Source organism: Rousettus aegyptiacus, unplaced genomic scaffold, assembly GCF_014176215.1.
Source record: "Rousettus aegyptiacus isolate mRouAeg1 unplaced genomic scaffold, mRouAeg1.p scaffold_m13_p_4, whole genome shotgun sequence".
Classification (NCBI taxonomy): domain Eukaryota; kingdom Metazoa; phylum Chordata; class Mammalia; order Chiroptera; family Pteropodidae; genus Rousettus; species Rousettus aegyptiacus.
Genome location: NW_023416307.1, coordinates 36322753 through 36466931, shown reverse-complemented (window position 1 = coordinate 36466931; position 144179 = coordinate 36322753). Strand labels below are relative to the sequence as shown.

Genomic DNA, 144179 nt, shown 5'->3' with positions numbered 1-144179 from the left:
TCTGTAGAAAGAGAAGATGCTTTTAGCATGACACAGAGTTTTAGACCTTGTTCTCTCAGCTCAAGTCTATACATAGTTTAAGATTTTTTTTTTTTTTTCATGCATGGCTTTTCAAATGTGAGAACACAGCTCCCAATTTTGAGACAAGGAGTTTTCAGATGTTCCTACGGGATTAATTGTGGTCTTCTAGAATCCTTCAGCTTCTCAACTGGCTGTTCTAGGTTCTTGGTCATAAAATGCTTCTTTTCTTTAAGGCTTAAGTTGTATGCTTATGCTATTTCACATATACCAGACATCACACTTTGTGTTTTATCTTTTGTTGATAATTGTCTCATTAATTTTTGTTAGATGTCTTTTATTTTGGCTGGAGCTGGTGGATTGCAAGCCATATTGCCTCACTGAATATGCCCATCACGACTTTGTCCCATAACCTTGAATGTTCTTCACAGAACACAGATTTGTCACAATTGAAACTTTTAGGTCAGACACAGATGGTTGAGCAGATTTCCTGATTTATTGTTGGCTCACGGTTATAGAGTTCAAACAAAATAAACGATTAAGCCTTTATAAAGTTTTTTTTTCTTGAGATTCTGAATAATTCTAGCCAATGCATTTTCCTGAATTGAATTTCCATGATAAGTTTTAGTATCTTGTTTGTACTACCATTGAAACTAAAACAATTCTTGTCAGAAAGATATACATCAAATATTCTTTTTTGGGCCTATTTGCATTGTTATAGATTTAAATTTTGACTGCCTTACTGTTAATGAATAGAAGTAAAACCACAAAATGTACCGTCTGTTCATCCATGGTAGAAAGAAATTAATATTTCTATTTTTCTCTTAAACTTTTAAGACTAAACAGTGATAGTGCATGGATCTACTTTAAAACCATCCTAATTCTTGTTTGTTTCCTTTTCATGTAATAGAAAGAAAGGTTGAATGAGTCATGTTAAGTGATCCATGAGATTAATATAGACGAATATGTTATATTCTCATGCATGCAGCTGTGAATGGCATATCTACTTTGTCATCTGCAAACTTAATGGAAGAAATGTCCCAGTCACTGCTTCAGGGTTTAAAGTAACTCAGTTATCAGCAGCCACATTTCCTGTTGCCTCATACCCAAATTCAATTCTATGGGGAACTTAAATCTGGCTCTTGGAGTAGGTAGAAAAATCTGCTAACCACATTATACTCTTTCATAAACACATTAAATTGAGCTATTAGATAATACTGAGTAAAAACAAATACCATTTACTTTAAGAGAGTGCAATGTTTTATTTAAATTAATGTTCATTCTCATTGCATTTATATTTTCAGTTAGTAGTGAAATTAAACAATGCATGGTAACGTAACAACTATTATTTCCCTATGCTAAATAGGATCTGAAAACAAACCATTCTGTAAAATAAAAATGCAGCATTTAATTTAAATTCTGTTTATGTAAATTTTATAGTAACTTTTATGTTATTCTCTCCACATGGAAAAATAAATAGCACTTTTTCCAGAGATAATTTTCACCTTTTATGTTATCTGCCAAATCAAAATCTTAATGTTTATGTTGCTTCTGATATAAATTCTCTCAATTTATAGAATATTTTCCTACTTGAAGACTTCTAGATTTTTAGAAAAATTAAGCAGAAAGTATAGAGAGTTCCCACATACTCTCCCAACACACACACAGAGTTCTCTCTATTATTAACATCTTGTATTAATATGGTAACACTACAGATATGGTAACACTACAGATAGTGAAGCAATGAGTATTCATTATTATGAGTTAACATTTACATTAAGGTTTACTCTTTTTGTTGTTATAGTTCTATGGGTTTTGATAAATGCATAATGTAATATATCCACTATTACAATTAATTTGTGGGGTTTCTTTCCCTCATCTTAGTGTCTTTCACGGAGAAGATTTTATTTTAATAAAGTCTAAATTAGCATTAATTTTTGTTATGGATTGTGCTTCTGGTGTTACATCTAAAAGCTAGTCACCAAACCCACTAACCCTATTATTTCTCTTATATTATTTTTTGTAGTTTTATAGGTTTTCATTTAGGCATATGATTGATTTTGAGTTAATTTTTGTGAAAAGTATAGGTTATCTGTTGAGATTTTTTCTGCATATCAATTACAATCATTCCAGAAAGATTTTTTTTGAAAAGATGATCCTTTTTTATTGAATTGCTTTTGTTTCTTTGTCAAAGATCACTTGATTATAATATGTGTGGGTCTATTCTGGGCTTTCCATTCTATTCCACTGACCTATTTGACTACTCTTTTGCCAATGTCATTCTCTCTTGATTATTGTAGCATGGCAGTATGATTTGAAGTCAGGTACTGTCAGTCTTCCTATTCTATTCTTCTTCTTCAGAACCATGTTTTATATTTTGGTTTTCCCACATAAACTTTAAAATTATTTTTTCATTTCCAAAAAATAACTTGCTAGGATTTTGATTGAGCTTCATTTGAACCTATAAAGTTGGAAAGAACTGACATCTTAACACTATATACAGTATGAAAACACTGGAGAATCCATATTTAATCCATGAACATAGAAAATCTCTCCATTTATATAGATCTTCAATTCCTTTCATTAGAGTTTTGTAATTTTCTCCATATAAATTCTGTACATGTTATCTTAGATTTATACTTTTCCTTCCTTCCTTCCTTCCTTCCTTCCTTCCTTCCTTCCTTCCTTCCTTCCTTCCTTCCTTCCTTCCTTCCTCTGTCTCTGTCTCTTTCTCTCTCTCTTCTCTTTTTTGGTGCTAATTAAAGTGGTATTTTATTTTTAATTTTCCTACTGTTTACTGCTGGTATATAGGAAACTGATTTTTGTGATTTAATTTTGTATCCTGCAAACATGCTCTAACCATTTACTAGTCACAGGAGTTTTGCTGTTGTTGCTGATTTTTTATTTTCTAAAATAATGCAAAAAAAAAAGACAATTTTATTTCTTCTTTTCCAATTTACATACTTTTTATTTCCTTTTCTTATCGTATTACATTAACTATAACTTCTAGTTCAATGTTAAGCAAAATTGGTGAGAGAAGATAGTTTTGCCTTGTTCCCAATTATAGAGGGAAAACTAAGCATGTTGTAGCTGTAGACTTTTTAAAGATGTTCTTTATCAAATTGAGAACATTTCTCTTTATTTCTAATTTTTGTCATGCATAGATGTTGGTTTGGCAAATGCTTTTTCTGAATCTATTGATTATTGATCATATGATTTTCTTTCTTTAACCTGTTGATGTGATGGATTACATTAATGATTTTTGAATGTTGCTTCAACATTGCATACCTATTGCATAAATATCGCTTGGCCATGGTGTATAATTCTTTTTATATGTTGTTAGAGATGATTTAATAATATTTTACTGAGAAGTATTGCATCTATTTATGGGGGATATTTGTCTGCAGTTTTTCTTCTTGTAAAGTCTTTATCTGGTTTTACTAGTAGTGGAATGCTGGTCTCATAGAATGTTAGAAAATGTTTCCCTTGTTTCTATTTTCCGGATGAGATAGTAGAGAATTGGTGTTAATTCCTCCTTAAATACTTGGTATAATTCATCCATGAAACCATCTTAGTCTTGTGCATTCTTTTTTCAAGTTTATTAATTATAAATTCAATTTTGCTAATAGAGACCTATTCAGATTATCTGTTGCACCTTATGTAAGTTTTGGTAATTTCTGTCTTTTAAGGAACTGGTCCACTTCATCTATGTTATCAAATCCATGAGCATAGAGTTGTTCATAATAGTCTTCTATTATTCTTTTAATGTCCAGAGAATATGTAATGAAACTCCTTTTTCATTTCCGATATTAATAATTTGAGCCTTTCTTTTATTCTTGATTAGCCTGGCTAGAGGTTTATCAATTTTTTATTATCTTTTCGAAGAAACAGCTTTTATTTAAAACAATTTCATTGTTTTCTGCTTTAATTATTTTCATTTTGTGATTGTCCAGCTATTTTTTATGATTGATATCTACTTTAATTACATGGTGGTCTGACAGCATACTTTGTATGATTTTTGTTCTTTTAAATTTGTTAAGATGAGTTTTATGGCCCAGTATGTAGTTTGTTCCTTGCGAATTTGAGATAAACCTATTTTGCTGTGATTGGATGTGGTATTCTATCAATGTCTTTTGTATCCATATGATTAATAATACTGTTCAGTTCATCTGATTTTCTGCCTGATTAATCAGCCAATTACTAATAAATGAGTATTCAAGTCTTCAACTACGATTGGACTTTTCTTTCTTCCTATAGTTATTTCTATGTTCTGTATTTAGATATGTATAATTTTTTCTTCCCATCACTTATTTGATTGCTGTCATTCTTGTCACTTATCCATATGCTATAATCACCTAATACATTGTTACTACTATTACTTGAACACACAGTTATCTATCAGTTCAATTAAGAATAAGAAAAATAAAATATTATATATTACTTTCATTTATTCCTTCTCTAATAATTCCTTTACATAGATACAAGTTTCTGACATCGTTTTCCTTCTCTCTGAAGAACTTCTTCTATCATTTCTTGTAAAGCAGGTCTATTGGAAACAAATCCTCTGAGTTTGTGTTTGTTTAAAAAAGTAATTATTTCTCATTCAGCTTTGAGTTATAATATTGCTGAAAACAGAATTCTAGATTAGCTAATTTTTCTTTCAATTCTTTAAATATTTTACTTTGCTCTCCTCTTGCTTTCATGATTTCTGACTAGAAATCCAATATAATTCTATCCTTGTTTATTTATAGCTAAGAGAGTTTTTCCCACCCCTACCTTTCTTCAAGATTGTCTTTTTGCCTTTGGTTTTCTAAAGTTTAAATATAATATGTGTGGGTGTAGGGTTTTGTTTTTGTTTGTTTGGTATTTACCCTGTTTGGTGTTCTTTGGACTTCTTAGATTTGTGGTTTGATGTCTGTCATTAAGGAATTTGGAAAATTCTTCATCGTTAACTCAAATAATTCTTCACTCCTTTCTCTATTTGTTTTAGTTTTAGTATTTTTATTATGCATATTGAAATTATCTTACAGCTCTTGGGTTTTTTATTTTCCTTTATTTTTTTTCTATTCCTTTTCCTCTTTGCATTTCAATTCGGAAAGTTCTGTTGACATATTTTTAAACTCACTGATTTTTTCCTCAACTGTGTCCAGTCTACTTATGAGACCATCAAAGATAGTCTTCATTTTGTTACAATGTTTTTTATTTCTAGCATTTTTTGTGGATGCATTTTTAGACCTTCCATCTCTCCACTTGTTGTCTATTGCATGTTGTCTACTTTTCTTTAAAGTCTTGAACATGTTAATTATAGTTATTTTAAATCCCTATTTATAATTCCAAAATCTGTGTCTTACCTTAGTCTGGTTCTGATGCTTGCTTTGTTTCTTCAGACTGTGGTTTTTCTTGCCTTTTTACTACCTTTTAGTTTTTGCTGAAAGCTGGACATGGCTTAGTGGGTAATAGGAAGTGAGGTAATTAAAATTTTAGAGTGAGGTTTATGCTAATCTGCCTGGGAACTGGGTTGTGTTTAATGCTTGTCATAGTTGTAGGTACTGGAGGCTTTACTTTTCTCTAGTGTCCTTGTTGGATTATTTTTCTCTTCCTCTATCACCCTTGGGTTTCCCTAAAATCCCTTTCTTAAATAATCTGTATCTTATAGCTCTCTCAATTGTAATCCAATGTTATTTTACTAAGCCTTGTTAGTGTCGTGGTCAGGTGTTGAAGAAAAAGCATTCTAAAATCTTACGATTAAATTTGTTTTTTAGTGAGCATGAGCCTTGGGCTGTCAACTTCAACAGTGTTCCTTAGCTTTTTATTTTTCCTCCCTTTATATCAGACAAGAAGTCTTGAGGAGGCTGGAGATGACTAATTTTTCTTCTTTCAGGTTAGATAAGGCTCTGGTAATCTCCTCTAGAGAGGCAGCCTTTGTTATGGAGACCACTCTCTATCCTATTTTAAATGGTCGCATTTCCTCATCTTCTGCCAAGAACAGGAGATTTTTAGTGTGAATTTCATTCTAAAAACAGCTTTTATTAAATCCAAAAATATTTTGATAGGTTATTTTTATTATTTTTTTATCACTCAGTTGAAAACATTTTCTACTTCATCATAATTTCTTTGTTGCTCCATGGATTATTAAGAAGTAGATTGCTTATTTTTCAAAGATTTGGGGATTTCAACTGTCAATGTCACCCAGCCAAAAATCATGCATTATATATCCGTGATTGAACAAGTTAGATTTATTACTTATTGCAGCATGTGAAAATTTACACCATGGGGAACCATGAGACATCTTAATAAGAAGGTGTTAGAAATGACTAATTCTAAGATTTGTGTTTAGTTGTGTAATTTTGCAGAGGGTTCAAGAAAGTAAAGTTTTACCCTAGATTTAGAGCTGTCAGAAAGGGGAGCAATCTTACAATTGGTTATCTCACTGTATCTTATCTATAGGCAGGACAGTCCAGACAGGCTGCAACTGTAATTTATAAAGCAGCAGTACTCATATTAGCTGGATGTGGGGGATGTTTGGTATTTTCTTGGGTGCACACTGACCTTGTTTTTATATATGTTTAAATAAAATTATGAAGTAGTCTTGCTTTATCTCTCTCTGTCATTTTCTCAGAGTGATCTTATCTGATATTGGTGTTCTGTGAAATTATCTCCAACCAGAAAACCACATGACTTAGCTCTGAGGACAAGGGCAACTCTAATATAAAGGCCTACTGTGTCAGATCAGTTCCTGGATATCGAAGGCTGTGGTTTTTTTTCTTCTTCTTCTTCTTTTTCATAAGCTATCTTTCAGTTATCGATTTCTCGTTTATCTCCGCTTTGGTCAGGGAACATAATCTATATTATTTCAGTCCTTTGTATTTCTCGAGATTTGCTTTATGACTCAGTATATGGTCTATTTTCGGAAAATATTTATGCTCGCTTGAGCAAAATATTTATTCTGCATTTATTGAATGTTATAATCTATACATGTCATTGAGATTGTCATCAAGTTTGTTAATAGTTATGTTCATACATTTTATGTTTTTCTGATTACTTTTTTCTGCTTATTCTATTAGTTACAGAAAAGAGTTCTAACATGTCTCATATAATTGTGGAAATATATATTTCTCCTTTGGTTCTGTTAGTTATTATTATGTATTTTTAAAATTGTGTTATTTGATGTATATACATATAGGAATATTGTATCTTCATATTGAAATTAACTTATTATTACTTTGAAAGGTACCCCTTTATCTTTAATAATATTTTTGTGCCAAAAGATGTTTGTTTAATATTAATATAGTCATTCCATCTATCTTTTGGTTAGTACTTGTAAGGGCTATCTTTCTCATCATTGTACTTTCAAACTATGCATGTTGTTTTTATTTGTGTCTCTCATAATGGCACATGGGTGTGTCCTGTTTTTGTCCTGCTGATAATTTTTGTTTATTGAGATCTTTTTCTTCCATATTTAATGTAATTACAGTAATATTTAGGTTTGATCTTCCATGTCATTGTTTCCTATTTTTCTAATATTTTCTTTATTAATTTTTGTTGACTTATTATTCCACTTTTTTTCATTTCGATTACCATCTTATTCACATCTTTCAATATTTGCTTAGAAATTACTCTGGGAGGTTACATTATTCATCCTTTATAAAATATAATTAACTTTACATTACTATATTTATTACTTCCTAAACAATACAAAAACTTTCTTTTATGATTATACCTTCTTTTGGCCTCTTGAGCTATTATTTTGTTATCTAGTTAACTTCCACATATCTTTTAAAGTCCAGTAATTTTTTATGTTTGATTTGGAACAGACCTTGTAAATATACATTTATCTACTTATTTTCTCATTTTTGATGCTCTTTATTTTTCCTGCAGCTCAATGCTTTCATCTGAGATAATCATTCTCTCCAAAAATCTTCATTTAATATTTATTTATTTATTTACATTTATCGTAGTTCAGGTCTACTGGGAACAAATTCTCTGTAAAAAAATGTCTTTATTCTTAAGGCTCTTTGGTCTGTGAATGAAATTCTAGATGAACAATTCCTCTTCCCAGCATTTAAAAGATATTATTATATTGTATCTCCTATGATCTTTATTGAAAAGTTAGCTTTTAGTTTTATTGCTGCTCCTGTAAATATATACATTTTTTTCTCTCTTTGACTTCTTTATTTAGCAGTTTGACTATGACATGTTTGTTTGATTTTATTTACATTTATTTGGTTTCACAAGGGTTCTTGAATCTGTATTTTTATGCCTTTGTTTAGTTTTTAAAATAAAATATTCTCGGCCAAATCTCTTTCAATATTGCTACTCTCTTGTTCTCTTTCACCTCCCTTTCTGAAATCTCACTTTTTTTTTTTTTTTTTTCCTCAGCCCAGGAAGACTGCTGGTTTCTCTTTGGGTTCTACTCCTTCATGCTACTATTTGTAGAAGGAAATGCAAACAGGGCAAAAGCCAGGTGAATAAACATCATTTGTGTTTTTCAATCCAATATAATTGATTCTTTCATAAGCAGAACTAAAAGTGAAATTTTATATTAAAATATTGATATTTGCCATATACCAGTAAATATATTCTTTACAACTCTCTAAATTTATGCAGAAAATTGCAATGGCATTTAAAAATACCTAAAGAGAAGAATGTCACTAGGAGAGCTACCCATCTACTGTGGGAAAGCCTTCTGTTAAAGAATGCTTATAATGAGGAAGCTTTGCTTTGTTACATGTCAAAAGGAGTAACAGTACTAGATAATAGCAGTTATCTAGGAAGTGGACCATGGACTGTGTGGTGGTTGTAAATCCAGAGGAGTTCAGCAAAAGCACAGTGAGTAGAGTGTGGAGGGTACTGAGTTTGATAGTACAGGGTCATTGAACAGGAGTGAATGTTTTATTTTATGAGTATCAGCATAATGGTGACCAACAGAGCAGAGAGAGGATGGAAGGGTAGGCCCTGGCATCTCTTATTATATGTACAATGACCCTCTCTTACTACTCTAGATGGCAAGAAACTGAAAAGGGCATTATCTAGAATCAATCAAAAGAGGATCTGAATGAGAATTTGAGCTATACATATAAATAGCACTAGGGGTTCATAGCAATGTTTGAAGAAAGAATTTAAGAAAACAGACTGGATTTCTATACTAAGCACACTGTGGCCATAGAACATCAAGATATGTATTATTAACATAATGTGGCAATGATGGTGACTCCCAGGATATGCTAGTCACACCACTCTTCCTGTTCCTCATTTCGAGTCATAATTATTTGTGTAAATGTCTGTCTCTCAAAGCTCTTTGAGTATAATTACTAAATTTAATGCTCTCTTTTTAAGATCTACTCTCAGCAACTTTCAAATATGTAATACAGTATTATTAACTATAGTCACCATGCTGTACATTACATCCCCTTTGCTTATTTATTTAATAACTGGAAATTTTATCTTTTGACCTCCTTCACCCATTTAGCCCACACTCCAATCTCTGCTTTGGCAACTACCAATCTGTTCTCTGTATTTATGATCTTGTTTTGTTTTTTTTCTTTGTTTTCAGATTTTACTTATAAGTGAGAGCATATGATATTTTTCTTTCTCTGTCTAACTTATTTCACTTAACATAATGTCCTCAAGGTTTATTAATGTTACTGCATATATTCATTTGTTCATCAATGGGCACTTAGATTGTTTCCATAACATGACCATCACAAATAATACTGCAGCAAATATGGAGGTGCAAATATTTTTTCAAATTAGTGTTTTTCTTTTTTTGTATAAATATCCAGAGTAGAATTTCTGGATTATATGGTAGTTCTCTTTTTAATTTTTTTAGGAATCTTCATACTGTTTTCCACAGTAGTTGTACCAATTTACATTCCCACCAAGAGTGCACAAGGGTTCTCTTTTCTCCACATTTTTGCCAACACTTGTTATTTCTTTTCTTTTCTGTTTTTTTTTTTTTTTTTTTGATAATAGCCATTCTAACAGGTATAAGATGATAGCTCATGTGGTTTTGATTTGCATTTCACTGGTGATTAGTTATTTTGAGCATCTTTTCATGTACCTATTGGTCTGTTGATCATCTGTATGTCTTCTTAGGAAAAATCTATTTAGATCATTTGCCCATTTTTTTAATTGGATTGTTTTATGACGTTATATATTTTGGATATTAACTCCTTATCAGATATTTGATTTCCAAATATTTTTTTTCATTTAGTAAATTGTCTTTTCATTTTGTTAATAATATATATTTTTTTCTGTACAGAAGCTATTTTAGTTTGATGTAGTTTCACTTGTTTATATTATTGCCTTTGTTTTGGCATCAAATCCACCCTACCCCACCCCACCCCCTAAAAAATCTCCAAAACTAATGTCAAGGAGCTTACTGTCTGTTTTATTCTAGGAGTTTTATGGTTTTAGGTCTCATGTTTAAGTCTTTAATCCACTGTGAGTTAATTTTTGTATATGATATTAGATATCGATTAATTTTCATTCTTTTGTGGCTTTCCAGTTTTCTCAGCATCATTTATTGAAAAGACTGTCCTTTTATTATTGTATATTCTTGACTTCTTTGTCATAAAGGAATTGACCATATGGGTTTGTTTCTGGAATCTCTATTCTGTACCATTGATCTATGTGTCTGTTTTTATGCCAATACCATACTTTTTTGATGATTGTAGCACTGTTATAAAGTTTGAAATCAGAGAGCATGATGACTCCTGCTTTGTTCTTTCTCAAGATTGCTTTGGATGTTTAAGGTCTTTTATGGTTTCATACAAATTATAGGATTGTTTGTTTTATTTCTGTGAAAAATGTTATTGGAATTTTGAGAAGGGTTGCACTGAATTTGCATATTCTTTTGGGTATTATGGAAATTTTAACAATATTAATTTCTCCAATCCATGAGCAGGAAATAATTTGTCATTTGTTTGTGTTTTCTTTAATTTTCTCATAGATGTCTTATATTTTTTAGTGTACGTATCTTTCACTTCCTTGGTTAAATTTATTCTTAAGCATTTTTTTTTGATAAAATTGTTTTTTAAATTTCTCTTTCAAATAGTTTGTTATTAGTGTATAGAAACCCAACTAATTTTTGTATGTCAATTTTGTATTTTGAAAATCTACTGAATTTGTTTATTCTAACAGTTTTTTTGAGAAGTGTTAAGTACCTTTATATTTTAATTCTTAATTCTCTTTTATAACCTCCAATAGTGACTGGTACAGAAAAATTATCAGATTAACTTTTAAAATGAATAAAATAATCAATTAAAATGGCAGAAAAGAGAATTTTAAGATCCTTTTTACTTTTGCTTGCCCCAGCCCTCAGCTTTGATCCAGTCTCCACATGTTTATATCCTGCTTTGTGTCATATGAGTACTGATCCCTGAGACTTATCATCAAAACTTTACTGACTTCAAGCCAATGGAAGGCACATGAAAATTAAAGGGTGGAAGGAGAGAGTGATTGACATATTTCTTTTCCCTCTGCTTCCTACCTTTCGTGAGTTGTATTCCTATGATTGCTATTAGATAACTCTTCTTCTCAAATCCCTGGATGATAAAAGAATTTTATCCCGACTTTATAATTTTATACTCAGATCAAATATATAACACAACATTCATATTAATCTTAATAATACCATTGCTTGATATTATACAACTCAACACAGGAGCAATTATTCTTATCTTCTTAGGATATTACGTTATTACTTTTTTCATCTGAAGAATCAATATTTTTCTTTCTTTTAAAAATTATATCTCTTTTCTGAAGTTTGTTAATAATAGAGTAATTTACTAGTTGAGAGATTAGTGAGAAAAATACATATGTACATATGTATACATAAAGATGTATGTATATGTATATACACATAATGATGTGTATATATATGTATATACATATTTTCTCCTCATGTATCTTTACTTATATGCCAGCTTCAGCTAGAGAGTTATATTTAAAAATTTTTGTTATCCCTTCTTAAAATTCTTAGAATAAAGATATAACCTTATGTATATTTTTATAAAACCACAAGAAGACTGTTGGTTCATATAATAAATACACAATAATTAAATACATACAAATGTTAGTGTCTGAACCAACTAGAATAAGATATTTAAATTGTTTTAAGTTATTATGTTTTTCAAATTTATCCCATAAAGAATCAAAGAATCTTTCCTTTACTACTCTGAACACTTCCTTCAGGCACATAAAGAACAATTCTTGGCTCTCTTAAAATTACTGAGGAGAAATTATCTATTCTTCTTTCTATTCTTTGGATCCTTCCCATGAGAGTGAAAGTTTTTTTTTTTTAATCAAATTGGTGATTTGATGATAAATTAACATCTACGTGTGAATTTTTTATATGATACAATTAAGGTGCTAAACATTGTGATAACTAATTACAATAGGCCAGATGATAGAATTTTCTAGATGGAAGTTTTTTTTGTTTTTTTGTTTTTTTAATTATTCAGGTCCCTTCTCAACTTTGGAATTGAGAGGAGCAATGCCCACAGAGGTTCTGTCATTTATTTATAGTCATAGGCAGATAAAATATTTGTATTAGATAAAACAGTTCTTTGCACCTTACTTTTTTCTTTTAAAAATCAATGACCATTTTCTGTGTCTTTGTTCTATAAATACAAACTAGAAAGAACAGACGGAGCACTTTGCGAGCAGCTTTGCCTGTCAGTGTATCCAAAAGAGCCATTAACACTAATGGAAGTCACCCATGTACATCAAGTACAGAATCACTTCTTTCATTTTTTTTTAAAAGATATCTGTGGGAGTTTTGCCTCAGAATATTTAATATTTTTCTCTCTCTTGTGGAAAATGATTTTTTCCCCGACATTTCAGTGATCGCAAGGCAGCTGGTCTCATCTAAAAACAACAAAAAGCAAGTGATAATGTGACTTGAGGAAAATGCTAGTCTATATTTGAGAAGGCCATAGATTGTCATCATTTTTTAAAAGCTAGCAAAAGCTAAAGTGACGAATGTCAGTGATTATAATCTCTCTCTCTCTCTCTTTTTTTTTTTTCCGGCGATTGCCATCAAAAGATGGCGCTGTACATATTTTAATGTGACTACCGCTCAACTCACACGGTAGCTTTGGAATAAAAATGAAATTCTGACTTACTTAGATGAGCTGAAAATACTTATGTGATCCTCTCGTTGTAAAATCCACCAGTGTTGAAAAAATAGAAATAATCAATGCAACGCTTTAAAAATTTAGTCTCACACATTAAGGAAAAAATTCCATGGCATTCCTAAAGCAACAGCTTCGTGAGTTCTGAAGAATAAAGGGGAAATAAGAAATATTATCCAGTTTTAGTAGATCTGTTAGAACTGCTCTTTAAAAATAGTACAGCATAATAGGGGGCAGCAAGTCAATTGGAGAAAAACACTTTGGGTTGGTCAAAATACCTAAATGAGAATTGAAACATCAGTTAATCAACTACATAGTCTAGATAGTTCATGACTAACAAATTACCTAATATTCTAGATAGCATGACATGTTAGAAAATTCACTAAAAGCACTGAAGCCAAACCAAATATTTCAGTAAAAATATTTCTAGTACAGAGCCTAGTGTAATAGTCTCAATTTTGAACCACAAATTTTCAGGGCAATCAGTATCTGCTTCACCAAGGATATTAAAAATAAGCATTAAGTTACTTAGGCTAAAGGCCTCTTCTGCTCTGCTAGAAGCAGTGATGAGCAATGGAACATCAGGTAATAAACAATGTCGTGAAAAATAACAGGGCATTCCTTATGCCCAGGAATTGAAAACCAGGCACTTTTCGTTCCCTATTCTCTTATTTCTCTTGAAATGCTCCTTGGAAGGCTGGTCACCTTTCTGTTTTCTTTCTGCTTAGTGTTTTTGGTACTTGTCATTTCTCAGGATCTTAAAAGACTGACGCAGGACCTAAAAACGTCTGTCTAATGTTGACTAATGTACTAAGGCCTGTTCCCAATTTCTTCCTTAGAAATGTCATAATTCTGTACCTGACATCCTTGTCATCATTGTTCTCTACTTCCTTGACTCTTGATTTTCTATGAATAAGATCCATTCTTTTTCTATTTAATGCATTCACCAAAATGATTTTGAGTTTTTAACATTTGCAAGGAACTATTCTAGACACTGTATATTTTGACTAAAATGATTAATACCTATAAACTTCTTGTGAAGCCTACATTTACCTAAAGGTCTGATAAAATAAACAGGATGGTTTTATATAATAAGTACTATAAAAATTAAATAGAGTAATTGGATACTAAGGGGCGACATTTTTATAGGCTGGTTTAAGATACCTGTTAGAGAACCTGATGTTTCAGCTGATGAAAGTCATTTAAGGAGTGACCAGTAGTTACAGCATCTGGGAAATGAGACCACCTAGTGCAAAGGCTCCGAGGCAGGGATGAACTTGACGAATTGGAGGAGCAAAAAGGAACACGAGGACAGACACTATAGGAAAATGGAGAGCATGCATAATTTGAAGTAGAAAGGTATATAGAAACTAATTTTTACAGGTTTTTGTAGACCAAGGCACAGAGATTATTGTTTTATTCTAAGGGTGACACAAAGACACTAGATTTTAGGTAGAAAAGTAACACTATACGATTCATATTTTTATGTGATTCCCCTGGCTTCTATGTGGGAAATGAATTGTAGGTGTGGTGTTGAGACAAATGTGGAATCACAAAGTCTTTTAGAATATTAGTTAAAGGTATCCTGGCTATGGGACCCCAACAGATGATGGAGACATCATCAAAGTTAGTAGTATTAAGATGAAGAGAATGAGTACATTTGTAATAGAGTTTGGAAGTATAATCCACAGGATTTGCTGATGGAAAGAAAGCAATAGTGAGACAAAGAGAAATCAAGATGATTACTTCCTAGGATGGAATTTCTGAGGGAAAAATATCTTTTCTGTTCATGGTTTGGAATATCTATATTCATATTGAGATTTCGTTTCTGATGCTTGGATCCAAATATGCAGCTAACTTTAATTCCCCATGGTACACTCCCCAAATTATTAATTGTTATGATTTTTCATTCTAATTAAATATTCATTCTTGAACACAATTCTGTTTTTGTAACTGTGTAACTTTTAGAAAATAGGGTCCCCTAAATTATTGCACTCTATAGTTCACAATCTTAGTTCCACCAAGGATTCTGTTTGAAGCTAGAGATAATATTGATGAAATTCAATTACATTATCTTTCTCAGCACCACACATTTGAATTTTTTAAATAAACACCTACTTAATGACATAAAAGAGCAAGTTGTCAGGTAGACCAAGAGGCAATCCTTTCACTTTCCATCTTTTTATCAGTGGCCGAAGTAGCTAATCCTTGGATTTTCTGTTTCTCACTTACAGACTTTTCTTAGCTCTTATGAATCTCACATGTTCACATTAATTACTTTTGTTTTGACCTAGAAAATTAATATAGTTATATCAATAAAATTTAAATTTCAATACTGTTTGGAGTGGAATGAATTTAACATAAATTTTGGGTTTTGTTTTGATTGGGTTGGTCTGGGGATTGTCTTTCTTTTTCTTTCTTTCTTTCTTTCTTTCTTTCTTTCTTTCTTTCTTTCTTTCTTTCTTTCTTTCTTTCTTTTTCTTTCTCTCTCTCTCCTTCCTTCCTTCCTTCCTTCCTTCCTTCCTTCCTTCCTTCTTTCCTTCTCTCTCTTCCTTCCTTCTTTCCTTCCTTCCTTCCTTCCTTCCTTTTTTCTTTTTAAAAAATATTTAAAACAAGCCTTGGTTTGAAGATAGCCCAAACCTTTATTTCCTCCTTAGTATCTTGCATGCACACAAATATCTTTGTCTTTCAAATTCTATGCCCAAAAGTATGAGGAAAGTCTATGGAGAAAATAGCTATAAAATTGTCCATATTTCTACTCTTGATGGGCTTTTGAAGCATATAGCTTCTTCTCAAAGGTCTTAAAGTCAATACTGAAATGGAAAAGCTAAACTGGATGCTATTCTGCCTTATGTTCTATCAAGCAAATTGACAAATTATGATTGTCAAATCTTTATTACCGGAAGTGCTGAAAATAACAATTTAATTTTCAAATCGCTTGATGCAGTTCAAAAAAAGTCCTATAAACATTACAACAATTGGACTTAGAGAGTATTAACCTTAAAATACCTGGATGTTAGTTTATTTCCCAAGTGCTACTGGGTAACTAAACAAAATACTGTCTTCAAATAATTTACTGTGTTGTTTGAAAATATTTTAATTATTAAGAACAATTATGAACTACCAAGTATGCTGTACTCTTAAATACTGACAAAGCCAAAGTCCCAGTACCTGAGGGCAGAGAAGTAAAGTTGTTAAAGTATATGATTTTTGTGCTAGTTCTTATGAGACATGATGGGTAAAGATTGCTCACAGAACATAATTTCAAAGAGAAAATGAGTTAGTATAAATAAACAAATTTCATCAATTTAAAATGATTTGATTTATCATCTTGAGAGTGATTCTGAAAAAGGAAATATCAAAAAGAAATAAAGGAAAATATTTAAGAAGTCAATTTGGCCTTTCCATACTTTAATCCAGGTTCAGGTCATGTGGTATGCTGATAAATATTTAACAACTAGCTCTCTGGGTGGGGAATGAGGGGAAGCCCTGATTTATACTGTTGCAGGTGTCCTTGGTATAGATACAACCACATAACTGATGTTCAGCTACCAGCTGATATTACTGAATGCAGAGCTGGGGAGAGATGTGCAGCTGCACATTAATAGATGATATTTCCATCATAAAATATACAAAAACAACCTTAAGAAGATAGATAAGAGTAAAATGTAAAAAATTAATTAGAAAATGATAAACTGTGACTATTCACTACCTATCTTTTTATATAATTTATTTAATTGTAGGGCTATATAATTTAATTTTAATAATAATTTTGTTAACAATCAGCTTACAAAATTTAACAATTTAACAATATTATTATGGGTCTGTACAAGCCACTACTTTAGGTCATATGACATATTAAGCTATATCCTAATTGCAGTGTGGAAAGCCATTAAGAGGTTTTAAGGAGGAGAGAGAAGGTATTATATTTTCATTTTTAGAAGCTTATTCATGCAGCTGTGTAGAGAACAGGTTGGAACAAGACAAGAGGAAATACAGGGCCAGTCAGAAGATTATTGGTGTCTGCTTTCTAGAGGCACTCTGATCTCTGATGTAATATGGACTTCAGAGGATATAAAGCCATTTTTTTCTAACTTCAGTGAAAGCACACTTAAACATTTACAAGAAAGCCATAAGAAAAGCACACAACAGAAAAGAAAAAAAACAAAAACAAAAACAAAACCAAAAAACCATGAAAGAGAAATGTAGTTCCTGATCACAGACTCTATCTTTTACTTCAGAACTAACCTTTAACCTCTGATAGTCTCACTTGCTTGGATTGGGTTCCACAAAACAATGCTCTAATTCTTTTCTTAAAATCATAATTTTTTTCTCATTTGGTTTATCAAACATACATGTGTACTTGTGTCCTGAATAATATCTTTGCATGGACCCTTTGGCTGCTAAATGGCTTTCTAGACCACTCCACACTGCACAGGCTTCTCCCAAGCCATTAACCTTTCTTTCCTTTCACAAGGAGGCCAATTATTCATGTCAGAATACCTTCATGGTGCTTTGCAATCAACATAACACTTCTATCTACTTTATCTAATTTAATCTCAGATTAATCTTTTATAGTGGGGCAGTAGATCTTACATTCACCAGATCTGTGAGAATTTCGAAGTTGAGAATCTCAATGAACGTAACATTTCCACCATAAAATGTAAAGAAATAGTAAGTTTTTAAAGCAATTCTACAAATAAAGAGTGCCACATATAAAGTTATTAAAATATATACTGTTATTAATATGTAACTAATACTAAAGATCTTCAAACTGGAGTGTGAAGACTTTCTACTGGATATATAGGTACTTGGAAAACAATTTCCAGACCACAAACTTCCATATGTACTATTTTCTAAAATTGACATACTTGAGAACTTACATTTCAAACAAGTCTTTTTTCCAACTTCCTTTTTTTGAATCACTTTTCTTTCACATTACGAAAGAAAAACATGCCTCTCACTTATTCATAACGTTATTACCCTATATTGTCATAGGATTAAAAAAATCTCTAAGTGTTTAATATTAAGACAATTTAAAATATTGTTGTAGGTGTTGGGAAATTAAATGATCTAAATTAATGGGCAACAATTCTTTTCAAACCTAATACTTTCCAATTTTCTTTCAATGCTGTTGAAGGACATCTTGATTGAGTTGTTAGCTGATATATCATTAAAATAATACTTAATAATAAATCACTAGGGCACATAACTTGAAAAGTGTTCAATGAATTAATTGTGTGTCAACATAATAAAACTCCTTCCAATTTCATCTATATCTTTATGTGGACATTTTTTAGCATTTGCAACTATAAAATCAAAAACAAGAATAGAATCAATACTGAATCTTGGCTCAGCCTAGTAACAAGTCATATTCATCTACACATGTAGGTTTCATATATTTTAAGAGATTATTTCCAACAGTTCTTTTCTTTTATAATAACTTCAAAATGTATTATATAGTTATATAGCTTTTATATGTTGCATACTACTATATATTATAATGATAATTCAACTCAAATATTCTTTAAATGAAATTTTCTGGTTTCAGGAAATTTATAAAAAATGCAATGCATATGTTTTTGTTATAAAGAAATATGATTGTGTGATCAATATTAGACTTTCAAACATTAAATACATAAAAATAGGTAAAATTTTGAGGGTTAAGTGGAATGAAATCTGAGTTTAAGGAGGTAAAATTGATGTAACTTCCTCTTAAAAAGAGCTTGTTCAGATATTTTTGTAGTGGATAACGGTGGTTATCAAGTCACTGTGATATTTGGATTCTTTGAAACCAATTTAGAAATAACTAATTTTATTTAAAATTACCAATATTTATAGCATGCTAGAAATTACATCATTTGCAAATTTAAACTTATGACAGAAAATTTAAATGTCAGTTTAAAATGCTTGTTGGAGCACATAAGTTTTCAACATTCTTTTAGGGCATGCATGGAAAAAATTGTTGAAGACTTCTGCTTTTCACTGCAAGACATCAGTAGATTGAACATCTTTATGTAGTTTTTTCCATCTCTATCCACCAGCACCAGCAGTTGGTTTGTTTGTGTTCTTGTTTTTGTTTTTTCCTTTCTTCTCCAAAGCCCTACACTTCTTTTTTAATTGCTTCGAGAAAGTTACTGTGTATGCAGGGTCAAGCAGAAAACAATGAACCATGTGGCTAGTTGCCTGCTGAGCAGTTAACAAGGCTCCAGCCCCAGCAAACTGGCTCATTTCTGTACAACAACCCTTTGATACAAGGGTCTCAATTTCATGCTTCAGTAAAATGACAAATCACCACATGTCATGGTCTGTCATGGTCACTCGCACAGAGTTGACACCATGAACATTAAATTTGTAAATACTGTAGATCTACTGAAGTTCCCCATTTACAGATGAAGAAACTGATATTCCAACAGGCTAGGTGACATGCCCAGATTTGCAGAGCTGGTAAAAGGCAGATCCAGGTCTTAAATCTATAACTGAATTTACATTTAGTATGCACACAGACAAGCACTTGCACATATATGTGAGTGTATGTGTGTATCTATGTGTGTGTATATATATATATATATATATATATATATATATATATATTTTTTTTTTTTAATGTGTATATCAGTGTGTTTGTGTGTGTTAATAAACCCAAATTCATAAAACTAGTAGGACCATTGAAACTTAACATACCCTTACCTCAGAGACTATGTTTGCCTGATGCACAGAGAAAGGTCCCTTTGATATGGGCTCCTGTGCTGTGGTACATGACAGAGAAATAGGGAACTGGATGACAACAGATTATGTGTACCTCTACCAACCACAAGCATTTATTTTTAAGTCCCACAGATAGAAAGGGGGTATATAGGCAGAAGATAAGGGGGTATTGGGGGACTTTGTGTGACATCAGGGCACAGAAAAGTGAGTAGGTCTTCCAGAAGCCCAGATTTGAACCAGGGAAGAAAAGGGTCATTTTCCCTACTCTGCACAGAGCACAGACTGCTTTGGCGCCCGAGGGCTGGCTGCTCTGGAAGCATCAGGAGAGGGCACCTTGACCAGAATAATTATCTTTCGAAAGCTGCACAGGAGCAGCAGCAGCACCAGTAAGGTTACCTTCAGACAGGTCCATAAGTCCTAGGATACCAGGATTCCAATAATGAGCTAAGAGTGAAAAAGGAACATGGAATAAAAATGGTGGTGTATGAAAACGTACTAACTGGTGGATTGGTTCAAAACAGAATGTAAGACTCCAGAATGCTTTGGAATGCATCTAAGAAAATTTTCAAGACCTTAATATTTTACCTAAACAGGTAGAGTTAACGACCAAGAAAAACTATAGTATTAGTCTTGTGATCTTATTTATATCCACACATTAGCAAGGCCTAGGTATTATTAGGTTGTATACACACACACTCACACACATATACACATACTTGTACATTCCAATAGAGGTACATTATATATAAAAATGTATTTTGATAAATTAGCAAATGCTTCTAACATTCCTTCCCTTTTTACCTTATTTTTATCAGCCAGACATTCATTCAATAATAAAATGTATTGAGTATTTATTGCACAAGGAGTAAAATGATGATCAAGACACAAAGTCCCTGCTAATACAGAGCTAATATTAAGTGGAAAAGATGGATAATAACAAGTGGAAAAAAAGGTATGATTACTAATGGTGATAACATTATGAAGTTCAGTTTCTTTATATGGATGTAAAGGAAAAAATCTCTGTGGGAAACTGTGCAGAGACCTGAATCCATCATTTAAAGATCTAGCACAATGGTTTTCAACCTTGTTTGCAATTTAACATTATCTGTGAAACTTTTTAAAAATTGATGCATAGGCCCCATTCAAAATCATTTAAATCAGGATGTCTGGTGATGGGGCTTATATTTTAATAGTCCCCAAGGAGATTCTAATATATAGTTATAGAAAGAACGGAGCAAGCAAAAGAAATAGTAAGGAATATATGTCCAAGTACACGATTGACATATTTAAGGAAGAGCAAGGAGAAGATAAAAAAGACATGGTGTCAGAAAAATAAGCAGCATCAGATCATGTAAGGCCTTTTAGGTTCTGGTAATAGGTTTATATTTTACTTTAAGGGTAAAGGGAAGCCATTATATAATGCTTATTAGATCATGTTATAAGATGTGGGAAATAGGACAGAAACAAAAAAAGATGGCCTTTTCTCAATGTAAAACGCAGAGAAATACTCTCCGTGTTTTAGTCACAGGGTCATGTTGATCATTCAACCTCTGGCAAGTGACTCAGTTGTTCTTGTCAATGGAATCAGGGAGAAATGGAATATTAATCTACTGGGGGAGACGAGTCCACATCATTCTGAAAAGAAAAGTAGAATCACAGTGTACCACTGAGTGCAGCCACACACACACACACACACACCACACCACGCACACACACACACACACATTTTACATGCACATATATATTTATAAGCGATATGTGTGTACATATCTAGGAACTCGTTTTAAAATTCATTGTAGGTAAAATACCAAAAAAATGGCATCTCAATAAATAGCTACTAAAAATGATCATTATTCGACATTTTTTTTTAACTTCCTAACTTTTCTATCTCAGTGTATGTACTTTCCCTGCTATGGTATTCTGATTAGTCCTGTATGTTGAAAAGAGAAATATATAAAGAACTGTTTATCTTCAAGATAAAATATTTAGACAATTAAGGCCAAGATCTGAAAATACGTAAATGGTAATTTATACTTTTTAGAGCACTTAGCAAAGAAATAACTTGCTTGTTAATATCTCTCTATATATCATCTATCTATCTATCTATCTACATATATATGTGTATATGTGTAGATATGAAGTTTGCTATGTTTTCTTATTTTATTTTATTGGAATAAAATGGAACATTTGTAAGGTCCAATCATTTTAGCAACTTCCATGCAGCCTATTGGAAGTTCTATTAAAATTTCCACTACTATTTGAGTGCATAATTGTGTTTTCCTGTGGAAATAGAGAACTATTTTCCTACTCCCCACAAGCAAGTAATTCTGAACTTGCTATGCTATATAAGAAATTGCATAAGGCTTCTTGGGAAGTCTAGTCCCTTGCTCAGAGTTTATGGGCTACTAGAGATGACATTCAGGTGTCACCAACCAGGGCATTCAAATCCTGCTCCCCAAGGGATGCTCATGGTATTTTTGCCACATACCTGTCAACTTGTCCAGAGGCAAACCTGCTCCATAATCCATGCAGAGTCATTGTAGTGAAATAGAATCCGAGTTTGAGCCTTGGCTCTGTTACTTGCCAACTAACTGACTTTTCTGACCCTTTGTTCCCTTCGACTGCACAATATAATTAACATTACCTGCCTTAGTGGGATTGTTGTAGTGATTAGAAATAATCACTTTCCTTTATGCCTCAAATCTAGTATATAACTAGGGTTTTTTTTTTAATTTAGCATGATATATTCAGTCTTTTGACATATATATTTGATACAAATTACAGAAACTATAAGTGTTCATCAACTCTAATTGCTACAATGGCTTCCCATTTTAAAGCTATATTAATGAGTTTATTCTCCCCAAATAAACTCATTAACAGGATTAAAAGATCCCTACCATCAGGACTTATTTAATATAACAGCATTTCTTACTAAATATTTCACCTTATATTCTGATTCACCTACACATTACTACTCAACTACGTATTTTGTTCAAACATGCCAAGGATTATTATTATTTTTTAATCTCAATGTTTTCTATCATATTGTTTCTCTCTACCTGGATTTCTTTCACATAATTCTAAAAATCTATGAAAATTCTTCCCATCTTTTAAAGTCCAAAGCAAATGCCTGCTTGCTAAAGTTATCCTTGATTTCTGTAGTAAGGATTCATATTATTCTTCCTGTTTCTCTATTATAGAACCATCTCACTACTTTATAGGTATTTGTGTAATTTTATCTTGCTTATTATATTGTAAATTCCCTGGGAAAAAGATTTGGCATGGGTCATCTTTGCCTCAGTATTTTTTGATGTATAGAATTGATATAAAAATCTTGAGTTATCAATGTTTTAAGACAAAGATTTACATATAAATCAGGTTTTACACTCGTTGCTAATTCTCTCTTCATTATTTTTGTTCATCAGCACAAGAATGATAATATTCTACTCAACTGTTTTAGCATGATTCTTTATATTTGGGTATCCATATCCAAATTTGATGTGAAGAACAACTTCTTACAATTTAACTACGTGAACCCTAACTCGGGTTTCACTGAAATTTCTTTTAATAGAACCTCTGTTCAATGCCTGAGTGTTAGCAGCTCTAAAATGTCCATCTTGAAAATCTCAAACTTGGTTTCTCTAAAACCCTAAGTTTCTGTATTTCTCTATGACTCTTCCATTCTCTGGGGGTCACCAAAGGTTAGTCTCCAGGTCTAGTGTCTTCACTAATGAGCACTGATGTATCTTCAAGCAAACTATGTTTAAATTGTTTTAGTTCTACTAAAACAAAGTTTACTTTTAATATATAATTTTAATATAAAATTTTATCATAATTTTGTCCCCTTCATAAATAATTGATCTTGACTAGGAATTCAACTGGTGAAAAAAGGAAGAGGACTACTTTTTTGAGACTATTTATCTCTCTTCCGGGCCAAGAAACATCAAAGGGCAACATTTTGGTAATGAGACATAGAGAATACATCCACAAATTTTCAGGAATTATGCTTACCAATGGAGCTCAATAGTGTGTTCCCTGAATCAGCTTTAGTGACAACAATTTCATTTGTGCCCTTTTCAGGAACACCTATTCAAGATATTTACAACTCAGATATGCAGGTTAGTTCTGCTATTATGTGCTCTATATATTCTTTTCAATCTTTTCTCTCCCATGTAAAAGTGTAAAAATAGATTTTATTGAGGTTTCAGGCCATCTTCGGCGCCACAGTAGCTCAAGAAGAACCTTTTATTTTTTAAAATAAAATTGTAACTGTCCTCAGACTGTCTTGTACAGGAGACTGAGCTCTTACACTATTTAAAAATTTTATGTGATCATAAATCTGTTCCATAGTAAAGTTACTGTTTTACAATACATTGTAACTTTTTTCCTTACTTCCATTTTTTTCCAAGAGATAAGTGTGAATTTTATTAGTTCTATTTTGTTCACACACACACACACACACACACACACACACACACACATCGTGGTGTTTTTAATTTGGAAAATATCTTTTCATTCATTTCATTCATTAATGACATTTGCATGAATTAAGAGAATAGCATATCTGTAAACTGGTCAGTTTTCAATATTTGAACTGGAAATTAAGAACACAGTAAATAAATATATGGATGGAGCAGTACTGCCAAATAGTCCTGAGGGCCCCCACTCATGTGCTGTCTTGCCATGTATACGAAATCCAGCAACACATCAGTGCTAATTTCTCCAAGGATTATCTTTAGTTTAGCATAAAATTTCTCATGCAGTTCCATACCTCTGGACTTTATAGCACCCTCTTTTTCTATAGCAAGCAAATTCTAGTCTGTATTAATGGAAAATATATTTAAATTGGGGACTTACAGAACAGCTTCTGTGCCTCAGCAGTATAACATGAGAACGTTTTTCATCTGCTTAGAACGTTTTTTTTCTAAGAGTTTTTAGGTGTTTAAAGTCATTGTTGCCATAAATTCATGTAGCCTTCTTAGAAATGAGGTACCTATTTTCTAACTGGTAATGTACACTAGCTAGAGTGAAGACATTTTCTCAAGGTCCCATGATGTATTTTTAAAGACATGTATATATATGTATATTTATGCTAAAATATGGGAGAGATAAAGTTTCTTGAATCTTAAGCTCTAGGTACTTAACTCCACTACAAAAAAAGGATTTTATCAGATGTACGAATTTCTTCTTTGTGCCTGCAATGGGCATCTGTCTTTTTTTTTTTTTTTTCTTTTGGTTTCCTAACATCTACTGTTGATTCTTGACAGAGACAGGATCCTGTCACACTAGAGAAACCAAGAAGGATAGATTTCCATCTCTGCCATCTTAGAATTTAGGAAAGGAACACATCGCTTAGAGTCAGAAAGAGAGGTCCTACCACCTGGCATTTAAAACCTTGAAGTAAGCTGCAAGAATTTAGAGAGATTTAGAGATTATTCATGTGCTAATGATTAAGAATAGAGAACTCTGGTGAGGGGGGTGTTCCGTGGCAGTGCAACCAGCAGCACATCCTAACCACACAGTGCCTGAGAAGTGGTTTGGGTTTGGGTCTTAATTTCCTGGCCTTCAGTGGTTCCCAGCCATTTCTTGAGTCTAGTTTTTAATCCTTCACAACTGTTTATATAGGTTCAATATATTGTTTTTCCACTTAAATTACAGTTGATTTTGGTTATTTAGAATCCAGAACCTTGACTGGAATTTTTTACAGAGCACTATGAGCAGCCAGATCACAGAAATGACGTGTATGCTTCCTATGGAGACCTTTTCAGGAGCCAAGTGGGAGGGCTTCAAAAGTAAAACATCCCAGAAATGTAATGGATTTGATTTTCATTCCCGGTCAATAGATGGAGGAATGGGGATGTAAAAAATAAATCTAAAAGCAGGTATAATTACAAGAAGCTATACTTGGTGATATGGTATAAAAGAAATCCTGGGAAAACTTCCTCCATCACTCAGTTAGCCTGATGACCTTGAATGAATTACTTTCTATCATTAAACAATTGCCTCTTTATCTGTACAACCAACTGCAGCACCTATTCAGAGGGCTGTGAAGAAGAATAAAAAATAAATATATGGTAAGCAAATAAAAGGTATGATTAAAGCAGCCTTACCGTTATTGTTATATTTTTATTCTACAATAGATGAGTATCAGGCACTTAACCTAGTTTCCATTTTATAATGACTTTCCACAATAAAAAAGTTTTATTCCTTTCCTACAGGTTATAGGCTCGGCACAGTGGGAAATGGGCTGTCTTTATAGTCAAACATAGACCTGGGTTTGAATTCTTGTTTACTCAAACTCTCTGAGCACAAGCACTCTATATAATACGACAGTATAAAATAGGTGTATTAATATTAATTTCAGGGATCTTATAAAATTTTAATAGTAATTTATCTATGTATGTTTAAACAGTTATGTATAAGTGAGTGTATGTGTATTAGTTTTGCCATGTATTGGTATGTAACGCGATAAACTTATTAACCACTCTGAAATTCAATTTTCTTAAATGTAAAATGAGTACAGTAATAGCAACTATCTCATAATTTTGTTTAGAATGTTAAATGATAATAAGATAAAAATATTTAGAACATTGTCTGGCATATTATAAGCTGTCAATGATTATTAGCTATTATTATTATTATTATTATTAGGCAAAACACCTTACACACCTTTTTGTTATTTAGTAGACACTCAATAAATAATTATTTGAGTGTTCATTATTAGTTTCACTTGCACACAGCTAAATTGTGATTGCAATATCCAACCAGAAATTATTCCTTGAGACCAAGGAAATAAAGTAAAATATATACACTCCTAGTTTATCCTCTATCTACATAAGACAGAGACTTTTTACGTTCTTACCACCTGCTAAGCATTTATTTGCCATCAATCACAACTAATTTTAAACTTCAAGGAATGCTGGATACTTGTAAGTTGCAGTTGCTTGACCCTCAAGACTAGAGTTAGTATGCCTATCATTCGGCATCACACTTCCTCTTATACCCGTGTTACATTCTTGCTTTTACTCACACATTTTTATCTTCTTCCACCTGGACATGGAAATTGTGTCTAGACTGTCTACTCCTGTCTGTCATGAGTGGGTCTCAGAATCAGGTGGTGCTGCTGCTAGGAATTAACTCTAGGTCTACACTCAGGATAATGTCCTGAACCATTGTAGCCAGCCCCTCCTTTTAAACCATTGATTGAAAGAACCCTGGTGTGCTCTAGTGAGAAAAGAGATCAAACACTACCAGCCTGGATTAAGGGAAAGACTGATAGGAAGTTAGTTATACAGTGTGTCAATCGAGCAAGGCCTTTGTAACATCAGTATAGTTATGATGTAATGAAGCAAAACAGAAGAAATTGTTCCAGGAACTGTGTGTATGTTTCAAAGCAATACTATGATAAAGAAGCAATAATCAAAATATTTAACCACACTATGCTATGTCCAGAACATCAATCAGAATAGCATGGATCAATCACAATGGACACTGTATACAAGGAGTTTGCTGAAGTGTACCAGTGGAATATTGCACTTGTTAAGGCAATGTGCTTGTGGTAAGGGGATGATCCTTCAAGCAACATAAATTACAATGCTTTAGTAGCAAAAAAAAAAAAAAAAAAAAAAAAAAAAGCTACTAAATTGCCTTTTAAAAGAGATAATGCTGGATAAACAGAGACTCATGGACATGGACTATCGACTAGTGGTTACCAGAAGATTATAGACTAGTGGTTACTAGTGGGATGGGGGAGGAGTGATGTGGTAGACAGAGTAAAGGGGGTCAAATATAGGGAGGTAGGGGGAAGGAGAAGTAGGTAAAGGGGATCAAATATATGGTAACAGAAGGAAACTGGACTTTGGGTGGTAAACACACAATAGAATATACAGATGTCAAATTATAATGTACATCTAAAATTATACAATTGTATTAACCAATGTTACCCCAATAAACTTAATTAAAAAATAAAAAAATTAAAAATTAAAAAATTAAATAATAAAAGAGATAATGCTGAATAACTGCAGGAGCCATATTTGTTGAGTGGAATATGCACACTTGGGGCCACAGGTAAACTGCAGGGATGTGCAGTAGTCTCCCCACATGAGAAATAAGTTTCAAGATCCCCACCCCAGGGAATGCCTGAAACTACACAGTACCGAAACATACACATACTATTTTTCCCATGCATAAATAACTATGATAAAATTTAATTTTTAAATTAGACACAGTAATAAATTAACAACAACAATAATAAAATAAAACAATTATAACAATATGCTGTAATAAAAGTTATGTAACTGTGGTCACTCTCAAAATATCTTATTGTATTCTAATCACTTTTTTTCTTATGATAATGTCAGATGATTCAGTGCCTATGTGATGAGATCAAGTGAGGTGAGTGATGCAGGCATTATGATGTAGTGGTAGACTACTACAAGGGCTACTTGAACACAAGCCCTGAGATTCTACGACAGTGGATCTGATAACCAAGAGAGCTACTAAGTGACTAAGAGTGGTAGCTTATTCAGTGTGGATACGCTAGACAAAGGGGAGGATGAAGTAGGGCAGAGTAAGATTTCATCATGCTACTCAGAGCAATTTAAAACATAAATTGTTGAAGAAATTTTACATTTAATATTTCTGTACCTCAATTAACCACAGGTAACTAAAATCACAGGAAAAAAAATTGTGAATAAGGGGTGGGGGAAGCCACTGTACCTGTTTCATTGGGCCTTGGTTGGAGGAGTGCATAAAAATAAGTTATATAGTTTTTGACTGGTGAGAATCTTATGCCTGAGTGTAGTAAAAAGTACAAACAGACAAAAATATGGTTTAAAAACAAAACTAATGCAAATTAGTAAAGAATGAAAAATAGCAGAGTAAATTGATATACATAAATAAATATCAAACCAGATTTTATATTTGGGGTTTTCCTCAAAATTAATGAGGTCATCATTTACTTTAATATTTCAATAAAAATGGCTTGCACCCAGCCCATAGGCATTGGAAAACCGTGTGGGATGGACTTTTTAACCTTTCCTACCCACAACAGCTGCTCTGGTTATCTCTTACTCTGGTCTCCTGCCTCTACTGGATCTGAGTTTCTCTCAGGCTTCACCTCCTTTCTTTGCCCTAGGTCATCCTAAATCCAGAGTGTGGTCCTTTGAGCTGTTATTACCTTATTTAATTGTTGCCACTGTAAGAGTTGAAAAGCAATGTTTTCTTTTAATTTAAATTTATTTTAATATTGGAAGTCATTTATTTTCCACATTACTATCTATTTGGGTTTCTTTAGTAAATTATCTGCTAATCTATTTTTCTATAAAAATATTTTTCTCTTGGGGTATTATATATTATTATAAGTTTCCTATGAATTAAATAAATTGTTAATATTTTGTTAGTATGTGTATAATTTACCTTTAAATTTGTTTATGGTATATACAGCATATAAAAGGTTAAATTTTTCAGAAGGTATATTTATCAATTTTTTTTCTTTATGAGTTGTAAAACAAAAAACATCTGAAGATCAGATAGAGAATTTCATTTTTGTTTTTTTAAATATAGATTCTTATTTTGTAAAAATGGATAAACTAAGAAGGTACAAAATGAGAAATAAATCATGTGAAATTTCTCATCTCAGAGATAGCCAATGTGTTTTATGTAGGCATATTTAACAGTTTTATAAGAAAATATGAATCCTAACTACTATACAATTTTATATTCTTTAATATAACACTGAAAGCTTGACAATAAGGTTTATTTTTATAGAATATATGTTATTTCAATTTTTTAACTATACTCCTAATGTTTCTCAGCATTATTATAAACTCTCTCTAAATAAAAGTATTTCTGCTTCCCAGGATTTAGTTGCTGCATAGGGCTGTCCACGTGGGCAACATTCTGTCAGTAATTGATGCCAGTTATTTGAAACATTTGCTCTTGGGATTTATGATTTGGTGCTGGCACAGGCATTTCTTATTATCTGAACTCAATCTTTTCTTTAAAATATGTAGGATAGCAAACATTGGTATGGTAAAGTCTTATAGTCCACATTTTAAATGAAATAAATAAAAATACATTTTAAACCCATTCCAAATCCCAAAACATAGCAATCCCGCTCCCAGGTATTTATATAAGAGAAATGAAAACTCCTATTCAAATAGTTCATAGAAACTATATTTGTCATGGCTTCCAACTAGAAACAACCCAAATATGCATCAACTAGTAAATGGATAAATACAACGTGGTAACTACATAGTATTATTCAGCAACATAAAAGAATTATTGATAACATTAAAAATATGAATTTCAAAGCATTATTTAAGTAAAAGGGGTCAGACTATAAACTAATATTGTATTATTTCATTTATATAAATTCTTAGAGAAAGGCTAAATTTTAGTGACTTATCAGTGTTGCTAGGGACTAGGCTCTAAGAGAGAGGTTGATTGTAAAGTAGATCATGATAACTTCACAGGGCTGATAAAAATATTTTCAATCGCAATTGTGGTTACATGATTTCATTTTAAAAGATTATATATCAGCAAAAATATTGACATTATGAACATTTAATTCCCTCTAAACATTTTTTTTTTTTTAACATTAGGGTAAAAAAGTGCCTCTAAGTGACAAAATAGCATAGTAGATAACAAATTGATGAGTCTATGAAAAATGCATTTGGTTTACTTCCCACATACTAAGAAAGTGAGAAACTCTACTGATTAGGTAAAAAAAGTCTTCACAAGTCAGTTGGTTTCCATATTTTATTTCCAACAAAATTGGAGGAAGATGTAATTTATCCTCTTACAGGTCATTAAATATAATTTTGATGATAGAGCACTTCATATTTCTTTGACATATAAATCAGAATAAGTTCAAATAATTAAAAAACATTGTATAATAAAATTTCTTTCCATCCCATCTACTTATTCATCTACTTATTAAGATGGACATGTTTTTTAATATTTGCATTTTTAAAAATGCAACATAGGATTAGAATTGATGCTTAAAGAACAGTCTTAGTCCAACGATAAGCATATGCATTAATAATAATATTCATCTATAATATGCAAGGTGTATATTTTATTAAAGTATGCATTTCTAACAGTTGTTTATATGTTTATTATTCATCAAGTTAGGTACTAAATGAATCTTTTTTGATTAATTGAGTTCTAATAATGATGACAAATTAATCTAGAAGCAAAAACAATTTTGATATTTAGGCCCTATGTTCAGAGGCAAATTGAAATATTTCTACATTGACATTTATATTTATTTTTATTTTTTGGTTACAGACTTAAGAGAGATTGGTAAAATTTTTAGAGAATAAAAAATTAGAATAATACTACATGGGGAAAGATGGAAATATAAATTTTCAGTCTCTGAAAAAAGAGATTCTTCTATTTTAAAATGGACATTGTTACTAAGGCATTTAGATTCTATTTATTCTATTCTATTTAGATTCTATTGGATACAATTTTAAAAGGGATGTAACAGTTTTATTTTAAAATGTTAATGTTTCCAAAACACTGAAAATCACATTTCTTGAAACTACTTATAATAAACATTTAAATTAATTTACAAGTATGAGTGGGTAAATACTCTCCATAATTATTTTAGGGGTATTTGAGCAAAAATATTTTTTAATGTTGTTATGCTGACTGAGTAACTTTTTCCATGCAGAGTTTTATTCTACTAAATTTTGGTGTCAATATATCTTAGTTTTCCCTTTCCTCCCTTCTTTTTATTGCTATTTTTAATCTCAATTTACTTGCTTCGCATTTCCACTTACTGTTTTTCTTTTTTTCAATCTGATCTCATCTAATAACTCTCTCTTCCCATTCTATTTACCATCTTTGCTCATCCTATTATGAATACCAGAAAGGTTTGTTGTTGTTCTTTTAATTGATCAATTTCAAGATCTCCTTTTCTCTGATTCTTCAGAATAATGTTTCTTCCCACTTTATTTGAATTAATTTCTCATAAAGCTCATCTGTGTTTTATCTCTGTAGTTACCTTTTAAAAAAAGAAAAAGTCTATGCAAAAATGATGGTTGCCAACAAACAGGTGATGGAGATCTTCCTGGGCTCCATTCACTGTTCCCTAAACCGTAGAAAGTCTCTGTTCAGAAGCATGTACAGAAAGGATGACAAACAGATGTTCCAACCCATAGATACATATTGTGTCTCTCCTGCATTTACCTTTTATGCTTCTGGATAAAGAAATATCTTTCCCAACTCTACAGCTGTTTTCTTTGATTCTCTGAAATCAGAATGTATTTTTTTAAAGCACCTTTATGCATATCTCAGTACTTACTAATTACTACCTCATATATAATATATTGTTAGCATTTAATAGGATTAAGCATACCATCAAAAGCGCTCGCTCTCTCTCTCTCTCTCTCTCTCTCTCTCTCTCTCTCTCACACACACACACACACACACACACACACACACACACACTCTGGAGGCCATGTTTTTTTACATCATCATGATATCCAAAAAGCAATACCTGCACAATAAAAGAATGATTAACAAGTTTGATTGTTGATGTAAAAGACTTTTTAAATAATATTAGCTTTTTAAATAAATAATATTTTATAGACTAAAGGTACCATAATTCTCACTCTAAGAACTAAGCATTCTCAAACATTTTGACAGGTTATTTCCAAAGTTTCTTTTACCTAGTTTCCATTCTTGCTAGTCCTGTAATAAATACCGTTATACATAGAGGTGTGGATCCTTTTGGATATTTCCTTAAGAAAGACTCACTAGGGTTAAAAGTAAGGAACACTGTGAAAGCCGGCTCAGATTGCCTTGTTACTTTCAAAAGGACTCTCCCGGGTATTAAAGACATCAGCAAAAAATGAGTTATCTTATTTTATTGCAAAATTACTACATTTAAAAAGGCAGTTTCAAACATCTTTTCTTCTTCCCCATGAGAGATTAAGGATCCATCACTTTGCTTTCTAGCCCTCTTTTAGGAGAAATATTGTTAGGGCAAACAAATGTGAATGATTTACCAGTTCTGGTAAAAATCTTTTCTTACTGTTGGTTTCCTATAGCTTAAAACATTTTCACAGAAATTTTCACTAACCATTGAGAACTACCACCTTGGTGAGACTATGCTGAACGGTATTAAAACAGTACAATATTTGGAGAAATGTCATTGCTGTTTTGGATCTGAGAAAACTGAAAGCAAACACAGAAGTGTTAGGGTCTCCAGGTGAGACTAGGAGGCCTATTCCCTAGTTACTCGCTAATCTCATCAAAACTATTCTGATTTTTGGTTTCTCACCTTCCCAAGTTTGTTTATTATATTTATCTGGCTGTCAGTAAGTCTTGATTAAGGTGTTAATTGGAAATTAATTGATCCCAAAAATTGCAAGAAAAGGCATTAAAGCTATTTTTGAACATAAAATCTGTTTGCTCTCAGCAACCTCCAGGTCACACACTATGTTTATACTATATTGCTTGGAATTTGAATGCAGGTTTGTAACTATTGAAGTTATGTATTTCAGCTGACTGCACACTCAGAAACCCAGAGGAATCTATTGTACTTTTCAGTACATATTATTTAGGATATTGCTTTGGATAAGCATCTTCAAAGATTAAGTTAAATTCTCTATTAAAAAAAAAACAAGGAGATATATATCTTGAATGAAGGAATATCTATAAATATATTCCATTTCATAGATAAAACCCAGAGAACCAGAGAATTGTTGAGTTCCTGAGTTAACACAGCATGTACTATAAAATGGCAGATTAGAAATCTAGGTATATTGAATTGAGCTGATTTTTTATTTTCAGCATATTTTTCCAGGTACTGTCACAGCTTCCAGAGAATTATACATCTTCTTGAACACCAGAGTTAAACAAAACAAACTAAAAAGAAGTTTTTGTGTACTCTGAATTAAATTAAATTTCAGGTAACAGTAATGTGTTCAACTTCTCTCTTGGAAAAGAAACCTAGATTAATTACAGCCCTTATTCGGTCCTTTTTATGGATCTTGGCTTGGTGTAAAGATCTGGGGCTTTTGCTTCATTTTGGGAAAAGGCAATGTGTCTTTGTCTTGTCAAAGCCTGCTGTTTAGGCTATTTCAAACATGGGAGGTAATTTTGTTCCCGGTAGGGTTTGTAGTTTGTTGGTTGTCTGAAACAGAAAGTAACAAATTCCTTAATATGAAGAGCAGGCCCCAGATCCCACTCAGTTAAAGAGTTTATGTAAATTAAGGACCTGGTGGGACAGAGTTTTTTCTGACATGATTTTTCTCCTCACTTGTCCTTTAAGGTCCAAACTGAATTACTTTGTGTTGTATGTTAATGAATATCACCTGTGATTCTTTCTTTAGACAGAGAAGAAAAATAATAGTTTAAATTCAGGTAAGGATATAAAGAAAAACTACTCTAATATAATAGAAGAGTAACTGACATATAAATTGTGACTTTGTGAAATCCACTGTGGTAACTTTTAAAATAAGGTTATTTTATTTTATTTTCTTCACTCTGAGTTCAAATGGTCACAGCTAGTACGTAGAGGAAAAAAAATAAAGTCGGTGCTCTTTGTCATTATCTCTACCCCCTCTTCAGGACTCCATCTGGCTCTTCGTGGATTCTGCTGCTTAAAATCCCTCATCACTTAGTCCAAACCATTTAGCACCATAGACACAGTCCTTCATACTTGAGCTTTTCTCAGCAGCACAGCTTTATGTTCTATCACTTAGCCACAGCTCTCTGCATATTAGTCATTCCCCAAACACCTGTGCTTCCTATCTACCTTCTGCTCTCTTTCTCCTTCAAGTCTGAAATGCAGAGGGCCAAGTTGGAGGGGCTTGCAGGCACTGTTTAAACCATCAGAATTAAATATACATCAATGGCCTTTCAAAAATTAAACAGAAGTTAGGTCTGCTCAACTGATTCATCTCAGTTCCCAGGACTGGTTAAAATCCACACACTAACCTCATTTCCTAGTTTGCCTTCATTTTTTAAAGAAAAGAAAATATGGATTTAATTGATGAATGGAAGGGTTAGGTATATATCACTAGTTGGCTCCTAAAATTTTATTATTATTTTTTTTGCTAATTAATAATGATTTAATTCTATTTAGGGTAGTCACTGATTCAGCCCTTCATTTTTTCTTATTTTTCCTACTTGGAATGCAGACCAAAAGTTCTGAACATACAGCAGCCATTTTGCAATCAAGAGGTAACTATCATGGGTCAAAGGCCTATACTCTGAGTTTAACTGAGGGGAAAGACAGGAAGATCTTAGATCCTAGATGGCATCACTGAAATGTCACCAACTCTGGTGTGTCCACATTGGAATTTTTGTTTATAGGGACAAATCAACTCCTGTTTGAGAGCTTTGCTTTTTTGCAGCTGAATACATTACTAATTATATAAAGAGCTCAATATAAATTTGGATTTAATAATTTTATTAAATTGCCAACAATTTTCCTACTGAGTTTTCTGTAGATCACCACCCATTCGCTTGCTCCATTATTGCTCATTCTCAGATTTCCTCATTACCTACATCTCCGTCATCCCCAGTTCAGTCAGTTGTCAATATTTACTCCCAATTTAGGCTCTAGTCTTCCACCTAATCCCAATTGAGAATTACTCTTCTTATTTCGATTTCTCTCAGCTCTAGGAAACAACCTTCTGGTCCTGCCATCAGTTCGTCATCTCACACATCTACCTCATGTAAGAAGAACCTACCCCTGCCTTCCTCTGACACACGAGTTGTTGGATCCCTTTACCTCACTTGATCTTCTTCTGTCTAGAGAAGGGATCAGACAGATTTAGAAGCAAAACAAAATTTCCAATAGTGCCTGAAACTGGCATCCAACCCAATGAATATTTAATGGCCAAAATAACTTGTATTTAGAATAGACCGACTTATCTTCCTTTTCAAAATTGCAAAATCCTATGTTGGAGATCAGTTGTCCTCTAGCTTGTGGAAGAATTATGGTTATCTACAGCTTGCTGGATGACTCTATCTTCATTTTATGATGAGGGGCTATTTCAGGAACTGGTTCAGTGACAAAAGTGATCTTTAGCCAATTTCAAAGATAAACAGCCTCGAAGATAAGCAGTCAAAATGATTTCATAAGTTTTCATCAAAAGCTATAACTCTGACTTGAAACTTTCATTACATTGAATTGAATTAACACATCTGGAACAAAATGCAAAGGGACTCCAATGATTGAATTAACACATCTGGAACAAAATACAAAGGGACAGTACTTTAGAAAATAGTTTTGAAGAATTAGCACCCTTGCAGAACTACAAAAGGGTGGCTTATAAATTTTTATAATTTGCAGACTGCTTTAGATGTCTAGCCACTGACATGGCCACCTACCGGGTTTCTTGTACCACCCACACAATTTTCTGAAGGAAGTACACCTCAGAAATGCAAATGATTGTAGACATTCCTGGGTGCGACAGGGAGCCTTGGTACATACTACCATCATGTTTGTTCCCTCAGAAAAGTCTGACACTAGGACTTCAATCAACGACGACAGTTTTAAGATGGGCATTTGATCCGTGCCAGGTACATTAGAATCCTTCCCTGGTAAAGCGGAATTATAACTAAGATATATGAGCTGCGGTATAGATATTTTTTAATAGAAGAAGTAAAAATTTCAAAATTGTTGAAGCCAAGGTCTGTAATCTGGGCTAAAAAGCAAAAAAAAAAAAAAGTCAATTTTCAGAGAGAGAGAGAGAGATCAAACAATATCAAATATTCAGAAAGAATTGTAAATGAGAGATGGAGAGAAAGGTTTCCTAGTCTCCTCAAAGCATCCCAGCCTTTGGTTGCAGTCTGTACCCAAGTCCTAATTCACAACACTTAACGTACTTGAAATGTCCTAATACCTTCATAATGAATTCGCCCTTTTTGCCAAATTTAGTTCCACCTGGTTCTTTTATAGACATAGTAAATTTCTGTTTTCTGCAGCAAATGTCCTTTCAGCAAAGTATATGGAAAAATGTTTTGTTTCAATAAGAGGAAACTATTTTCTTTCATTCATTTATTGAAAAAGCTGTTTTCTATAAACCACTGTGCTATATTTTTAGGCAGTCACAGCTGAATCACATATGGGTTCTGCAATCCAGGAACACATGGGGAGATAATACATGTATCTCAATAGATAGGCGCATGTGGAAAGTTGTGAGTACCATGAAAACGGCAGACCAACATGCTGTGGAAATTATTTCCTGCAGTAATCCAAGAAAAGTTCAGGAATTGGTGGAACTTGAGTCTGTATGTGACCAATGAGCACCATTTGGGTATATGGAGTTAGGAGGAAAGAATTCTTGATACAATGTGAACATGACTGAAAATAGAAAGAAGGAAGGCATGCAAGCAACAGCTCAGTTTGACTAAAATAAAAGGTTTGCAAATAGATACAGGCATTAAGATTAGAAAGGTAGATAAGGATCAGATTAATGGAGGCCTTTAAAACTCAAGTAGTAAATTTAGACTTTATCATGGTAGCCATAAGAAGTCAATAAAGATCTTCGAGCCAGGGAATGACATCAGGAGTGACTCAGGAAAGAATCAAGTACCAGTAAAAATGATGGACTATAGGAAAATCGAGGGTGCCAATGAGAAAGCTAGTTCAGTGCTCCATTTAAGTGGTAATAAAGAGTGGAGAAGAAAGAATTTTCTTTAGCAGTATTTTGAGAGTTTCGGTGTCATTAAGGAAGAGTGACATGGTAGACAGTAGAAGTGCTTCAGGAAGAGGCTAAAGAGATAGGATTGTTGGTCCCCGGTCGAGGGAGGCAATGAGCTGGGAGCCTAGTTGACAGAGTGTGAATGGATGATTACAAATGGTCTGCACTGGGTATTAATGAGAATATGAAGGGAGTCAATAGAGAAAGAATCCTTCATATAAGAGAGCAATTGTAAAATAAAGAGATTAAAAAAACTGAAGGTAAGAGTTAGACTGAAGACATAGGATGTAAATCTATATCCAATTAATATGTAATAATTGCCAATATAGTCTCATGTATAGTCACAAATGAAATCACATTTGAATGTTATCTACATTTTATAGCTCTAGAAAGGTTGAGAAACGACCAAAATAAGCCCATTTTAAGTGGTACAACTGAAATTTCAACACTATTTTCCTATTGTCTTGATTATTTGATGTTAATTCTTTGCATCATATCACATTACATCATCAAAATTAGGAGATGTGAAGGAGCGTAAACATGGAGCTACACCGTGTGTTAATGGGAATGTTGTTGTTCTGAATAGCCAGCCCTCTTAAGCCAGCTTTTTCAAGTGCTGAAACCAGATCAAAGTAATTTCCAGGTAGGCCATTGGCTATTAGTAAATAATTCATTATATGAAATTAATGAATAAATGCCAGGGGTGAGCAATTACATATTTTGATATTGTAACAAAATCAATAAAATGCAACCACCAGATTGTTTTTTTTCCCCAGTTTCATAGCTTGTTAATTTTGTGACTATTCATTTGAGTAACTACATCCAAAATACGAGAGTAAAAAGACTAGCGGCCATTTATTTGGATTATAAATGAGAAGTTCCAGAAATGTGTGACATCTACATGAACATAAAACAAATTTATTGTAATTAATGTTATTACCATGAATAAGAAATAAATTCATAACATTCAATATGTAAATACTAAGCAAAGCATGTAATTTGTCTCTTTTTGAAATTAATCTCACATTCACATTAATATGATTTATGTCATTGTAATATACACTATGCCTCTGGAATCAAAGTGAGGATGATTAGTTCTTTATGTGACCTTAATAACAAATAATGTGCTAACAGGATCACAAATATCAACTAAAATTAATTTATATTTCTGATATTCTTAAAATAGCTTCCTGGATTTGAACTTCGAATGGTAATATAATGAACGAAAATAAACATAAGGTCCATGACATATTAAAATGTCAAAACAGAGGATACCTATGGTCATAGTTCTAGGAATGGGTCATAGATCACAGAATGTTAGAGGGAGGAAGGGCCTTGGAGGTCATTCGGTTCAATCACTTCATTTTATAAATGAGAGAAGGGAAGGGCAGAGACACTGGGGACTTCTCCAGGGTTCAATGCACAGTTACAAAGTGGCAGTGCCAAGAATACAGTTTAGACCTCCTGACTTTAGCGCATTGTTCTTTTCGCTACATCATGCTGCCTGAAAAATCATTTTTCATCATCTTAAAATTCTACCATACTATTTTAACAAGTGAAAAAATAATGGACATATATTTTTTGTTTTTTAGATGAGAAAAAAGTACTTCCATTAATCACAATAAAATAGTATTTACCACAACCCTAGCTCAGATGATAGCTTTGTTTCTCATACACCCGACAGCAATAGGCTTTCTAGATTTAAGGACATTTTGTCACATTGATATCTTTTTAAATGAGCTGCAGTTTTAGTAAAACAAATGATTTGGCATAATTATAATTCTCACGGTACAAAAGAGGAAATCATTACAGAATTGACATTGTAACAAATTGGAAATTAAAGTAACACTTTTTTTTCCCCTATTCAGGTAAAATTTACAAAAAGAGAGAGGCATAAATCTCAAGTGTATTCTTTGATGAATTCTGACAATAGCATACACTCATGTAATCCACACCTGGATCAAGATAATAGACTATTTTCACATCCCAGAAAAAAACTATGGCCCCTCCCAGTCAATAAACTCACCATCCTCCCATGGAAGAAACCACAAATATTTTGATCAAACTACTTGCCTTTATTTTTCTTGAATTGTAGGAGTGTTTGGTCTAGTCTATATATAAGTTCTTTGTCATATATGTGCATTGCAAATATTTTCGGCCAGTCTGTGGCTTATCTATACATTTACTGAACAGTGTCTTGATAAGCAGAAGCATTTATTTTTCATGAGGTAGATTTTAGCAATTATTTAATGATTCTTGCTTTTTATGTCCTAAAAACTGTTTGTGTATCTCAAGGTATTAGACATATTATTCAATGTTTTCTTCTGGAAACTTCATAGTTTTAGCTCTCAGATTTAATTCTAAGATCCATGTCAAGTTGAATTTTACATATGAGTGAGGTATGAGGCAAGGTTTCTCCCCTAGATCAAAATCCTGTTTTTCCACCACCATTTGTAGAAATGATGTTTCTTACCCATTGGATCGATTTGGAGTCTTAGTTAAAACTTCACAATGAATGTATGAGTTTAGTTCTGGACTCTAACCTTCTTCTTTGATATATTTATTATGTTTGTCAAAGCATACTATCTTCTAAACTTTTATAAGTCTTCAAATCATTCATAAGTACTCAAACTTTGTTGTTGTGTTTCTTTTTCAAGATTCTTAAAATTCCAAGTCCTTCATGTCCATGTAAATTTTAGAAGCAGCATGTTGATTTCCATTTTAAAAAATGAATGAGATTTTGATTAAGATTGTGTTAAACTGTAGTTCAATTTGAAGAGAATTGACTCCTTAATAGTTCTGAATTTTCCAAAATATAAAAGCATGATATGCATCTCTATTTATTTAAGTCCTTTTATATTTTTCTCAGTAGTGATTTGCAGTTTTCAGTATATAGGACTTGTACTTACTTTAATGTTAAGATTGTTTTAAGTACTTTATGTTTTCAAACACTAATGTGAATAGTATATATTGTTAATTAATTTTCATTCATTTGAGATTACCATGGAAACTGACTTTGTATCCTATAATTTTGCTAAATTAACTTATTAGTTCAAGTAGCTACTTTATGAATTGCTTAGAATTTTTATGTATAATATCATATTTTCAATAAGAACAGTTTTACTTCTTCCTTCTGTTGACTTTCATTTTTTCTTTTTCCTCCCAGTTTGTTTCACTGTATAACTTAAATTACAAAGTAGAAAAGAAGTGATGAAAGCAGATATCCTGGCCTTTTTCTTGCTCTTGGGACAAAAGTGCTCAGTTATTTATCATCAGGTATTATACTGGCTATAGATTTTCCTCAGATTCTCTTAATCAGAATAAAATCTTTTTCTCTTAGAGAGTTTTGATTCAAATGACCTGTGAATTTTGTCAAATGTTTTCAATGTATTTTCTGTGGTGTTTGTATATTTTTTAGAGTGTTCTGAATTGTTCTGTTGAAGTTGTAAATTATATTGACTTTTGAATGTCAAAATGCATAAATCAGATAATCTCCACTGGTGTATACTTGGCAGGTGTTGTGTATGTGTGTAATGCTATTGTCTTGTTAAAGAATTTTGCTTATGAAGAATTTCAATCTGTAGATTTTTTTATTGTAATGCCTATCTGTATTAGATATTGAGGTAGTATTGACTTTATTAAATGAGTTTTAAAGTGTTCCCTTCTATTTTGTGAATGAGTTTATATAGGATATATACTATTTCTTTCTTAAATTTTGATTGAATTTACAAGTGAAGCAATTTGGGTCTGGAGTTTTCTTTTAGGGAATGTTTTTAATTACTAATTATATTTTCTAAAAGATTTTGGGAAATTCAAAGTTTCTATTTTTTAAACCAATTTGGGTTTTTTTCCCCAAGAAATCTATTTCATCAAAATTATTGAGCTTATTGGCAAAAATTGTTCTTAATATTTTTTAACCTTTTAATACTTATAAGCACTATACTAACATCCTCATTTTCATTTCTAACACTGATAATTTGTGTATTCTCTTTTTTCTTGGTGAATATAGATAGTTTATCAATTTTAATAATCTTTCAAAGAATGTTTGATTTCATCAATTTTCTTTATACTAATGTTATCTATTTCATTAATTTCTGCTCCTTTATTTGTTATTTCATATTCTATTTACTGTGATTTGCTTGTCTTTTTTTTTTTTGCTCTTATGTTGGAAGTTTAGATCATTGATTTTTAAGCCTCGATTTTTTTCCAAACTAAACACATAAATTTCCCTCTAAGCACTATTTAACTACATTCCACAAATCATATGTTTTTGGCACCATTTATTCATTTTAGATTTTTTTTTTTTTTGGTGATTTCTTCTTTAATCCATAGGTTTCTTAGACCTCAGTTGTTTAATTTCCAAGCAGTTGAGGCTTTTCTAGATGTCATTATTTTCTTGATTTCTACCTTAATTCCACATACTTGGTACAATTTCAATCTTTAGAATTAGGATTTTTTAAATGGCCTATCAGGTTGGTTGATAAAGTTTTTCAAATTGTTTATGTTTTTATTAATTTTTAAATCTCCTACTATAACTACAGATTCATCTTTTTTCCTCTTTTACTTTCTACTAATATTTCTTTCAATTATTTTGAAACTCTTATTTATATACACATTTATTATTGTTATGATTTCTGGCTGAATTGCTTTTTTTATAATTATGAAATTTTCCTCTTTATTTCTAGGAAGGCTTCTATCTCTGAAATTTATTTTCTCTGATATATTAATATAGTTACTCTATATTTCTTATAATTAGTGTTTGCATGGTAAATAATTTTAGAAATTATTGTACTCTTTATATTTAATATATGTCTTCTATAAGGAAAACATTTTTGAGTTTAGTTTTTTTATTCTATTTAATAATTTCTGTCCTATGATTGAAGTATTTAAGTTACTCACGTGTTTGTAAAGTAATTTTAATTACTTACTGACTTTTTATCCAAATCTCTTTGCATTGATTGTAGTGGGTATCCTAGGAGTTTCAATATGAGTCCTTAACTTTTCACAGTAAGAATAAATATTATAGTTTGTGAAAAATATATAAACTGCAATGTTATAGATCTTTTTTCCTCCCCCCATTTTATTATACTATAGTTGTCATATGCAACATAAAAAAATAATCTTTTCAAATTTATTCAGATATTCACCATTTTTGACAATCTCAATTCTTTCCTGAAGATTGAGTTTTCATTTGGTATTATTTAATGTTATGATGAAGAACTTCCTTTACTATTTTTTTTTTTAATGCAGGTCTACAGAGGATAATTTTTTCCTATAAAATTTATTTTTTCTTGGTAGGTATTTTGTTGGGTATAGACTTTTTGGTGAACGCTTTTTATTTTCTCTATAGCACTTTAAAGATGTTTCCCCTCTGCCTTCCAATATTCATTTGTCCAATTTATTGTTCCTTCCATGATGTATCATGTTTCTTTAGCTACTTCTTTATTTTCGGTTTTTAGAAGTTTGCTTGTGAAGCTTCTAGTCATGATTCTTTCTGTATTTGTCCAGCTTGGGGTTTGGTAGTTTTCTTGAATTTACTAATTATCTTTTTTACAAAATTTGAAATGTTTTCAGCCATTATTTTATCTAATATTTTCTGTGTCCTTTTCTCATTCTTTGCTGTTTCTGAGATTTCATTTCAACATATCAGTCCTTTGGTATGGGTCCAGAAGTTTGTTTGTGAAAGTCTGTTTACATGTTTTTTTCCCCTCTAGTCTTCAAAATATATCATTTCTTTTATTTATGTTCAAGTTTAGTATCTCTTTACTCAGTCATCTAGTTTTTACTGATCATCACATCCAGTGAACTTTTTAAAAATTATATTATATTTTTCAGTACTGCAACTTTCATTTGATTGTGTTTTACATATTTTTTTCCTCTGCTGAGATATCCTGTTTTCATCCACTTGAGCATGATTTTTTGTTTTGTTTTATTTTTTTTACATTCTCGAGGTTAATTATAATAATGCTTTGAAATCTATTAATTCCAAGAGCTGATCATCTCAGACTTGCTCCCTGATGATCTCCATTTTGTCTCGTTAATGTTTGTTTGTTTTTTGTTTTTTTGCATTCTTAAAAATTGAGTAAATTTGAATTGTGCCTTGGAAACTTTGGATGTCATGTTGTGGAAAATCTGAATTCTGGAAATTCCAAGTAGTCTTAAACTGCAAACTCTCTTGGTAGCACTGCAAATCTTAGTTTATAAGTAAGACATGGATTTGGGCATTTTAAATTTTGGGCTCTTATTCTTTGTCTCCATCAGAATGCACACTATCTTTTATGCATTTGGGATTTCCCTAAAACTTTACCTTACAGTTCTTCAGTTTAGAAAATTTATGCGTTTTTTTGATTAAAAATTTAGTCACCCATGTAGTGTCAAATTTCACCTGTCCACAAGATAAAAGATGTAAAAACCCAATAACTCAACCTATTCTGTTGCTTTTTTCAAGTGCTTACATACCTCCAGAAATCTGGCTGCTTTTATTGTTCTCTCTTTATAGCATGCGAGAACTGTTTTTTCTTTGTTTTATATTTTGTCTAGAGCTTATAGTGATTATCTGTGATAGAGTACCATCATCTAGAAACTACTCAAGCACTTCAGAAGAGCCCCTAGTCTATTTACATTTTATATAATAGTTGCTATGATTGTTTTAAGCCCATCATTTAGTTATGCTATTTTCTTTCTTTTACAGCTTCATTTTGCGTTAATTATTTTTGGATATTCCATTTCACTCTTCCATTGGTATTTAGTTATACCTCTTCATTTTGCTTTGCCTGTTGTGAATGTGCATATTTTCCTTAAGAATTTACAACATATATCTTCATCACATTTTATCTGCAAATAATACTGTATCACTTTATATATAATATATAAACCCTAAAACGTATTTCCATTTTGTGTCTCACCTTTTTTGTGCATTCATTGAACACATTTTACTTCTGTATGTATTAAGAGCCACAATATGTTGTCATTTTGGTTTTAAAAGTTAATTATTTTTTAATGAAAAACAATTTAAAAACTGTATTATGTTTACTTGCATATTTATTATTTCTTGAACTTCACGTTTCTTTTGTAGATCCAAGTTTTCATCTACTAGAGCTTTTATTCTGCCTGAAATTTTTCTTTTAACATTTCTTTTAATGTTCACCAGCTCTCAGATTCTGTCAGCTTTTATTTGTCTGAAAATAACTTATTTTGCCTTCAAATCTGAGAAATATGTTCACTGGATATAGAATTCTAGCTTGGCAGTTTTTCTTTTCATTTAGACTTTAAGATGTCCTTTCATTGTCTCCTGGTCTCCATGGTTTCATAGAAAATTCAGCCCTCATTTGAATCATGGTCCCCTTGTATGTAATGTCTTTTTTCTCTGGATATTTTTAAATATAGTCAATAATATTGTGATAAATTTATACCATGACAGATGATTATTAGATTTTGTGCAGTGATCACCTTTAAGATATCAAAACATTGAATCACTGCATTATATACCTGAAACTAATATAATCGGTATAAGATTGTGTACCAATTATACTTAAATAAAAAATTAATTTAAAAATATTTTCTTTTATATAATCGTATTTCAGAAATCTAATTATGAAATACTTTGGCATGCTTTACTTTGTGTTATCTCAAATTGGTTTTCGTTTAGCTTCTTGGATTCATTTCTTAACATTTTTCATCAAATGTAGAATAGTCTGTCTGTAATAACTAAATCAGTGCCTGAAATTCAAAACACAAAATTCTTATAGAAATTAATTTTAATATATGACTTAAAGCAGAACTATTGATTCCTTCTTCTCTCTGTCTGAGGTGGCTATGTCTGCAGAGTAGAACAATGCTTCACTCACCATTTAGTTGTTAGCATGGAAGATATAGAATAGAAAAGGATACTTGATAAGGCTTACCTCAAGAATCAATGTCCTGCTTAGTATACTTATCATATGGGAGAAGTAAGTACAAAAGGGAACACCTCTCATAAATGCTAATCTTTAGGACACAATAACCACACTCATAATAACTGGTGCTCCAAAAATGCTCTAAGCTCTGACCACATCAGCGATTTCTTCCTCAAGTGATAGGCAATGTATCATGTATTATTATGTATTATGGAGTTGGGTAAATTGTAGTTTGTGCATATTCACTAAACATTTCTTAGAATTCTTCTTGTAACTCAAAACTGTAATGAGGAAAAGAGAAAAATTATCCTTTGAAAAAATAATTAGGTACCACTCCTTCTGGCTCCATCCTTTGAAAATCGCAAAACTAAAAGGAAAAGGATCAGTTTGTCTCCATTGGGAACATAGGCTAAGAAATTATAACAGCTGTTGCTCTCACAACAAGCAGGGTTATCCTTAAGTTTTCACTGTTTTCTCATGAGTATTGGTTGGTGTGTGATTACATTTTCATTGCCCCTGTGTATATATTCTGGGAACATGCAGATTATCAGAGAACAATGTTTTACAAATATATGAGTGCCTGGAAAATAGTGACTCAATCTTTTGGAGTAATTGAAATAATTCTGGGGATAAAAACCAAACTAGGTTCTCTTTCTGTCTCTGCTCCTTCCTGGATTTGTGATTTGAAGCAAGCTCCCCCTCCAGGCCTTAGTTACCCTCATATGTAAATGGAGGAATTTGGAGTTGCAGAACATGTCATTTTTTTTTTTAGCTTAACAATGTATCTCTTTCACGCAGAATCTAGTATCTGGAAGCACATTATACAGTAATATGCCCATGCTATTTGATTCACTATATATTTGTTATCTACTGTATTTAGACACTAGAAATATAAAAATAAACAAGATAATCTCTTAAGTATCTTACAGTCTAATCGAGAAACATGTCAATAACTACTTATCAAATAATAAGATAATTGAAGTAAGTTAATTCAATTGTGGCCACCATGAAAACAGAAAGAAGGGAGAACTTACATGTGTCTGTGAGATCTAAATGGTTTCTCAGAAGAGGGAACATAAACTGAGTCCAGAAAAAAAAGGTGAGGAGTTCTCTAGAAAAAAACACCGATAGAATTCTGGGAGCAGAATTATGGGCAGAGTGAAACTACAGCAAAAGCAAAAGGCATCTAAAAAGTATAAATATTCACATAACCACAAGCATTTTTGAATGGCAAGAATTTAGTATATGTGTGGTGGCATGCTAGCACATAAAACTACGAAGTCAGGAAATGTAAACTGTCAAAGGCCTTCATACTGAGGAGTTCAGACTTCGTTATATGAACTAGTAGTCTCCAAGATTTTTGGACATGTAACCCATAACTAAAATTCTTTAGCATACAATTGAAAATTTTGAAAAACTTAAAAACTTTTTAAAAAGAATTTTTAAGGCACTAGACACAAATGAATATAAAGAAATTAATAGTCTGTAGTTTTCAAAATAACAATCATTAAATGGTATGACAGAGGAAGCTTATTTAATTATTAAAACAGCACAAAAATACATAAGGATAGTCTGAACAAAAATATATAAGCTCTGTTTGAAGAAATTATTCTAAAATTATATTGGGGATGCAAAATATTTGAACCTATAAAAAGTATGCCTTCTTGAATAAAAAATTCAACATAGTTCCCTATGTTAACCATTAAATTTAACACTTCCTCAATGAAAATACCAATAAGACTTTTCTCTTCTTTTTTTTAAATTTCTTTTTATTGTGTAAGAATACTTAACATGAGATCTACCTTCTTAATAAACTTTTAAGTGTATAATACAGTATTGCTGACTATACCTACAATGTCGTAATGTAGGTCTCTAGAAAATTTTTATCTTGCTTAACTGAAACTATATCTGCTGATTTGATTAGTAACTCTTCATTTCCCTCTCCACCCAGCCCCTGAAAAACAGCATTCCATTCTTCAATTATATGAATATGACTCTTTTAGCAACCTTATATAAATGGAATCATGCAGTATTTGCCTTTCTGTGTCTGGCTTATTTCACTTAGCACATGTCTTTAAGGTCCATCCATGTTTTTGCATATTGAGAATTTTCTTCTTTATTAAGACTGAAAAAATATTCCATGTGCATATATAGCACATTTTATATATCAATCTGTTGATGGACATTTTGGTTGATTCCACATCTTGGCTATTATGAATAGTGCTGCAATAAACATGGAGTGCTAGTATTTCTTCTTCAAGATCCTAATCTCATTTTTTAAAAAAATAAATACCCAAAAGTGGAACTGCTGGATCATATGAAGTTCTACTTTTAATTCTCTGAGACACCTTCATATCTTTTTTTCTTAGCTGCTGGTTCCTGCCAAAGGTGTGCAAGAGGTCCAATTTCTTCACATCCTTGCCAACACTTATTGTCTGTTGTTTTTTGGATAATAGCCAGTCTGACAGGTGTAAAGCGATATAATATTGTGGTATGATTTTCATTTCCCTGATAATTAGTGACATTAAGAATTTTTTTCCATACCTGTTGGCTATCTGTATGTCTTCTTTGGAAAAATTTCTATTCAAGTCTTTAGCTAATTTTAAAAATTAGATTATTAGGTTTTTCTTTTCTTTTCTTGCTGTTAAGTTGTAGGAGTTTCTTATATATTTTCAAGATTAATCTCTCATTAGATATATGGTTTGCAAATGTTTTCTTCCATTCCATAGGTTGCTTTTTCACTCTGTTGATTGTTTTTAGTGCTGTGAAGAAAACTTTTAGTTTGACATGGTACCAATTGTCTATTTTTGTTTTTGTTGCCTATACTTCTGGTTTCATATCTGTGAAATTATTTCTGGAATTCAAACCCAGGTTTAGCCAAACTGCAAGCATCATGGCCTTAATTACTGTGTGGTATTATCACCCATTCGAGGAGTGAATTGATAAAGGGAAAGTATTATACTTGTCAACAGGCATGAAGAGAGCTCAAGGAGGAAGAGACAGAGTGGCTCCATCATTTAGCAGAATATTTTTTGTATTCAAAAGTTGTGAGGTGGATTGGTTCAAAATCCAAGCTTTGGAGCCAAGCACACTTCCATCAAGTCTTTCCTTAACCCTCAGTTTCTTGATCTGTGAAGTAAGAATAAAAAGCAGTGTTATATACTTGTTATTAGAATTAAATCAAGCAATGTATATACAGTGCCTGTTAAACATTGTAACAATTTTTATTATATGTCTACATTTGCTCTAACTGAAAAAAAAAATAATAATGTCCTTTAGGGTAGAAGAGACGATTATCATGACTATAATGAACACTGCATTGCCTAAAAGAGATTATTAAAAATATTAAAAAGAGTTTGTTTAATTAAAGGTGATTCTTCCAATAAGCTCTTTTATTTTATGGTTTTAAACAACAAATACATTGGCAGTTAACAGTAGAGTAGTCTCTTCAAGCTTGCATGAATTCCAAACCAGATTTTCACTCTCCAAACTAATTGAAAACAAATTCTGGAAAATTACAAAGGCAAATAGAACTGAAAAATCTGTAAGTATTTAAGCAGGCTCTTACGGCCCTTAAGTAACATTAAAAAGTATCCCCAGAATAAATCAAAACAATATGATTGCTTGAGATTGCTGTATATATAGATATGGAATCAGTCTTGAAGGACTGGATGGGTAACAAGTATTTCTCTTTATATGTCTGCTGGCTCTGATCCTGGACATGCTCAGCTGGAACTGGTGTGTCTGCTGTGATGTCTAAGTGGACTACAGCTGGGCAACATCACTGTGCCTGAGCATGAGAAAGAATGATTGTCCCTCCCCCATCTCACTCCATCTGATATCTACTAATGAGGTCCAGAAGACTGACTTTGCACAGACCCATCCCTCTTGCAGAGAAAGGACATTTAGTGTGATGGTAAATTGCTTACACTCAAGGTAAATAGATAAAAAGAGATTAAATGTAAGCAATTGAACAAAAAAGCATACACATTACAGCATACCTCTTTTACAGGATTACTCTGATGAAATACCACCCCCCCCATTAGATATTTGCTAAGCAAACTTCCACTCATGTTAATTAACAAAATATATATCTGCAAGAATTAGATGGTGGTCCAATGCGTAACTTTCTATTAAGTAGTGAATTGTCTTTTCTTAACAGTGAAATTATGGTTTTTTTTTTAAACATTTGCTAAATCTGTATGTTTTTTGTTTAAATACAATGGAGCAATTCAGCAAGGTATTATAAGGTTTCATCTAGTGAGGATAAAAGCTAATGCTGCGGCTTAAAATTTCTCAAAGCTGTGTTTATCATCCTGCCTAAATTATGCAGGCAGTGCTTACAAACTATAAGGGCCTTTAGATCGTTAGATTGGAAACATTTTCAGATTTAGAAAAGCTTCATTGTTTGATTTGAATTTCACAGTTTAAAATAATTAAGGTGAAATCAGAACATAATCCTTAGTCTAAATTTTTTTCTCTCAGTGTAGGCTGAGGAATTTAATATAAAGATGCAATCTGAAAAACAAAACAAACAAAACAAACAAAAACTTTTTCCTTTTTCACTTAATTTCTAATAATAAATTTGCAAAATATAGAGCAGAATGTCATCTTTTATTGGGATACATTTTACTTCTTCAGAGACAATGCATTGTTGCGGGTTCGAAACAAGTCTGTGTAATGTTTGAAGACATTCCTCTATGAGGCTTTCTCTTCAGCAGTTCCAGAGCAGCTATCGCCCATCCATTGAAATAAACAAACAAATAAAACAAACAAAATAACTATTCCTCTTTGACTTGTGGTTTTACTTGTTATCTGTTTTGTCATTGCAATTCTAAAATAAGATAAGCTGAGAGAAAAAGTCCTCCTTGGATTTTATATTAAATGTTCATTCCTTAACTAACCTCGGTAGCTGTTTCTTTGAAACAAGACAGTCCTAAGATCATTTAAAATGTTATTAACTTAGCAGTTGTACAATGATGAATTTTTTCAGATTGCTCATAGATAGATCTCTTAAGACTGAAAGTGTACAGAAGTCAGAGCTTTGCTTCCTCAGCTATCAGTGCCTTCATTTCCACAAAGCATGATACTCTACAGCAAAATTATTGATAGTCAAATGAACTGCCATAGGTAATACATTATTTGGGCTGATGTAGACTTCGGGTGGTCACATTGGTTTGTGAAAAGCTGATATAAATATTTCCAAATAAAATACTTCTCAGAATATAAGCTTTGGTCTCTGTATTTTAACCACCACTAACCAAGCATAAATTCATTACAACTTGTGAAGTGAGATGTGGTTAATATTTTCCCACAAATGAAAATGAGTTTGAAAATTTGAGTACAGTCATAATTATGCTTAACTCTTTTAATGCAATTCCAAAATAAAGCAACCTCAGATTGTTATGTATACCTCTACTCTTGGCTCCAAAACAGCCGCTCATCACAAGAGAGGACCAAAAAACTATTCCATTCATCTGCTGCATCATGAATGCCTTTCAGGTCATTATTTTTATGATTAGACAACGTGAAGGCCATTTTACCTTGTAAGGACTACAAACATTTTGCCTTTTCAGGACAGTAAACAACAACTGGTACACATTCAAAGCTGTGGGAATATCTGTGAATCTAAGTTGTGATCAAGAAGTTCTGACTAGGAGAGAAAGAGAGGAGATAAAACAAATGGGCCTTTCTCATTTAAATTCCCAACTAAGTAAATACTACTACATTACCAGCTCTGAATAATTAACTTCTATCCACTGTGCCAAAAAATGATGCACTGTATTTGAAATGCATATTTTCAATAAACACTCCCTGAATGAAACCACCACAGAAATCGTGACAGCTGTCACTGCACTAAACTTTTACTTACTCAAATCATTTTCTGAAAACCATCATTAGAATCAAATTAAAATAAAGCTGAGGTTTTCTGAATAAAACTGTCAAAAAAAAGATAGAAGTTTTTACATTGACAGTAAAGCAAATGGTTTTTTCCACTCTGTTGAGGTTGCATAATAGTGCAGTATATCTGAATGACTTATGGTCCATTAATGACAGATTAATAGCTGGAGGAGGGGAGATCTTTCCAAGAATAGTTTTCAAATGAATGAAACTTCAGGCCCAGAGGCAATGGAAAATGCAAAGTGCGGGGAGCTGTGAGTGGAGGAGTCTTATAGGACCAGAATTTTACAATTCATTAAAATCACAGAAAATGACTGCATACGATCTGAAATGAATTTTTCATATTCAAAGGAAGAAGAGGTCATGGTTAATAGCAAGTCCTTAAAGATGACTGTAGGAGGCAGAGAACCAATGAGAATATATTTGCGCAGCATACCTAAAAGGAATAAGCCCTGCTAAGACAGAACTTGGTGAAAGACTCTACCTACATGGTCTTGTCTACCAGGATTCTGTTGATATAATGAAATACCAAACTCCATGCAACTAGACTAAGGTTGGGAAGGGCGAGAAGGGGTGCAATTGGTGTTAACAAAGCATTTTATGTATAAAAATAATATATTCAGAAAGACTAGTCCCATACTCTAAAATGAGAATTACAGCATATATATGCATTTCGATAAAATGATATAAAATAAATTTTAAAAAATAGAGCTGATAACTTTCTTCCTTTTTTGACTTTTTGTGTAGCCTAACTTTATTTTTTTAACAGAAGGTAACGAATGCTTCTATAGATGTTATAGAAAACTGGTAAAAAAAAAAAAATGAAGAAGAAAGTAAAAGTTATTTTCCAGTAATATTCATATTTAAATTTTAGTGCATTTCCTTCCATATGTAATATATTTGTTTATAATATATTTTTTTCAATAAAAGTGAAATCATGATGACTGTACATCATATTTTGTCATGACTATAAGAGCCATTTTAGCCTTGCTTTTGAAGTCAGTAATCTATTTTGAGATACATCCAGCAGCCTTCTTAATCTATTATGACCAAGGCATATTTATCTTTGTATCTGGCTTGCACTGAAGTTATGTGCTCAGTACTCATTAAAGATATTATCAGTTTTAGTGATAGTAGCATATATACTTTAAGTGCTTAAGTATGTGACTCTACCTAAAAGGTTGAAGCAACATAGAAATTATATATGACCTCAGAATCTAAAGACCCAACAATTACTGTCTTTACCTAGCTTCTGATGCCTAGTGGGGTTTCAGCTTGCATTAGTAAGAAGCTTTACTGTTCAATAAGAAAGAATTTTGACACAGGTCAAGCACAATGCTGGAACATGTCACCACTACCAACAACAAAAACTAATAACATCACTAAAAAAGAATTAGGCCACCTTGTAATGAAAAAATACAATGTATTAGATTAATTACAGTGATAGCAGAAATATAACAAAAATGATTAAAATAGTTTCCATCTGAATTAAATATTTTTCTTTAAGAGCAATTAGTTTTATTATAATAAATCTTTATACACTTATATTTCTCTAATTAAGAATAAAGGATAATAATAATAATAGAATATATCTCTGACAGGAAAAAAGTTGGAAATAATTTTTAACAAAATTTTACGTCTTATAGTATTGCTTAAGTATAAGTACCCAGGCATACAATGTCTTATTTAAACCAAGTCTTCAGGAAATAAAGAGGCAATTCTTTAAGCTCATTAGCTTAAATGTTTACTATAGTTTATTATTGTTGTAATAAATATTGTGACAATAATCTCTAATTCCACAGTCTCATCACAATAATATTTTTATTTCACCTTCCTGTTCATTTAAGATGCAAAATTTATATGAAATTGTGTTCATAGATAAATATAAATCTACTGATTCCATTAAAAATTTTTTATATTATGTGGTACATATTTAACTTTTTATTTTACTTAATCTTCAAATAAATAATTTTACATATTATTACATAAACTAGAAGCACCATAACTTACTTAATCATTCCTCAGTTTTGAAACACCGAGGTTGTTTAAAATGTTGTAATTTGTAATTTATTGATAAATTTTTTCCCAATCTCAGACTTTTAGCTTTTCTTTTTATTTGGTTTGTTAATGTGTGACTCTAGTAGGCTATATTGTTGCTTTTTTATGTTTAATAATTTATCTTAATATCTGAAGAGTTATTTTCTTTCTTAAGTCTAAATTTCTTTTACACCTGTAAAGGGTATTTTAATTAAGATTATTTCTATTATTTTTCCACATTTTCATCTTTACTTTTAATTTTTATTTTTCATGATATATACTTCCAGATTCTATCATCCATATTGGTCCTTTTGGCTTGCATTTTAATACTTTACTATATTTATTGTTTTAATATTATATTTCTAATTACTAAATTCAACAATGATCTGTCGTTCAGTTACTGTTTTCATTAGTGTTTGATCTTACTTAACATTTTTAAAAATTAGTTAAGATAGTTTATGCTGCAGTAACAAATATCAAAATCTCTATTGCTTAAAATAAAAAAAAAAAAAATTACTCCTTGCCACTGTTCATGACCATCTTGAGTTGATGGTGAGGTCATGCTCATTACAGCCACACAAGGACTCAGAGTGTTTGAATCAGTCAGCATTACAAACATTGCCAGTCCTGTGCTAAAGGATAACGTGAGCTTTGCAAGGTCCGTCATTGTCAGTTAATGCTCTAGCTCCAAAATAATGCATAATACTTCTGAGCAGAGTTTATTGGCTCAAACTTGTCTTATGGTTCCACCCAACTACAAAGGAGAAGAAACGTGGTCCTGAAAGATTTAGTAAACAGCACTAGTGATCACCACATCTCTCATCACACTTTATTGCCACAAGATAAGACATCTTCTATTTTCTAAAAATTTCCATTTTATGTAAAAAAAAATTACTTTCTAGCATAGAGTTTTGCTTTTTGTTTTGTGTCGCAAGTGTCTTGTATGTGTTTGTTTTTGTTGTGGATAGCTTTATACACTTTCTTTTTGCTCGTATTTCCATGTGATTAATTTGCTAATCTTTCAAAGGCAGACCAGATGGAGAATTGCTTTAAAGCATTGTTTTCGCAATCTGACTGTTTCTGGCTGAGTGAGCTTCTTTGATCTTGAGTTGGAAATTAGGCTTGTTTCCCCCTGAGGCTGTTCATTTTCCAATAGTTTATTTAATAACTCAGCGTCAGACTAAGTTTTGATGAAGAGTTAAGGTGTAGAGGAGATTTTTCTCCAACTCAAGTAGCTTATTTTATCATCTCATGTCCATCCCAGACCTAGAGTTAGCTCATACGGAGGTTTATTTATATCAACACAGGGGTTGAGATGTTGACATACAGAAAAACTTAACTTAGGGACTGAAGGTCTATTTAAGTGAGAGTTTCAGATGGTGGCAAAAAGAATTATTTGAATTTTGAATTGGAGACTGGTACAAATTATAATCACTTTCTATCACCAAGTCAGGTTATAGGAATTCCTTTTAATATCTATAAAATGTCTATACATTATACTTACTTCCAATAATGACTTTTATTTGGGCAATTCAAAGGATTTCTAATATTTAGAGAGAATTTTCCTCTTATTTAAATCAAATATATAACTGAAATAAATGAAATTTTAACTTTTTTTTTTTTTTTTTTTACTTCAAATAGCTTGAATGTTAATCGCACCTTGTCATTAGAAAGGGACTAAGGTATGATGTTAAAAGTTTGGGCTCCCGAGACATACAAACCTAGATCTCTTATTAAGGAGATATGTGACCTTCGGTGAGTAGCTTAAATGATTCTCAAACCTCATTTTGCTTTTTGCTTTTTTTCACCTGGAAGAAGTAGATAATAATAGTATCTAACCCATAGTATTGTTTGAAGCATTCATTTTAAGACATTTACCATAATTTTACCCATTAGTAACCTTGAGAAAATGACCAGTTTTGAGCTCAGAAGAAGAAAAATATAAGAACTTAGATAAAAAGATGGGAAAACACAGCATGCGTTCCAAGTTGATTGGGCCTTTGGATGTATGAGCTAGGGCTGCGGCACGCAGTTATGCAGGTTGTTCACTGCAGAAGGACGCCAGACCAAGAAAGCAAGTGAGGCTAAAAGCCAGCCCATGTTCTGCTTACATGGCCACGTTCCCTCCTCCGAGGAAGGAGCAAAGTTTTCTTTACATACTGTATTAGCTAGAAGTGACGCTGAGTAAGTAGGGATCATACAAAATTTGACTGTGACTCTAATTCTAAACAGGAAGTTGTAGAGTTCAGGAGGATACTCAGCATTATATATATCTGGATCATCTTTTTCCCTTAAATGAAAGACCTCTGAACCATTTTCGTTTGTTAGTTTTCAAAAACTCACAGAAAAAAAAAAATACTTATTTGTCCCCTGGTATATTCAAAATGTCTTGACATTTCAATGATTTTTCCTTTTTTTCCACTAAAGTTCCAATTTTTGTTCTGAGCCATCATTACAACAGTTTGTGGAAGGTAGGGTACCTCCCTACTCTTCATTTTGTTATTGGTTGTGCAGTATTTGCTTTTCCTGATAGGACTGCCTCAAAGATTAAAAGGGATTTTAATCATGATTTGATCTTGATGGTTTAGCTGAGATTCTTTGGTTGAATGACATTTTGCCTCAAATCGTAGCCCTTCTCCTTTCCTACTGAGTTCGTCTCCAAGTGGGAGTGGATTCAATTTGAAAAGAGAGCCATAATGAGAAGTAGAATTGTGCAACAAGATGTTGAAATCTGCCTCTAGGAACCATTCTAGATTACCACAAGTCTATACATATCCTTTCAGTCCTTTTTTCCATCTGCTAGGCTATAGGTTTTTCAAGAGCAAAGACCTTTAAACTTTTACATGTTCTCTAGAATATACAATATATACATAAGAGCTGTCAGAACAAGGCTTTATAGCTATAGAAAGAACAGAACATCATTCTGTCACTGCTTCTTCTAGTCCTCTTCATTCAACTTCTCTAATTTCTTTTATAAGGGAGATGGAAAGAAGAGTTTGTATCAGGCAATAGAAGATCATTTTATTGATCCATAAAATAAAACTGAGATTATCTCATCTACTTCATATAACAATTATAATTTATTAAATTTCGAATGTGGTCCAGGTGCTTTACATACATCATCTTTAATCCTTATAATAGCACTGTAAGGTAGCTATTTTTATCTCTGTTCTAATAGATAAGAACAACTTAATTAAGTTATTCGAATATAAGGAGCTAATAAAAAATAGAGTTAGGATAAATCCCAGTGCTATCTGACTCTGTAGTTTATGTTTATTTTTTCCCTTCTTTATTAGTGTCCCTGAAATTATTTTTTAAAAGAGACAATGTAATACATGCATATTTCTCATTGGATGCAATTCATACATTACAAAGTATATATCATAAATGTGGAAATCCCTTTTACATCACTTCCCTCACCCATATTCAATCCTAATAGCTTCCCCTGTAGAAAACACTTTCCATAATTTTTAAAATAAATTATATATATATATTCATATATACATACACATATATATTTCACATATATATTTAAATACATATCTAAATATTGTTCTATATATTATTTTTAATATGTATTTAAATTTAGAAATTTATTTTAAAAATTATCTTTCAATGCTAGTACATTCAAATCGACTTCTTTTCATACAAGTTCGATTATATTCAAATTTATACCTGATTTAACATTCCCTTTTCTTTTCACCCAGATCCTTGCAATGTAGTTAATCTGAATCCCTATTTTTCTTACAGTGCACTTAGACTAAAAAGAGTATTTGGAGGATGACATTTTTAATTTCAAAGAACTCTGATTTTTTTTTCCACACTAGTTTATCTTATTTTTAGGGATAAACAAAAATATTGGAAAATTTCCTTCTATTTGCTACATTAATGTGATTATGCGGGTGTCAGTTTTTCTGTTTGGTTAAATATGGTGCTTTTTCTCACAATGTGGATTTTCCTCAGATGTCTGCTTTTTCTTGGCTGACTTATTATGTTTTGGCCCATCCCCCATCATACCTCTGCAATGCACACTGCAGTCATTTTACAGCTGAGGGAACCAAGAACCAGAGAGAATAAATGACAGCCAAAGGCATGGAACTATGTAGTGCTAGAACTTGTAATAAATCCCATTTATTTGCTGACTCCCAGCCCAGTACACTTTCTGCAACAAAACACATTATTAATGGGAAGTCTTATGTAAATGCTTTAGCTTATTTGTAATCTATCCTCTTTTCCCTTCACATTTCATATCTTATTTCTAGTCACGTTTGTTTAGCTGAAAAAGTTTGACATGCTATGTGTCTTTGGCAGAGAACTCTGAGCAAAGCTCACTTATCCTTGTATTTTATTTGGAATAACTTCTTCTGGAAGAATCTAGTACTTGGATATGTTCAATAAATCTCAGTTAATAAAAAGTTAGAATGTTATGGAACCTTGGAAAAAAATCTAACCCAACACCATATTTTATAAATTCCTTTAACAACACGTATTGTGAATGCAGTTACTAAATTCTCATAAATGCTGATATATGTTAAAATATATTTGCATATAACATCTGGGAAATCTAAAGCCAAGAAAAAAATCTTATGTTAATGGTGACTTCAGGACTGGAACCCAAGTCTCGTGACTCAAAGTCCATACTGAATATCAAGTGACTTATTAGGATGATTCTGTACAGCCATATAATATAGGTTAGTCTGACCTCCTTACAGTATGTGTTAAGCTGCATTTATTATCTTTGTGACTCACAGAAAAAGATAGTACTAGTAGTGAAATGTATAATACATTTATACCTTTTAAAGCTTAAGATTTTTTTTCAGTTTGCTTTCAAATTTCTAATCACAGATAAATAGCAATATTTTAAGATAGCTCCAGTGGCATTGATTGATTTGCAGCTCTCACTTACTCGCTCTTCTTTCCTTTCACACAAAGATAATTCTTAAGGTCACATTATGTATTCCAGAATGTAGCATTTGTATTCAAGTTCAGTAAATTGTACTGTCAACATTTTGTGACCATCTCTGTTGATTCCTGCTGAATACTTGATGTTGCCTTATAATCCTTAACATACAAATGTGTTCATACGGGGCTGTTCAAGGTATCATTGGTCTAGATTTAAAGGTTAGAATATTAGTGCATTACCAGACACCTTGATCTTCTGATCAGGGGCAGCATTTACTGATCATGCATCTTCATTAGCACAGAGGACAAGTCAGTGTCATGGAAAGGGCAAACCCTGGGTTTGGACACTGTACTATTTTTGGCTTTCTCAGAGTCTCGGCTTATGCATCTTAAAAATGGGGCAATAATATCTCTCTGGGTTGTTTTAAGATTTAATTGAAATAATGCATGTGAAAATACCCTGGCACGTGTAAGGAGTTTAATAAAGTTAATTTATTTTCTAGTTTACTTAATGTTTGCTACTTTCAGAACTTTTCTTCCCCAATAACAGTAACAAGAGCCATACACAGTGCTCGTGCCCTTTGCCTGAAGACCAACTTTCTCTATTAGTATCTGAGCCTGGCAGATCAAAATCCTTCCTAAAATCTTCTAAGTGACTTCAAAATCCCTGTGTGCATTAGTCTGGATCACTTGAGTGTATCTTGCCCATTTAATTAAACCTGTTATTTCTGGAAACAAAAATGAAACATTTAAGAAGAAATGGCCGAGAGAAAGCATTGCTTTTCTAGTAGTGTGACATGTGAATAATTTAAGGAATCTTTTAAAGCTTTTCTTTATTTTAATTGGTTTCTGAATCCATTCATATTCAGAGTGTGCTTTTATTTTCTTCATCTACCATTGCCTTTTTCTACTCTCTCTGAGGATATCTGTTATCCTTTAAAAAAGGAACTAGACAGGAATTAACTTGCTTCTGACCATATCCATTTATCCACTTGAAGATCACCATGGCAAACTATGAAAAATGTACTAGTTTTGAAAAATGACAAAGCTCCCAGGATCTAAAAGGTGCTTATCTTCTCACAAGAATCTATTTGTTCTGTTATTCTTGGCAGCTAAGGCTGGATTCTTCAAAGGGAGATGCAGATTCTATTTTTCTTTATCTTTTCTACCCTGAAAATTACGTCTTGCATCTGTATTGGAAAGGTTTTGGATCAAAAGTCTTTCCCCATTTGCACTGCAAATAAAAAACACAACCCCATTGTAAATTGCGTTAACACCTCTTCAACAATCTAAACCTCACGAGGAAAGATATGCTGACTATTATGTGTGCATTATAAGCACTGCGCACAGGTGTGTTTATAAAGAGGCTGTGTATTTGATCTCCTCTTCCATTCCTTAGTCCTTCCCTAGGCATTATCGGCATGTAGAAAATGCAATCTGTCTAATCTGTTCCAACTGAGTTAAATCCATCAAATGTATTACACTTTGAATTTCAACTGGAACAGAACCAGTAATAGAAAGTTAGCAATTTATCTTTTCCATATTCTTGTGCTACTTTATTCATAGTCCAGGATGATGCCTTTGTTTCATTTGGACAGCTACAATGCCAAAGGCTGCTGCTCTTCAAGCTCATGGCTTCCCAGACTCCAGGAGACAGAGGCCAGTTTCCTCCAACAATTCTCTCATTGTGTTCCATTCCCATAGTGACTTACATCTCATGGAAACTTTCTATGTGGTTTGATATAGAAAAGAATGAGGAAATGAAGGGGCAATACTAGAGTGTTCACTTTAGAGCGTTTGGCTCTGTTACAAACATGGCCCTTTATTATCTGAGCAATCTCGTGTAACTAGGCTGGAGGTAAATGACGGTGTAAAGGTCTCAATACCAGGTTTTAACCACATCTTAACAAGTCCGGCATAGATGATCTATAATTAGAATATGGGTGTTTTATCATCCATTGCTATCAACTTTGGGATATCAGATGAAACTAGGAAAAGTCCCAGTAATGTTTTATAATGCATGTATAAATTTAATAACGTAAACTAAATATTAAATGATAAAATCTATAAAGGCTAAAACGCAAATAACGATTATAGACTTTGGTAGAAATTTTCATTGCAGCACAACCATGAAACTGACCCTAGAGTATCTTTCCCTTTTGCTTTTATTAAAAGTGCAATTTCACATAAAATCATGTGGTATTTCATCTCCGGTTTCCAGGGAGGCTCTGTGGAGAGTGCTGTTAACCAGTGTGGTCAGGCGAACCAGCAACTTCCCTGATTAGTTTCGCCTGCTGTGCAGGATAGACAAAACCTCAATTGCAGGACATTCTGGGAAGCTTGAGTGTCCATATTCCAACCGTGCTACCTAGAGAACTGTCGAATGTCTGTAAATATTTTGCAGTTCCTTAAGAAAAAGTGTTAGCCTTCTGAAAACCAACAGAATGTGATTGTTCCTGCATCTAGCCCTGATTTTTGATAGATTTGATTTGCTTGTTTGTTTTCAGTCATTTCATCTCTCTGATTAATCTCACATCCAATGAATCCAATTTTATCTCTTTGTGTGGTTTATGCTAAAGGGTACTTTTCTCCTAACATGTTATCTTCCTCCTAGGGTGTACAGAAAATCATTGATTATCCTCTATTGATTCATTCATGACCTTAGTTGGGACTAGAAAGGCAGACCATTGAATGGAAGAAATAAGCCTGAATATGTGGTAGGGATGGGGGAGGGCCCCCCATCTGTTACTTCTCACAATTTTCAGAGTTAATCATTCTTATTTTACTTTCTCTCTCCCATCTCTATCTTCCATTGCTAAAATGAAAAAAATAAAATAAAATAAAAAAGCTTGGTCATCGTTATATTAATTCCAAATTCTTTCCAATCGTCTTTGCCATTTTAACATGTTTTGTCCTATTTTGTCTCCCAGATGGTGGGTTTACATCTTCTGAGAAAAATGACTAGCAACTTCAGAGCCTTAAAATGTGCATCTACTAAACAAAGATATCTGTAAATATATTGTTTGTTTTGAACAAACCTTCTGTTCTAGTTCTATTTGATTAACAAGAATAATCAAACATCTAAATAAAAATTATTGTCTGTTACCACTGGAGAGTGTCCAACTAGTAACAGACAGCTTGGAAGGCTGGCAAAAGGCAAGAAGCATTGTGCTAGGGGACATCCAGGCCAGCATGGAGGGACCTGAATGCCATCTGCCCCTACCCTTTATGCTTGGATCCTTGTCTGATCATTTTAATCTCATTAGAGAAAGATTCTTAAAAAGCTAAAAGGTGGGATTTAACTGTGGCTTTCAATTTTTCAAACTACAGAAAGCCTCAGAATGAGAAGGCCAGCTTCTAGAAACACCTTGAATGACCTCCTCTCTCTTAGATACAGAGATGCTTCTAAATACTGCAATTCCCTCAAGGGTTAAGTACCCATTTTCTGTGTTTTATTTGTCCACACAATGAGACAAGTAGAAACCTTTTAAATTAGAATGTGTATGTTCCCTATGCATAGTGCTGGAAGTTATTTTGTGCTAATTGTTTGTTGCTTTAGAGCAAAGCAGGCCCACTGAGAAGCTGGCCTTTTTATAATGTTTGTAGAGCTGCATTTCCCAAGAAGCAAAGTTCAGCAGAAAAAAAGATCTGCAACGCTTTCTTCACAAAATAAGAAACATTTCTGACACCCTATTTAATGACAACATTCAACTGTTTCCTTTCCATCTTTATTTCCCCTCTAAGGTTCAGCTTATTGGCTCATTATGTGCCTGGAACATGAAAGATGACAAAGAGACGGAATTCTGGCTCAGCAGTTTCAGAACCCAGCCCCCACTTGCTCAGCCCTCGTCGCTGCCTCCCCCTGCTTTTCTTTCCTCTTCCCCCCAGCTCTCCCGCCTCCTGCTGCAGATTTCTTTCTGCTGCCTGGCAACCGCTCCACAGGCAATGTCACACAGGATTGCTTATTACAGCTTCAGAGAAATAAACAGGAGGGGAAAAAATTCTTGCTGTTACATTAGAAATGTTATGTACAAATGCACCAAAGCGAGGTAGTTCCAGGAGTGATATTATAGTAGAATTTTGCACCACGGTGCCTGGGTCTTCCCTTATACATGGGTAGAGAGAAGGGTGAGGGAGAAATTAAAAGAATTTTTAGAGAGCTTTTAGCTAGCAATGTAATAAATATATCTATTCCGTTGGCATAGATCTCAAATATAATTATTTCTGAGCTTTAAGGACGTTAGGAAGACACTTTATAGTTGTCATTTAAAAAAGTGCAATATGTATACGCAGAGCACAGTTCTATTGTTTCTCATTATAATTTTGACTCTTATAATGACTGTAGATGGTTTTAACAAGACTTAAAGGTATCTTATCTAATATCTGGGAAGCCAGTCAGGACCTATCTTTTCTTCAGTATAGTTTATTTGCTAATATAAGGTCTTTTGTTCTTGCAAACATTCACTTACTCATTGTTTCCAGCACTGACAATGATTGAGCACATTTTTTTGTATCCGGGACTGAATACAATGGTGAGCAAAAGAAACCTCTTGGCCCTCCCAGGGATCGCACTATCCCACGGAAGACCGACAAACAAATCACTACAATAAACTCTTTTAAAGGATAAAAGGGAAGAAAGGATGAAAAATAGAAAAGTCTGTTCCATTTTCCACTCAGGATTCTATGCCTCTCTGAGACAGAAATAGCTTTATATCAGGATTTCCTTTTGTGTCCTATCTATTTAGTCAGGCAAAGGAAGGAAGCAGCTTCTTCCTAATTCTGTTTCCCAATCATGATACCCAGATAGCATAAACGCTGTGTGAAGTACGTCTGATCCAGAAATCTGAACTCACCATTAACTTGATCTTTTCATGTTCTAGGTCCTTCTTCTTGTTGGCCTGAGTCATCAAAAGGTGCGAGACTGGCCTATTTGCTAGGGCAATTTAACTGTAAATTATAACTAAGATCTTGTCCTTCTCTAACTCCTCTTGCCCCAAAATCAGTCTTAAAGGCATGGCTTTCCCAAGTGCAAACCACAGCATTCAAATGTGTAGGGAATCCTTGGCATAGTGGGACGGTGTCATATCCTGAAAAAGTTAGACAGGGGTGGTATTGGGTTTCTAGAAGGGCTAATTATTGACAAGTAGGTCTCCAAGACATAGGTAATGAAAGTACAGAATCATCCATATAGTATTGGAATCAGTGACCGTCACCAAGAGATAATACTATCAGGAACCAAGAAAGAGTGTCAGGTAACTGAAGATCTATAGCTGGAGCTCTGGGCTAGGATCGGCTTTCAGGGAGTAGGATAAGATAGAAATGGAAGAAGCAGTCAGATGTGCAGGCTGGCAGACTGGTCAAACACTGACACAGCAGATGTAAGACCTCAGCCTGGTGCTCACATTGTAACCAAACCAGAATATTCACCTCCAGGACCAAGAGGTATAACCTCAGTACATTTGACTATGTATAACCCTTCCTCACACCTAGAATTCAAGTTTGGAAACTAGATGAGACTCCTTCTGGAGGGGGCTTCTGATGACCCTGGATTGTTGTGTAGGGCACATTCGGGCAAACAGCAGAGAGGGGAGGCAAGGCTAGACTGCGGCCAGTCCAAGGCATAGACTTTTATCAGACAGCCCTAGCTTTGAATCCTGGTTCTGATATTTAATGGTTATGTGACATTTCCCGTTCAGTTTTCTCATCTGTAAGCTTTCAATAAATGTCAGTAAAACTCTTTGATTAAAATTACTATTGCAATTCAAAGGACCGAAAACAGGTACTCATGAAACAATTTAATGAATATAAAAGCAAAACTAAGAAGCATCAAAATTTATGGAATTGGAAAATGGTAAGTGCTATTAATAAGATTAAGATGGCATACTTTCAAGAATTAAAATTGCAAAATATATGTCAAACTCAAAATATATTCTTTCTCTACTCCCTATGTAACTCCCAATTTACCTGTCACTTCACAATATATGCTTGCATGCTGCAAATATCCATAACCTTGTTCTATTGGCTAAAACTCTTGGTCAGCTCTCCCTCTGTGTGACTTGAAAATTAAGGATAGGGGAACAGCTTGCTGACCATAACAGAGGACTCTACTGTATATTGTTATAGCATATTTTCTCATGCACTCTCTGGAAGGTGCAAAACTCTTTATCTTCCCTTTATTGCCACCTGGACAAGTTTAACCTACCCTTTACTTTTAAATGAAGGTTACCTAGACAGTTTCTGAAGAACTCTAGTACCATTTAAAGAAAGTTTCTTCTCTCATACTGAGCTTCTTTTATTCTCCTCTTATTGTCTTCTTAGTTCTCTGGCTTATTTGACTATACCTCTGCTTTCCTGACTATGCTCTCCGCTTGGTCTTGCAATAGAATGTCAAGAAGTTTTCATTTTCAATTGACTCATCCCTTGCTTGGGTTTCCCCATAGTTGATAGATATCTCACATAACTGAGCTGTGGTCTTTAGGAACCCAACATTAGGCACCTCAGTGACAAAATCTGGTTCTCCATGAAAGCTAAATCAGACAGGTATGTTTTTATTTTTATCAAAGTTATGAAAAAAATTACAAAACCCACAGCCAAGTGTTTCTCAAAGCAGTTCAAGGAATAGTTGCATTGAGGTCATTGGGGTTTATTAACAAACGAAGCTTAGAACTAAAAACCAGATTTACCAGCTAGCTCCCCTAAGTGATTGTTATAAATATTAAAGTTTAAAGCTGAATGCCATAAACTTAAATATTTGGACACAAAACCCCACAAAAATCCTTTCGGATGAACAGAGACAATATAAATTCAATTTTTCAGTAATAGTTTTTGTTTGTTTGTTTGTTTTTTAAATCAGATCTATCCAGATTTTTAATAAGGATTTCTCTGTAAGAGTATAAATATATCCCTTTTTAGGTTAGTGGATCACTGATACAAAAACGAACAAACAAAACAAAACACATGATTCATTAAGAGCAACAAAATAAGTCACATAATGGATTAACTTATCTTATTTACCCTGGACTCTTGCCAGTTATCCATTTATTCAAAAAAGTATTATTAAGTGACTATGATACGTCATTGTTCCAGGTGTTAGAGACAAAGGCCATTTGTCTGAACAAGGCAGGCAAAGTTACTATCATCACTGAGGTTCCATTTTAGTGGAGAAGGCAGGCAATTGATACTTAAGTAAATATTTTCAGGCAGTAATAATGCCATGAAGAAAAGTAAAACAGCATGTGCATTTTTTTGAGAATAACTAAAGATGAAGAGGGTGAGGAAGTTTTAAAAGGGGAGGGAACAGGAAAACCTCTGAGGTGATATTTCAGTAAGGGTAATGCGAAAAAAGAGCTGTGTAGAGATCAGAGGAGAGAGTGTTCCAGGCAGAGAAAGTAGCGAGTATAAGGCCGTGAGGCAGGGATGGCCTTTGTGTGTTTGAAGAAAAGCCGGACTGGTTGCAGCAGTGGATGAGGGGAAAGTAGCAGGAGATGAGAGTAAGAAACCACACAGAGTTTTATAATTCATGGTCAGGAGGTTGTAATTTTTTTTTTTCTCATAATGGGAAACTATTTTAGAGTTTTGACCAGAAAGTTACATTATGTTACGACATTTATTTATTGAAATCACTCTGCTGTGTAAAGTGTAGACTATAGAGGGAAAATATTGTAAGTTAGAAACCAGCCAGGGGGTTATTTCAGTAGTCTATGGGAAGAGATGATGGTAGCCTGGGTGAGGGGCATATCGATGGAGACAGAAAGGGACGACTTTAGAATATATTTTAGAGGAAGAGATAGCAAGACTTGTACTACATATGGAAAACAAAGGGGGAAAAGGAATCGAGGATGCCCCATATGATATTGGCTTGACCAGTTGGTTGAATGATAGTGCATTCCATTAAAAAGATAAGTCTAGAGAAAGGGCACTTTGGAGAAAATATCAAGAGTTCTCGTTTTGTCATGATATGTTTGTAAAACCTCACAGATATCTGAGTCAAGATGTTAAGTTAGAAGTTGGGTATAATAATCTGGAGCTCAGAGTTCCAAACTGGACATAAAAACTTGAGAATCAGCAGTTTTAGATATGTAATACCATAGGAATGAGGAGCTCTCCCAAGTAGAAGAGAAGAGGATTGGATACTAAACCACTCTGACATTTAGAGGACTGAAAGAAGGAGGAGTCAGGGAAGGAGATTGAAAAGGAAAAGCCGGTGTGGTAGGAAGAAAATGCCTGTGGCTTCCTGGAAGCCAAGTGAATGTTTTAGGCCATGGGACTTATATCATGGTGTGTAGTGACAGGCATAGCTGTTTGGCGGCATAAAAGGAGGCTTGGTGCCAACTGGTGGAACATGAGTAACTTGTATTTATTTTGTATTATAATAAATGAAAGAGATGTGAAAGGTACAAGTGAACTCTCCCAAAGGACCTCTAAAATAGGGAAAGCAACTGTTGAAACACCCTAACAAACAGTAACATACAATGCCATTTTCCCTAGAGAACTGAGACACGTTCCAATGTTGGTGGATTTCTTTTTTCTTTCTTTTCTTTTCTCTTTTCTTTTCTTTTCTTTTCTTTTCTTTTCTTTAATTCTTGTCTTGTCTTGTCTTGTCTTTCCTTTTCTTTCCTTTTTTTTTTCTTTTTTCTTTTCTTTACTTCTCTTTGCAGCAAATCAACATCATCAAACAGCTTATTGAAAAGGGCAAAAGAATAACCTGATTAGACCTGCTAGGACTTCTTGGCATTTGGGAGAGGAAAGATTAAGGTTTAATAAGTGAGAGCTGATATTCTGAGATTTCCAGTAGGTTACACAGCTTTTGAAGCCACACAAAAAAGAGGAGGTGGCAGAGCAATAGGCATATTTCAAGCTGAGGTGAATTGTGCTTTTCTATGTGCTCACTAGCTCAGAGACTACAGAAATAATGAGACCTTATTAGACAAGAAAGAGAACTGCTGTTCCTGTTTACTATTTATTGAGTGCCCAAAATAAGAAGCACTTAGGACACTTACAAGCTGGGTGACATAGAAAGTCATGGAACTGATTCCACCTTTCATTTGTGGTCAGATTTTGTATGATTTCTTCTCCATGAGTTAAAACGACTAGAAAAACATATCTCATACACAGTGTTTTTATATCTGTAAAAACAAGTCTTTCTCACACATAGTATTGTCACTTTTATGATTAATTTTGACTTTTTGTTGACATTTAATTTAGTTCATTCGTGGTTTTTTTTTTTTTTTTTTTTTTTTTTTTTTTTTTTTTTTTTTTTTTTAATGCTAGCAGATTTGAAGTTAATCCCACAAAGGAGCTTAACTGCTGGCCAGACATTTTTCTGAAGGCTATATATTTTTTAATCTATCTACTGAGATTTTTAGGAAAGATTTTCTATGAGAGTATGAATATATCTATTTTAAGTTAGGAAAATCAGTACTAAAAATTCACTTCATAGGAAATGAAGTCATGAGAATAAGGAATAGTCTGTACTGACAGGTTGAAAGAACAGACCAAACTAAACTCTGCAGCTGTGTTAGATCATGTGTTTAGTAAAGTTGATCTCTTCCTTTTTCTAATTTATCCTCTTTACAATTCAAGATCCTTTACAGTGATATGCTCGTGTGAGATTAATCTACAATTTTGAAAGTTTTAGGAAAAGCGTGATTATCTTCGCTAATGGAAGGGAACAAAAGTGCAGTCAATCCCAAACAGTGACAAACTTCTTGAATCATGCCTAGTTGGCTTTAGGATGTGTTTTGTCCTTAAGTTTGGACATGGGTGTGTCTGATTTTCTGGAAATGTACTTCAAAGAGTATAACGAAATGAAACAGTGAAAACTTGAAAACTTGGCTTTCTTCAACCTGGGAAACTTTCCAGTTTTCCTATCCTAACCCTGTTCATTCAGGAAACAGACACGACCTTGCTCAAAGCTCTCTGAAAAAACAATAACAACAACAATAAAAAAAAACTGCACTGATCCTTTCTATTTCAAAAGGCTTTCTCACAGAGATATGAGTTCCCTTAAGGCCACAGAATAATTAAGCAGAGTGTTTGGTAATGCTTTTGCTGAGATGGTTGAGCAGACAGACACACAGATAGATATCAACCTATTAGCTGGATGGGGTCAAGGAGAAATTGCATTAAGGCAGACCAATTCCCCTCATGCAGCAAGCATTGTTTTGCAAAGCACTGTAGTATATGTAGTAAGCCCTTAAGCTCAAGTTTATACAGAAATTGTATCTTTTACTAATTCTGAAACCTTTAGAAAAATTCCTAATTTTCCTAGTCTTTTTATCTATAAAATAGTATTTCATGGATAAATAGTAATGTAAGGATTAAATGAGTGACTACTCGGTGCTTGGCTCCACATAGATGCATAGTAAATGATCACAATCACATTAGCTATTTTTAGTATCTATAAACTAAATATATAAGTGCCTCACACATAGAAATATCTTCCTTTTCACAAATATATCAGTTGCAATTGTGCTTAGTAAAATGCAATGTCAACTAAAAACATTACTAAATTTATGTATTCAGCAGGGAAATGTTGAACAACTATCATGTACTAGGTGTTCTTATCACCCATTCATTTATTTCTGTCGTTACGTATTTTCTCAATCAACTGGTCCTGAATGAAAAACTACCATTATATGAAAGCCCATGCAACTTATAACACCATAAGTTTTCTTGAATAACAACTATGTGTAATGCAAGAAACATAATTGGATTCTAAGTGGGGGTAGAGGAAAGAGAACTATAAAATTCAATTTTCACACAAATGAGGACATTTGAATGACTTACATAAGAAAAGCTATTAGATAATTATCATTACCTTTTTTAGTTGTGATAAAGGTATTATAGTTACATTGGACAATGTCCGTGTAACTTAGGAGATTCATGCTGAAATATTTAAGTAATATGTCATAGTGTCTGCAAATTACTTTTAAAGGATTCATAAAAATAAAAAGTTATGGAAAAATATTAACAATTTTTGCATCTAGGTGAGCGCTATAAATTGTAGTATTATCTTGACTATCTTTAGGTATGAAGATTTTCTTAATAAAATTTTTTTGGGGGAAAGAAAAAAAGACATGAGCCACATTCATTTTTTCAAAGTTCTATATGAACATAGAATAGTGTATTCCAAGCTACTCAGCTAAGAGGAGAAAACTAAGGCCTGATTGGTTAAGCAATCTACCCAAATAACCTGAGAAAATCAGAGCCTGATCACTTTCCAGCAGAGAACTTGGCTATTTACACTGCTCCTTTCCCCCTGGTCAACATTTCAGAGACGATGCCTTCAATCACAAGGGAGACAAAGTAAGACAGTGCAAATGGATCAATGGGAATCCATTCACACTAATGGAGAAACAAGTATCCTTCTGTGACGGGAGGGCAATAGTGTCATCTTCTTCTAATATAAAGGCCAGCAAAATTTTATTCACCAGAGAGGAAGATAGTAGCCATTGAGTGCTGAAAATAAGTGAATTTTAGAAGGAAATACCTCTAAACGTCCCAACACTTTCAGCACTATTCATTCTACATTATCATGCAGAAAAATATCTGGACAAAATTATAACTAATGTCACAGGTCAAGAAATAAGTTTGTATTGTTAATGACTATTGCTATTGCAAGTAATACTTTTTCTAGAAGATATTCGGTGATGGAGGACATTTGTAACCTTTTGTAAGTATAATTATAGAAAAGCACCCATTGTCTATAAGTCGACTAGAAGGAACTTTCAATAAACCACATTGGGATAATGAAGACATTCGATCCTCAGGGTGGAAACACAAATATACTAAAAGTAAGCATAATGCCATGAAATTATCATGCATTTTATGTGATCTTCCCACAGACTTTGAGTCTATAGACTGATATTTTCAGCTACCCAGACAATTTTCCAACATTGCACATCCTTTTTTATTCCATCCACTCAGCACAGCAGTTGTAGCTTGGCTCGTTTCCCCATTCCTCTCATTTCCAGTGTTTGCTGTGCTAGTTTGGAAAGGGAAACTCGGCTCTAGGCTACTGTGATAGTTATTACCCTGCAGAAATTCAAGTCTCCAAATCATCAAAGACACAGACATAGTCTTTATATTGTATGCAATAAAGCAGCAGAGAAAACCAATATGTTGTGTCTCCCCATGTGCAAGGAAAAAGCACACACAACTCTGTGCTAGTCATGGTCTTTGGCTCCGTGCTTGCAGAAAGGCCAATGAAATTTTTGCTATCGGATGACCAATTAACCAAATTACACTGTCTTCTTTCTGAACTGAAAACTCCATTTAATTGAGACTCGAGGGTATCATTTTTGAGGGACAGAGATACAGATCTCTTAAAATCACACACACACACACGCACACACACACACAGATATACACACACGCTTTTCAGCCTTCCAAAACACACACATATTTTTCCCTCTATATACCAGCGAGCAAGAAATGCCTTAACTGTTTTTTATAGTAAACTATGTCCACCTTGCCACACATTCATGCAAATGGCCTCATGTTCTCGACAGACCTTTCCTGGATCTGTGTTCTAATGTAGAATATAGGTGCATTTGAAAATAATTACATATCCACAATCTTGTTTAAATGGCAAAATAGAAGATGCTTCTTTGATTCTATTCCGTATTGATTAATCAGTGACATTTTGGTAAATGGATTTTTTTTCCCCTGGAAGACTTTACTTTTACATGAAGTTTGTATCCCAAACAATTCACATAAAAATATAAAAAACTTTCTCACTTTTTTCCTCAAATTGATTATTTTTTCAATATATTTTATATTAAAGAAATAAAAACACAGCTTTTAAAATACTTCAAGAAAATGTGTCTATATAGTGATATAATTAAAATTAATATATAATGCTTTCCCCATTCTATTAAACAAAATGAGAAAAACTTCCATTTTTAATGACCCACTATAGAATACCTATTATACAAGGATGTAGGAGCAATGGCATGCTTTCTGTAAAGAGCTCTGAGCTGAGTGTGGGTATTTTGGCTGGCTGTACAATACTGCATAACACAGCATTCTGTAATGTGTCAGCAGTTCAAAGCGATGCTCTATTCTTTGGATCACTTATCCATTATTACTTCAGACAATGAGTATCTGATACAAAATAAAAGTGATGGATGCTGAGTGAACTGGTGAGTGTGTTCTGAATAAGAACAAACCAGAAAGACACCGTGGTTCATTGCCTGATGAAAGTACTTTTGGGTATTTAAATACATCTTACATTATGTTACACATGGACTCTTGATGTGAATGCTGAAAACCAGCCCTGTTAAATTCGCTGCTTCTACCCTGTGAATATATATTTAAATCTCTTAAATTTTATACTAGAAACAATTATTAAATAATGTTCCTATACTTGTACTTGAAGCATCAATATTTTAGTCATTATTTTAAAATCCATCTGACACTCACTGCTATCATTTTTCTTTCTCTTTTCTTTTTTAAATAAAAAGGGCAAAGAGAACAAGGATGGAAAAAGCAGATATGTCTTCCAAGATTCACTATAATAAACATTCCTGTTTGAATGTGAAATAGTGAATTTAAGATAGAAAAATAATTCTGTCTCCTGCAGTGAAACCATGCAGCTGACTAACTTAGCATGGCATTCATGCTAAGTTAATGGCTCCATGTTTTTAAGTTTGTGATTTCTTCGGTAATCTTCTTCCAATCTGTCCAATATCTACTAAAAAAATTTTCAGTGTCCATCTTATACGTATGTTTTCCTACAGAATAAAGATCCAATTTCTTAGTTTCATATTCAAAGTCTGTTTTCTGGGGGAAAAGGAACTTGTATTTAGCTCAACCCTTGATCTAGAAATTAGTTTTAATCATACCAATTTGACGAATAATTGGCCTAGAATCTTCTCTGAATTGGGGAGACTATTCAATACTTTACTTATGTTGGGAAGGCAATTTTTTTTACCCTTGTGGATTCTTCCACCTGATCTAAGAATTAAACTGACATGAAACAGCTTAATGGGAGAAAATAAAAATTAACTTTGCACATACAGAGTCTCTAAAAGCCTATGGGGCCCACAGGCAGTTAGTCAATTAAGGCTTATATTCCAATATGAACTAAGGAGAAGGAATGGTAGCCTGGAACTTCAAAATGGAAGAAGGCAGTTATCTAGGAGATGGAAAACCTAACATTTGTTATGCCATGCAAAGACAATTAGACACGGAAAGAACTTTGGTCTTCAAGCCCTGCCAACTTTCCCCTACCACACCAGTTCCATATTCTTTGTAGGTATCTCTGGTGCTAATGCTCTTCCTGCAATAGTCACTTTATATAAACATATTTAAATATTTAGATAACAGGGGGTAGGGTCAAAAACTCTTCTTGAGCCTTTTGGGCCTCAATTGTCTTCAGCTCAAAATAATCTACAAGCCAGGGTGACACATTGTGGGGAGACTCATTCTGAACTCCTTCACCTACCAACTATTATTAGGGCCTTTCTAGGGACTCCTATAATCTTAGAGGAATGGAGGATAGGCAAGGCTCCTCTAAAATATGCCACGACCTGGAAAATTCCTCTTCTCAGTAATTAGGGCTTTCTCATGAAGGTAGAGATCGCCCTTGAAACAAATTTCAGTATCAGATTTCAGGACATCATCTGTAAAATCTACCGAAAAACAGACATTTCAATAAGCCTCACGTATTTTGGATACTAGTCCCTTGAAACATTCTAAAAGAATAAATAGATTCTTAAAGCTATTTTTAAAAATTAAAAGAACAAATTTGGTTCTTCCATTCCCTCAATGAATGTTCTAAATGGAGAAATTTATTAAAGTTTTCAATAAAAGTATTAATAACAATGATCATAATGAATAATTTCTGGAATGACTAATTAGCACACTAAGAGGTAACTTAAACTTGAGAATTAACCTGACAAGGGAATCAATATGTGATGAATGTATTTCTACTTGCCAATTTAAAATAAATTTCCTCGAACAGATTGAAATTCTCAAGTGTCAGATTTGTTAAGTACATTCATCTCAAGAGATAAATTATAATTAAATTATTATTAAATGTCCAGCTTGTCTAGTTTTCTATTTAGAGTGAAATATTTTGCCTCTAACAAGGATAGGCTGAAGAAGTTTTGATAAATTTGTGTTTCAAGAATTTAAATGTGTTGCAGCTGAATTTTATAGAATTCATCTATCATGATGCTAAGGTTCGTACTTCTTGGTTATGGAAAATAAAGACTTGCATACTAGATAGAAAAGCAGGCACCTTTTCTGAGCCTGAATTTGTTTTGGCAGGGGACCCTGGGGGAAAGAGACGGGTAGTAATGAATTGGGGACCTGTAGAGAAAGAAATGACAGAAGAAATCCCCCAGTGGGTGACCTTACAGAGGACAGATTTGTGGGGATTGAGTTATAGAGATATTTCAAGAGATACGTGTACAGTATTTCTTCTCTGACAACTCAAATCTTTTTTTTTTTTTTTTAGTTTATGTTTGGTGTGATTACTTTAGTAGAAGATGGTGATGATGATATGGAGATATACACAGTCAGTTATTGAGAAGAAAGACCAGGCATGACATGATTTATTGTCCATCTCTTCTGCTTAACCAAGGGTTTTTTGTGTTTAGGAACTATGTATTTTATTTCTACAGCCATAATCCTTTACAGCCTAGTCTATATAAGGTACTCAATAGGTAAATATTAGTTGCATTGAGCAAGTATATTAATAAATACATGAGAGTGGCATCCTACAGGCTGTTTCCATTTTCTGTAATTGCTGAATGGGAGGTTTCTACTAACACATGAAGGAACACCTTTAAGTAGTAAATCTGAATAGTGTCAACTAAAATATGCAGCGAATATACCTTTCCAGCTCCAATTTCTTGTCATCTTTTCAAAAGATAAATATTGTCTTTCTCTTTCAGAAGTGAGGAGGTAAGGGACCAACCTCACCCTCTCTGAACTGTTCACCTTGTTGGATATTTGAACCACTGAATGGCTCGAGAGATGCCTCAAGAAACAGTGTTGATTGTGCCTGGTTGCTATAAAAGAAAAAAATTTATATATTTTTTCTGAACTCTCTTACCAAGTGTTAGGTCTAACATCTGGCACCAGCTAACCTGCAAAAAAGATAATAAAATGTGTTTGGGGACTTGCAGACCCAGAGATGAGGATAATTTGTAGACCCAATTTCTAATAGTAGAGGGGGAAATGCTTTCATCTGAATCACTGATGTGATCAAATAAAAAATGAGTGAATACTCGCCAATTGCTAAAGCAATTTATCTTTCCAAATGTATTCAAAATGTTAATTTTATCAGGGTGCAAGCTGCTAAAATGCAGCTAGTAGATCATTAAATTTCAATAGGGAATAGACTTCATATTTAACATAAACAGTCAAGTCATTTTGGCTGCCTGCATCTTGTGCCACATTTAGAAAGCCTTCTGTGTAACCATAGGAACGGTATTGCTTAAGCACTGTTGCTTGTGTAAATCCAATTCATTCTGAATTAGCTGAAAAAAAAAAGGGGGAGGGTTGTGTGATCTGTTTCTGTCCATTGCTTCCCAAGTTGCCTTTTAGAAAATATAAAGAGAAAATTAAAAATAAGGTTTTTTCTTTCCTGTTTTTTGGAGAGTTGGGTAAGAATGAGATTGGGAAGTAGACTCTTTTCCTCCTGAAAACATGGCAATGATGAAGAAATAGAAATAACGAAGTGGTCTTCTATAGCCCAGACTCTTTGCTGCTTAGGTAGGCATTTTCACCATTTAAAATATTTCCTATGCTTATCATTTTCTTAGTTTAGAGTAATCTTCCTTAACATAGATGGTTTAGGAACACACTCTTCCTGGATATAATTTTACACATGGCATATAATCCTAACAGAAATTTGTGTTGAAAAATTCTTCTTTTTATTCTAGGAGATTTTAGGAGCTATCATCCACACACACCATATAGTATTAGATTAATCAGATCCTTTTCCTTTCAACACCTAGATTAAAGCAGCTGTTTAGAGGAATATTGAGAGAAAAAGGTATTTTCCCACATGGTGCACTGAGGAAAAAGCAAGTTTTAGGTAGACTGACCCAGGAGGAGTATTTAGGAGAGAAGAAGGAAATGGAAAGAAACTGACTTTCTAGTAAAATACAAAAACACTCTGCTGTGCCTTTCTCGTATCTGGAAAATTTTTCTAACAGTATCAACCCATTGACATCTTTACCTTCAAGACTTAGTTCAAATTTCATTGGTTCCAAGATATTTTGTCTAGCCCCTACTTCTCAATAATAATTATAAATTCCTTTATTACCTTATTATGCATTACAGATACTTCTGTGTAAATCATATCCTCTTCTTCCTTATAGGTGGTTGTTTAACTATACGTCTCCCACACCAGAATGTAAGCTATTCGTGAACCGAGAATGTTTCTTCTTCCTCCTCCTCCTCCTCCTCCTCCTCCTCCTCCTCCTCCTCCTCCTCCTCCTCCTCCTCCTCCTCCTCCTCCTTCTCCTTCTCCTTTTTATCCTCTTCTTCTTATGCCCCAAAGTCTAGGGCATTACATTTAGCAACTCTTAAATAAATATTTTTTGATTAGTTAATGGAATGAAAGACTAAAGGGCAGCAGGGATGCTAAAGGCCGATAGAGTCTGTTTTATAGTTTTATCTAGCTCAGAGGTGGGAAGTGATGCTGCAGAGCATAGTTAGGGAAGAAAAGAGGGAAAAGGAAAAAAAAGGGAAGGTTATTGAATTTACAAAATATACCAGACATGTTAATATCAGTCTTAAGAGGACACCTGTTGTAGGGTAAAAAAATGATCTCAAACACATTCACATCCTAATCCCTGGATCCTGTAAATGTTACTTTATTTGGAAATTAAGGATTTTAAGATAAGATTATTCTATGTTATCTAGGTAGGCCCTAAAGGCAATCATATGTGTCTTTATGAGAGAGAAGAAGAGGGAAATTATACAGATAAAAAAAAGAAGGAAATAGGAAGATAGATGCAGAGATTAGAGTAATGTGGCCATAAGCAATGAAATTCCAAGAGCCATAAGAAGCTGGAAGAGGCAAGGATCGATTCTCCCTTTGTCTTTGGTGGGTAGGTGGTCCTGCCGACACCTTGACTTCAGCTTAGTGATACCAATTTTGGACTGTTGGCCTCCAGAACCACGAGAGAATAAATTTCTGGGTATTTTTAAGCCACCAGGTTTGTAGGAATTTTTTACAGCAGCCATCACGAACTAATATAACACCTATGGTGTCCCCATTTATTAAGAAAGAGAGAATCAAAGTTAAGGAAGGGTCAGCAATTTATCTGAATTAACATGGATAATTACTGGCCAGAGCTGGGAATCAAACCCAAGTCTAGACAAGTTCAAAGATGCTTAGATAGTTTTTTTTTCTTCTGGCATATATGGAGCCAAACTCCCTCCAAACCAAATTCTGTTTTATTGAATAGATGTTGGCACTATTCTATGGGCTGAGACACTGTAACTGGTTGTATCCTAGAAACAGAAATTTTAATTAGTTGACTGACTAATTTAGCTACACCTGTAGGCTAATTACACAAAGAGGAAAACTACATGAATAATCTTTTAAAAAATGTTTTTAATTATAGATATCCAACTAGTGACCTGTCTGTTCTGCTTCCCTCAGTCCATAGTTCTTTATAAATATCAAATGAGGAATGGCAGGTTCCTTTCAGTCTCTGTTGAAAGATGACTTTTTCATCTATTAAGCATTCATCAACAAATATCTACTGAAATCATACTATATGCCAGGACCTGTTTTATGTGTTTGACATGCATTACTTTATTAATAAGCTAGAAATGCCTTTATTAATAAGCTAGAAATCCAAATTTTTTTGGATTTACCTATTAAGGAATAAAAAAGATAAAACAAACAACCATTAAACAAAATAAATATGTAATATATTTACCATTAGATTTTGAAAAGTACTAAGGAGAAAAATAAAACAGGGAAATAAAAAAATGGTAGGAGTGGGGTGGTTTTGTAAATGGCCAAGGACCAAGTACCTGAAAGAGTTGAAAGAACAAGTCACAGGGATATCTTAGGAGACCAGCAGTCCAGGCAGAATGATGAGTAAATTTCTCTAAGGAGAGAAAAAGAGATGAGAAGACATGAGATACCAACTGTACTGGACCTTGTGAGGCGATTGAAAGGACTTTGAATTTTGTTCTGAGAGAGGCTGAAAGCCTTCGGAGGGTTTTAAGGTGACATGATCTGGTTTGCATTTCAAAAGCATCCCTCAGGGGATCTTGTAAAGACTAGACTTTGCCAAAGCAGGTAGGCAGTAGAGAAGGTCTTAATCGTACATGGTTTTAAAAAAGGGCAAATTATCTGATTTACTCTTTATCTTGAAGTTGTCTCACCATTAAGTCTTTCAGAGACACTGACAATTCCATGTATTACACTCTACTTTACTTTTGCCCTTTTTGATTTCTATAATGAAATTCAAAACACAATGACCTACACGGTTAAATGTCTTGCTGCAATATCAAGTCTCTCTATCTAAAGGAAAGAAACACAGAAAATTAATTTTTAAAAATACTTGCTTTCTCCTAATGCTCCAAATTTCCTTTAGCCTAAAGCGACAATGACAGCTTTGATTTTGCTTTATTTACAGTTCTGGGAATTCTTTAAAAAGTATAAAATACAGTGTTCACTCTCTCTGCTTCACCAAAGACCCTTACATTAAATGGATTTGTAATTTAGAATTCGTCTTACATGTAAATATAGGTAAACTTAGAGTTTAATTAAGTGTTAGTATTATTTTAATTCTCCACATATGGAAAGTGAGACAGGAAAAAAGAAGTATAAGAGAAAGACCAAGAATATTGAGGAGAGGGGGACAGGAAAAGAAAGGGCAGGAAGTAGACTCAAGATTTCAAAGTGCTATATTTTATATCACTTATAATGACTCAGAAGAAACTAATTATGTGGTTTATATTTTATAAATCTCATCATCTCTACTTAGTAGCAGCTTCATCAGTTGTAGACATAGTACTCTGCAATTTCTAAACAATCAATATACAATGTGCACAACCAATCCAGTTTTAGTGACAAACATTTCAGGAGGTTTGGAAATATAGTTTGGGGACATATTCTAAAATCAAGATAACTTTAAAACATCCTGGAATTTCAAAAAAGACACAAAATTATCTACATTTCCTTATACCTATCAAAAGTGATAGTTCATGCTTAGAGAGTGCTAATTCTGTGTCTAGGTATTGTTCTTAGCTCTTTACCTTTCTTTATTCATTTCATTGGCCCAATAACTCATATCTCATTTAATTACCTTATAATTCCTTGACGTAAGCATCACTATTGTTCTCATTTCACATATAAGAAAACTGAAATTGCCAGGCTAGATAATTTGCTAAAAGTCACAAAATTAGTAAGTTAGGAAGCCAGGATTTAAACTCAAACAATGTACCACTAGCAATTGTGCTGTTAAGCTTTGTGAGAACTGTGTTATTTACAGTATGTCAAATGTTAAGCAAAATGTTGAAAGTTTTGCCAGATTATACCAAGTGATTTTTATATTGAGACTTCAAAAACATTCTAACTAGGTTTCATCCCATTTTCTTGTTTTTAATAAGGTAAAATACCACAAGCAGAATTATTAGGACAGTACTTCTCTTTTAAAAGGAGAACATGAGAAGTTACTTCATGAATAGATAAACAGAATAATAAGGAATTCTTCAAACACAGTTTAAAAGCTTCACTATAGCCCAAGTCAGTCTTATTTCACATTTTAGAAGGAGTGCAGGCTCTTTCATCTGTGTCAGATTATGCAACTTTAGGACTGCTTTTTGAAATAAAGATTCCAAAATATCCTTATAGTAAGTAAAATAAAATATTTTGTTTTTTACTGAGAGTACAAATTTTTTAATAATCTATTGTTTATATTTTAGGATTGCATTTTCTTCCCTGAATTTGAAACAAACTATTTACTATGTTAGGAATTGTGCATTGTGATTTGTCTCATTTTTTCTCTAACAGCATCGCTAGCAATGTTTCCTTCCACAGTGCCTTAAGTTTTCATAAATACTTGCTGTGCTTATTCTAAGAGGCCAGGAAACAAACTTGAAAGAATAAACATTAAAAAAAAAAAAAAGATTTGAATCTAGTATACAGCTGCAAGCTCTGTCACTGAGTAATGACAATGGCACTGGGATTCCCCAGTGGATTCATGTGTTCTGTTAGACCCTATGGGGAAAGAGTTGGTCTGGAGGCAGCAGAAGGTCAAGGTGTCAACACAGAAACTTCAACTTGTGAAACAGCCTCCAAATTTAGAAAATAATTTGTGCTTTTTGACTCTTAAGTTGTATTTTTATGGACATTAGGATTTTGATACGAATAAAATATCAAACACATGAAATCTACAAAGAGGGAAGTGTAGAGAGTCTTTTACACTCTATGTTAGTTGAAATACTTCTGGATAACAGTGATAAAAATGAAAAAAATGTTCAACATTTTGCTTAATATCTGGCATGCTCTAAATAACACACTTTTCACAAAGCTTAACAGGACAATTGCTACTGGTACATTATTTGGGTTCAAATCCTGGCTTCCCAACTTACCAGTTTGGTGACTTTGAACAAAAGTTCCAGTTTTCTTATCTGTGAAGTAGGAACAATAATGATACCTACCTCAAAGAGTTATGTTACCAGAACAAAGTCTGTGAACCTGATGCTTCAAAAGGCCAATACTCAAAATTCCAGAGTTTGGAGTAAGAAAAGATTTATTGATTGAGAAGTTGACCACCTAGAAGATGGGACACCTAGTGGCACCTCAAATTTATTTTAAGAAAGTATAGAATTCAGGTTTCTTTTATGTTAAAGGGAGCGAAAATGGGAAGAGCAAGGGGTTATTGACACCACGGACATCTGGGAGCCAGCAGGGGTCTGAAGAAGATGTGAAACTTCTTTGTTCTTGGTCTGTTGACTCTAGTTGATGTGAGTCTAGTCATGAAGTTCCTGCAAATCTTTGATAAATAATCATTATTTTTTGTATTTACTTCCCTTTTCTCCTCAAGAAAGGCACTTTCTGGTGAGGAACCATTTTTTTTTTTTTTTGGTAAAACTAAAGCTGAAAGCAGAATTCCTCTAATGATTAGCATGTCTATCTGTAAGAATCCATTAATCCGAAGGCCATATAAACAAAGCAGGCTTAAACAAGATGAAGTCAGAGGGGCCAAACCTTTTACTCTGTTATAGTTATAAGCAAATTAAATGGGTTATGAGTTACTGAGGCAATTACATAGCTAAAGAAAGGTAATGAGCTAAGAATAATGTCCAGGCACAGAATTAACACTCTTAAAGTATTAACTACTACTTTTGTTAGTTATAAGAAATTTTAGCTCAGTTTGTGTCTTTTCGATATTTACAGTTACAGTTTTGGGATTATAAAATACAAATTCAATGAGAAAAAATATATAGTGTTTTTGACAAATAGCATCAGAATTGGGCATCCATAGAACAAAAGTAAATAAAAACAAACAAACAAACAAGCAAACAAATAAATAACTCCCCTACTGAAACTTCATACCTTATACAAAAATTAACTCAAAATGAGTCACAGGTGAAATGTTAAACCACAAAACACTTAAGGAAAAAAAGCAATAATAAATCTTTAGGATCTAGATCTAGACAAAAAGTTCATTGACTTGTACCATGAAAGGAAAATTGATCATTTAAATCTCAATTTAAAAGCGTTTGAACTCCAAAAGACTCTGTTAAATGCATGAAAAGACAAGCTACCCACTGAGAGAAAAATCTTTCAAATTACATATTTGACAGATAATTAGTAACTGGAATATATAAAAATTTCTCAAAATTCGGAAGTTAAAAGGCCTCAAATAATCCAATTAGAAAGTGGGCAAAAAGTACAAACATTTCATCAAAGAGGATATATGTATGGTATTTATATAATCTGAAAATATTTTCAATCTCATTAGCTATTAGGAAAAAAATGTAGAACAAAAACCTCAATGAAATATCACTATATAACTATCGGAATGGTGAAAATAAAAAATAATGACAGCAGAAAATGTAGGATCACTCATGCATTGCTGGTGGGAACATAAAACGGTATGGTCACCTTGGAAAACATTTTGGTAGATTCTTATAAAACTGAACACGAAACAACCATACAACTCAACAATTCCACTCCTGGCTACTTATCTGAGAAAAAAGAAAACTTAGTTCACGTAAAAACCTGTATGTGAATGTTCATAACAACTTGATTGGTAATTAACAATACCTAAAAACATCCTAGATGTCCTTCAGTAAGTGAATAGTAATACAAACTGTAGCACATCCATGTTATAAAATATTACTTAGCCAAAAACAGAAACAAAAACCAAACAAAAGGAGCAAACATCAACTTGGAGGAATCTCCAGGAGTTAAACTGAGTAAAAAACATCAACATCAAAAGATTACATACTGTATGATTCAATTTATATACCACTTTTGAAATAACAAAATTTTAAAAATGGATAACAAAGTAATAGTCGACAGAAGTTAGGTACAAGGAGAGAAGAGTTGGTAATAAAGAATTGGTGGCTATAGAAGTGCAACGCAGGGATCCTTGTGGTGATGAAACGGTTCCATATCTTAACTATCAATAGCAAGATCCTGGTTGTGATATTGGAGCACAGTTTTGCAAGATGTTACCATTGAGGGACACAAGTAAAGGGTGGTATCTCTGTATTATTGTTTAAAATTGCATGTGAATCCATAACGACCTCAGAACAGAAAAGTTAATTTTAAAAAGAGTTATGGGACTTGAAGATTCTTAAAAAAAACCTCCCCCCAAAACAAACTTCAGCACTACCTAATCAGAACTATAATTGGACCCATTCCGACAGAAAATATAACTTATTTTTCAAGACTATGAGATACATTTTTTTTCTCAATCATTTGGTATTCTCTCTTTATCAAGAAAGTCTTCCTTATTGTCATCTAAATAGCTCAAGCTCTATCAGCTTATTTACTCTGAATTTAATGAGAAAGAAAAGTTTACCATTCTCAGAATATTATTTCTCATATAGGAAATGATGTTTTAAAATGGAAATAACTTCATTATTACTTTTCAGCTGATACTGCATGAGCAAAATGTCTGACCCATCTGTTCAAAAGACAGCATTTCATAGTCTCAAGTTTCTATAGTCTTGGAAAGAGAAAACAAACCAAGTGAAAGCCTGGATTCTCACTTTTATCTGTTCCTCATTCAATGAAGGGTGAGGAACTACCTATATTTTCTTTGTTTGTATTTCTACTTCTTTACTAGGACTTTGGAAGTGGGAAGTACTTTGATACTAATAATAGTGATGGGATATTTCTATTTTTGAGGAGAATATTCATTGTTAAGCAAACATATGCTTTAACTTTCTGTTTTTTGTTTTTGTTTTTTTTTTTCCCCAAAACCTTTTCCCCTACCCCCAAGTCTTGGCAAATCAGTTACCTCTACAAAAGGGAAATGACTGGGCTTGAAGCTAGCCTTAAATTTAAGAATGCATTGTTATTAGGTGGAATATTAGTTGCATTGACAATGTTGTCGCTAGGGTATGTGACCCTCAGAGTCTAAGCGGTTGAAGAACTTTACTTTATTGGCTTTGCTCAATGAGTTATATTATGTTTCCTTCTTGGGAGGAAGCTGCACAGCTAGTCCCAGGAAGGCAAACATTAAATCTCCTATCACCCTTTTTGGACTTAATGAATCTATTCAACTGATTCTTGAAGCCATGTGCCATTTTCTCAAATACAATCAACTTTTATCAATTAGAGAGAAATGAATTTTGTAACTTTTGTGATAGAAAAAAATGCATGTAAACATGTCATTTTCCTGTAAAAGTTTTTTTTTTCTGATCGTCAAACTTATTTGTCTTCTGGCATTTCTTTCTTAAAGACAAAACAAAACAACAACTACAGTAAAAAATCTTCTTTTTGTTTTCTTGACTTTATTGATGACATTTGGTTACAATTGTGCGGGAATGGCCTGAAGAGCAGCATCTCAATGGGAAGACAGTACCACAATGAGAAGTTTTGATCTAACATGAAAGAGTTGGTATGGTTTCATTGCCGCTGTTTTTTAAGGTAGGGAATACTTTATTTTTTTCTCTTAGACTGAGAGCTAAAAATGGAACCGGGAACTGATTTATTACAATATAGAAATCTAGCCTAGGACATGTGCCTTTAATGTCTATAACAAAAGATCAGCCTTTTCTCTATGCCATCAGCATGGTCTTAATTTAGCACGACCTCCCTTTGGTTGCCTCTAGTTCCCACGAACTGAATGCAAGAAACAACAAAGTGTGTTTGATTGTCAGCATTGCCACAACGCTGGTTGGGAGCCTATCTTGAAAACAAAATGGAACAAATGAGTGTGATAGTGCTTTGTAAACCGTCAGTGTTATACAAATAAAAACTGCTTTTGTGATGTCAGAACAAATGTTAAATAAATGTGAGAGCAAAATTCTGCATGTTTTCTCTAATAGAAAACGAATCCTTTGAAAACAAAGACTTCTGCCACTGTGCTTATCTTTGTAATTTCCCTCACTTGAAAATCATCTCAGTCTGCTGATCCCTATCCAACTGAGTGTTCAATACACAAATGATGATTTTTGAATGACTACTTGAACTAATTCTGGCAAATATGAAAGATGAGGTGCTTGCCCAGGAGTAGCAGCAACTTTGTGCTTGTGGTAACTTTCCATCCTATTATGTATCTGAACAGAATCATCTAAGTACAGTACTTTTACTTGGAAACCATGTGACCAATGACTCACCTTGGTAAAGGCACCCATTCCGGGCTTCTATTATTTTATACAAATTGATCAACTAATTGGCCTTCATTCTTTCCTCTCAGATCTTAGACATTTTTAAATTGTAAATAAAAACATCTAAGTATATGAAATTGAAGTAGAATGTTCTAAATGAGTTTTAACTCAGTTCCACGATCTCTCTCTCAGCCCAGTACTGTGCTTTGAAGCTGCAAATAAAATATAGACATTGCCCTAGAGAAATCTATAGAGAAGTACAGAAGAGAGAGGAAATAATATGTGTAAAATGTGGTGGGGACTGTGGGGGGAAAATGCTTAATTTTGACTTTGTGGGAAAGGGTGCTTCTGGAAAAGTTTACTCGAGGGAGATGACATCTGACTTGAGCCTAAAAATGTAGGTCAAATGCTAAGAGGTAAAGAGGATGATCATATATACAGATGAAGATCATTCATCCAATTTCTTCCTTTCCATATGGGAACAGAAGGGATTCTACAAAATGAGTCTTAGCCTCACTAAACTCTCTAAGAAGTATGCTATATTAACCCAAGACTTTGAAGTACTGCCGAGTGACGCCAGTACCAAATGCTAGGTCTCTCTTGTTCCTTTACAGTTTGAAGGATAGCCAATATACTACGGTAAAAAGCGTGGGATTTGGCATCAGATAAGATTTGGGTTCAATCTCAGTCGTGCTACTTGAGCAAGTTATTTAACCTTTATAAACCTCTGTTTCTTTTTCATTAATGTGAGGATTATAATGGTATCTAACTCATTAGAATTTTGTTAGGATTAAATGGCACAATGCATGAAAGGGGCTTAACTTAATGCCTTGCTCTCAGAAAGCACCTAATAAACATAAGCTATTGTCATTACAAGGAATTTCACCCTCGACTACTATATTTCTCATCCCTGCACTCTTCATTGTGCAAGAAAACAAAAATTATCTATGCTAAGGCAAAATGTTTAATTTTAAAACATGGATTTGGCTTACGAATGTTAGTAAGAGGAAAACATGATTTAAATGTACTCAAGTCCGCTGTGAATGGAATCATGTTGAAAGCTAAATTGGGTACATAGTGCTTCCCTCACTGTTACAGAGCAAAGCCTACATGGCTGGTTCTTCTTGTTCTCAGCAGCGGTGGTTATAACTAAAGTTGATTCACTGGACCTCACATGGCACAGACCAGCTGGGATTACTGAGAAAATCATCAGGCTTGGAAGGGTCACTGTTTAGACCTGAACGAGCTGTATAAGCTTGGACTCTACACCAAAAATGTGGTATATTGTGCTGCTTGCTAGGTTATTAACTATCGACTTTCATTTTTAAATAAAAATTTTCTGTGCTCTTGGCTGCCTCACTGATTTGGTTATCATGTACTGCGTTTAATGGAAAAGTACAAAGGGAAAAGATGAAAATTTAAAGACTTACTAAACCTATAACAGCAGTCAAGGACAGCCCCAATTTCTGCATGCAAATGAATTCCTTTTGCCAAACATCAATGTTCCAATTTAATCTATTGCTCTAATTTTAAATATCACGTTTAATTAAGTATACAATGCTCCTGCTATAATTCATGTGGCTTTTTATTTTTCTGTCTAGAAACTTATTCTTATTTGAGGTTTCTCTTATCTTTTCATTTGCTGCTCTAATTTATTTTTCTTTCTTTTTCATTTACATTTTTCTCATCTAAATTTTAGATTGTGGTGGGGGGGAGAGTAGAATATTTTAAAGGATATTACACTAAGATTTCAATTTAGCATTAACAGGAAATCATTTGGTTGATACATTCTAGGGGCTGTACACACACACACACACACACACACACACACACACAATCATTGCATGACAAAACAAAACAAAAATTACATACCATGCATTGTACTAGGCACTGAGGATAGTACAGGTGAATATAATATACTTTCTATCTTGACAGGATAGTCTTCATTTATAATGCTCATGCTTCCCAGTTCCTTCTTGTGAAAAGATTCTGGGGTTTCGCCTAATTTTAATTTTAATGAAAGGTACCCACTATTTTCTTCAATGGCCCAGTCTTGCTGACGACTAATGTGTGAACCATTTACTGATGATCCTTCCTGTGGAAAACTACCAATTAAACGTGGAAGATAATGTAAGATTTGAATAACAGTGTGCAATATTTTCATATTACATAGATCTCCCATGCATTTAATAGCATTTACATTCTCTAATAGAGCTGTATAGACTTGCCAAGCAGCTTATTTGTAATAGCTTTTTCATTTTTAATTTCTTTATAAGCCATGAGCATTTTTATTGCCTCAGTTGTGTGTATTGGTCTTAGCTTTTCTTTTCTCTGTCTCAGAATTGTTTAATCACCCTCACTTGTATAGGTCCCATGCCTTAGGTTGAGCTATCATGCATTCCAACGTGTCTGAAAGTAGTCCCTGTAATACATTGATACCTGGCTATAGGTGGATATACAAAAGCTCTCCCATCCTCTGTTTGCAAAAGTAAGTTTTCCTATTTCCAGAGATTCCACTGCAATCATATCCTTAAACAATCCTCTCTCTTAAAATTAAAAGAACACTTTGCCTCATACTTTGGAAAAATGCCAAGAATTGTAGGAGAAACTCTATCTACTTTTGCAAAGCTACTCTCTATTTAATAGTTAGCAAAGTGTTCCAATTCTATGAATTTTAATCTCACTGCTCTATTTCTTTTTGAGTATTACCCAATCTTATCTTACTTTTATTTTTAATTCACCCAGTAGATCACTCTAATTCTAAGAATGCTTTACACGAACCCAATCTAACAACCCAATTTTAAATTCTCTTATCAGATCTTCCCTAAATCTGCACCTTACCCGTACTTTTTATTTATTATTATTAAGAGTTTGCTTTATCTACTGCATTTATCCAGCAGAAGTTCATATCTGTAATTGGTGTGACCATGGTGTGTTCATGAAGATTTTCCATCCTTACAGTTAGAATGAAGCCCTGTCAGCATGATCCAGTGGGGTCCATTAGGCATCTCTAATAACTAGAGTACAAGGTCAACTGAGAGGCCCTGGGAGAGCTCACTGTTAATCAACCTACTGTTAGTTTTGCTGTAAGCATACCTAGTGCCATAAAGAGTTTCTTGGAAGATGTAAATCATCTCTTAAAAATCCAAATGACTGATGTGAATAACCGCTCTTTGTGGAAGCAAGTGTGAACAAGGAAAAACATGTACACTGGAAAATAAAAGAGAAACACCGTCTCTCTTCTTAGCCAAAGGAAAAGTAGACAATTTCTTTAAAGCTGATCCAACTGTTTTTAACAAAGTCGTGCCTAAGGAAATGACAATCTAATGATTTCCCCAGATTCTATGTGATTTTTACTGATCCCATTACAAGGATTAGGAAACCCAGCTGTAGTCCCTTGGATGTACTTCAAATAATCTTACTTTTTATAACCATCTCTTTACAATAAAAATAAGCAAGCTTTCCTGATGAGGACAGATCATGGGAACTGAGATGGTCCAAAAGATATTTTTACCTGCTTTCTATTAACAACTAATGATGAAACGAATCCCTCTCAGAGTCTCCTACCTAGATCAGTCCTTAAATCGCCCATCTGCTCCTACATGACTTCCAGCTTTTTGACTCTGCCTTACACTACTTCCTTTGTTATTTTTACCACATTCCCTCTAAGATAGCTTCCAAAAATGCCCCATAGAATCTTGTGAATCAAATTGATTTAAAGTACCTTTATTTACTCCAGATAGATGATAGAGAGAAAAAAATTAGTCATATTTATATAATTTCCGATTAAGTCTAGTGCTAAAGAAGATACTGATATCTGAGAATCCTCAAAGGTAGCTCTAACATCGCAAGTCAAATTTGAAATATTTTCCAATATGGTTCAATGTCAAATATCCTCACTGACTCAGGTGTCTTATCTGATGGGCTTTGTCAATGAACACAAAGCCTCTTATACAGTATTGAATATATAGATAATTATTTAATCTTTTTTATATAATATATGCTACCAACTTTGGCTACTGTATTTCTATTTTCATCTACAAATATTATTCATCTTTAATTACATTTAGTCTTTCTGAAGGAGACTTTTGTGTAAAGTGATGATTATTCAGCAAATGTTTCTCAGACATGATGGGAAAAACTATCTGCTATTTTTAAAATGGATATTTTACTTCTATAATGCATTTCTCCTTTGTAACTAACTTTTGAAAGACTTCTAATGTGTTTTATTTGTTAGCTTAAGTCTATTGGAAAGACAAGCAGGATGCTATGGCTGTGAATTAACTATTTACTACTCAACATATGCAAAATACTATATAGTGCTAGGTAAAGAATTACTTAAAAATTCTCCTCAAATCATTGTGATATGTCTGATTGTTTTTACCTTTCCCCTTCTTTCCCCTACACTTATAAGAAGAAATATAAATATTATAATAAAATATTAGTGATCTTTGCAGTTCTTGTCAATTAAAGAGAAAATAAGTGATGGAAATTGTATCCCTTCATTAGTAAGTTCTGCAATTCATTTTACTCAGTCACAGTCACTCTCACATGTTCTTTTCCAGAGCAGAGTTATAACATCAAACGGAGAGAATGAGAAAAACCTCAGAGTGAGACTAGGAAGTGTTTCATGAAGGCTGCTTTTATATATGTTGTCTGGGCTCTCTACACACTTAATGCATACCTCCATAGTGACCAGAAACCCCCATCAACTGGCACAATTAAAGAGATGAGAAAGAGTAAGAGACTTTTGTTTTTAATGTTACAGTATAATACCGTTTTCATAAACTATGGTCCATGGACCTCTTGCATAAGGGAAACTTTAAGTGATTGTAGAAAATTCAGATTCTTAGAGGCCATCTAAGTCTAATAAATCTTAGTCTGTGGGTAGTCTCCTGAATTTTTGGCAGGCTCCCCAGGTGAGTCATAAACACACTAAAGTTTAGAATTATTCTATGGGTGTGGTTAGTGAATAATACCATGTTTACGGAAGATGCCTGGGCTGAGCACTTAGTAAATAGTGTTAACATGTATTAATAAGTAATAAACATATTTGCAAATAGCATTAATTATGGGTTATTAAAAGATTAATAATCATTGGATGCAGTTAGAGGTAGAAAAGTGATTATGCAAAGTGTTTCTCAGACTTCACTGTGCATGCAGATCAGCCAAGTATCTGACTGAAATGAAGATTCTGACTCAGTAGTTCTTGGGTGTGACTTGAAATTCTACATTTCTAATAAGCTCCCAGGGGACACTGAAGGAGCTGGTCTGTGGATTATAGTTTGAGTAGCAAGGATTAAGAAGTTTTTAAAGAAGGTTTAAAGTAAAGTTTCCAAGAACCTCTGGTAAATGATTATTTCAAATAACTATTTGAGTATTAAAAAGTACTTTAAAATACTATAAAAACTAATTGAAGTATTAAAAATGTATTTTATTGAGCAGACTCCAAATTCTTAGTGGAAACCGAAAAGTTATTGTTCAATTTGAGATCCAAGAAATTTGAGCATTTTGGAACAGTTTTCTTAACCTACCTGTTCTATTTGACTTCCTCCCTAACATGATCTGGGTTAGGACATCTGTAACCATAAATTATTTCCCCTTCCAGAAGGGAGAATAAACCAATTTCAAGAATGTCTATATAAGTTTTAACATTTTGTGGAGATGAATATAAGAGATCATGCATAAAATAATTCAGGAAGAATATAATTCCATGAAGATGGAGGGTAATAAGTTGATGAGTTGAGCAATATAAACCAAAATAATTACTGGGGAATTAAACTTACATGAGAGGTATTATACAAAGAATTATGCAGGAATTTTAAAATTTAATTCCAAAACAGTCCTATGAACAAATTACGCTTTCTTACATTTTACTGTTTATCAAATAAGGCTCAAGGATGTTTTCCTAAGATCACACAGCTGGGAATGGCAGAACCTCGACTCTCATCTCCCTGACTCTCAAGTCTCTAGTCATTCTATTACATCAAACTGCATATCTAAAGAAAAAAAGAAAGAAAGAAAGAAAGAAAGAAAGAAAGAAAGAAAGAAAGAAAGAAAGAAAGAAAGAAAGTAAAATACTCAGCATCATCAGAACTATCAGCACTTACGTCATTATTTTCATAGAACATTCATTCTACATTCTACATCAGGATCGATATTACCCTAAGGGTAAAAATTGGTTCCTAGGAAGGAGTGAAAAAATATCTTAGTTATTACAATGTTTAGAGGGTCATGGTAAGAAACAGATAAATGATATATCTGTAGTATTAAACTATCACACGAGATGGGGGAAGTGTTTAGGAAAACAAAACTAAAAAGGCTCCTGGAGGTGGGGTGGGGGCAGGAAGGAGAGTGTGATAATGAAAAACAGATTGAGAAACACATCATAGAGGGTGAAGTTCAACCTCAGAAGAAACACTGACTTCCTTCGGCATTGCCACAGACAATAGTGATGATCCACAGATTGTAGCATATGGGAGTTATCCATCATCAACCAAGGAAAATGCAACTCACAGGGTGGTAGATGACTCCATATTGAGGCAACCATGTTAACCATTAGTATGGCTGACAAGGCTAATGTGGAATTTTGCTGCCTTTAACAAATGACTTATTCAGTGAAGAGAAAAAGTAAGAGAGAAGGAAAAAAGAAGGAAGGAAGGACAGAAGGAAGGAAGGAAGGAAGGAAGGAAGGAAGGAAGGAAGGAAGGAAGGAAGGAAGGAAGGAAAAAACTGATAGCATTATTCTTTAGTAGGCACTATTTAGCCATATAACCAGAATATTATCTGTAGTTGTCATTTAGAGTTCACCTGAGCCAAGTGTTTACCCAAAGCAATACCATAAATTGTCTAACCCAGTATTTTATATGAGAAAACAAGATGGATTAATTAATTGGTAACGACTGATTCCATATGATAGAATAAGACTTGCATGTAGTTTTTAAAAGTTTAGTTAAATAAGAGCTGGAATTGCTGAGCATAAATAGTGGGAGCCCAGGAGTCCTTGATGCTGAACAGCTCTCTGACAAAGGATACTTCCTAAGGAAACAGGGACTTCAACATATGCATATAGTCATTTCGTAGTGCCATATTCTGGAAGGAGATGATTTTGAGTATAAGACACCTGTCCCTCAGCTTATTCTTCCAACCTGTATCCTTGGGGGTGGGGGTGGGGGTCTAATGGTGCACAGATTCTAGGTAAAAGAATCCTCTCTGGGGAGAATAAGGTCTAAGTCATATGGAAAGAGCTGTGTTCTTAACTAGAAGTATAGGATAAATTGTTTTAGGACCCATATATAGAAATATAACACAGAGGCTACAAAGAGTTCTTAACAGTTTAGCAGATAATATAGGCTGATCTTACTACATCAGGAGAACTGATGCATCAGTGGCACAGCAATATTTTTTTTGGCAGAGCAGAACTGCTTCCGAACAACATGATGTTGGCACAGCATTGTTTTGGCAAGCTGCAGTGGAAAACGGTGTGAATAGTAATGATACCACTTTCAAAGGGGCTCAAAGGCAACAGACATTACTAAACGAAGGCAGAGCTAAAATAGCAAAAACAGGAAAATAGCACATCCCTGAGGACGGGGCCTATGAACCAGCCCTTCTGAAGAGAAGCTGGAGATCAGGTCAAAAAAGGGTAAAACATAAGACATTCATACTGTAATCGTGATGTTACTTTTTAAAAACTTATCGTGTTGGTCTGCCCTGGCCATGGGCAAAATGAATTGTATTTTGAAATAAGCAACAAGTAATCTAGATGTGTTTCAATTGTTAGCTGCCCATCCAATCTCCCAGTTATTCATTGTAATCCAAGATAAAGCTCTCTCAGCTCTAGTTTACGTCCCCTCCTTTTATTATACAGCTTTCACCAACTGCTCACACCCTTCCGTGTCCCCTGCTCTCTAAGCACAACTCCTTCTAAAATGGACTTGTAATTTCTTGTGCAAAAGAAGTAAAAGAAAAAATAAAGTAGAGCATTTTCCCCTTCTCTCATTTTACCTTCTGCCTTTTAAAAAGATAAACATCTTTTTTTTTTTTTTTTTTTTTGGTTTTGACACTACTAATCTTTGTTTTGCTGACTGGCCTTAAAGAAGAAGAGAAATAAAGTAAAAAAACTAAGATGAGACGAAGTGTTCTACATTTCTCAAGAACAGATAAGAAAGGAGAGCAAAGAAATGAGGAAGAGAGAACAGAGAAAAAAAGAGATTGTGACAGAAATTAAGAAGCTGCTGTAAACATAAAAGCAACAATTATAAAATTTTAGAAAGAAACATGAGAAACTCTTCGAGATCATGAATAGACAAAATTTTGGTAAAAAGTACTCAAAAAGCAATAAACATGAAAAAAAATTTAAATTGAACTTCATCAAAATTAAAACCATCTGTTCTTCAAAAGGCATTATTAAGAAAATTAAGAACCAACTCACAGTAAGGGAGAGAATTTAATAATTAGAAGACAGCTTAATTTTTAAAAAGAAAAGATTCTACAACAGACTATATACAAAAGAAGATACATGAATGATCAATAAGCACTTTAAAAAATACTTAACATTATTAATCATCAGTAAAATGCAAATAAAAACCTCTATAGGATAAAATAAGAATGGTTAAACCAAATAACAAAAAGATAAAAATATTGAATATCTGTAAGAATGTATAGCAACTAGAGCTCTTATATAGAGCTGGGAGTAGTGTAAAATGGTGTAAACATTTTGGAAAGCAATTGGGCAAAAGTTAAATATTAGATAGTTAAATGTTAACTTATTGTATCACTTAAAAGAAATAAAAGCATATGCTCAAAAAAGACTTGTGCATGAAGGTTCAGAATAGCTTTCCTCACAACATCTAAAATCTGAAAACAATATCAATAGGAGAATGGATAAATAAATTGTTATATTTTCAAAAATCTAATACTACTCACCAATGAAAAAATCAACTAATGCAAAGATGAAACTCAAAAACATTATGTTAAGCAAAAGTAAACATACCATAGAGTGTCAAAGCTAAATGGAGTTCTAGAACAAAACTATATGAGCTACCGAAGAATTATGAATTACCTAAATGGTTCTCATTACATTTCTATTTGATAGTGATGCTTGGAACAAGAAATCTGATAAGATCAGTGGCTACAAGAAATCAGACGAGAGGATACCTGAAGTGGGCCTGAAGGCTTGACTGACAAGGAGCACTTATGAGCTTTCTAGGCTGATGAAAATTATCTACTTTTTTAATTGAGAGTGTAGCTATTCAGGTTTATGTATTTGTCCAAACTCATAAAACTGTGTACATAAAATATGTGTATTTTATTTTATGTACCTTTTATTTCAGTGAAGTTTATATAAATCAACAAACAAGATAATTTTGATAGCGATTAGTGATTTGAAGGAATTAAAAGATAGTCACGGGATAGAAGAGAGTAGAGGAGGAAAAATGGACTTTAGATGATATGATCGGGCAAGGCCTCAAACCAAGAACTAATAACAACAATCAGTCAACTATGAAAATCTGCAAAATGAGGGATCCAGACAACGTGAGGCAGGAAAAAAATTTGGCTGCTCCAAAAATAGATTGAAGATGGAGGGAGTGGCTGAAACTTAAGAAAGAGGAAGAGAGTGGTAGAAGACGAAGTCACAGGTAGGTCATGAAGAGGTTTATAGCATCTTTTTCCTAAATGAGGAACCACAGGAGGGGGTTAAACAAAAAAATAACAAAATTCAATTTACTATTTAAAAATCTTGCTGTGATTTTTTTGTGGAATTTTTTTTTAATGCTAGGTGAATATTAGGGGGTCAAGAGAGAAGTGGCAAGTGGAGTTAGGATGATTCTGACACTGTGGTTTGGTCTAGGGTATAGCAGTAGAGATAATAAAGTACATAAGTTGGGGAATATATTAGAGGACTTTCTGATGAGTAAAGTTAGGGATTACGGAAAGAAAGAAGTCAGTCTGATAATCAAATTTAGTACTTAATCTTCTGGAAATATAATGATGTCATTTGTAGAAATAACAAATATTTTGGGAAGAAATTTGGGAGAGTGTAAGTTAAATAAGCATTTGAATATCTGAGTTGAAATCTCAGAGAATTTGGGGCTGGGCATAAAAATGTGGATGTCATCACCTCACTACACAGATGGCATGTATACTATAGAATTCAGAGGATCTCCTCTATAGAGGAAGGGGAAGAGGGTTAAGGTTGTAGCCAGAATAATGAGCACCCAAAGATTTTCATGTCCTAATCCACAGAACCTGTGAATGTGTTACCTTCTGTGACAAAAGGGACTTTGCAGATGTGATTAGTTAAGGACCTTGAGATCGAGCGACTTTCCTTGGTTATCTTTCAGGCGGCAGGCAACATAAGAGAGCAGGGGGTCTTAGGGTGGAAAACTTTTCTTTGTTGTTGTCTGAAGGAGATGTGACTATGAACGTAGATTCGATAAGAGATTTGACATTGCTGACTGTGAAGACAGAGGTCAGTGAGCTGGAATGTAGGCAGCCTCTAGAAGCTGGAAAATATAAGAAAGTGGCTCTCTCTGAGAGCTTTCAGAAAGAAACATTGCCCAAATGACACCTTGATTTTAGTCCAGGAAGACCTGTGTCAGACTTCAGAAAAATAAATTTATGCTGTCTTAAGCCACTAAGTTGGTAGTAATTTTTATGGCAGCAATAAAAAAACTAATATAATAAAGGACTCAGTTCTGGGAATTTTCGATATTTAAAGGCCAACTTAAGGAAAAGTCAGCTAAAAAGCCTGAGTACAAGGAACCAATACAAAAATAAAAAATCCAGGAAAAGGTGACATCATGAAACCAAGAAGAGAAAGAAGTGAATAACTGCATCAAATGTGCCTAACAGGTAAAGTGAGATGAGGGCAGAAAAGAGACCATCGGGTGTGCCAGCATGGAGGTGGCTGGTGATGCTCACTGGTGCGGTTTCAGTTTCAGTGGTGAGGACTGAATCCACTTGCTTAAGAACAGTGTGTGAGAAGTGAAAATGGATGTGATGATTACCAAAAACTATTTAATGTGTTTTCTTATGAAGAGGAGCAGAAAAATAAGGCCAATACTTCTGGCTGGGACAACTGGGTAGATGGTAAACTTGAAATAAAAGAAGAAGCAGTTATGGGAGAGAGATAATGAGTTTGTGTGAACATGTTGTATTTGACATGCCTGGTAGAGCTGTCCAGGCACCCCTTGTAAATGGCTTTTGGCCACTAGAAATTCACTGTGGATCCAGAGATAAAGATTTTCAAATCACAGAAATAGAAATTTTACTTGAAGTCTGGAGTGAGCATATGAGGCCAGTCCGAGACACTTAGAAGTAAAGAGGAAGGAAAGCGACATTGTATATAAACACAGTATTAACCTGGGTAGAAATTTACAATTTATAAAGTGGAAGTATATGATCTGGCTTTTAAAAAAAAGATATCAGTGCTGTTTTAGAAGCACTCTTCAGAGCTTTGAGATATGAAGTAAATGATCAATAAAGCACAAAACTGGTGCTGAGGCAAGATAAAGTAACTTCAACTATCAATATAGCTGCTGGAAGCCTTATTTTGCTAAAGGTAGAGCATCAAACAGTTCTTGACATGCCCTGCTGATAGTTTCATTGCTCAAAAGGCAGAGAGTGGTAAAAGCACCAACGAGAGCAAATGCTATTGGCATCTAATTCTGATCAACAATGAGAACTGATGACAGCAGTAGAAGTGATGGGAACCTGGAGAGAAAATGATTATGTCATCTTTGAGTTTATAACAATGTAAGAAGAGAGATAATGTCGTGCAGTTATTAAGGGTTTACCTCTGGAGTCCAACTTGCTAGGTTCAAGTTCTACCTCTGATACTAGCTGGATAGCCTTGGACATGAACTTTAATCACTCTATCACTCTATGACTCACTTTCTTCTTTTGTAAATATGAATAACAAAAGTACTTAATTCATTGGGTTGCTGTGATAACTGAATGAGTTCCTACTCATAAAACATTCAGGACAGTGTACAATAAAAATATTCAATAGAAGTTATCCAATAATAGTAATATCAACTGACATACACTTTAGATATCAGGAAAGTTATTTGAGAAAAAAAATGTAGAGAAGGTACAATGAATTTTTCAGGAGATGATCCCCCTTCCCTTGATGTCAGAGACTATTTACTTATGATATCAGCTAGGTCATCTAAAATTGGAAGCACCAGAAGGGTGTGGGGTCAGGGTAGAGGCAAGGAACAAAGCTAAAGGATGAAGAAATAAGTGGATTCTGGAGCAGAAGAGGAAGTGCCAATAAGCGGGGAAGGAGGCTTAAGGGCCTGAGACAACTGAACACCTTGGACTTGATGTTTCTAGAGTCTGTTTTATGCCCTTAGCCATATTGTGTAACTGAAAATCATGTAGCTTTTGATACTCAGTAAATCCTTTTAACAATCAGAAGATTTTACCACAATGGGCCATCAGTACTGTGTGGCACAGTCACAGGTGAATGAGTGATGGCTGCTCTCTCTGAAGGCACCCCCTACCCTCTCTAGTTCTCCACTATTACCAGCTGGGTTACTGCATGGTTTGAATTTGTGAACCGTAGTCTAACACCAAGAGTCAAGGGAAAGAGCCTAAAACCAAAAACAACTGGCAAAAAATGAAGAAGTTATAAAAAGAGAAAAAAAAAGCAATTAACTACTGTGGCCTGCATGAGTGTACTAAAGAGCATATGATGGATAAATGGACTGATCTTGTTTAAAGGGCCACAGGTACAAAATCCTTTGTAGGTACAAAGAATACTATTTGATAAACTCAGATTTTAAAGGAACATGGAAACAGGATTCAAGGAGGAAGAAGGGTCACAAAACTAAAGAATAAGTCAGAAAATTGGTTGGATATCTAAGAAGGAAATTGAATACCCAAAGTGAGTTGACTTTCAAAGGCAAAGTGGTGGACCATTTTTCTTTTGCTGAATTCAGAATAAGAAGATGAAGGAAGGCCATCTACTGGTAACAGTGCAATGACAATAAAGCAAACAAGACTAATCAAATAACTCCTATTTAGCTTTCATCTTCTCCAGCCAGGAGAATAATCTTCAGAGTGGTAAAAGGAGAGCAAACAAGGTTAAGAGGAAATTGAAACCGAGTTAGGTGAGGAGATAGTATGAAAATATAAAAGCTTTTTAATCCTTCAGTCTCGGAAAAGTCACATCTCAGGGGAGCGAAAGAGCTGAGATACTATTATAAAACTATCATAATCTTTGAGAACACCTAAAAATAAATGAAAGAAATTGGAAGTAAAAGAAAAGCAATTTTTTCTTTTCCTTTCAATTATTAATATTTTTCTCTTTATTAAAATAATTCATCTTAGAAATAGAATATTTAGAGCATACAGAAAGATTTTAGAAGAAAAAAGAAATCATCTCTAATTTTACCTCTTAAAATCAAGTCTGATTATTACTTCAGCAGATTTTCTTTCCAAAGTTTCATACACACTTTTACATAGTTGGATACCATTGAGTACTCAATTATTCATCAGGTTTTATGTACTTTAACATTAAATCATAAATATGTTTTAATACACTGATAACTCTTCAAAAACATCTTTTAGAACTATATAACATTATACCCTATATTTTACATACACACAGATATATATAATTTATTTAGCTCTTCTCTTCAGTATTATTTCCAGTTTTTTACTGTTACAAGTAAAAGTGTGATGGACATCATTATATATAAATATTAGTTGTTTTTTCAGATTTTGTCTTAGCATTTACTTCTTTAATGTAATTTTGGGAAAAGTTTATAAAATGTCTCTATGCATATTATTTATCTGCTTTCCAGAGACTGAGTCAATGTATATGTCTGAAAATGGGTTTCCATGGACTCCTCAAATGAATCGAGTATCACAATTAAGATTTTGCAACTTAAGGATTGCAAAAAGTGATATCTTGTTATTTTGATTTTTATTCACTTGAGTCTAAGTAAGGTAGAAGAGTTTTGATATGTTTATTAGCCATTTGCATTTTCTCTGTTAAATGTCTCCTCTTGTTAAATGTCTCTATAAGATGCTTTAAAATTTTATTCTGTTTTAGAGTAGAAAAGGTTATCAGTATAAAGAAAACCCAATCTCCCTTAATGATTTTTTATTTGGAAATTTTGTCTGATATCAGAAATTGAATTTCTTCTTTTTTGTATCTGACTTTCTGGTATGTCTTTGGCCTCTCTTCTTGTAGCCATTCTATTAAGCATTCTTCTAAGCAGCACAGAGACAATTTTTTTAAACCTTCATAACTATTACTAAAATGATTAATTACTATTATATCTCTTAATTTGTTTTATACCTTCTAGTTTGATGTGCTTTCATACACTTTCAAATTAAAAATAATTTTTAGTTTTTGCTAAAGTCTATTTTTTGTTTTATTCTATAGTAGTTTGGAACATGATTTATTTTTCTTACTTTTACTAAAAGTAAGAAATGTGATAACATTTCCTATATGTATATTTCTAAACTTATATTTCTCTATTTTCCAAAGACAAAACAAAATTATGACTTTTAAGTCACTTCTTTGCAAAAGGAATTTGACACTCCTACATTATTCTTTTCTTATTCCTTAGTTTTGTTTTTTTTTTTAATGAGAGTTACAAATCTGGCATATTATTATGTATTGCTTTACAACATAAAACACCATTTTTGATAATTCATTTTGTATTTTGCACTCATAATATTATAGTATTTATAGTTCATCGAATTAGGTTGCTTTAAATTTCACAAATAGTCCTTTGATTTTACCAAATGACTATTCTTAGCTTTTTAAAGTGACTGAATAATGTCTTTTTCTGAAAGGACATGTAAGTTATATTTAATAGAGCTTTTAGTATCTAAGAAAATTATTCTGTTGTCTTTAGTGTTGAATGGCATCTTAGATGAGTATATGACTCTTGAGTCCCTACTACCTAACTTCAAAAAAAATTCAATACCAAATTTCTTTCTATCTTGAGTTATCCACTTAAGAATATCTTCAATCGCAAGGAAAGGAAAATAAGGAATACGTTTCAGTCTTTAAACACAGCTATTCTCTTCCTTCCAAACTAGATTGGCCACAGTGCCACACATTAAACTATTGGGGTATTTTTTTTTCTACAAATTTTACATTATTGTTTACAACTTAGTATCATATAATGAAAGTCTGAGACAAGTATAATTTTTATCCGTTTTTTTTTTTTTTTTTTGTAATCTTTGAATTCCCTGACTATATACTTACAGGTTTTAACTATGTAAACATGTGAGCTTCTTACTATTCATTTTACCTCAAGCATATGAATCACTCTTAATTGACAGGCTCATGTCAATTTTCACCAACGGAAATATTATTTCTTAGGCCTTTGATTAGCCCTTCATCCATTTTTTCCCTTGCTTTATCATAATAAGCACAACATTTAGTCTCTATTCCCTGTTTTCCATATCTTTTGTTTTTTAACTTTACAAAATTTCTTTATCCTTTTATTCAGCACACTGGGAGAATTTCTTAGTTCAATTTTTTCAATTTTATTGCTGCTATTTACTGTTTTCAATGTGGATTCTAATTTTTCTACTTAGGTTGTCCCCTTCTATAACCTATTACTTCATCCCATCTTTTTCTCTCTGTATGTCCCTGTAATAAATGTCATAATCCCCCTGGATAATTTGCCTAAGCCAGTTTTAGTTGTTTTATTTTTTATTTCAGTAATTGCCTGAGGAACAGTCATATAATTCAATTTAGGTCAATGTGAAGAGATTTTGACTGGGAGCTTCTGTAAAATACTTTTTATCTCTTAAGATGGAAACTTAGGAAGTCTAATTCCTTTTTATCATGTGCACGTTAATATATGTGGATGTGACACATGGAACTGCTGCAGCCATCTAGAGACCATGAGATAAACCAGACTGAAAACAAGCAACTAACACAATTAGATTGGAAAGAAACAGAGGCCCTGAAGACAACCTGGCCACTCTAATGAGCCTACATGAGAATCCACTCTGCCTCCATACTTCTAGTTATGTGACAAAATAATGTATTTATTGCTTAAGCCATCCCACATTGGAATTGTTACTTGCAGCTGAAAACATCCTAATTAATACTGGTCCTTGTTTCTACTTTATAGAGGCTATGTTGTTAGACTTTCCTTAGGAAAGTAAGGCAAATAGTCTCAAACATTTCCTCCTTGTTTTTATAGAAAAATATTTCAGAAGTATATCCTTTCTCTGAATCTTCAGGATAATCTTTATCTTTACATTGAGAAACTTCTCCATAAAACCTAATGACATGCTGTTTAATGCTACTCTGTTTATTCATCCTTGGGATTTCTATACTGATGCTTTATTTTACAAAATTCAGGATACATATATGACTCCTAGTCAGCCTATTGTGTACTGAATTTTTGCTTTTAGATCTAGACCTGCCTAGGGTAATGTGTTCAGTATGAGATAATGGGTTCAGACTCTGTTGTGCTTAGATAGATGATTAGATAGATAAATGATAGATAGACAGACAGATAGATATATAATAGAAGTGCCATTAGTCTACAAAAGAAAATTTTTTTCTAATTAGCTTATTTAACTATGGTAAAGACTTATACAGTAATGTAGGTCTTTTTGTAAAGGGAAGTACATTAAAAAAAAAAATTATACCTAGCAGTGCATGCTTTCTGATGATCCTTATTGCCCACCTAGAATTAGCATATAAGACTTTTCCTGAGGTAACTGCATAATACCGAATATAATGCAAAACTTGCATTTTGCTCTACTCTCAGTCATGTTGTATGCTGGGAATTGCAACTTCTGAATGAAATTATAAAAAAATGAATGCTGGAAGTAGAGAAAGGTGCATGACACTATTTTACAGCAGAAGATCATTCCCCTAGAATGTCAAGAACTTGACTCTTTCCAGATTAATGCCATTTCTAATATTAATTTAATGTCAATGAAGTAAAAATCATGGAAAAAATAGTTTTAGCATATAATTATGAAAATGAGATATAAAATATGGTAAAGAATAAATAAAATTTAAAATCATGCTTTAGAAATATTGTTTGAATAAAAAAATTGGTCACCCAAATCAGCTGAATACTAGATTACTTATCTTTTGTCTGTTTACCCAGAAAGGGAGGAAAACAACAACAACAACAACAACAAAATATCTGGTATGCATATTCTGGGCTTCTGTGCATCACCACAGATGGTTTATTTATAGTTTGCCTATATCCTACCATCATACATCATTTTCTTCAGTTATTATAATTGTGTGGTTTTATAGGTTGAGTTTCATTTAGAAAACAACTTTTACTGGTCTCTTTTGTATGTATTAGTGTTAGCATCTTGAATAAATTATCTCCTGCTGAAGTTCTTGTGCATCAAGGTTTGGTTAGCTCCCAGATTTTCTGGTCAACATAATTCTTAAGTCACAAAGTTAACAGCAGACATTGGAGATGCATTTATCCATGCAATCCTGGTACAGTGAGTAGACTGGGTCTATACTAAAATGTGTATTTCACATCATTGGAAAGTCTCTTTACTCAGTAGCATATGGTCCTTTTTTTATTTTTAGTTTCCTGTGCCATTACCATTTTTGTCCCTAAATGGAACTTTGTGTTCTGTCTAAGAGTTGTAAGAGGATGTAACAGACACTAGGATCTGGCCTCTGCATTAAATATAATTCCCCTATTATAAAAAGAAAATCTATAGATTGGGAGCTTGTAAATATTTTTCTTAGACATTCTATAATATAGTAAAATTATTAAACAGATTCTAAGGAATACTTCAAGTAGAAAAGCATTTGAGTTCAAATACTCAAAAGCATGAGCACATGTGCCTTTTGTTTATATCATATCTATTTCCACTTCCTTTATGGTAAAGCTGACTTTAGCTATTATGGGATACTACTAATCAATATCATCAAATGTTTTCCTTGAAGCTCTGAGGTTTCTGGGCAGCTGTGGCTTAGGAAGGGTTTGAGAGGAGGTGATGAGTGTAGGTGTCCCGTCTTTCACTTGCATTTCAACCACAGCAGTTTCACTTTTTTATATTCTATAAATTACAATTCTATATGACTGTATTTGAAAAAAGTAATTATATTACTTTAAAAAAACAGATAACCTTCCTATTAATGAAGTATTATTCTATAGGAAGAGGTTTAATCAAACCTCTCACAATATTCTTGAGACTGTTATAATAGAATGTGAACTGGACAAGAGTACAGTTAGCTAGTTTGCAGCTAGGTAAACAGCCACGCCCACCATGTCAGCCTGGTCTTCTATAGTGATATGGCAGTGGGATCCTGACCATTAATATTTTGTTTATCAAATTAAAGGCAAATATATATGACATACTATTTAAATTTGTAGATAATTAAAAACTGAGTTAACCAAGTAATATATTGAGTAGTAGTCAATATTTAAAATTATTTTAACAGACTAAAAACTGATAATATTAAGCTAGAGATATATTTCAGGTCCACCCTTAGCCTTAAACATAATTTTCTCAATTGAAAAATAGATGAAATATAGTTAAGCAGTTCATTTGAAAAAAAAAATCAACATGTATTTATGAACAAACTCAATGTGAGTCAAAGACCATTCTAAAAATGCAAATATAATTTTAAACTACATTATGTGTAGAATTTATAACATACCCTCTGGTCTCTATAATGAGTGGTCTACATCTGGAAAGTATATTTGATCTGGGTTTGTGAAAGTCAATTATCTAACAAGAAAGGTGAAGAAAATGTTGAGAGATCAATTGGGTTCCGTGAAAGAGCACTGTAGGGATTGAGGATGTTGGGACAAGAGAAGATGAAAGACCACATAAATTGACTTCGAACACCTGCAAGACTGCCACACAAGGTAACACTTTTCTGTATTTCAAAAGGACAAAACTAGGACCAGTAGCAGAAATAACATAGGCAAAGATTTGGTTCAATATATGGAAGAAAATTTTAATTAGGACCATCCTGAAAGAAAGGGTCAGGCTCACAAAACAGATGTAGATCTTCATAAATCTTCAAGAATCATTAGATACAAGATCAAAGTAAAAAATTCTGCAGCATTTCTTTTAGAACTTAAGCATCTATAATTTCATACACAGCAGAAATGTAAGAGAAGATCTTAACTTCTCTGCAGCAGTTTGTGCACATAATAACATGGGAGGCCACCATGATTCATTCATGGCTAAAGACATGAGATGGCTGCAAGCTAGAATAAGCTCACGGTTATTATTTATCGGTTTGTTTATTTTTAATGAAAATAAACCATTCTAAACTATAGGACTTTAGAAGAAAAATAAACTCTTGATTAATATGTTTTGAGTGTATAAATTATTTGACTGCACTTGCTGTCTTTTCATTTTTGTTTTATTGAAAGATGACACCGACCATATTAGAAATTTTAAGAGTAAAACACACTATTTTTTATGTCATTTAACTATTTTTGTCCTCAGACATTCATATTTTTATGTTTGCTATAATTGGATACACTTTGTTTTCACACATATTATTAAAATCATTATCATAATGTCTCAATAACCAATTAATAATCTCTTTGCACAATGTTTCATAATTTACTACTCAATAATAGAAAAGGATTTTTTTTGCTATATAATGTAAAAAGAAACAGCCTTATGAATTCTAAATTTTTCTTGACTATTATAAATATTTACACTTCCAGAAAAATCTTTAGGATCAATTTGTAAAGTTCAAAATTTCTCCCATTGTAATGTTGACTCAAATCGCACTGAGTATGTATGGTAATTTGGAATAAATATTACCTTTAAAATATTGAATTTTTCTGTTAAGGAACAACGTACCTGCCTTTAGTTAATTAAGATCTTTCTTAGAATTCTTTTTATATAATTTTATAGTTTTGTACATATAGATCACAAATATTTCTTAAATGTATAGTTTTGATGCTACAGTGAAAGATATCATTTTAATGAAATTTTTTAGTGTTTCTTTAAGCACAAACCTTTTGTGATTGAAGAAGTTAACATAAATAATTCTGTATTTTAATCTATTAAAAGAAATTACATTAATACATTTTCTATTGCTGAGCTGATTTTCCATTCCTGAAATAAAAATTATAGTTGTTTATATCATGCTATTAATTTAAATTCATTCCTAATATGTTTTTAATATTTTATTTTAAATTTTACCTCCACATTGATAAGTGAGGTTGCTCTGAATTTTTCCTGCCTTGTTTTAATATCACAGTTAGGCTACCCTTTTTCCTGGCAGACTTTTTCCAATATTGACGGTGATTTCTTTTACCTTTTTGGTTTCTTCTAGTAAAAGGGCAGTTCTGTATTATTCTTATAGTATTGTATAGAGTATCTTAAAGTTATACAAAAATATATTTTAAGTGTTTCCTCTTAATTTCAAAATCAATAATATGTATAACCTCTTATCATCTTATATAACAGGAACTCTGACAAACTCATTTTCCCTGTCCATCTCCCATATTTTGTTAGATTCGTGTCGAATTCTAACTCCCCATTGATTATCATTTTATTGTCTATCTTACCTCACATATTTCAGGAGTTCCATCTTAATCATTTTAAATTTCATAGCCATAATATCAGCAGCTATCTAAATTTAATCAAAAGTTTTAGTGGTTATTTCTCTTATCATTGCTTTTTGCACCCAGTGTCTTTCCCTTTGAATTCCTTCTGTTGCTGTTTGTTTGCTTTGGTGGAGCATTACCTTGAATTACTTTGTTTCCAATAAGCACCTATGCAGCACACTGATTTTATTTTGTGGTCATTTTTTTGGTATAGAGTTCTATGATCAAATAATTCTATTTAATTATAAACATTGCCCCATAATTCTTTAACATCCACCTAAGAATTCATTTGTAAGAATTCTCTTCTTTCTCTTAGATTCTTTGCAATTTAGAATTCACAGATTTTACTAAAATTTACCCAAATTGTATCTTTTTCTTCTCTTTCACAATATTATTTGAAGGGCTCTTTCAATCTAAAGAAAGACTTGAATTTCTTCCATTTAGGAAAATTTTCTTCTAATATAGTGTTTTTTAAATTGCTCACATATTTTCTTCTCAAACTTCTGTTAAATTGATATGACATTTTAGAACTGTCCTCATTGTCTTTTTCTCTCATAATTTTATCATTTTTCATTATTGCACTTATACTCAATGCATTAGCTTCAAATTAATAGTTTAGCTGTCAGTCATGTTCCTTTTGCAATTCAAATTTTCTACTAACTTCTTAAAATGATAATATGCTTTTAATTTCTCCTAAATTTCTCTGTTCTCCAATGCATTTTTTTTCCTTTTTCAAATGCTCTATAGGTGTGATATCTCCATAAAGCATTCCAAGAATATCAAATAGATATATTAAAAGTTTTTGTTTGTTCCCTGCATTAACTATTTCTTCAGAGATTAGATCTTTTGTTTGTTCACATTACTTCCTCCTTTCCCTTCAAGTCATTTTTGGTTCTCTCTTCATTTTACTTATTACTTCTGGAAGTTATCAGTTTGATAACTCATATTTCCTCAGCACTTGTGAAAAATCATGCTTCTCCTTTCAGTGAATATGACTTAAAATTTCAGATTTACGGTTGGAAGGGAGATGGAACATACAGGCAGACAAGCTTCCTTTCATGCCCAAGACAAACCCATGACATGAATTCTAGAAACCAAGACTTACCAGTCCTACTTATTTTTCCAGCCCAAAAGCTCAGGCTAGCAGTCCACTTTGGCATATTCCATGCTTTATTTTATTTAGAGGTCTATATTCACTAGCGATAATCTAGAGGCAGAAACCTAATCTAGACACCTCTGGAAAAAAATAAGTGGTTAACTAGAAATCTTTCAGTGATTTTTCCTGTAATTTTCCTGTACTTAACATCAGACTTTGCTTACTCTAATCTTAGAGTCTCAGTTTTCTTTTAGAAATAGTAACACCTCCTTTACAATGATCTTTCAATACTATGGTTCGCCTAATGTCAATCCTAACAGATTTTTTTTCTTTTTTTTTTTTTGGAGTTTCTGATCTGCTAATGGTATTCTTCTTAGTTTTTCAGTATTACTATGGATTTCTTTATATCACTTCAATGTAATTTGAGAACAAATTAGAATTAAACTTAGGGGCTCAGATCCTCAACTTAAACTTGAAGTTTCTGTTAAATGTTATGTTCATTCTCAAGAATTTTTTAATGGTCTGAGCAATGATTGCTATTTCCTTTGGAATTCTACTATACTAATAAGTAATAAGAATAGAATAAAGTGATTTTTGATGATAATAATAATGTAGAAGCATTACAACTAGAATGACTCAATTCTTGTTCTGTCACATTGCATTGTAATTATGTATATATTTTTCCTCTCAAATTGTCTATGAACTTTATGAAGATAGTGACAATTGTATTCATGTTTTGATTTTTAAGGTCTAATGCACTTTCTGGTGTAGAGTAGGTACATAATAGTTATTTAACAAACAGATGAAGGAATGCGTAGTTATTGTAGGAAAAGTGCTCGCATGAGATGCCAAGATATTGGTTTTGGAAGTTTCCTATGAGTAGTTTTTGAGGCTGCTGCAGAGAGTAGAAGTCAAATTTATAAACCTGCTTATATCATGGTTCCTTATAATTTTAAATATTTCTGAAACAGGAGTGTCAACTGCAGTTACCTGGACTTTTAGAAGAAAGAATGATTGCCTCAAGCCCTTTCCCTATTCATGCCCTGAGGGGAGATGAGGATTCCACCAAAGATTTCTGCAGATTTCTAGTGAGCTCATTTTTTCCTGAATACCTCTGACCCTAGCTCTTGCTTCTATAGATACATAAGAAAAGTCTGCCTATCTTTTGTGTGTTATACCTTTTCTTCACTGTATCCACACAAACAAGTCACTTAATAATGATTATTACTTTAAAAAGCCAACAAACAAAAATCATTCATTGAAAACTTTTATATGAACATTAGTCCTTATTAAATGTTAGAGGATAAAGTGGGATTTATAACACAAAGTCAAGAACCAAAAACTGAATATTAGATTTTTCTATTTCAGAAGCCCCTTAATTTAGCCTGTGACTGGAAATTTTTCATTAGCTACATGACCCCATGGAGCACACAGGCTTTTGTGACATTGACGGCTCCCACTGCCCTTAGCCCACGTCTTTCTCTCCATTGCCCAATCCATCTCTCCCAGACTGCTCCTAACTTCAACTTTTCTTCTCTGTAATATTCATCTTTCTTTGGTTCCATCTTTTGAACTCGACCCCAGGAATGCCTTTGAATATCTAAAACTCATCCAAATGTTCACATGAAGGAAATCTATTAGCGGCTCAGAGTCAGCAATGACCTTTAGATTTTATTTAAGGGTTCATCTTCCTTAAAAGGAAGCTGTGCTTTTAAATAATAAAGTTTTTATATTTCCATTAAATATAAAAATGACTGGCATATTTAATTATCCGCCTATTTCTGAAAATTAGAATCTTTACCTAGAACATAAGCCCTTAAAATCAATCATCCACACAGTAAAATTTGTTGACATTAATTCACATCACAGGCTACATAACATTAAAAAAGACTAAGAAATATTCAAATAATCCATACATAAGAAAGGTAGCTATTTTAGATTATTCATGTTTAATCTTTCCACAAGCTAATCTGTCTGCAAATGCCATACATTTAGATAATTGTACAGGAAAATATAAAAATCACATTGTTATGCCTTTAGCTGACAATGATAACTCCTGGGTGCCAATCCACAGAGAAAAAATGAGTGCTATTTTATTATTTAGAATATATATTCATTGTGATATTTTTCTACCTAAAAAAAAAAAAGGTATGAAATAGTATGCTCAGGTTTATAACAGAAAATATTCTTTTCTGCACAGTGCTACTAATCACTATAAAACAAAGAGCCCATCAGTGATATTTACTGTTTAAAAATTTTAATTAATAAAGATCAATTCCTTTTCATTATTCTGTAAAGCAAAACATTACTTGTGTGTGATCTGTATTAAATATATTCTACATCTGTTTACAATAAATACTACTGGAAAAGGAATGTTTCCTCTCTGTTCATAAACCATTTGCTATCTCTAGGGAAAATACAAAATGGTATGCTATTTCACTACAGCACAGAAGGAGAGAGGAAAATTCAGCTAGCCTATGCTTAAAGATCTTCCATTTTTCCATTAAGCAGTAATTACTTTTTAAAGAGATGTTATTATCTATATTTTTACTGGTTGTAAAGATAATATTTATTTCTTGTTAAAATTTCAAATAATACAGTAGATAAAATAAAAATCTACCTACTTCTAACCTTATTTCATGTAGTTTGTTGTGCCCTTATAATTTACCATTTTCAGTGAATAAACACATAGTTAACATCATATACAAAATACAGTTCTAAACTTAGCAGTATAATGTTAGTTTATCTCTCATTAGAAAAGGTCTTCTTTAATTAAAAGCAACATTTTTTTAAGAAAGGGTTAAGTATTCATTTATTACCTGTGACAAGCAACAATTACTCTTTATCTCTTTTCCTCTTTCATTTTGATAAACCCCTCCAGAAAATTCTAGGACCCAGTGAAACAATAATAACAGGAGTGTCAAAACTATTCTCTCCTATCATATTATCTTTGATGTTGAGATTTTGCATTGGATAAACCCAACTTCAGCTCTGCATTTAAGAGTTTTGTATATAATTTTCAATATTACATGTATTATAATAGAGTTTCATTTTAATATATATTATTGCCCTATAGGACATTACGTTGAAATTTGACAATTGTTTTCTATTTATAAAATTTCTCATGTAGTTTGAAAAAAATTTTTCTTTAATTAATTATCCATTACTTACTGTTACTGACCATTAACTTTAATTCTTAAAGTTAATTTATTATTTAATATATTTTTTAAAGTCCTTGGCTATTTTAGCTAATATAGTCTGTAAGTAAATCTGTTCCAAGCATTTCCACTCAACATTTCCTTCTTCAGATGACAAATTAAATTTTAGAATTTAGAAAATAAAACGTCATTTATTGTAATCTCCACTCAACTACATTAGCAGCAAACTTAGGTGAGTAGAAAATTAGTCTTTTTATATTCATCTTACAGCAGCATAACTGTGTACACTTTTCATACAAACAGGATGAATTTGGAGGGGGGATTTATTTAGTCAATCAGCTAATATGAATAGGCAATTAAAATGCATAACTTTGGTTTAAAATATGCACAAAATTAAACACGAAACAAGAATACAGATTTATTTTATGAGAGCAGACAGAATTTTGTGTGACAAAGATATATCAAGCTTTTCTAATAAAGATTATGCTATAAGACTTTGCTGAACTTAGTAACTAAGAATAATTCAAATCTATCTTCATAACAAAGGCATCAAAATATATTATACAATCCATTATTCAGTATTGTCAAGGAAAATCAGGGTTATATAAATTGGGCCTGTATAAAAAACACTCTTCTAAAAATTGCATTTTCCTTACGTAAAATGTTATCTTGATTGCATCTGTGTAAAAAATAGCACACCTCTTTTTAAGCACTCACAAACATGTAATATAAATACATATGTGCTGTGTGGTAACCCGTTTAGGACTCCAACGTCAGAAAACAATATTAGCAACAATAAATGATGATTCATCAATTGTGATCATATAACCCAACGCCTTCACTTTGGTTTCTAGATATCTAGGTATATAGGCCCAAACAAGATAATCAATGCATCTTTAAATAGAAAGATGAACAAGAAATGACATTGAAAATTTCTTGGAATAATATGTAATTGTGAAACAAACCAATTTTGGTAACAGAATTCTATTTTATTAAGTTAAATGTGAACAAGTTACAAAATTCAATGAAGTCTTTTTATACATACACACTAATATTTGATTAACATGTGTTAAATTAAATTAAGAAATAAATAAGGCCTGCCAGAGAACAACCAGTCTGTCATCTTATGAAGCTTCCAATATAAGAAATAGTCTTGACTTACATAAGTAGAAGCTCTTTTGCCCAAATTTGAAGAATCAGTCATGTTTTAAACCCTGTAATAGGAAAGCATAAATAGAATTAGGTGAAGAGGATATCATTGCATATTAAAATAGCTTTTTCTTTTCTTTAGAGGATTTCAGCTTATTTTTGCAACCTCTAGATACATGCTTGGTTCCAGGCCCATGTGGAGTAGCAACATATCCTTTCAAATAACCCAGGAGAACTATACTCATTTATCTTATTTTTATGGAGAAATCCAAGTTCTTCTACTTCCCCACTTGCCTTCACTGACAGGCCTTTCCAAATCCATCTTCTCCTCATGACCAGCATGGCTCTCCTTAAAGTGGTAGGAAGACTAGATTACAGTGTAATAAACGGATTGATTCCTGCTGTCATCAATTTCATTTTACAGAGTTAGAAAATGCTAAGAAAGCATCATTTATCAGAGGATAAATTCATTATTGGATAAATAAGGGAGAGTTTAGCAAATACAGAATTTGTAAAAGAGTGAATGAATTCTAGGTTACATGTAGAGTTTGTAAGACTAATAGAATAGATAGAATGAAAAAGGTTGCACCATAAAATAATTGCGGTCACAAAAGTGGGGTAAATTAAGCACATATTTTATCTAATGAAACAGAACCGCTCATGTTATCTTTCAAAATAATGACAATGGGCATCATCATCCATTTTGATGATAGCATATTTCTGATATTACAATGAGAAAAAATAGACAAGTAATATGATGCAGCAAAATACTAGGTCTAGGAAATTTCTTGATAAAAGGCCTAGGGAAAAGTATAGGAGGGGTTTGTGCTACAAAGAATGACATCATGAAGGGTAAGAACTTGACGTGTGGATGAAAGGTTAATGTAAGTATTCTGTTCCAGGTACAGCTAACCTCTTGGTTTTTCCACTGACTGTAATCAAGTCAGTACAGGAAAAGAATTATGCGGTTGTTTTTCTAACACATCTGGCCTATTCTATTTATTTCCTTGGGTGTCCAGGAAGGCATGGTGCTCCTTCTTCTTTTGGTTCTCTGAATCAGATGGCCTGGGATGATATAGCCCTTAGTATCACCCTCAGTATTGCTCAGGAAGGTTGGGCTCACCCATAGAGGTAATTAAACAGATAGTCAACAGAAAATGATTCAGAAATTTATTACCCCAAAACAATTCAGTAGTGAAATCTTTGCTTAGATTATGGTGTTTGATTTGCATATCACCCAGACTTTTCTGAAGCACAGAGCCTTGCAGAGTGTATGACACCTATGAAAGACTCAGGGCATCCTAAATAAAAGAGTATCATGTTTCCCAAACTATCATTTGCTCCCTATATCTTGCCTAATAAAATTGATGTGCTCTATCCCAGTGGGCTAAATTAAGCACTAAATTAACTTTCCAACATTGTCTTTCTCACTTTTGGTCTTGAAATATTTTATTTACATATCTCTTAAAAGGATATTGTAATACCACGTACCTCTCATACATTTTTAAGCTGGTGTTGAAAAAATTTATTATAAGTTTCAATAGTTATAAAATGTAATTCTAAATATTTGTATCTTTAATAAATGTGTTATATAATTATTATATTACTTTTATGTAGCCAATGAAATCTAAATAACATAGTAATTTGATAACTACCATACTCATTTAAAATGCACTTGAACATGATCTTCTTTAAGTCAGAATTTTTACATCACTCACTTTTTTCATTGAACACATGTTTCCATTCTTCTCCCTTGAAATTTTATCCTACTTCAGTTTTATGCTTGAAAGTCTTTTATTGATCATCTCATTATATGTCCCTGCAACAACTATCTATCTAGATATATAGGTTTTTTTTTTTCCTGTGACCATAAGGAACTAAACATTAAATATTAAATATCCAATAATCATATCATTTTGGTAAAAGTAGATCGCAGTACTTTTCTGTGAGTCTGAATAACTTTTCGATGAAATACAAAATACTAATTTGCCTGTCATATGTGTTCCTTTTTCTCAAAAATATAACAATTTATTAGAAGTAAAATTTTAGCTTTTTTCCCCCTTTCCTTGAAATAATGCAAAATATGTCCCTGAGATTCAGACAGAAATAAAAGTAGATTAAAACCCTCACCAAGTTCCCGATCGAGGTTGGCAAAAATTCAGGGAGGGCACTCTGAAAAGATTGAAATCTTTCACAAATCTTGATTATTTTAATTCTAAGATAAGAAGATGTATTGAGCATTGTCATGAGTGTGTTGCCCAGATGAAAAAAGATGCCATAACCTTCAGTATTTCTTATCACCAGGACTGATCTTCAAGCAAAATGTAGTATTTGACATTTAGGGGATGGAAGAAGCTAGCTTGTTAAACAAAATGTGTCACCACTAATTCCGCTGGCCAATTCTATGATATTTCTATTCCTATCATCTTGACCCAGGCCCTATTTTTTTTGTTTCTAATGTAAGCTTTGCCTTAACCCAAATATGTGTTAGATAGGGGAAGATAGGTAGCCCTACCACAGACTGACATGACTTTATTACAGAAAGTATTTAAAGCATTTGTTTTGTTTTCTGTTTGGCACCTCAGAGTATTTTCACCTCAGGGCAATGCACTAGAGTAAGATTCAGGATGGGTGAGAGTTGACCTTTCTTTGTCAAAATAGATGTAAGGTGATTGTGAAAGAGAAGTAAAAAAAAAAAAAAACAGCATATTTCCAGATAGATCATTTTCGAGAAAGACTCATAGGTGCTGCAGATCTGACAAATTATTCCACTGAAACAGTCTGTGTCTGTAATGCCGTGGGAAGCCTTTGTCTACCTCAGGAGCACATATACTTCAGTTTAAAAACCATAATATAATTTATGTTTGAGTGTATTGGTTTTCTGTTGTTAGTACAAATTTAGTAGCCTATTCCCACTTATTATCTCCTGATTCTATGAATCAGGAGATAATAAGTGGGAATAGGCTACTAAATTTGTACTTATTATCTCCTGATTCATAGAATCAGGAATCTGGGAGAGGTTTAGCTGGGTCCTCTTCATAAAGTCTCACAGGCTGCAATTGAGGTGTTACCCAGAGGGGAAGCTCAGCTGAGACTCAGGATCCTACTCAAATGTCACCCGGTTTTTGGCGAAATTCATTTTCCTGGAGTTATAGAACTCATAGTGGCTTGGTTCTTCAAAGTCTGCAGGACAGCTTCTGTGCTGCTTTGATTTTTGACCGCTAGACCTGCCTTTAAAGCCCTCACCTGATTAAATCAGATCCACCCAATACAAGCTCCCCTTTGATTAACTTCAAGTCAACTAATTAGGGGCCTTAATTATATCTGAAAATATCCCTTTGTCTTTTCATGTAATGTAACCTAATTATAGAATGACAACCATCATATTTGCAAGCTCTATCCATACTCGAGTAGAAGATAATATAGAGCATGAATCCAGAGAGCATGAATTTTGGTGGGCACCTTAGAATTTTGCCTATGATAGAGAATCCAATAGAAGTTCTTAAATTTCAAAAATTGCTTATATTCTCTAATGCTATTTATTTATAAATAGGTTCTATATGGGTTCTTTTTAACTGAATACCCTGTTTCTTTCTTTTCTTTCTTTCTCTCTTTCTCTCTCTCCCTTCCTCTCCCCATCTTTCTTTCTTTCTTTCTTTCTTTCTTTCTTTCTTTCTTTCTTTCTTTCTTTCTTTCTTTATTCTTTCTTTCTTCTTCCTTTCCTTCTTCTTCTTCCTTTCTTTCTTTCTTTCTTTCTTTCTTTCTTTCTTTCTTTCCTCTTTTTTTCTTTCTTTCTTCTTTCTTCTTTTTGCAGCTTTTTAGCGTTACCTATCATCTCATCATCAAATAATAATACGAATGCCATAATAATAACTAAACCACTATATATTAACTTATATTTATGAATTGGCCTAGTAAAAACTTCTCTATGTAGGACTACCAATGTGTGTTGACACCAAGCTCTCCCTGTCCTTTTTTTATCCTTTAGTCTGCTAGTTGTGTTTAGTCTCCTTGTAGGATTACAATACTTTCCTCTCTTTTAAGACAACTATCAGCTTGTTCTCTGAATCTATGGGTCTGTTTCTGTTTTGTTTATTCATTTGTTTTGTTTTGTTTTTCAGATTCCACATCTAAGTGAAATTATATGGCATTTGTCTTTCTCTGTCTAACTTATTTCACTTATTTTAATACCCCCTAGGTCCACCTATTTTGTTGCAAATTGCAAGATTTCATTCTTTATTGATGAGTAATGTTCCATTGTATATATACATACCTCCTCCTCTTTATCCATTCATCTATCAATGGATACCTAGATTGCTTCCATATTTTGGCTATTGTAAATAATGCTGTAATGAACATAGGGCGCATATATTTTTTCAAGTTAGGATTTTTGTCTTCTTCAGATAAATACCCAAACATAGAATTGCTGGGTTATATGGTAGATCTTTTTAAAATTTTTTGAGGAAACTTCATACTATTTTCCATACAGGCTGCATCAATTTACATTCCCATGAACAGTGAATGAGGGTTCATGCCCTTTTTCTATTTGATCCAGCTTTCAGGGCCTAGTTCAAAATCCTTCTTCTTTTCACAGACCTTTATCTGTACTTCCCAGACAGTAGTCTTGTTATTTGTGTAAATATTTTATTCCCTTTATGGATAAGTAACAGTTTGAATCATGTCTGATTTATCTTTACATCATACACAGGATCAATGCAGTGCCTTGAAATAGAAGGCACTGAAAAATATGATTAATGATTAAATGGATATATAAAAATGCGCAGTGTCTAAGCCTGACAATGTTTCTAGCTCTGACCTCTCAGCTTTTCTCTATTCTTATATTGAGCTACATTTATGACTAGGTTGTCAATGTATAGAGAACAAGGTCAATGTTTTATCTATCTTTCATAATGCATTTCATTACAAATCTTAGCTCTAATTCCTAGTTTCGCGCGCGCGCGCGCGTGTGTGTGTGTGTGTGTGTGTTTATAAACAAGCAAATTTATCTCACTGATATAGACTAATTCTAAGAGTAATCAAGCATCTGCCTGGTGTGGTTTATGGTAACATGTTTTTCATCATTTCCATTTATTTTGAAGTGGGAGAAATTAGTTTTGTTCAATATTATGAAGAAATAAAGGTATTTGGTGTTACAGATTTCCAATATTTAGCAAGTATCTTCCTACTACCAGATTCTTATTTGAATAGAATACTTACTATGCAAAATATCACTCTTCATGTGGCTATGACCACAAATGTTGCTGTGGAATCCCCCAGCTCTGGCGAGATGTACCAAATCACTTGCAAGCCACAGTGATAATATTTCACCTTTAGTCTAAAACCCAGACAAAACAAACAAACTACACACTCCTTAGAAGGTTTATGACAGACTCGCATCCTAATCTTTACCTTCATGATCTTGCCACTCAGATGGCCATTGGGAATACCAAGGTTCAATGGAAAAAAAAAGATTTTTTATTTTGGGCTAAGAGTGGAGTTAAACTAACTTACACACTGCTGAGTCTTACTAGCTCAGGAAGGTCCCTTGCTTTGGGAAGGAACCCAAGGCCTATCTATAACAAAAGAGGAAGCCAACAACCATTGCAAGTAATTCCAAAAGAGGAACATTTTAAGGGAAGCAAGTCATGCAGATATGCACACTTTAAAAGTCTTTGTCAGGAAAGAGGGGGAAACATACTTGCCCTGAATATGTAGATTAATATTATATCTGAAAATTACAATTGAACTTGCTCCATAGCAGTCACTGCTTTCTTGGGTAGAGAGAAAGTTTGGGGGATATCTGTGAGAGGATTCCCACCTGCCTACTGATCTGAAATGATAAGAAGTCTTCCTTTTATACTTCATGGATCATGATTTATTAGATGTTTAGATGGTTTTGGTGACTGGCTCCCTCCATTTCCTCTATTTCTAAGCACCTGTCAGATATACATGAAAAAAACTGAGTAAGTTTTACCAAACAAAAAAACAACTAAACTAAAATCCTTTAGGTTAAATACACCGCTCTCTGTGATACAGGAAGTTGCATATCAAGTAAATATTTTTGAGAGAAAAAAAGAGAGAGAGAGAGAGAGAGAGAGAGAGAAGCATACATGCAGGATTTAATTGCCAGAGTCTAATTAGCTTTTGACTAGTGCTATAAAACTTAGAGAGAAGCAAAGATAAATATTTCATCTAATTTCCCTATGTACTGTGAAGAAAAAACTGGAAATGATTCTCAAAATTGAATGTTATGAAGTCATTTGCAAAGTATATAAAGTCAGTTCTTCTAGGTAATGAAGTGTCCTTTACAATTTAAGAGACTTTCCAAGAGCTGACATTTCTCTCATAAAGAACATGGCTCTTGTGGCTTCATTACGACTTCTTGAAACAATTTGAACTTTAGACCTTTTCATCTGCCAGATGAGGACACATCTACACGCTAACTGGTGTTTAATAGCAGCACCGGGCACCAAAGCTTGAAGTTATTTCAACTGTCATGACCTAAATCTCTGGCCAGGTGACAACATGTTGAAAGCCTACTTGATAAAAATTTCTTTTTTCTCCTCTCACTCACTGAGAGAGCTGTACATTGTGCTGATTTTTTTTTTTTTTAATCAAATTGCATGGTGGAAGGTCACTGAGAAATCAATGTCATTATGAAATGATGCAATGCATCTCTTTCTTTCCTTCGATGGGTTTGATTTTCTTCCTGCGATGCCCAGACACCTCCCCAAAAATGATCTCCTGAGCATGATTACCTTGAGGCAATCTAGATAATGCTATATTAGGAAGGTGAGAAAGTGAATATCAGAACAAATTACCACAAGTTTACAAATGAGTCAATAATGCCCCCTTTGCCACTTTTACTAAGAAAGGTAAATGTTGATTTTATTTTGAGGTATAGAAATTCTATTGCTCCTTCCTTTGGTGGCTGGTAAACCTATCCAACATAATATTTCATTTTATATACTAATTACTTTGAATGAATCTGTACAGTTCTTATATTAGTTTATAGGGCTTATTCCTACATGTTTGTATAGCAAAAGAGCATATTTTCTCTTGTTATTCAAAAGGCATTCATGGTGTATTTTATTCTGGAATAATATGTTTGATTTATAATAAGTGTTTTCTCACATTATGTATTTAGACATTTATAATTTGTTGACACCATCTTTTTTTTCCAGGTACAATTCATTATTTTTATCTAGACTAGAAAACAAAATACAGAAGAACCTGCTACTAGGCTATGAGTTCTTTAATGGAATTTAGGAGAGCCTCATTCCTAACATGATGCTTGGGAAATAGCAAAATCAGAGTAAATTCTTTGTTAAATTAGTAAAAAAAATAATGTAATAAAAATATTTACGATAATAGATAAATATATACAAAAGTTTTACTAAGTGAATTCATTGTACTTAGGAATTAACTACATAAATTAACTGATGATAGCAACTGACTCAAGATTAGGCTTTCCTATATTTGGAAATATGAGATGCAATTTAGAGATAATTAAATGCTATTTTTCATAAATATTTTTTTAAAAAAGAAAAAGTTAAGAAAAAATGACATAGTTTCCAATAATGGAAATGTATAAAATCCTGGCATTTACCTCTTAATATATTCATAATTTCACTTTTATAATTTAATATCTAAGGCAAGTAGACAAGTACAAAAATTGTCATCAATTCTTAGATAATTAAATGGAAATATTACATGTTAACATTATTCATTTATTCATGCAACAATATATGTTGTTTAAATTGTATTAAGCTGAATAAATTGTTTGAAACAAATTATATTAAACTACCTTCGATTTTGAGTGTCTATAATTCCGTGATTTTTATTCCCCGAAACAGACTCCAACATTAAAAAATGAACTTCTTAAGATCTGGGAACACATTTCATTTATCTTACTGTTCTCTTCACCTTGCACCTAAATTTTTATGAAATAAAAAACAGTGAAATGCTTATTATTCTGAGAATTGAGAAAAATACTCTAGTCTTCTTATATAGACATGAAATTAAAAAACTCGTTTAACAAGTTGTTAACATGAAATCCACACATTATTATTTATTAGGTTACCCAGAGAAGCATGAGGATCATGACTACCATTATTTTGTTTCTAGTAGAAACTGCTTGGTAAAATGCAGTGTCAGGGTTAGTGGGAAGAGAGCTGGCCTAGGAGCTGGAAGACTTAGGCCTTATCATGGCCTTACCTACTTAATTTCTTTGAGCCTCTATTTCCTCAAGGGTAGTTAAGATAGACTGAACCAGATATATAGCTGTCAATATTTTAATTCACAGTAGCACTTTTTCAAACAAAAATCTTTTTAGAACTTACATAGGTAAAACAGGTAGTGGCTGAGATGCTGCTATTGCAGTGGAGTGAGGGTTCCCTACTCTTCGTAGCTCACCCCTCTTTACCCATCTGTTTTTCACATAGCCTAATTTTCTTTGGTAGTCACTTAGGTGGTAGGGGATCTCAAGGAACTCTTATACACCAGATAGTATCCTATGTCACTGAATCACTAAAATCCCTTTTAGTTCTAAAATTGTGATTTTACATTTTAGGACTAATGTTAGCCTAAGATATATCTCTATAAACATGAGGTAGATATAGTCAATTACTTAGTGTGGCTGTTATTCATACTGTTGTTTTCTAAATCACATATTCTCACTTACTACATTTTGATCATTATGAGAAAAATAATAAAAAAAGTATATGAGAATAGAGAAAAGTGATAAAACTCAGATCCTTTTTATTTATTAATTCTAGTGACCATTCAGTAATGACTGAATATCTCACTTTCACCTTTCAAAGGATAGCTAAAACTAACCAACCCAGGCCACCATTCTGGGATGACCTGTTATAATCAGAAGTGGAATCTGAAATCCTCACCAAGAGAATAAGAGACAGTAAAGCCTTAGAAATAAGTAAAAACTGCAATAGTGCCAAGGTCCAAGAAAGATCATTTAACATTCTGAGACCAGAGGTTGAAATGTAAGAATAAATTTTGAAGTCAACCTTCATAGTCATAGAGATAAGAGTAAAAGAAAAGAAATCAGAAATGTTTGAGTTATTCCAAAGTCAGAGATAGCATTCGTGAGTTATAAGTAAGCTATGCATGTGAATAGGTTTGGCTTAAAGAACCAAGAATGTAAGAAACAGTTTGATTTTTTTCTGTGGCTAAAATGATTATCAACGTACACTAAGTGTCTTAATTTCCCCCTTTCCTTATTACCACTGATAATTAAGATCGGTGCTAATTAAATATACCAATTTATAATTCAGCAAAAACAAAGATGTCCATTATTTAAACAGGACTTGTCAATAGAGAGGGAAATCATGAAAGATGGTTTCATTTTTCTATCAGGGATCTTAAAAAGTAAAAATACACATAGTTCTTTTAAAATTCTGTCTTTAGCATGTGGAGACTTAGAATAGCTCAGTCTTGACCTTAGGTTATGAAATCTCAAATCTCAATACCCTGAACTTTTATATTGGATTCAAACCTAACCTTTTTCTCTTTTGCTAATGACTACTTATAAAGTGCACAGACATAGGGCTTCATCACCCTTAAACACCCCTTATCCTTGCAGAAATTTAACCAGCTCTGTCAAAAATGCATATTTTAGACTGGATCATATAGCTCCCTCCTCAAGTTAAAATGATGTATTAGAAATTCAAAAGACATAAAAGTAGATTGCACAAAATATAGCTCATTTCCCCAGAAGGTAAATGTTAAAGGCTGATTTTCTTTTTCGTAAGCGAGGTGACTCCTTTTACGATATATATATGCCTTTGCAAAGCCTTTAATCTCTTCAAGTCCTGATTTTCCTGATTGAAAATGAAAAATCAAAATTAAAGTAGTAACATCTCAGCTTCAATAAGAAGTGGAGATTTTGGGCTTAATTTCAGGCTAGACTGATAACTGCCTCTCCCCAATTCCCTCTAGGCACATACCCACACACAGATAGTCTATGATGGTGTCCAAATGCAAACACCTACAGACAACCACTGGAGATATTCCCTCCAAAAATAAGGCAAATGTCAATTGAGAAAGGAAAAATTAGTAGCCTAATATATATACATATTTATTTTTTATTTCCTAAAACAGCACTCTCAGATTTCTCAAAGAAGGTAGGAAAACACTCATTGCTCTCTTCCTAGATCAAAAATACAAGGTCACTACCAGCAATTCTCAACACTGGTTACATATCAGGGGTCCCTGAAGATGGCCTAAAATGGGTAGAATTTCAAAGATTTTTCATCACCACTCCAATATTCCCATGCCCTGGTTATCTACTCAAAGAGCAATCTAAGTATGGCTGTGAAAGAATGTTGTGGAGGGAATTAAATCTAGTTAATTTAAAATCGACTAATTTTAAATTAAGAAATTATCTTGGATTATCCAGGTACATCAGTGCAATTGCACGGGCCCTGAAAAGCAGATAAGGCAGAAGTGTAGGAGACATATTGCAGAAAAGAAGGCAGGGGAAATGAGAAGTGGAGATCAGAATGATGTGAAGCATTTGAAAGACTCAACCATCATTACTGGTTTTGAAGACAAAGAGGACATGAGCCAAGGAATGCAGGAGGCACCTGGAAGTTGAGTATGATACTCGGACACAGCCAGCAAAGAAAGAGATATCTCAGCCCTACAGCTACATAGAAACGAATTCTGCCAACAACTTGAATGAGCCCAGAAGCCATCTCCCTAGACCCTCCAGAAAGGAACATAGCCCTGCTTACTACTTCATATGTAACTTGTGAACTTGGAGCAGAGAAATCAGTTGAGTATACTGGACTTCTGACCTATGAAACTATGAAATTATAAACCAGTGTTTTTGCAAGCAATTAAGCTTATGGTAATTTGTTACAGCACCAATATAACAGTATTACATGGCTTTACTCTAAAAAAAAAAATCTTAATCATTATCTGTGGTAATAAGGTCAGGCACCAATACTTTTCAAAGTTTCTTCAATCAGGGCTAATCAAACTGTAATCTGTATAGAAATTGCAAGCATCATATAAAAATGCCAATTCTGATTTTTAGGTCTTCAGTGAGACCTGACCTTCACAGAAGCTCCAGATGAATGCTAATGCTTCTGGTTAGGAGACCACACTTCAGGAAGACAGGCCCTAGGGTATTCTAAATTAACCAGTCTTCTCTCTACTTTGAGAATAGTACATTTGGAAATGCCTAGAGTAGTATTATTTCAGGAACTCCATCTTTCTACATTAATTTTTAAATGCTATATTGGCAGAGGAGAAGTAAAAGCTAGGTGACATAGAGGGTGAAGGCAGAGGGGACAGAATATACTCTGGACAGAACAAACAAACCAACGCAGGTAGGATTTTTCAAAACTGAATTTTGGCAGTGTGCAAGTAGAAATTCTAATTTTTGAGTCCTTAATTGGGTCATAATATCACAAAAAGAGGCATTAGGAATAATGGGAAAAAATCACACCACTCTAGGGCAGAAAAACAATAGATAAAGAACATCTAGGTTCTGTTGGTTATAAGCTGAAGACCAGGGATATGAGTTTAATAGGCAGGCAGCCTACTAATATGAAGAGCCACTAGAAATCCAGATAACTTATCTTAGCAAGCTGAGTTTGGAATGATATTTTCTCAAAAACACTCCCCCACCAAAAAAAACAAAAAACAAAAAAAAGGTAGGGACTATGATAAAATATTAATAAAAGTGAAAAAGCAAACACAATAAAGATTGAATAAAAAAGCATTTCTCTGAAGATAACTTCTTGTAGGAACCTGGAGAAAATTTTAGAATAACATTTTGCATCCTTTCCAGGATATAAGAAGACATAGCATCAATTAAAAAGGAGAAGAAGGAGGAGGAGAAATGATTTAAAAAAAAATCATAAGGAAAAAAATAATAGAGTGACCCTTGAGGAAAAAAGTAACTGGAAAGGAGCATAAGGGGGTTTCTGAGGTTGGTGATGTCCTGAATCTTGAACTTGGGACTGGCTGCACGGTATATCCACAATGTAAAAATGCATCAGAATATATTTTTCAATACATATACTTTGCTGTGTGTGTGTGTATATACGTGTATATATGTTATATATATATATACATATATTATATATATTATATTATATGTTATATATATGTGTATATATATTATATATTTTAGTTTAATAACAAAATTTAAAAGGAAGTAAATGACTAATGAATCAGCAGAGAAAAAAGGTGATAGGAAAAGATGAAAAGAAATCTCAATGTGGAAATGAAGATTTACAATGAAATTCTAACTACTGAAATCTGAAAACGAAACATTGAATAGTAAAGTTGACACTCAGAAATCTAATGAGTTGTATAAATAACTAATTTGTAGAGCTTTTAGAATGCAAAAGCACATGAAAAGTTTATAAATTTTTTAAGAGGCAAGATGACATTAATAATGGAGGAAAAAAAGGCAACTGAGAATCCTAGGTTCTCCCAGGAAAGAAATTCAAAAAATTGAGGTATAAGTAGAAAGAACAGTCCAAACTTGAAAATACATTTTATTTTTGTCATTTTAAGAAAATAACCTTATCTTTAGTTCATGGAAAATTTATTTTAAAAATTGCTTAAAAAAGATACATTCAAAAACAAAAGAATAAATAAATAATTTTTAAAAGCCTAGCATATATTAGTCACCCAATAAACATTTGTTGAAAATGAATAGGAAAAGGAAAAATATTTCAGAATTTTATCACAAAAAAAGAAAACTTTAAATTTCTCCTTAGAAAAACAAATGCAGAAGAAAACAAAATGATATGTATTCACATTTAAGGGGAAACAAATCTCTTGGGAAGGACTTTCATATGCAGTTAAGTTTCTTTTCATAGATAAAGACAATAGAGACACAATTTCAGTATAGACTAAGGAAATAGATGCTTTATTAACCCTTCTAAAAACAATTTTTACAGTGTATTCCAGCTTACCCAGTTATCAGGATAAAAATTCATGGTTAAGGGTATGTTTAAAAAGACAGTGATGAGCACTCAAGTATGTTAATCATAGAGCTAAATCTAATTAAAGTTTTAGTATAAAGTTTTAATATAAATTGATAAAATTAATATCAAAAGATTTCTTAAAATAAAAAATAGGTAATATAAGAGTGATGTTTTACCAATAATTATCCGAGTTCTAATTATATAAAATAGATACTAAAAAGTGAAGCTGGGGAATCATGGTGGAGAAATGAGAGTAAGAAGGAATCAAAGTAAAATAAATTCCTCATTTTAATTACGGAAACTTTTTAAATGTGCCATTTAATCCTTGAGCTTGATTATTATATGGATATACAATATTTGTAATTCTCAAAGGTGATTTTTATCAGAATTATAAAAAACAGAGCTTGCGACTGAAATCACAAAAGAAAGTAAAAGTGAACCAAATATCTATATATAAAAAGAAAACTATAAAAAGATATAAAGCATATAGCATTCGAAAAGATGAGCAAATTAAGACAAAAATATCAGATGTAATAATAATTGTGAGTAGGCTGAGCCACCCTCATAAAAGACAGAACTTTTCACAGTGGGTAAAAGCAAAATCAAACCATATGTGCCTCTTCCAAAATAATGACTAAGAATTAATGTGAGAAAAGAGAAGAAAGGAAAAGATATTTATCAACAAACAGACAAAAAGAAAATGGAGAGGGGATATTAATTCATAAAACATACTATTTGAGACAAAAAAAACGTTAAATTAGAAAATAGTATTGACAAATAAAATAATAAATACTTTAAGACAAAATAGCAGCAAATTTTATAATTTATAAACTCTAGAACATGTTGACAAAAAACAATTGTACAAAACATTAAGTTAAAAATAAAGTAAAATAAATTTGTTTAATTTACACACTACAAAAATGTATGATTCCTTATGACTTGGTTCCTAAAGCAAACCTCCTACTTCTGGATGATGCCTGGAAACATGCTATTATTATATATCACACCAGGCTTTGATATTCTAGTACCTAGAAACTTCCTCGGTACATATTAATTTGAGGCAAGGCTAATTTGCTTTTAATCACTTGATACTCATTCCAGCCCTGGCTGACCATTTATAGCTCTGTCACTTTCCTCAGAGAAAGGTCAGTGAGGCTTTTTCTTTCCTAGTGACCAGTGAACTTCCAGTATGTCTCAAGCCTGAGTCACCTGTGTTACGATCAAGATACAAGAGGATGGACTTACATACAGGCGTACCTCATTTTATTGTACTTCACTTTATTGTGGTTTGCAGATATTGCATTTTTACAAATTGAAAGTTTGTGACAACTCTGAGTAGGGCAACAGCATTTATTCACTTCCTGTCTCTGTGCCACAATTTGGTAATTCTTATAATATTTAAAAACTTTTAATTATTGTTATATTGTTATGGTGATCTGTGGTGAGTGATCTTTGATGTTAGTATTATAATCATTTTGAGGCACCATAAACTATGCACATATAAGACAACAAACTTAATCGATAAATGTGTTTTCTGACTGTACTACCAACCGGCTGTTCTCCTGTCTCTCCCTCTGTCCTCAGGTCTCCCTAGTCCCTGAGACACAAAGTTAAAATCAAGCCAGTTAATAACTTTACAATGGCTTCTAGGTGTTCAAATGAAAGGAAAAGCACACTTCTCTCACCTTAAATCAAAAGCTAGAAATGATTAAGTTTAGTGATGAAGACACGTCAAAAGCTGACGTAAGTCAAAGCTAGGCCTCTTACCCCAATCAGCCAAGTTATGAATGCAAAGAAAAGTTCTTAAAGCAAATTAAAAGTGCTACTGCTTCCAGTCAACACAAACGATAAAAAGGTAAGTCTTATTGCTGATATGGAGAAAGTTTTAGTTTGTCTGGATAGAAGATCAAACAAAGGCTCAATCCAGAGCAAAGCCGTAATTTTCTTCAAGTCTATGAAGTCTGAGAGAGGTGACAAAGCTGCAGAAGAAAAACGGGTGAAGCGAGCAGAGGTTGGTTCATGAGGTTTAAGGAAAGGAATCATTTTTATAATATAAGAGCTCAAGGCAAAACGGCATGCTAATGTAGAAACTATAGCAAGTTATTCAGAAGATCTAGCTAAGACAATTAATGAAGGTGACTACGTTATAAATAACAGATTTTCAATGTAAAAAAAAAACAGCTTTACCTTAGAAGATGTTATTTAGGACTTTCACAGCTAGAAAGGAGAAGTTTTAGCCAATCTATTACGTAGATTCTTCTGGTAGTGTTCTTAGGTTGATAAGGTTCTAGAATTGTCTTCAGTGACTAACTCTATCCTTTCTGGTAGAGAGGGGAGGGAGGTGCACCTTTACAAATTTATGTCTTGCTTTTAGGCAAATAGGGGGAGGGCAGAGAGCTTTTCTTGTGTCTGCTTCCTCTTAATTACTTTTAGATCAAAATAATCTTTATGCCAAAGTGAGATGACATAATCTGCTACCTTTCACTTTCATGCTGCCTCTAAAATATACTGCAGGTACACTGGTTGCCTCTTTAGTTCCTCCTTGGCTTGCATCCCTGGGAATTGACATTTGGAGGGAATTCAGTGATTTTGCTGCAGACTATTGCTCTAGCAGTAATAGGTCACAGGCTCTTAGCCTTGTGACAGCTGAAGTCATTGACAGGCACAATACCATGAAATAATTTCTTCAGTCTCTTAGAAAAAAGGGTCTGAACTTTGGGGAACACAAGGGATCCCACAAAGATTCGGCCCAGCTTAGGATCAGTCTTTTGGTCTCTGGAGCAGCAAAACAAAGTCATGACCTGCCTCCGCTTCAGCTGAGAGGACTAGCTCTGCCTGATCTGTTTACTGGCGTGACAGCAATATCAACTTCAGCTTTCATTTCCATCTTGACCTCTGCTCTCAGTGTGTCAGCAGGAGCCTGGTAGTGTGAAGACTGATATTTGATACATAGTTAGATTCTGAGTAATTCTTAACTTTTTCAAATTACAAGCATTAATCAAAATTTTAAATCATTATATGTATTAGTGACTGAGTCACCCGGTGAGTCAGCAGTATTTAAGAATGTAGAAATGAAAGATTTCTTGATCTGAATTCCAATTAAGATCAGTCGATTCTCTTAAGCACTGACTTATTTGTAGCTATTATCAAAAATGGAAAGTGTTTAATTAGGAGTTTGAAGTTCTAGAAAGGAGAGAAAGTCTTGAAAGAAATGAGCTCCAGCCAGATTTTAAACCCAAACCAATGAACTTACTGTGTAACCCTCTTGGGAAAATAATTACTTGGCTTTAGTAGTTTTTTTTTTTCACATTGTTTTTACCTGAATATTTCTTAAGTAGGAAAGGTTTTTGAATTTTTTTAAAAGTTTTCTATTTCTAGAGTTCTTTAAAATAATAAAGTGTTTCAGCTTTTATTTAAAGGGCCTGGGAACTTTTGCAAGAGATAAAATGTCATTATATTCTTTGTTTTTATCACTAAGTAAAACACATTGCCTAATTAATAAGCTTTTTAGATCAAGGGTTATGAAAGTAGCTTAATTGAGCTAATAAAATATAGTATAATATGTTTGTTTTCAAACTACAGTATAAATTATCTGGAAAAAAAAGAAACACTGGTTATTGAATGTGATTTCTTTCTCTCAGATATTCAAAGTAAATATATACATATTTGTCATAAGAACATAGTCTAGTGAGAGAAGATGGACAGATGGAAATAATTCTGCTGTTCTATTAAAGGCAGCTTCCACTGAAATGGAGGAGTGATTATTTCAGAATTCTCACGACACATATACGGAGTTGACAAGTATATGGCATCAAAATAATTGTGTTAATGTTCTCTTCCCTTTATTCGCCTTTACTGGACCTAGATCTAGGTGAGAGAAGCTCTGCTCTGAGCCTCACACTTTGGGAAGCCCTGCAACTGCAATGTACAACAGAAATGTCCTAACCTATGACACTAAAGATCCACTCCCGCTGCTGGCATCGCTCAGGTCCCAGGAAAGTGCTTCTCTCTTCTCTTCCCTATGACCTCAAAATGGGGCCTGAATTCCATGAATAATTTCTGTGCTGCATCAAGAGACAGGAGATAGACACTGCTTTAGATTACCAAGAAAAGTTTAGTGGTGATAGCACTTAGATTAAAAGAAAGACAAATTCATCCTTCCTTTTAGATGATGTGAATACAATAGATTCTTGAATAATAAAGGATCAGTTTTCAAGTAATGCCATTTTTCAGCTTCTCTTTGTGTTCCAAATCATATTTCTGAAATTTATGACAAATCACCATGGTATCTGCACTAGGTGCACATAGTGGCTGTAAAACATTTTGCAATATTAGGTGACTAATGTTATTCTAAATTTGCATATAAATGCATATATGAATTGAGATTCTGATCCATTGACAACTAGAGTGGCAAATAGTTTTATTTTTATAAAGTATTTTAAAAGATTAAATTTTGTAATGTATTCAATTTTAAAATGTAGGTGTTAAATTATTTTGGCTTAAGTTTCTAATACACATTAAATATAATTTATATCAACTTTAATTTTAACTAAAATTTTAAATTCTTTATTGAAAAGAACTGTTTAAAAACAAGAATTTTTTCAATTTTTTTAATCTCTTGCATAATGTTAATTTACATTTTGAAGAGAATATTCACATTATGTACAGTTTGAACAAAATTATACTACTCCTTTCCAATCCTTCAGATCAATGTGAATTAATACATCAAATCATGGTCAAAACAGAGAATATTTTGGGGCTGAGAAAAGAAAAGTCTGTAGAGAAAATATTGAAAACTCCAAAAGAAATAGTTAAACTTTTTAAAAAATGAAAATAATCAAAATTAAAAGACTTCTGGTAATCAAAATGGCATAACATATTTGAGCAGAACACTATGAAATCTATATTTTTTATTAAAAATTATGGATCAAAGCAATGACAATGAGTAAGGGAATTGTTCTCATCAAATACAAAATTTTAATGGATCAAGTGATTTCTTTAATAAATGAGGATTATAATTGCTGATCGAAATATTGGGAATAAAAAAAGTATTAGCTATATCAAATTCCCAACTTAGAATTAACAAATGCAACTCTAACCTGCCCACTAAAGCAAATTACTTTTATGAATTCAACAAATTAGACATAAAAACAAAATTTGGGATCTTACTATGTTTATTAAAAAATTATCCTAGAAAATTATCATCACATCCTTCTGACAATAAAATATTTTCTTAAAAAATACAATTTGATTCAAATCATTCATTATAATTTTTCATTGAATGAGCATTTCAGAAAATTTTATTCGACACTACAATTATTTCAAATGGAAAAAAAAAGGACAATAAAAATTACCCTTTCTATTCTCAGTTCAAAGACAAAGTATTTTGCTATTGCTCTTATGTTTCACAACCAATCTTCCTACATGAGTTTTGACCAGTGTAACATTTGGACTGAAAACATTTACGTTGTTGATAACAAAACATAAAACATCATTTGCACCCACAAAAGTAAATGTGCAATTATCTGAAACTATCTGATTAGCAAAAATGGATAATTTTAAATAAAGACTAATAAATGTGAATATTGAACACAGGGCTGTTGTTTTGTGGCACATTTATTTTGTGGTCTCCTTAACACAATATTACATAAAATAGTGTAACGTTTCTAGATTTTATAGAAGTCATTTTAAAGGGTGATACTAGAATGATCAAACATGCAAAACATCTTTAAAAATAATGTGCTAAATGTCACTATTTAGGATCAGCTACTTAGCAAATGCTCTTAATTAATAATTGCCAATGCCTATTGATGGAATTGGCTCCTTTTTTTATTCTTCATTAGGACTGGTTGTGTGAATTATAAAAATTATTACGGAGAACTTTAAGATGTATCATGCAGTAAAAAAATAAGTCATTATTCATTGTTTAATTATATGATTACACTATTTATACTAACTGTAAAATATATTTTATAGAAGTAGAAATCAGCATATAAAAGACTTTATAGTATATTTATCACACCTGGGGAAAAAGGCAGATTCAATTTTCTATTTAAAAAGATATCTTCTCAATTTACAAGAAATCTATAAAAGTAACCTTTAAACATATGAATAAATGTTCAACTCATAAGAAATACAAATTAAAACTACGCTAAGATGCCATCTCTCACCTATCAAATTGGTAAAAATTAAAAAGGTTAACAGTACTCTTTTTCAAGGTTATGGAGACATATATACTTTCACACATTGCTGGTGGGAAAGAAAATTGGTACAACCATTACGACTGAAATTTAGCAATATCTAAGGAAATTACACATTTGTTTACATTTTGACCCAATAATCTCACTTCTAGAAATTTTTCCTGAATATACATCTCCAATAATATAAAAATACGTATACACAAGATTGTTCAGTGTTACTGAAAAATATTGGGAACAGCACAAATGTCGAATAAACTATGGGCATTCTTTCTTTTACAAAAAAGAATCAGGAAGATATTTACTAATGTGGAGTCATTTTCAGGGTATTCATAAGCACAGCTTTGTGTCTGGCAGCTAATTAATAGGTGTATGGCAGGTTAAAACTTTTTTAAAATGTATAATTCATTGATTTTTTTTCTTATTCTAAGAATAGAAAAAATTCTTTTTTAAAATACATTTTATCTTTATAATTATATTTTATTTTTCTTTTAAAAATCCCCTAATTTGTATAAACTTCTGGCTACAGAAAACCTGGATTTTCTTCAGACTCGTGAACTATAGTGTGTAAATAAAATATATATTGTCTTCTAATTGATTTTTCTAATAGGTTTTCCACCAAAACTACTCTAAAGCAGCATTTCTCAAACCTAACTGAGCATCACAATCAACTGTGGACCTTTAAGAAAAGAAAGATTTCTGGGCAATATATAAGTCTAGGTGCTGCTCAGAAATCTGCATTTTCCCAAAGCTCTGTCACTGATTCTGTACATCACCCAAGTTTAGAACCTCTGCTGGGAGCATGTTTGCAAAACGGGGAAAGAACTGGAATGGTTTTGCTCTGTATTTTCAGTTTAGAAGTTTGTGGCAATTATCAATAATTTCTTGATCAAAGCTTAACTATTTGGCCAAGAGTTTTTCATTCCTGAAATTGGATGATTTTAAGAAAAGAAACAAATGGTAGTGAAGAAATTTACTTGCCTGGCACAGCAGTTTGTGCATCGTTGCCTGCACTTGAAGCCATGGCACAGGATCGATTCCTGACTCTGATACATCCGTGGCCTGTTGAGTCAGCAAGGCTCTTAATGTCGCATCTGGTTTCTCTTCTGTAAAATGTGTATAGTTCTGTCTTTTTCACATAACAATGAGGATTAATGAAGAGGTACAATATAAAATGTTATTATAAACTGGTATTATAGTTCTGAACAGTTTTTATTATATATTTAAAGCCTAATTGTATCTCCATTTATTATAATTTTTTAAAGTTTAATTCTACATTTAGACTATATCATTTTTTACATTACCTTCTTCCTATCATCTATCGATTTTTCTAACATCTATCTATCTATCTATCTATCTATCTATCTATCTATCTATCATCTATCTATCTATCTATATCTGTCATCTATCTATCATCTATTTATGCCATCATCTTCCCTTTGAATTAAAACGAAGATAAACTTTGGTAACTTCGGAATACCATGTTTGCCCTTATTAATGCCCGTGTTGGCATCAGGCAACTCACAGGTTTTTTGGTGGAGTCTTTTATGGAACATGTAAGGCAATATAAAAATAGCTCTCCTGTGTATGAACAGGAGTTCCACACTTCTTTAAAAAGCAGATGAATAATTATATTCCATATGATCTAATATAAACATTTGCATCTGTTAAACATATATCTCTCATAAATTCTGGCAGAATCAAATACAATTTAGTTATATTATTATGTAATTGCCTTATTTTCTGATGCATATTGTGTGTTGTTATTTCAGGAAAACATACCAAGTAAAATCATATTTATCTTAAATAAATACATCCTGTATATTTTTCAATAAAGTGATAGAAGTCACTACAATAATTTAAAAACCACATATGCTTGAGAAAAATGCCAAAGGGAAGGAAATTAATTTTGATTTCAGTAGTATGTTTCCTAAGCTGGAACAGAATCTTGAATTGCTGGTGGCACTCACACCTCTTCACTACTGCTGTTAGCAACTCTTTATCTACTTCTGGAGTTTATAAAAGCACAAGATATCAGAGAGATGCCAAATTCATATATAACTCCCAATACAGTGTTATGAAACTGATTCATTGATAAGCAATTTTCAGACCTCCATGATGAAATGTGGAGTCCAAATCAGTTCACAGAAGGTGGCTGTCAATCATCTATATTTGTCTTCACATTCTCTTATTTTAAACATCTTCAAAGTAAAATCATGATGGCTATAATTCTATAGCACATTTCAAGCTGAGGCCATTATGTTAATTTATTTATCATCTAATCATCTATATTCTGGTTCTTTGAACAGGTGGTTTTCATACTTTTTGATTGAAAGCACCTATAAGAAATATATTTTATATCCTAACATAGTATACAAACCAACCTCACAAGAAACACACACATATACAAAAACAAAAATTTTTAAATAATACATTCCTTATTATAATAATTTTTATTTTTTCCTCATTCTATGCTATGTTTATAAAATACTGGTCACTCGATTAAATTTATTTAACATTTTGCCGATGTGCTGCTGGAAAAATTGCCTTATCAGTAATTTTCAAAATCATTTGGAGCGTTCAGTTTGGCAGCAATATACTAAAATGGGAACAAGCAGAGAAGATTAGCAAGGCACCTGCATAAGAATGACACACAAGCTTATGAAGTATTCCATATTTAAAAAATAAAAATATCCATTGATGGATGACTGGATAAACAAAATGTGGTATATACAAACAATGGAATATTATTTACCTTTTAATAGGAAGGAAATTTTGATACATGCTACATGAATGAATCTTGAAAATATAATGCTAAGTGGACTAAGCCACTCTCAGAAAGGCAAATATTGTATAATTCCACTTGTATAAGATAACTAGAGTAGTCAAATTCATAGAGATGGAAAATAAAATAGTGATTGCCCAAAGCTGGAGAATGGAGAAATGGAGAGTTATTATTTAATGTGTATAGAGTTTCAGCTTGCAAAATAAAAATAATTCTGGATATATATAATGGTAAAGTTTGCACAAAAATTGAATAGATTTAATGCTACCAAAATTTACACTTAAAAATGATTAAGATGGTAAATTTTATTTTATGTGTATTTTACCACAGTTACAAAAAAAATTTTTATTACTTGAGGAAACAAAGATTGCATTGGCACACATCAGATTTACTGAATTAGGGATAGGGACCCTGAATCTGGGAATTTTTAAGAGCTACACAGGTGACTCTGATATAAAGTAGTTTGGGAACCACTGCTTTAGAATATAATTATGACTCTCTCTTCCAGCACCCCAAATTTTTCCCCATTTCTCTGAGAGAAACAAAGAGTATGGGATAAGATCTTTGAGGAGCCTAACTTTGATCTTGATCAGAGTTTTAAAAAAAAATAATTATGAATTTTTCAAGCAAGACACTAGTTTTAGAGTTCATCATTACAGGTGTGGATATTAAATAAAGAGAAATAAATCTTTCTAGAAGAGACAAAAAAATAATGTTAAAACACACAAAGCCAAATGCTCATTGTCCTATTTGTAGTCATATTCAAGGTCTTCTCTCAATTGAAAAAAATCTACTGTCCTAGTCTGTTTAGGCTGGCTGCTGTAACAAAGTACCAGCGATTGGGGCGCTTATAAACCACAAATCTCTATGTGTTCTACCAAGCTACTTGAAAACAAACAAACAAACATTTACTTCTTACAGTTCTGGAGACCAGGAAATCCAAGATCGTGGTGTTGACAGATTCAATGTCTGGTGAGAAGCTACTTGTGAGACCAAATCTTTTCTCTGTAACCTCACATGAGGAAGGGGTGAGGGAACTCTCCAGAGTCTCTTTTAATAAGGACACTAATTCCATTCAACGGGGCTGTGCGCTCGTGACTTAATCATCTTCCAAAAGCTGCACATTGGAATACTATCGCTGGTCTTTAGGATGTGAATTTTGAGGGAACACAAACATTTGGACCATAGCAGCTATCATTTTTTGCCTTTTTATATACTATGCCCTTTACATACATCAATATATCTAAATCATATTTCCCAATTAGGAATTACATTTTTTTATTTTAAGGATGAGGAAATAGGGGCTTAGAGATGTGAATACCTTGCTTAATGTTATAAAGTTTGTACTTGGTGGAAACAACACCTTCCTGGCTCCAAACCTTTAGTCTTTTCATAGCTACCCTGCTTCTCCTCATGGTTACATTCCATTTTCCTACACACAGCACAGTGGAGTAGACCTCATTGTCATTTTAAAAATAAGAAAAGAACCTTAGGGAGATGACTTTATGAAGGTCAAATGGGAAGCTTTCCACATTTTTTTATTTATTTCCATTCATAGAATAAAGCCATTTTACTTCTGAGAAATATATCAAAGAAACCAAATAAAATTAAATGTCATAAAAATAACAAAAGAATGAGTAAAATCTTGATTAATAAGAAAGTTCCAAGCAGCTATGGTTAATTGAAGGTTAACTAGAAGCTCCTTTTTGTTTTAACCTTTAATGTTAAATATCTTTTCAAAATAGATTGAGCCACATCCTAGTTTATGTAAATTTCGTGCAATGAACACAATGAAATCTTCCTTTGAGGTTTTTGTTTGTTTTGTTTTTTGCAACTTCTGTATATCCTTGCAGATGTAGCTTGCACAGAAAATCAATTTGAATTTTTTTGATGGATGACATGAAAGAAATTAAAAAGTGGCTCTTCTGGCCAATTCTCTAATAGAATCTTGCATGGTCTCTTTCCTTAAAATAAAACACCGAAAACTGTTCCAGGTCTGGTTTGTTTGTTTGTTTGTTTGCTTGTTTGTTTGATTCGAGTGGGTCGGACTATAGAAGACAATTATATACTTGAACAGTACTCTTTGCCCTTCTTCCTCCAAATGGAATATTAGGCTAGACAACTATTAACATTTTTCTGCTTACTTAGGGGTATATACATATATAGGAAAGGTGCATTTATAACACTGTAGATTGTTCAGAGATTTAAAAAATCTCTAAACTTCTTCATTTATTAGGAAGAAAAATTAAAGGTACAGATTTCTCACAGGAAATCAGTGAAATATCCACTCCAAACATTTGACCTCAATCTCCCTTTGCCCAGCCGACACCCATCAAAGTTCTCTTTATGCATCACCTATCACCGTCACTATTTCATTTACAGACATTTGTTGAAACAGAGGAAGAATAATTTGACGTGGGAGTGAGTTAAATCATAATCATACACACATACCAGAAGCGGCTACTATACATGCTTTGAGTATCTTTATTGGCTAGTCAAAACTATAGGCATTAGTAATTAAATAGTATTAGAAATAAATTTTATTGCTGAAACTAGTGATTTTAAAAATAGAGAATAAACTACTTTAGGAACATTTACTCTATCACAGACTATAGTTTAAGAATCTAACCAGACATTTACCTTTAAGAATGGCACCATACGTACATTTGATTCCTATGGAGGCTTCTATCTAAACATTTAATTTTAATTGGGGTTATTGGCTACCCAACTCTAAGTAGTTAGTTAGCTGAATCCTATTGCTATAATATTTCATTTATCTCGAGTGAAACTTCATTCTAGGTACAGGATGAAACAAACAAACAAACAAATGAACGAACAAACAAATAATGCTAAAACTGGGTAGAGCTTGTAGAACTATTTTGTGTATGTTTGCTAATAAATTACTGTTTTTGCCGAAGAATTTCATTTTTAATTACTTAGAAAATGTGTTTGTTTGTTTGTTTTTTTCTCAGAAAGATGATAATAAAGCAGTATCTAACCTCCTTCTGAACAGGCATAGCTAGTAGCTACCGGAGAGAAGCTGAGAAGCTACCGCAGTCAATACGGACAGCGACCTGAAGTTCTGATGCATACAACCATCTTAGAGAAAAGAGTAGAACTCCCCTCTTTCCCTCCTCTACATAGCCCTCTCAAGCTTCCTGCTGCAATTCAAGATTTTTGCTTGTAGTGTGAACTTAAATTTTACTGAAATCTCTCATTACAGATAAAAAGAAAATTGTGGGGGAGATGCCAAATAATCTAGATGGGAGATTCACAACCAAGCACCTAATTCAAACAGTTTGGCCCACATAGGATTCTCATGTCTAACATATTACCTGGGAAAGCCAAGCGTCATCGGTGTCTAGTTGCAAAGAGTTAACAATGTCTATGTAAAACCCAAAATTATATTTTCTAGCAGAAAGTCTGGCTCCATGATTGTGAGTGTTATTTATGTTATTAAGAGAGCTAAGTGTCATTTATATTTATCACCACATTTGGAGAGCTGGATATTAGGTACCTTATTCTTCAAAGCTGTTATATTTTGTGGTTGGAGACGCATTCTATCTACCAAACCACCCCTGTCTCTAACACTTTCCAAGGTGATAACAGGGAATTTGAGAGTTGTCTAATCTGAAGAAATTTTATTTACCAAATTCTTCAACCTCATCTAAGTGAGTCAGAGTCAGGATCTATCGTTCCTGCTTTTTTCCCCCATCTGTTATCTTTTAATGCTTTCCTAATTTATCACTTAATTGATACTCCAGCTATCTACCATACTGTTTAGAAGAGAAAGAAAACATTGTTTCAAAATTTTTAATAAAATAATTTAAGTAATTACAAACTCAGTGCCTTTCCGAGCCCATAGCCTATGCAAGGACATAGTGGCCTCCTCTGTACTTACTAGATATCTGAGCAGCTGTTCCATAGCTTCTGCAAGACATTAAAACAGAAAGGAAGTACAAGCTTGAGGAGGGAGCTAGGGAAATAGTAAAAATATGGTTTCAAAAGTTTGTTATGCACCTCCCGTTGTACTGGCATTAGCTGAAAGCTTACTTTTTCTTGAAGATGTTAAAAGATGCAAAGCAGCTCTCCTTCCCTAACCTTGAAAAAAGCCACATAGTCTACAAAATGATAATTTTTCTTAAGCTCATCAAAGAGCTGAGGTCACAAGGCACATAAAGTAAACTTCTAAGCAAGGACACGCCTCAGGATATAGAAACTTATTTGCCTTTGGCAGAGCATGAAACATACAACAAACAATTGGGTAAAAATAAATAAATCAGCTAAAGTTGAACAAATTCTTCAGTTTCAAGTATAGCTCACTGTTTCAGTTTAGAATATCTGGTAGAGCCGACCCAAAGGGAGTTTGTACTCATATCCTGTATTCCACAGGCCTCCATCAGGAGTGTACAAAAAAAATTTTTGGCAGCACAAGTGACAAGGCAGAGCATCGCCTCAGCGGCATAGGCATAAAGGAGGTCATTGGAAGCTGCTGATGACCAGGCAAAGAGCTGCATTATTTCCCTGAATTATTGTCTCCTGCAAAACGAAAGCCTTAATCTACCAGGAAAGGGAAATAAACTCTCTTACTCTCACAGTATGGGTGAAGATACATTGTTTCTAGTATAGGAGTAGAAAGTAAAATCTGTCTGCCTCAGGTAAAGGGTTAGGAAAACCACTCATTCTGAGGACACAGCCAGAGATCCATTTTTGCTGAGCTGGAGGTAGTAGCAAAACTCCTACTAAAACCTAACATCCTACACTCTTGACAAAAAAAAAAAGATCTGCTATTACTGGAGGGAAGGCAGAAAACCTCTGCCTAAAAGCACCTAGAGGTTGGCTGCCACAGGAAAGAGGAGCAGGAATGGAGAGAAAGCCCAGGCACAAAAATCCTGCCTAAAACTCACCAGGGGAAAAAAAAAAACAAAAAAAAACTATGCTTGTGACAAATCTATCCCTGAATAAGAAGTACAAGAAATGTACCACTCTCAAATAGCTATGATTAATATGTTAAAGTACCTAGTGGAAAAGGTGAAAATTATAGCAGAGAGAAAGAAACTATTTTTCAAAAGCTAAGTGTGGGCTAGTTAAAAATATATATATATATATTAAAGATGAAGATGTCTTTCACTGAGCTTATCGGTAGACCAGATACTACTGAAAAAATAACCAGTGAATTAAAAGATAGGTAAATAAAAATTATCCCAAATGAAACATAAATAGAAAAGAAATGGAAGGAAGGAAGGAAGGAAGGAAGGAAGGAAGGAAGGAAGGAAGGAAGGAAGGAAGGAAGGGAAGGAGGGAGGGAGGGAGGAAGGAAGGAAGAAAGGAGAGAAAGGAAAGATGATAGCTAATTGCTTAAAACAAAAATTGAACAATATATTGTGGGACTTTAGCATCTATAGAAGCAAAATAATAACACACGGAATGGAAGAAGTAAATAGAATTATACTGTGTAAGTTTCTTGTATTTACTTGCAGTGGTGTAATACTGTTAAAATGTAGAGTATGATAACATAAAAATAGGTTATAAACCCTAGAGCATCACAAAAAAATATGTAATTTATGTCTTCTTATAAGTAAAGGTAAAATAGAATAAAAATACTCAAGCCAAAAGGGAAAATAAAAAGCAGATGAGACTGCAGAGAAAAATTATCAAAATGATAAATTTAAATCCAACCAAACTAATAATTACATTAAATAAAATTTCTGAAAACCACATTAAAAAGCAGATATTATCAGGTTGAATAAAAAAGGAATTCCCAACTCAATGTTATCTTTAATAAATTCTCTTTAATGTAAATACATATATGTTAAAAGAAAAGAAATGGAAATTATTTAGTAAAAATATAATAAAAGTAATGCTGGAATGGCTATATTATTGCCAGAAAAAGTAGTATTCAGAACTAGAAATACTGCAAGAGATAAAGAGGGATATTACATTAATAATTTATTAATAATTCATCAAGAAGATAGGACAATCATATGTAGATATATGCAAAAACAAAGCATATAAATTCTTAAAACTAAACCAACATAATTGAAGAGAAATAGGCAAATCCACAGATATAGTTGAAGTCTTCAATACTTCTCTCAGGAATAAATAGAATAAGTAGATAGAAAACCAGTAAGGATATAAAAGATCTAAATAACCCTAGGATTCAAATTTGATCTAAGTGATAGACTATTTCTACACGGTATTAGAATTCACAATCTTTTCAAGTGTTCATGTAATATTCAGTAAGACAGATCATCTTTTGTGTAATAAAACAAACTCCAACAAATTCAAAATAATTGAAACAATACACAGTACATTCTCTGACCAAAACAGCTTTAACCAACAATCGATAACAAAAAGATATATGAAAATTGTTCAAATATTTGGGAATTAAACATATCATATAGATCAATGAGAAAGCCACACACACAAAAATAATAAATATTTTGAATTGACTTAAAAAGAAAACCTAACTTTGGAAAATATATTAAATGCAACAAATGTGATGCTTAGAGGAAAAGAATTTCTATTCTTAAGTGCCAAAATTAGAGAATTACAGAGTGTTTGAACTAGAAAAAGAGGGGCAAATTAAATCCTATGAAAACAGAAGAAATGAAATAATAGAAATAAGATCAGAATTAAAGAGATATGAAAACATAAAAACATTCAATAAAATCACTGAAACCAAAAGTTAGTTCCTTTAAAAAAAAAATCAATAAAATTTATAAGTATTTAGCCAGACTCACCAACACAGGAAAATCAAGAGCAAGAGAGAAGTAGGAGAGAAAAACCAATATTAGGAATAAAATAGGGGACATAAGCACTTCTTTCAGTAATTTAAAGGATAGTAAGGGAATATTATGAACAATTTAATGCCAGCAAGTTTGATAACTAAGATGAAGTAGGCAAACTCCTTGAAAGAAATTACCAAAACTTTCTCGAGAAGAGATTGATAACCTATATAGTTGTATATCTATTTAAAAATTTGAATTCACAGTTAAACCCTCTCAACCAGTAAAACTTCAAGCCCAAAGGGCTTTATTGGAAAATTCCATCAAATATTTAAGGTAGCAATATTACGACATTTTCTTACTTTTTAGAATATAGAAAAGGAAGAAACAGTTTCTAATTCACTTAGAGGCCAATATTAGTCTATTTCAAACTTGACAATTTAAAATGAGCTATAAATTTTAAAAAATGATTTGATTAAAGAGAATTTACAAGTAAATCTGACTATCAATATGATGCTAAATTTTTTTTGACAGAAAGATTTAAAAACCAAAAACAAAGGCGTTTATAGAAATTACAAAATGTCTTTCTCATAGACCTTATTTTTAATGGACTAAAAAGATACTTAAGAACTTAATATATAATAGACTGAGTAAAGGTAAATCTAAGAAATATAAATTAGGATGAGATTATAAAAAATTTTGAATAAAAATGAGATATTTATGTATGGTTTTCAAGAGAGCTGCTTTGAGAAGATAAATTTGAGCATAGACTCCAAGGAATTGAGAATATGGGGATCTCAGAGAATCACCCAGTGTTGCAGAAAGAGGGAAAGAGATAAAATATATGAAAGAAAAGAGAAATTAAGACACATGGAGAATAGAGTAAAAGGTTAAATATATTCTAATAGGAATTACAAAAAGAGAGATAAAGAGAAGGATACAAAATAATATTCAAATAAATCTTGCCTAACAATGTTTCAGTATTACTACATATGAAACAGTTATAAGGTGTAGGATACATAATGCATAATGCAAACAGGGCATATAAAAATAAAGCTTTAGATATATTTTAATGAAACTGCAGGATAATAAAGACAATATTTTAAAACAGAGAAAGATTTATACATTGACAACTATAAAACCTTGATAAAAGGAAAGGAAGACATAAATAAATGAAAATATATCCAATGTTCATGTATCAGAAGAATTAATATTGTTAAAATTCCCATATTTCCCAAAAAATCTAAATAGTCAATGCAATCCCTGTCAAAATTCCAATGGAATTTTTCACAGAAATAGAAAAAATAATCCTAAAATTCCTATGGAAGCACAAAGACCCTGATAGCCAAAGCAATTCTGAAAAGAACAAACCTGGAAGCATCACATTTCCTGATCTGAAGCTATACTATAAAGCTCTACTAGTTAAAACAGCATAGTACTGGCATAAAAATAGACACAGAGTTGACTGGAATATAATCGAGAGCTCAGAAATAAACCCTCACATACATAGTTAAACATTCGACAAAGGAACCAAGAATACTCAATAGCGAAAGGATAATCTCTAAAAAAGGGTTGAGAAAACTGAATAATCACACGCAGAAAATGAAATTGGACCCCTATCTTAAACCACTCACAAAAAAATGACCTTGAAATGAACTTGAAAGAATCAAACATAAGATCTGAAAACATAAAACTCCTAGAAGAAAACATAAGTAAAAAGCTCTTTGACATTGGTCTTGGCAACAATTTTTGGATATGACATAAAAGCAAAAAATAAATAAATGGCACTACATCAAGCTAAAAATCTTCTGCAGAGTAAAAGAAACAATCAACAAAATGAAAGGGCTACTTATGAGTAGAAGAAAATATTTGCAAGCCATATAACAAATAAGGAGTTAATACCCAAAATGTATATGAAACTCATACAACTCAAGATCAAAAGAAAAACCAATCTGACTTATAAATGGCCAGAGGAACTGAAAAACATTTTCCCAAATAAGACATACAGATGGCCAACAGGTGCATGAAAAGATGCTTAACATCACTAATCATCAGGGAAATTCAAATCAAAAGCACAATGAGATATTGCCTCACACCTGCTGCAATGGCTATTTTGAAAAGGACAAGAAATAACAAGGATTGGCAAGGATATAGAGAAAAGGAAACTCTAGTGCACTGCTGGTGGGAAAGTAAATTGGTACAGCCACCACGAAAAAAAAAAAAAAAAAACAGAACAGACAGTCCTCAAAAAATTAAGAATAGAACTACCATATGATCCAGCAATTTGACTTCTGGGTACATGTACAAAAAAAATTAAATCAAGATCACAAAGAGATATCCGCACTCCCATGTTCATTGAAACATTATTCAGAATAGCAAGATGTGGGAACGACTTAAGTGTTCATCAAGGGATAAATGGATAAAGAAGATATGGTATATGTATTCAATGGGATGGTATTAAGTGATAGGAACGAAGGAAATCCTGCCATTTACAACAGAGATGGACCTCGAGGGCATTATGCTAAATGAAATAAGTCAGACAAAGAAAGATAAATGCTGTATGATATTACTTAATATGTGGAATCTTAAAAAGCCGAACTCATAGAAATAAAGACAGAATGGTGGTAGCCAGTTGCTAGGGGTTGGGGAAAGTGGGGAGATGTGAGTCAAAGGTACAAATTTCCAATTACGATAGAAATAAGTTCCGGGGATCTATTGCACAGCATAGTAATTATGTTTAATAGTTGTTGACCTTAAATGGATAGATAGTTCTCCAGAAAAGTAGATTTATTTAGAAAACAGCAAAGAATTACAATGTGGCTGTTCATGGGCTGAGTTGTAACAATTTTTAATTGGCTAAGTGGTTGATAGGTGAGAAGATCCTCCTGCTTCTTGCTGAAGTAGTAGAATAGAAAAACATCTTTCCACTGGAGATGGAAAGTGCATCTCTTCCTGTTTGGCATAATTGGTGCTGAGAGGTAGGGCATGAGAACTCCCCTTACAAGCCCTCCCAACGCCAATTTAAATGAGGTTTCTGTTTATTAATCTTCACATAATATCGTGTTACATACTTGAAAGTTACTAAGAGTAGTTCATAAATGTTCTCACTACTAAAAAAAAAATGGTAGAAATATTAACTGAACCCTACTCTGATAATCATTCCTCATATAAGTGTATCAAATCATCACTTCGAAAACCTTAAACTTACACCATGTTATGTTAATTATATCTCAATAACACTGAAAAAAATTAAAATGCAGTATGTTTTTTAAAAAAGTAAATGGTATACAAAGTATTGGAAAGTGTGGAATGTACTCTCAGGAATCTTCGCTCTAAAATAAAGGAGAAAGTTAGGACTAGAATGAGAAAACAAATCAATTGGCTTTTTTGGCTTTAGCTGAGAATAAATTTGCGTATGTTTAAGGCAGATTGTGAAAATACTGGTTAGGAGAGATAATTAAAGGCAGGATCAAAAGGTGGTAGGGCCAGTTTTAGTGGAAGGACTGTGATTCAGAGCCATAGCAGAGGAAGTAGTCTAACTGAGGGACAGACCGCTCTTCTGCGGAAACAGAGCAAAAGCTGTAAGCATAGGCACACGCACAGATGATTGTAGGTAAGTATTATAAGTTTTTATAGGTCTGGACATTTAGATAGTATGCTACTATCCCTCTAGGTATTTTTTTTAATGCTCAGTAGCTTTTATAAAGTTCTGAAAAGCTGAAAGCAAAATGGCAAGGTTGCTGAATAACTATTGAATAATAATATAATAAAAATAATATCAGGCATTTCATTTTCAAAAGAAAAAATCTAAAGATATGTACCATTTTTACCTTCAAGATCAGAAACATAATGTTTCACTTGACAAAATATATTTTTAATTAAAAAATATATATTTGTGTGAGTGTGAAAACATATATATATATATATATATATATATATATACGTCTTGAAAAAATAAATATTTTTATGTACTTCCTGGTTCAATATCATAATGTAAAAAGAAAAATCAACATTTTATTCTAGGTTTTAAAGCCTGCCCACTAAAATAAATTGGCTTATTGTGTTAATAAATATCTCCAAAGACTATGTAATGTTATTTCTCTCTCTAGATAACTTAATTTTTTTCTCAGATTTTCCAAATGAAGAATAACACATCATTGTTGTGACACAATGAGGTAAGACTTCAAAGTGTGAGTGGGTGTCAGGCAGAAGAATACTGCTAACAAATTTTTTTTAAATGTAGGTTGGAGTCCCACATACCATTTTAAAAAGTCATATCTATTGCTCTCAATCACTTATTGCTAAAAATGAAAGTCACAGGATATAAAGTGTCAAAGAGGCAGTCAAGAGACTTCCTTCAGATTTTTCATTGCATAAAATTAATTGGTTCAATTGAAGTTGGAAGATTGTCTAGGGGTTTCTGATAAATGCTCTTTAAAAACCCTGTAGCAGTAGGTTTTGAAGTGAGAAGGAAGAGCTATTTATTAGTACAAGCTATTGCATCAGAGGCATTTATAATTTGGTCAAACTAATTCTAGAAATAAATGTTCCCATCAGAATGTACATACATTGCCAATAAAATAAATGTGAAACAGAACTAGTATGTAGAGGAGAATGCTGCTCTTAGTGAAAATACTTTTTTTCTTTCACTTTTTATGTGGGACCAGAAACGCTAAGTAAATCTATTTTTCTTGTTACGGTGCAGAGCAAATATAAGGCTCTCATCGAGGTCAGAATCTTTATCAAGGGGAAAACCCCTTAGTGTCATATAGTTCTTCTTGAGATTAAGGTTTGATAGAGACATGTTGTTTGTCTTTAAACTGTTATACCAGGGAAAGCCTGTGAAAATTCCAAGACAAATCACAGGGCAAGAAAGAGTTGGGAGCATCACGATTCTACTTTTTCATCAGTAGTTTAGAATATATTATATTACAGTATCTAAAATGCAAACAGTCTCTCTAGAGTTTACTATCATTACAATATCATGAGTTGCTTGGGTTCAGTGGTGATGTAATGTAGTCACTCGGCCTGAATTTGTGCTTTAGCACAAAAGCTTTTGAGTCAAGCTGACAAGTTATCTTGTTGGGGCCCTAGCTATACCTGCACAAAATGGAAATGATGAAAACGTCCTTCAGGCCTCCATCAAAGAGTTGTTGAGAGAATCAACCAAGAAAATGTATGTTAGAACAATCTAAATTGCAAAGCTATATATAACTTTGAGAAATTTTTCGTACTGGGTAAGAGCAGGCATGGGGCAAAGCTGCTTCAAATAGCAGGGTCAACAGTGAATGAGAAAATTCCCCTTGGCTCTATTTTGGGAATTATTTTTTATCAGTCAGGACAGATACTCATTTAACAGCTTTAGTTCTGTGTGCTTTTGAAACGTGCTTGACAAAATAATATGAACCTTTTAAAAGAACAGATTTCCAATTTTAAAGACTTGCTAGGACTTAATGAATCCCGATAATCAAATATAACTGATC

General features: G+C 32.9%; 1 long non-coding RNA gene and 1 other non-coding gene across 2 annotated transcripts; one reads left to right on the top strand and one right to left on the bottom strand.

Annotated features, from left to right (window-relative positions):
* Positions 1-48168: 48168 nt before the first annotated feature.
* LOC107517538 lies at positions 48169-125355 on the bottom strand. The gene is made up of 3 exons (XR_001598543.2): positions 125174-125355; positions 110032-110083; positions 48169-48558 (listed from the first exon to the last, which is right to left on the bottom strand). It is a non-coding gene; the product is annotated as an uncharacterized LOC107517538 (long non-coding RNA).
* A 6407-nt stretch (positions 125356-131762) lies between these two features.
* LOC118602319 lies at positions 131763-131864 on the top strand. The gene has a single exon (XR_004950667.1). It is a non-coding gene; the product is annotated as a U6 spliceosomal RNA (small nuclear RNA).
* Positions 131865-144179: the final 12315 nt, after the last annotated feature.